Here is a 140,013-nt window from a genome sequence, read left to right on the forward strand (position 1 = left end):
TAGTTTTTTGAGGTATAATTCACACACCACAAAATTCACCCTTTTTAAAAAGTGAACAATTCAGTGGTTTTACTATATCCAGAATTGTGAAACCATCACCACTATCAACTAGAGAATATTTCCATCACACCAAAAAAGACATTTCATACCCATTAGTAGTCACACCTTCTCCCTACTACTCCTCATCCTCAGGCAATCCCTAATCTACTTTCTGTCTTGACAAATTTACCTATTCTGGACATTCCACAATACCCAGATATGAAATGTTCAGATAAATGTAATCACACAGTATATAGTCTTTTGTGACTGATTTTCACTTAGTGTCATATTTTTAAGGTTCATCAATATTATGACATGTATTAGCATTTTATTCCTTTGCATTGCCCCATAACATTCCATTGTATGAATATACCATATTACATTTATCATCAGTAGATAAATGGATTTTTTCCATTTTCTGATAAATATGCTGCCATGAATGTTCATGTATGAGGTGTTTGTGTGAACATAAGTTTTCATGTTTGCCAGGCTATACGGTAACTCCATGTGTGACATTTAGGAGAATTGTCAAACTGTTTTTCAAAGCAGCTGCACCATTGTACGTTTCCACCAGCATTCCAGTTTCTATCAGTCCTCCCCAACATTGGTCATCTGACTTTTTGATTCTAACTGTCCTAGTAGGTATGAAGTATCTCATTGTAGTTTGGTTTGCATTTCCCTAATGACTAATGATATTGAGTATTTTCTCATGTGCTTATTGGCCATTTTTATCTCTTCTTTGGAGAAATGTCTATTCAGACCCTTTGCCCATTTTTAAATAGTTTTTTTTTTTTTTACATTATTATTGAGTTGTAAGAGTTATTTAAACTAAATACAAGTCCTCTAGCAGTTATAGGAGTTGAAAGTATTTCTCCCATTCTGTGGGTTGTTTTTTTACTTCCTTAATAGTGTCCTTTGAAGCACAAAATTTATAATTTAATAAATTCTAATATATCTAATTTTTCATCTCTTACTTGTGCTTTTGGTATCATATCTCAGAAAACTTTGTCTAACCCAAGATCACAGAGATTTACATCTATGTTTTTTTCTTCTAAGAGTTTTATAGTATTAGCTCTACATTAGGTCTGTGTGACTTAATTTTTACATACAGTATGAGATAGAAGGTCCAACTTCATTCCTTTACATATCCAGCTGTCTCAGCATCATTTGTTGAAAATACTTCTTTCCTTAGTTAATGTCCTGATACACTTGTTAAAAATCAACTGACCATGATGAAATTTATAAAAGAAACTGTCAATCTTAGGGGCGCCTGGGTGGCTCAGTCGGCTAAGCATCTGACTCTTGATATCAGCTCAGATCATGATCTCTCTGTCATGAGATGAAGCCCCACATTGGGCTGCACTGACAGCGTGGAGCCTGCTTGGGATGCCCTCTCTCTGCCTCTCCCCCGCTTGCTCTGTCTCTCTCAAAAATAAATAAATAAACATTAAAAAAACCTCTCAATCCTATTTCATGGATCTATATGTCTATCCTTACACCAGCACCCACACCATCTTGATCACTGTTGCTTTCATAGTAAGTTTTGAAATTAGGAGTATGTTCCTAGAAAAATTAAATTGTTCTCCTTTTTCAGTATTGTTTTGGCTATTCTTAGTCTATTATATTTCCATATGAATTTTAGCATCAGCTTGTTAATTTCTATAAAAACAGAAGCACAGATTTTGATAGAGATTGTGTTGAATCTTTAGATGATTGGGGAGTATTACCAACTTGACAATATTATCTTCAAATCCATTATTACTTTGAATTTATTTTGGTCTTCTTTACTTTCTTTTACCAACGTTTCATAGTTTTAGTGTACAAATTTTACACTTCTTTTGTTAAATTTACTAATTATTCTTTCTGATGTTATTGTAAATGGAATTGTTTTCTTAATTTTGCTTTCAGTTATAGACATTTCTAGGGTATAGAAATGCAATTAATTTTTGTGTAATGATCTTGTGTCTGCAACCATGCTGAACATATTCTAAAAGATTTTTAATGGATTTGTTAAGATTATCTATGTACAAGATCATGTCATTTGCAAATAAGGACAGTTTTACATCTTCCATTTCAATCTAGATGTCTTTTATATCTTTTTCTTGTCTAATTGACCTGGCTAGAACAAAAATAGTCAAGTGTTGAATAGAAGTAGGAGTGGACATCTTTGTCTTGTTACTGGAAAGCATCCATAGCCTTTTACCATGAAGTATAATGTTAACTGTGGGTTATTTATAAATATTATGAGGTTGAGGATGTTCCTTATTATTCTTGGTTTGTAGAGTGTTTTTATAAAAGGGTGCTGGATTTTGTCAAATGCTCTTTCTGTATTTATTAACATGATCATGGAGTTTTGTCTTTATTCTGTTAATATAGTATAGTATATTGATTTTCAAATATTAATCAGCCTTGTATTGAGATAAATCCCAGTTGTTCATAGGTATAATCCTTTTTAAATGTTACTAGATATGGAAGAAGGAAAGATGGCAAAGGAGAAGGATCCTGAGTTTACCATGTCCCAAAGATACACCAAGGTAACAGCTAGCACTATGCAACTAACTCTGAAAATTACTTGCAGACTGGCAGAGCAGACCTACCATCGCTGGTTGCAGAGAAAATGCCACATCAAAAAGGGTAGGAGAGGCAGAGATACTGTTTGGAAACAGACCCCCTAAGTGACCAACCACAAATGGGAGGGACAACACATGCAAAGAGAAGCAAAGGGATCAGACTCCACACTAGGCACTCCCAGTACTGGGGAACTGCACTGGGAAGACGAGCCACCATAATGTCTGGTTTTGAAAACCAGCAGGGCTTAATTCAGAGATTTAAAACTTAGTGGGCTGGGGGCACCTAGTGGCTCAGTCGGTTGAGTGTCCTCTTGATTTTGGCTCAGAATGTGGTACCAGAGTCAGAGGATCAAGCCCCGTGTCAGGCTCCATGCTCAGATTCTCTCTCTCTCCCTCTGCCCCTCTCCCCAACTCATGCACTCTCTCTATATATAATTTAAAATTTATATAAATTTTATATATTATAAAACTCTCCTGGCTTAACTCCAGGAAAGCTGGAAGGAAATAGGAAACCAAGTTTCTGACCTTAATACCCAGCATACTAAATAACTCAGCCCAAGACAAAGCACAAAAGCAGCACCTGGGGTATACATAAAGGACATTTACTGACTAATATTAGAATTTATGCCAGAGGGGCAAGGACCTGCAGATTTCTACAGGAATAAAAGTGCTAGTGGACACCATTTTTCCTCCTCTCCCCAAGCCTGGATAGCCAGACCTTTGCAGGAGCCAGTGCCAACATTCTTCATCTACCTTGCTAGCACCTCGTGCCCTGTTCCATTGTTCCCCTGTGGCCCCACCCCATCCAAACCACTTGCCTCAGAAGTATTCCTTCAAAGCAGCTCCTACCCCACCACACCCAGCAGGAAGTCTCAGCCAGGATCAGTGCCACTCCAAAGTGACTCCCTCACTGAGGAGGCAGAGGGGATAACTACACACACCAATGCACCCAGTTCCTGCAGCCAAGCCTTTCAGCTGGCTGTGCAAGGAACAAGCCCGGTCTTTCTGTGGGCATGCAGCTATGACAGAAAGGCTAACTACAGATGGCTATGCTGACTGTTAACCTCACCTACCAAGGAGCCTGTAGCAGCTTTCACCAAGCCATTCAACAATACAGAGAGCAAACGATGCCCGATGCACCTACAGCAGGCAAAGCAGGTCACTGAAGCAAGCTGGGCTAAAAACAATCATGGCTTAGATACAACAGGAGGGTGTAAAGAGCCCACACAGGGGACATCCAGTTCTGGTGACTGGCAGGTGTTGCACTATAGGGTTCCACAAGACCTCTTCTACATAAGACCACTACTTTCAAGACCAGGAAATGTAGCTTACCTACCTAATACATAAAACAAACAGAGAGTTAGATAAACCAAGGAGACAAAGAAATATGTCCTAAATGAAAGAACAAGACAAAATCAACAGTAAAAGAGCTAAATGAAATGGAGATACATATGCATGATATAAAATTCACAGTAATGGTCATAGAGATACACACTGGATTTAAGACTGGATGAACTCGATGAGAACTTCAACAAGGAGACAGAAAATTAAAAAGAAAAATAGAACTAGTCAGAACTGAAGAAGTCAATAACTGCAAAGAAAAATACACTAGAGGGGCGTGTGGGTGGCTCATTCAGTTAAGTGTCGACTTCAGCTCAGGTCATGATCTCTCAGTCTGTGAGTTTGAGCCCTGCATCGGGCTCTGTACTGACAGCTCAGAGCCTGGAGCTGCTTCGGATTCTGCATCTCCCTCTCTCTCTGCCCCTCCCCTACTCACAGTCTCTAAAAAAAAAATGAATAAATGTTAAAAATTTTAAAAGAAAAAACACTAGAGGGATTCAAAAGCAGGGTAAAGGATGCAGAACAGATCAATGATGTGGAAGAGAGGATAATGGAAAGCAAGAAAGCTGAGCAGCAAAAAGAAAAATAATAAAAGATGAGAAGGGTTTGGGAGAAATCTGTAGCATCATTGAGAATAATAACATTCACATTATAGGGATCTCAGAAGGAGAAGAGAAAAGGGAAGAAATAATAGCTGAAGACTTCTCTAGCTGGAGCAGGGGTTGGGGGTTGCCAGGGAGCACAGAGAATGCCAAACAAGATGAACTCAAAGAAATCCATATCAAGACACATAATAATTAAAATGGCAAAGATTAAAGATAAAGAAAGAACTGTAAAAGTAGCAAGAGAAAAGCAACTAGTTACATACAAAGGAAACCCCATAAGGCTATAACCTGATTTTTCAGCAGAAACTTTGCAGGCCAGAAGGGAGTGGCTTAATATATTCAAAGTGCTGAAAGAAAAGAACCTACAACGAAGAATACTCTATCCAGCAAGATTATCATTCAAATTAGGAAAGATAAAGAGTTTCTCAAATAAACAAGTGTTAAAGGAATTAATCACCACTGAAACAGCCTTATAAAAATGTTAAAGAGAATTTTTTTCTTTTTTTTTTTTAACTTGTACTGATAATGCTTTATTTTATTTTTTCAGTTGAGAGGTAAGTATACACATAATCATTATGTTTGGTTTTAGGGTTTTTTTTTTTTTGCATCTTTGCATACTTGAAAAACAATTTTTTAACTGAAAATGAAAACATTAAAAACCCAGCTGAACATCTATAATACAAAATATTCTTATAATAATTTTTTTAACATTTATTTAATTTTTAGGGAGACAGAGACAGAGAATGAGCAAGGGAGGGGCAGAGGGAGAGGGACAGAGCCTGATGTAGGGCTCGACTCACAGACCACAAGATCATGATCTGAGCTGAAGTCAGATGCTTAACCAACTGAGCCACTCAGGAACCTCCAGATAGATAATATTCTTAAGCTCTTTCTCTCCAGGAAGCACCCCCAGAGGCAGATAAGCTCCCTCCTTTGGACTGTGGTCCTTCTCCATATTATATGTTTAAAGTCACAAGAAGTCCTTCTCATGTTGCCATCTGGAACATATAAGGTTAAGTACCATATGTCACATTATTTTTCCTCATGTCATGAGGCACACTGCAGAACACAGATTCCTTTGATGTTTTGTTGGCTTGCACCCTGAAGCTTTCTTCACAACCCATGTAATCCAGGAGTACAGTAAAGATTCTACTATTTATTTGTCCCATGTTTTATTTCTCCTGGACCTCCCGTGAGATACCTCAGCAGTAGAGCAGACAATCAAACATTTAATCTATGAAGCAGGAAAACTAATGGTGTTTATCCCTCAAGTCAAATGACCAACTGAGCTACTGGGACTAAAGAGAATTCTTTAAATTAAAAGAAAAGGGTATAACTAGAAAAAATTATAAAAGGAATAAATGTCATGCATAAAAGCAAACATGGTAAAGGTAGGAGATCAATCACTTATAAAGCTACTATGAAGGTTAAAAGAAGTAGTAAAATCAATTATATTTATGAATTCACAAAATTTAAAAATGTAAAATATAACAATACATATAAAACACGGAAGGAAAATTAAAAATGTAGTGCTTTTAGAATGTGTTCAAACTTAAGCAACTATCAATTTAATATAGACTGCTATAGGATGTTACATATGAACCTCACAGTAATCACAAAACCTATAATAGATACAAAAAAAATAAAGAGTTAAAAAGCTAAGCATAACACTCAAGAAAGCCATCAAACTTTGGGGAAGAGAATAAGATAAGAAAGGAAGAAAGAACTACAAAACAACCAGAAAACAATTAACAAAATGGCAATACGTACATACCCATGCATAATCACTTTAAATGTAAATGGTCTAAATGCTCTAATAAAAAAAACCACAGGGTGGTAGAATGCTTTAAAAAACAAGACCCATCTATATGCTGCCTGCAAGAATCTTACTTCAGACCTAGGGACACATACAGACTGAAAGTGAAAGAATGAAAAAACATAAAACAGGATAGCAATACTTATCAGAGAAAATAGACTTTTTTTTAAAAAAAGTGGGCTCCATGCCCAACATGGGGCCTGAACTCACAACCCTGAGATCAAGAGTCACATGCTCCAATGACTGGGCCAGCCAGGCACCCTGACAAAATAGACTTCAAAACAAAGACTGTAGCAAGAGACAAAGGATATTACATAATGATAAAGGGATCAATCCAATAAGAGGAGATAACAATTGTAAAGATTTACATACCCAACATAGAAGCACCTAAATACTTAAAAGTGAATATTAATAGACATAAAAGGAGAAATTGACAGTAATACAATAGTAGGAAACTTTAACACTCCACATACATCAATGGATAGATCACCCACACAGAAAATCAATAAGGAAAGAGTGTTTTTAAACAACACATTAGACCAAATAGACTAACAGATAAATAAAGAACATTCTATCCAAAAAAAGAATACATATTTGTTTCAAATGCACATGAAACATTCTCCAAGATAAGTCATGTTAGGTTGCAAAACAACCCTCAATAAATTTAAGAAAATTGAAATCATATCAAGCATCTTTCCAACCACAACACGATGAAACTGGAAATCAATTACAAGGAAAAAACTGAAACCTCTTCTTTAAATGTTTGGTCAATTCACCATGAAGTGATCTTAGCCTGACGTTTCCTTTGTAAGAATTTTATAATTACTAATTCTCTCTCTTTCCTCATTATCTATTCAGATTTTCTGCTTCTTCTAGTGTCAGTTTCACAGGTCTAGGAATTTGTCCATTTCAGTTATGTTATCTAATTTGTTGGCATACAGTTGTTAACAGTACTCCCTTATAATCCTTTTTAATTCTGTAAGGTCTACAGTGAAATTTTTTTCATTTCTGATTTTAATAACTGGAGTCTTCTTTTTCTCGGTCAGTTTAGTTGAAGTTTTGTCAATTTTGTTGACGTTTACTAAGTACCAACTTTTGGTTTCACGAATTTTCTTTATTGTTTTTCTATTATTTTGGTTCTCATTTCCTTTCTTCGGCTTGTTTTGGCTTTATTTTGCTCATCTCCTTCTAGTTGTTAACTAGATAGAAACTAAGATTAGATTAGGTTAGTTTTTGATTGACCTCTTACTTCTTTTTTAAGTAACCTGCTGTCCATTAGGTCTACAGGCCTCCATGGTGTTGCTCAGCAAGCAGATATCCCACTGCACTCTGGTCACATTGCCTCCTGGCATCAAGGCTGGATGGTTGCTGAAACTAGCTGGAAACCAATCTACAAACTGAACACAGTTCCTTGACTTCATGGCTGTAATTGCAGCATTCACATCCTTAGGGACTATATCCCCTCTGTATAGTAAGCAGCAGGCCATATACTTGCCAAGTTGAAAATCACACTTGACTGGTTGGCTAGAGAACTTAAAGAAAATAGTGGTATGACTGACACAGAGATCTACTTGCAGTAGGTTTTGTCAGCAGAGATGATGAGGGCAAAGGCTGTCATGGGGAAATGTATTCTCACATAAGGTACAGTGTTAGTCTGGAACTCAATTAGGTCTACATTCAAGGACCCTTCAAACCAGAGGGAAACAGTAATGGAAGATCTATCAGCCTATTTATGCAGTAATAAGACAGGTGTTCTACCCCAACTACATGATGGCACATGTCATAGATGGTCATGGGTGGTGAGGATAGAGCTGTAAGGCTCTACTGCAGCAGTGGGGATCCTGAGGGCTGGATACACAAAGAACTCCCAATTTAATCTTCCTGCTATATTCTATCAAAAGCCACACTATTAAGAGAGATTGAATCCTAATTCAACACCTCCTCCAAAGCTTAAGAAAATTAAAAATCCCTTTCCCTTAAGTCCTCTAGTGTTCTGCCAGCTTTTCGATCATCTCTAGTTCAAGACTGACAATCTCTGACCCCACAGAGTTGTGAACCCAGGCGTGGGTTCTTCCCTCCGTTATGCTAAGAAGCTGCTCTAGGTGGAAGAGTGAATGGTACTTCCCTGTAAGAATTCCATCTACAACAGTTGGTTCTTGATCTGGGAGGGGTTCCTTGGGCACACACTTCCCAGCTCTTGCCTCACAAAAAAAGGTATCAAATGGCACTCATAGTCTCCATTTTAATTTTTCCAACTGGTGCTTTTTATTGTCAAGAATGATGTCGCCTGGCTGGATTCCATATTCCAGGCAACTGTGTTCCCAGAAAGTGCCCCCAATCTGAATACCAACTTCGCCAATGTTAACAGAAGGGCATTTCCTCTTGTTGATCTGAAGGTGTCAACACTGCCCTGTGATAGTGATTCTAAATTGTCTCCTAAAGACAGCACATAATCTGATATTTTTACATATACTTTTCCAGTTTGTATCTTTTGATTAGAAAGCTTAATATACTTTATATACCATAAAATACATTTTATATATCATTTTATGTACAATAAAATATATTAAGCTTTCTCTTAATTTTTCTATTGTCTTCTTTAGTGTTAGATATTTCTAATATACCATTCCCTTGTTTCCCCTTTACATTTTTTATTACTTAATGGTTTCCCCAGTAATTACAATTAAAACTTTACTTAAAGCAATCTAGTTTGCTAGCTTTAATTTCAATAGGAAACAGAAACTTTACCCCAATATATTTCCATTTGCTCCCCTCTCCTTTTGCTATAATTGTCCTACAATTTGTATCTTTACACATTTTAAGCCCCTTCAGTTTTATAATTAATGCTTTATGTAGTTTTCTTTTAAATCAGACAGAAGAACTACAAACAAAAATACATATTGTCATTTGTATTTACCTATGTAGTTACCTTTATCAGTGTCTGTATTTTTGTGTATGGATTGAAGTTACTATCTAGTGTGCCTTTACTTCGGCCTGTATTTTTTTTGTAGGGCAGGTATTCTCTCAATTTTTGTGTATGTAACAATGTCTTAATGTTATAATGTCTTAATAACACCTTCATTTTTGCTAGATATAAAATTTTGGTTGAGAGGGTTCTCTTCTAACATTTTGAACATGTCATCCAAATGAATTCTAGCCTCTGTTTTTTTTAAGGTTATTTGTTTTGAGTGAGAGAGAGAGAGAGAGTGCACATGTGTGCACACACAAGAGTGGGGCAGGGGCAGACAGAGAGGGAGAGAGAGAGAATCCCAAGCAGGCTGCACACTGTCAGCGCAGAGTCTGATGTGGGGCTCAAACCCACGAACCATGAGATCATGACCTGAGCTGAAATCAAGAGTGGGAGGTTTAACTGACTGAGCCACCCAGACAGCCCTAGCCTCTGTTATTTCTGATGAAAAATCAGCTGTTACTCTTATTGAGGATACCTTGTACTCAATTAGTCATTTCTCTTGCTACTTTCAAGATTCCCACTTTAGCTTAGCTTTTAATAGCTTATGGTATGTTTGGTGGTAGATCTCTTCAAGTTTATCTTACTTGGAGTTTTCTAAACTTGAATATGCAGATTCATAATTTTCATGAAATTTGGAAAATTTTCAGCCATTTCTTCAAATGATTCTTTCCATCTCTTTCCCTCCTTTCTGGGACTCCCATTGTGCTGTTGGTATCCTTGAAGGTGGTCCCAAACCTCAGTCTTTTTTTTCTTTTTTTTTTTTTTTTGGTGTCTGTCTTTTTTATTTTTTCAATATATGAAGTTTATTGTCAAATTGGTTTCCATACAACACCCAGTGCTCATCCCAAAAGGTGCCCTCCTCAATACCCATCACCCACCCTCCCCTCCCTCCCGCCCCATCAACCCTCAGTTTGTTCTCAGTTTTTAAGAGTCTCTTATGCTTTGGCTCTCTTCCACTCTAACCTCTTTTTTTTTTTTCCTTCCCCTCCCCCATGGGTTTCTGTTAAGTTTCTTAGGATCCACATAAGAGTGAAACCATATGGTATCTGTCTTTCTCTGTATGGCTTATTTCACTTAGCATAACACTCTCCAGTTCCATCCATGTTGCTACAAAGGGCCATATTTCATTCTTTCTCATTGCCACGTAGTACTCCATTGTGTATATAAACCACAATTTCTTTATCCATTCATCAGTTGATGGACATTTAGGCTCTTTCCATAATTTGGCTATTGTTGAGAGTGCTGCTATAAACATTGGGGTACAAGTGCCCCTATGCATCAGTACTCCTGTATTCCTTGGGTAAATTCCTAGCAGTGCTATTGAAGCCTCAGTCTTTTCAGTTTTCTTCTTTTTCTTTCTGTTCCTCATTCAAGATAATCTCAACTGACTCATCTTTAAATTCACTGATCTTTTGTCAATCCAAATGTGCTCTTGAGCTTCTCTAATGAATTTTTCATTCCAGTTATTATACTTATCAGCTCCCTAATTTCTATTTGATTCTTTCTTATAATTTCTCTTTATTGATATTACTTGGGGAGATATTATTCTCATACCTTCCTTTAATTCTTTATATATGGTTTCCTGTAGTTCTTTGAACATATTTATAATAGATGATCTAAACTCTTTGTGTACTAAGTTCAACATCCAGGCTTGCTTTGGACAGTGTTTCTTGATTGCTTATTCTTTCTTGCACACAGACCATTCTTTCCTGTTTCTTTGCATCGCTCACTTTTGTTGTTTTCAAAACTGGACATTTTAAATATAGCAATTTCCAACTGTGGAATCAGATTTTTTCCCCTCTCAACCCAGAGTTTATTGTCACTACCAGTTTTTATTAACAATGATGATGATGTTTACTTAGTGACTTTCCTGGGCTAATTCTATGAAATGTGTACTCTTTTCATGTTGAGCTTTGTTTAGTGGTCAGTTAGTAATTGGACAGACATTTCCTTAAAATGCCTGAAACCAATAAACCTCTGAACCTTTGCTTAGAGGCTGTATTTTAGAGCACATTTTCAACACCCTGGCAGTTTACAACTCTGCCTTAGCCTTCACATCCTGTTTTCCAGAACCTCAAGATCAGCCAGTGTGAAAGATCAAAGTCTTTGCAGGACATACACACAGCTTTGAACATGTCCACAGCCTTTAGAAATCCAGGAATTCATTACAGTTTTTCAAAGCAGTCTATTAACCTCATTCCCAGATTTTCCTATTAAACTGTTTTCCCTCAACAGGTGTTGAGGTGTTACCACCTCAGGCAGCTGTGATGTTCAACAAATGCCATGACTTTTTTTTCAACAAATGCCCTGGGAAAAGAGTTTTTCACTGAGCAAACTCTGACTCAGGTCAATAAAGACAAGCCCTGTGCATGGGGCTTTCCCAGAGAGCTGCCATATAGGTCAAATAGTGACAATTCCTGGCAATGGTGCTTTTTGAGAATATTGGTTATTAAGCCATTGGTTTTCACAGCTAACATGACTGTAAGGCTGCTGGTTTATGAGGCTACTGCAGAGCTGGGGGCAGGGGCATGGGAACAGGACAAGTTAAAACATGACAAAGCTTGCAATTCTTACCAAGATTCAGCTGTTTCTCCTTGAATAAATGCTCTTCAAATTGATGCAAGTCCTTGGTTAATTCCCAGAGTTCTGAAAAAGTTGATTTTGACTATATTCTGCCAGTGTTCTTATTGCTTTTATGGAGGATATTTTCAGAAGTCCTTACTCTGACCAATCCAGAACTGCTTCCACATGTAGTTTTAATAACAGAAGATATGTTATACCAACAACTAAGAAATGATAAAGCATGTCACTTGCTGAGTTAACAGATGTTGACATTTAAATACACCCTGAAATGACTTAGCATTGATACTATGAAATGAACCAGAAGCTTCCCATAAATTTCTTTTCAGAAAAAGTTCATATTCTTAATTCTCTCCTTTTCAGTACCTTGATCTAATACAGGACATTTTATTTGCCTCAATTACTTTGGTGAAATGTGCCATCCTTGACTCTTTCCTCACATCCATTATTTCCCTGCCCAAATCATCCTGATTAGCTACTTTATTCTAACATAAACTGGACTGTGCAACTCAGCTGCTCACAAGTTTCTAATAGTTTCATCTCTTATAGAACTCACAATCCTCTATGATCTATGTGCAAAATACTTTTCCAAGCCCATTCTCAGCTCCCCCATTAATGTCCTATACTCCAGCCAAATTCTTGCCTTTTCCCAAATCTACTCTTGGAGCTCTTTTAATTCCCTTGGCCTGAAATACCATCTCCATTTACAAACAAGTGAAATTCCATTGTTCCTCTAAAATGGTTCAAATGTCTATTCCTCAACCTTATCATTCTTCTCTTGCCTTTCTTTCTTGTAGTGACATACATTATTGCTTTTCTTATAGCTCATTATACTGCATCATTCTCAAACTGCCCACAGGACAGTGAACATATCTACTTGCCTTTGCATTGCGGTTAAACATATATACACATATTTCAAGAAACATATGTAGCATTTGGGGTGCCTGGGTAGCTCAGTTGATTAGGCATCTGACTTCAGCTCAGGTCATGACCTCGCGGTTTGTGAGTTTGAGCCCCGCGTCAGGCTCTGTGCTGACAGCTCAGAGCCTGGATCCTGCTTCGGATTCTGTGTCTCCTTTCTCTATCTGCCCCTCCCCTATTCTGCCTCTCTCAAAAATGAATAAACTTTTTAAAAATTTTTTTAAATAAACATGTGGCATTAAAGAGATACTTAAGAATTTGTCTCTTTTCATCACACATCATTTGCCATTTTAAAACAATAAATAAAAATAAATACTACCTTAGTATGGCACAAAATCTGATTGCCACCCCAGTTTCACAAGAGAAAAGTTGCTAGGCGTTATGTGGAAAAAAAAGGATCTCACCAATTTTGGCATACACTGGGTTAAATAAAACTAAACAGTTTCTTTTCTAGACATTTTAGAAATGTTACCATCTAATGTGTATAATCAATCTCCAATTTAGCATTCATTATTTTCCAAACAACTAATCACAGAACTCTTTTTGTGCTGAACATCCCAAGGGACTAGTGTTCAGCAAAACACATTTGGAAAATGCCGGTCTGATTCTTTAAACACTGAGTATAAACAAAGTGATCTATTCTTTGTTCTTTTTAATTATCCAAGTTTACTTTAAACCTAACTACTGCATCTTTATAACTGAATCAGCTAAAATTAAGCTCTACTATAAAACAGGAAACCCAAAAAGTAGCAATGGCTTGAATGTGTGGCAATGGTTCTCTTTACTGTGGATTAGCATATGACTTAAAGTGCTTGTTAAAACACAGATTTTCAGGCTCTACCCCTGGATTCTCATTTAGTAAGTCCAGAATGGAGCCAAGAATCTGCATTTCTAATAAGTTCTCAGGTGATGCTGAAGCTGCTAGTACAGGGACCACACTTTGACGTAAGGATTTATTCTCTCAAGTAATATGAAAGGTTGAGGCTGATACAGAAGCTCCAGAATATTAAGGACATTAGCCCGTTCTAACTTGCTACTCCATCACTCCAGTCAGGGTTTCATCCTGACTTTCATCAAAGTCACTTCATGATCCAAGGAGGCTGCCTAAATTCTAACCACCATGTTCACTTCTAAGCAATAAAAAAGGGGTAAAGGCAAAAGAGCACATCTCCCAGCTAAGTCAGCTCCTTTTAAGGAGCCTTATTTGCAAGAACTTATGCAAAAGACCTCAACTAATGGTTAGGAAATGGTAAATGTAGTCTTTTAGGCAAATACATTACCATCCCAAATGAAACTGGGACCTATCATTAACAAAGAAAGGAAGGCTGGGTTTTAAATAGGCAACTAGATACTCTACCATACTACTTTAGTCCATATACACTTCAATCACCAAGTTCAACTGTTCTGCCTTCTAATTATTTCATAAATTTGTCCCATGAGTTTCATCACTCTATTTCTCTAGACCTTGTTTTCATCATTTCTCACCTACTTTATTTTAACAGCCTTCTAACCAGTCTCCCTATCTCCTATCCTGGTAGTAAGCAGAAGATGGATTTTGAAGAAGGTAAAGCTATTTAAAATTCTTCAACAACTCCACATTTTCTATAAAATGATTAGGTCTGAGTATTTTACTATTTTTACAAAGCCTTCACCCACCTACAATAGGACTATTCCCTGCCTATACTATTAAACACAACAAACTGTTTCTCCCTTCAGTGCTTTTATAATGTTTTCTCTGCCAATTAAGATACTCTTGCCCCTCCTTCAACTTTATTACTCATTCTTTAACATTTCACTAAGGTACTACCTCTTCCAGAATGCCTTCCATAACATCCCTCTTCCACAGTGTAAGTATCCCTCCTGTGCATTCCCATAAAGCTCTGTACAGAGCTATCACTGGATATTCCAAATTGTATTATGAAGATTCATTTGTATCTCTTTCTCAATAGACTGTGTGCTTTATAAGTGTACAGACAATGTTTTAATCACCTTTATATCTCCAGAACTGAGTACAAAACCAATTATCATTTGTTGAATGTATCACCTTTCACCATTAGCTGGCTCATATAACTGAAAATCTGCATATGATTTGTCCAAAAATCTAATAACTTTTCTACTGTAAGTATCATAGTCTAATTATGCAATTTCAAAAAGTAATCACAGACAAAAAATCCTTCCATAACAACTCCAGTTAAATGAAATTTCAAAGTATACAATTTTTTGTATAGCCAAACATCTTTTATTTTTCACAACTGGAATACTAGACACAACCTAACTAGCTCCAGAACACTTCCAGATTTTTTCGGTTTATTTAACTAAACAGTTTTAAAAGGAACATCTGCAACAACAAAAAAATACTAATCTATCAATCAAAGTTGGCTTCACCATTTCTTGTCTTTTCCTTATATTTATTCAAGTTCTCCGTCTTTAATTCTTCTTCCTCTTTATATTGGGTATATTCAGTATCTTTTTCTGGGTTTGGAGGTGATTTCCCCTTTGGCACCAAGAAACATTCAGCATTCCAAACCTGCTCAGCAGTCATTGAACTTCTACAATAGATCAAGCTATAGAGGAGGGATTTGACATTATCATCCTGCAAGGAAAAAGACAGGTTACAAAACAAAAGTAAAATCAAAACAAAAAGACAAACCTCTATAAGGAAGGAGGATCCAATTCAAAAATACTTTTAATCAATAACACAAAGCTAAAATCAATTTTTCCTATTTAGATTTTTTACAATTTCTACAAAATTCAATTAATTTTTATTGGAAAGGAATTATTATTCCTATAATAAAACAATGGCATTGAATTACAAGGAAAAACTGTAATAGGAAAGAGAATCACAGCTGAAATATCTCAAAAACAAGTGAAATTCCAAAAAAGAGTATTTTAAGACTATTCCTTTTCCCTTTTTTTAGGGCACTGGTCAGAGTTTGACACTATGAAATGATTACACTGAAGCTCTGTCTGGAAGGGTAATCTCCTTTACTGATCAACTGTCTCTGGTTTCAGTTTTGAGGTTATCACCTCTAGGAACTCTTCAACCACCACTACCATTGTCATCATTCTCATTTTTTTTTTAGTTTTTATATCATCATCATCATGGGAGCCAGAATTTATTAGGTATCACTATTTCAAAGTTATTTGTATTATCAATTTAAACAACACTATAAAACTGCTCTTCCATTATTTCCACCTGACAAAGCATCTGGGTATGTCTTTTTTTCCTCTCTATGATGACTCCTAACAGAACATATTTCACACTGAATAAAAATCACCTATTTATTGCTACTGTCCTCATTAGACTCTAAGATCCTCAAGATCAGAAATTTTAGTATATCACTTCATCCCCAACACATCCCCTAGCACAGTGGTAGGGATATAGCAGATATTTAGTAAACACCTGCTAAATTTATGATTGACAATGCCCACATTGCACTCTACAGAATGTTTTTTATAATATTTAAAGACAGAACCTTCAACAGATATAAACAACTAAAAATTACAAAATCTAAATGAGAAAAAATTAGCACATGCTTGTGAAAACCACAAAAGTAGATTTAAAATAAGTAGAAAATCATATCAGGATTTTGGAAAAAGACTCTCATCACAAATGTGTCAATTTTCCCTAAGTTAATTTATAAACCTTATACGATTCTAAAAAAATATAATCATTTTTTTTGGAACTAGATTTAGTTAACTGTAAAGATCTTTTAGAAAAACAATAAGCAAAAAGTGACATGAAAGCTCTAATAAAAAAATAGCAATGAGGAAGAAATTAGCCCTCCCAAGTATTAAAAGGTAAAAATCTGTTAATTAAAAGAATATAACACTGAAATATGAAAAAAAACAAACCAATGAAACAAATTAGAAAAACTAAAAATAAACTCCAGCACAAATGAAATTTTAGTATGCAAAACAATGGCATTTGAAGGAAGGATATAACTTTTTAATAAAAGGCATTGGGACAAAGGGATACCCCATGGAAAAAGATCAGATCTATTCCTCACACCAAAGGATAATTCCAAATGTATCAAAAATCTAAATGTAAAAAATAAAATTATATAAGTACTAGGAAAAAACTACTCAACTCCCAAAAGTAATGACAAACAAAAAATTCTTCCTTAAGCTTTTCCCTCTCATAGATTACTAAATTTCACTAAATCTTAAAACACAATTAAAGAACAAATACAAAAACCATCTCTCTAAAACTCAAACTTAGGGGCACCTGAGTAGCTCAGTCAGTTAAGCATCCAACTTCAGCTCAGGTCATGATCTCATGGTTTGGTTCACGAATTTGAGCCCCGCATCCGTCTCTCTGCTGTAAGCACAGAGCCCTCTTCAGATCCTCTGTCCCCCCTCTCTTTGCCCTTCCTCTGCTGGTTCTCTCTCTCCCTCTCAAAAATTAAAAAAATAAAATAAAATAATAAAATAAAATAAAATAAAATAAATAAATGTTTTAAAAAATCAAAACCAAAATTATCTATGTATCTGATGATATAATCATATAGAAAATAATTCAAGTAACTTTAAGACATGTATTTTGACTTTACGATCTTAGTGGGATAAAATTCTAATGAGATTTATCCTAAGAACAAATAGAAAAACCTACCAAGAAATGTTAAAAACTATATTCAAGAACCTTAAGTATTTCTAATAATATCATTGTTATTACTAAACTATTACATTTGTTGTAGAATAAAGCTATTATGTAACTGCTAATATCATAAATATTAAGATAATTAGTGTAAAAGGAAGAGGAGATTTAAATTTAAGTAAAATGTCTATAATCTTGAATTTGACTTGGAAAAACTTATACAATGTATTCATTTTTACTTTTCTTTTTTTAAAAAAAAATTTCTTTTGATGTTTATTTACTCGTGGGGAGGACAGAAGTGGATGAGACAGAGGATCCAAAGCAGGCTCTGGGCTGTCAGAGCCCAAAGTGGGGCTCGAACTCACAAACTATGAGATCATGACCTGAAGCCAAAGTCAGACACTCAACCGAGTCAGGCACCCCTCATTTTTATTTTTCTAAAAAAAAATATGCACTGCCTTTTGAAAAGATCCAATAACAATGAGCAACCTTTAAACCCATATCTTTGTCTCCAAATTTCCAACTAAAAGGATTCAGGATTCCTTGGAAAATTGACCGATCCAGTTATTAGATAAGGATTGTAGAAGATAATTAGGTACATAGTATCATGCAAAAATCAATTTATAAAAGACAGATCTGTGACAAAAGTCACAGGATGCATCTTAAATAACATTCTCCAAAAAATGGGACAACATGAGCAAAAAATTGACTTAAAATTAAACGAGACACATGAAACTATGTTTAAATCTATTACAATTTTAAAATATTTAAAACAAAATTTTGAAATCTGACTGATGTCTTCTGGAGGCTACAAAGACACCAACTCACTATTGTTAAAATTGCTTTCCCTGAAATTACTGAATGAAGTAAAATTTAGGGTAACCCAATATCTGGTGAGACAAAGTTTATTTTTACAGAAGGATTCCAATTAATAAACACAGATGCAGTAACAGAACTGAAAAATCACCATTCTTCAATAAAACAAAATATCTATGCTACAATCATCAATGCTAAAACTATTAGGCAGTAAATGGAAAAATTAACTAATGCATGGATTAGGCTGAACCCATTGATAACTCTTACTGTGACACCTGACACCTTATGACACCCCTCACATGATACAACAGATGTGGAAAGCACCACCTATAATACATACTTGGTGTAAAAACTGAATCTGAGGGGCGCCTGGGTGGCTCAATCAATTAAGCGTCCGAGTTCAGCTCAGGTCATGATCTCGCAGTCCCCCCTGTGTCAGGCCCTGTGCTGACAGCTCAGAGCCTGGAGCCTGCTACAGATTCTATGTCTCCCTCTCTCTCTGCCCCTCCCCACTCACGCTCTGTCTCCCTCACTCTCAAAAAATGAATAAATGTTAAAAAAAATTTTTTAAACTGAATCTGAATTAACTATGTCTCCATATCTACAAGTTTTTTTTTAACTGGAGAAAGGGGAAATATGAATACCATAAAGATGTAATCAATCAATTCCAAAATGTGAAATTAAAGTTTCTTCACCAAATAAATGGCATGTAGAAAAGGATGTGGGTGTGAGGAAACTTTACAGATCACAGGAAATTTAATAGATATATTAACCAAATACAAGTTGATCTTGCTGAGATCTTGATCAGAAAAAATACATATATATAAATATATTTGAGAAAATTAGGAAACTAAAACATGACCTTGAAGAATTATTTCTGGGTGGGGGGAACCTGGGTGTCTCAGTCGGTTGAGTGTCCAACTTCAGGTCAGGTCCGTGATCTCACGGTTCATGGGTTTGAGTCCCACATCAGGCTCTGTGCTAACGACTCAGAGCCTGGAGCCTGTTTCAGATTCTGTGTCTCCCTCTCTCTCTGTCCCTCTCCTACTACCACTCTGACTCTGTCTCTCAAAAATAAATAAACATTAAAAGAAATTTTTCTAATAAAAAAATAAAAAAACATTGCTGGGAAGGTAAGCTGGTACAGCCACTGTGGAAAACAGTATGGAGGTTCCAAAATAATTTTAAATAGAACTACTATATGATCCAGAAATTCCACTTCTGGGTATTTATTTGAAGAAAACAAAAACACTAACCCAAAAAGATATACACTGCAGTATTATTTTATAATAGCCCAGAACTATAATAGCCCAAAACTAAAAACACTAACCCAAAAAGATGTTCACTGCAGTATTATTTTATAATAGCCAAGATATAGAAACAACCTAAGTGTACATCAACAGATGAAGAAAATGTGGTGTAAATTATGGAAGCAGCCCAAGTGTCTACCCATAGATCAAAGATATAGAAAATGTGGGTACGTACACAGACACACACACAATAACAATACGAATATTATTCAGCCATAAAAAAGAATGAAATCCTGCCATTTGCAACAACATGGTTGGACCTAGAGAGTATAATGCTAACTGAAATAAGAAATGCTCAGTCAGAGAAAGACAAATACCATATGATTTCACCCATGTGTGGAATTTAAGAAACAAAACAAACAAGCAGAAGAAAAAGAGAGACAAAACAAGAAACGGCCTCTTAACTGTTATTGTGTAACTGACAGAGGTATTAGAGGATAATTAATTCACTAGTTACCATGTAACTGCATAGTGTTGGCACAAGGATCAATAAACAAGCCAAAGAACAGAATAGAGCCCAGGATTCATGAGTACATGGAAATTTGGCACAGAACAGAGTGGTATCATTCATCAGTGGGGACAGACTGACACTTGAATGGTGCTGGGTCAATTATCTATCCACATATAAAAAGATACAATTAGAACCTTACTGAATATATAAAAAAATGGATTCCAGAGAGATTAAAAATACAGAGGGGAAACAGAGGAAAAAGTGAGTCCAAAAAATGGCAGATGAAGAACATTTACCACAATAGAAAAGATTCATTCATTCAAAAAATATTTAATAAGGTCTTACTATACCTCAAACACTGCTATGGACACTAGGGATACAATGATGCACAACACAAAGTCCCTGCCCTTACTGAGCTACAGATTAAATATAATTTTTTAAAAACTTAATGAAACAATAATCTATTTTTATTTTTTTAATGCTTATTTATCTTGAGAGAAAGTGAGCGAGTACAAACAGGAAAAGGGCAGAGAGACAGGGATAGAGAGAATCCCAAGCGGACTCTGTGCCATCAGCACAGAGCCCAACATGGGTCTCAAACTCACAAACTGTGAGCCAGAATCAACAGTCAGATGCTCAACTGACTGAACCACTGAGGCACCCCACAATAATCTATTTTTAAAGGATAGATACATACATAGACTTTTCTGGGAAGATTCACAATAACAATGGTGCTTCTGGATGGCTGAGGTACATAATGATAGAGATGTGCTTCTTTTCGTAACTTTTGAATATTTTATCATACATACGATATATTAAGGAACTACCTTGAAATCAACCTAAGAGCTATACAACAGAGAATGAACTGCTCTGAACTTAAGCAGAGGCTGAAGGCCATCTGTTGGATCTATTACTGAAGAAATTCTTCTGAGGGCTAGAAACTAGTGAATTAATTATCCTCTAATACCTCTGTCAGTTACATAATTCCATGATTTCTCTCCACTTGTGATATCGCCCCTGTAAGGTCTAGACTACAGTTCCCTCATTTGTTTGATAACTACGTGTGATTGCAAAACATAAATAAAGACAGCCCCATTCCCAGCACTAACAGCTGCCTCAGATCACACAAGCAAATACTACACAAGCCAAGTATTCTTCTAATTTGATTTCCACAAGTAGCTACCCACATTAAATAAAGACTTCTATTTATTCACCTTCTTTATGTATACACCTAGCAGAGTGCCTAGCACACAGCTAATGGATTACAACCTGCGGTAGGCAAACTTCTAAGATGTTCCCCAATGATTTCTCCTTCCTGGTATTCATGTCGTTATACAATCCCTTCCTGCTGAGTGTAGGATTGACCTAGTGAGTTGGTTATGAAAAACTGTGACTTCAGTCTAGCTAACAGACTCTGTCTACTACTTTCTCTGCTCATACACTTTGATGAAACAAGCTGCCATGATGGAAATACGGCAAAAATTGAGGGCAACTGCTGGTCAACTAGAGGGCAACTGAAGTCTATCAACAATCATGTGAGCTTAAAAGTAGATCTTCCTCAGCTGAGCATTAAGATGACTACTACAGGGGTGCCTGGGTGGCTCAGTCGGTTAAGCGACCGACTTCAGCTCAGGTCATGATCTCGCAGTCCGTGAGTTCGAGCCCTGCGTCAGGCTCTGTGCTGACAGCTCAGAGCCTGGAGCCTGTTTCAGATTCTGTGTCTCCCTCTCTCTGACCCTCCCCTGTTCATGCTCTGTCTCTCCCTGTCTCAAAAATAAAACGTTAAAAAAAATTTTTTTTAAAAAGATGACTACTACAGCCTAGCAGATAACTCGATTGCAGCCTGTGAAAGACCCTGAAGCACAGAACCCAAAGAAGCCATGCTCAGATTCCTGACTCACAAACAATAGGACAGTAAATGTGTGTTCAATCACTAAATTTCAGGATAATTTGTTGCAGTGTAATTTTTATATTAAGCCTAAAAGAGGAGTTTCAAGTGTTCACTTTGGGGGAAGCTGTAACCTCTAACGTAGCAGCACTGGTATTTTTCTAATGGCAAGAAATTTGTATCATAGGTTTTTTAAAAGTGTAAGACATTATCAACTTTGTTATCCCATTTCTATACTATAGCCAGTAAGTGTAATAAAATATTTCATAGTCTCCCAAAAATTGTCTCCAATGTTTTTTACTACTATCCAAGAAGTGTGGAAAGCTCCTTAATAATCATTTCTAATGATTGTTTTTTAAATGCTAACTTCATGGGATATTAGATGTTACAAAATACAATATTTCTGTGGCCAAGTAAGTTAAAGGACTACAGAGTTAAATAAAACTGTATGCGTTCCTTCACTGCAGTCCACACAATCAAAATGGCATGAGATCATGTTATCTGGAAGGAAGAAATAAAACTGTTTTTGTTCATAGATAACAACTGTCTGTATTAGAAAATCTGAAAGCACCAGAAAGACTCCTAGAACTAGTGACTATAGAAATGTTGTCACATATAAAGTTAACATACAAAGGTCAATCACTTTCCTATATACAGCAATGAATAAGTGGAATTTGAATTTAAAAACACAATGCACACGAAAAAAAATATTTACATATAAATCTAACAAAAAAGGTATAAGATCTATATGAGGAAAAGTACAAAACTCTGATGAAAGAAATTAAAGAACTAAATAAATGGGAGAGATATTCCATGTTCATGGATAAGAAGACTCAATACTGTCAAGGTATCAATTCTCTCCAACTTGATCTATAGATTCAATGCAATCTCAATCAAATTCCCAGGAAGTTATTTTGTGGATATGAACAAACTGATTCTGAAGCTTACATGGAGAGGAAATAAGACCCAGAATAGCTAACACAATATTGAAGAACAAAGTTGAAGGACTGACATTACCAACTTCAAGACTTACTATAAAGCTACACTAATCAAGAAGACTTTGTGGTATCAGCTAAAGAATAAACAAATAGACCAATGGATAAAAACATACCTGTTAATTATAGTCAACTAATCTCTGACAAAATAGAAAAGGCAATACAATGAAGATAGTCTTTTTAACAAATGGCACTAAAACTAGACATCCACATGAATCAAGACACAGACCCTACACTCTTCACAAAAAATTAACCCAAAACGGATCACAGATCTAAATGTGAAAGGCAAAACTAAAAACTCCCAATACATAACATAGGAGAAAACCTTGATGAAGTTGGGTTTGGCGATGACTTCTAGACACAAGGCCAAATGCCATGAAAGAAGAAACTGATAAACTGGATTTCGTTAAAATTAAAATTAAAAATTTCTGCTCTGCAAAAGACACTGTCAAGAAAATTAGAAGACAAGCCACAAATTATGGGACAATATTTGCAAAAGACATTTCTGATAAAGGACTGTGTTTTAAAATATACAAAGATTTCTTAAAAGTCAACAATAAGAAAACAACATGACTTAAGATGGGCCAAAAACCTTGCCAGACACCTCACCAAAGAAGATATATACAGATGGCAAATTAGCATATGAAAAAAATGTTCCAGATCATGTCTCAGAAAAATGTAAAATAAAAACAAGATACCACTATATATCTAGAATACTAACAATACCAAATGCTAGCAAGGATGTGGAGCAATAGGAATGGTAACGCAAAATGGTACAGCCACCTTAGAAGACAGTTTGGCACTAACAAAACTAAACATTCTTACCATACAATCCAGCAACTGTGCTCCTTGGTACTGATCCAAGGGAATGAAAATTTATGTCCACACAAAACCTGCACATGGATATTTATTCATAACTGTTAAAACCTACACAAAACCCAAATGATCTTCAGTAGGTAAATAGGTAAATAAACTGTGGTACATTCAGAATATGGAGTATCATTCAGCACTAACAAGAAATGAGCTATTAAGCCATGAAAAGACCTGGAAGAACCTTAAATGCATATTACTAAGTGGGAAAAAGCCAATCTGGAAAGGCTACATACTGTATGATTCCAACTACATGACATTTTAAAAAAAAGCAAAACCCTGGAGACAGTAAAAAGATTTGATGGTACCAGGGGTTTAGAGCAGGCAAAACACAGGGGAATTTTAGGGCACTGTAAATACTTTGTAGGACACTATAATGGTGAATACATGTCATTATACACTTGTCCAAACCCACAGGGATACACAGTGCCAGAGGGAACCCTAATGTAAACTACAGATGTTAGGTGATAATGGTTTGTCAATGCAGGTTATCAACTATAACAAATGGACCACGCTGGTGGGGGATGTTAATGGACTGACTATGTATATGTGGGAGGAGGGGGTATATGGGAAATCTGTGTACCTTCCTCTCAATTTTGCTGTGAACCCAAAACTTCTCTTTAATAAAATAAAGTCATAAAAATAGTTGTAAATTATTTTAAGTAAGTACTTTTTTAATGACATGAGAAGTGCACCTGGGTGGCTCAGTCAGTTGAGCGTCCAACTCTTGATTTTTTCAGCTCAGGTCATGATCTCACAGCTCATGAATTTGAGCCCCATATCAGGCTCTGTGCTGAGAGCATGGAGATTGCTTAGGATCCTCTTTCTCCCTTCTCTTTCTGCCCCTCCCCTGCTTGTGCTCATTCTGTTCTCTCTCTCAAAATAAATAAACTGTAAATTTTTTAAAAATGGCATAAGAACTTTTAGAGTTTGATTATCATACCTCCATAAACTCATTTACTGTCATATTTATAACCTATCAATATCTAGTCATACTGGACTATTCCCTTTCAAAAGAATTTAACATTTTAATGTCTTAGTGCAGGTTATTATCTTTACCTAAGCTACCATCATCTCATTCTACCTCTTGTAAACTCCTAATTCAATGTTGAAGATTCTCCTCAAATTACTTGGGTGGCATTTTCTACCTACCCCTTCCCTCTCCCTTTCTCAGCAGAATTAAAAATTATCTTTCTCCAAAGTACTTTCTTAGTACCCTTCTTAGGGATCTTGGTTGTTCACTTGTTCACATTTCTAAATTATCCATTTATTCAAGGCTGCAATCCTGGTAATCTAGCATCTAGTTCAATTCCCAGGGTAAAATAGATACTCAAAATACGTTGGCTGAATACAGCATAAATGGCAAAGCAATATGAATGACAAACATATGACAAAGAAAAGATAAAGTTAGATACTTATAAAAAGTAGTAAAACATTAATTTTAATATAATATGATCTAGGGGCGCCTGGGTGGCTCCGTCGGTTAAGCGTCCGACTTCAGCTCAGGTCACGATCTCACGGTCCGTGAGTTGGAGCCCCGCATCGGGCTCTGGACTGATGGCTCAGAGCCTGGAGCCTGCTTCTGATTCTGTGTCTCCCTCTCTCTCTGACCCTCCCCCGTTCATGCTCTGTCTCTCTCTGTCTCAAAAATAAATAAACGTTAAAAAAAAAAATTAAAAAAATATAATATGATCTTGAAAGATACCATAAAGACTATTTTTAATTATTACTTATATTATTTATATAATTTGTGTGGAAAATGGACAATCTAGCAGTATTTTCTAGCAATAATTCTCTGGCAGTGGTGTCAGCAAGGCATTTGAATTTTTTCGGTATTTCTTTATTGTGAATGCCGTTTTGCATTCTTACAAAAAAGTAGAGGGCATTTTCAAATATTTACATTTTACATTACTGCTACACCTACAGCATATGTTTCCAACCAATAAATGACAAAAAGACCACATACCAAATGAAACCGATCCACTTTTGGGATTCCATCTTCATTTGTCTCAAATTTCTGATTTTGAACAAAAAGCTGTTAAAGAAAATGAGAACAAATAAATTCCCAATGTAACAAAACATTAATCCTTACAACCCAGTCAAATCTGGAACTCTTCAGATTCTGCAGAAAAAAAGAAGGGCTCACTCAAAGGACACACATTAGTTTTTAAAGAATAAAAACACTTTCATGTTAATAACTATTTGTTCACAGATAACTGAACAGTTCCTGGGGCTCCTCAAGTATCAATCAGATTTGATGAATATACTACATGCAATTTCAATACTTCATCACCTTTTGAGTAAATATATTAAAACTCAGCAGTTTATATCATGTTGGTTGTATACATTAAGTACAAATAAATTAAGCATGTTTCTTTCCTCCCTAATACTTAACCTATATAATTCAAGAAATACGTGTTAAACTTTTAAAACTCTTACATATGGAGAATTTCTTTCATACACAAAGTATTCCAAATCCTATGTATTTCACCCAGCACCAACAACCATCAACCAATGATCACTTTTACCCTATGCACAAACCCATATATATTATTTTTGAGGTAAATCCTGTATGTCTCATAATTTCATCTGTAAATATTTTAGTACATATTTCTAAAAGATAAAGTCTTTTATTGTGACACAATATTATCACATTAAAAATCAGTAAATTTTTTTTTGTAATTCTTTAATACAGGCATACCTCAGAGATATTATGGGTTTGGATCTAGACCACTGCAATAAATCAAATATCACAAAAAAGCAAGTCAAATGAATCTTTTGTTTTCCCAGTGCATATAAAAGTTACATTTATATCATACTGTAGTTTATTAAGTGTACAAGAGCATTATGCCTAAAAGAAAAACCATATATATATATATATATATAAAAACCATATATATAATATATATATATAAATTAAAAAATACCTACTGTTAGAAAATGCTAACCATCATCTAAGCTTCAGTGAGTCATAATCACTGATCACAGATCACCATAATGAATTTAATAATAATCAAAAAGCCTGAAATATTATGAAAGTCACCAAAATGTGACACAGACACTACGGAGACAAATGCTGTTGGAAAAATGGCACCAACAAATGCTTGACACAGGGTTGCCACAAACTTTCAATTTGTAAAAAATGCAGCATCTGCAAAATGCAATAAAGTGAAGCACAATGAAACTAGATATGCCTGTATAAAATATCATTTTCAATTTTTTTTAAGGTTTTATTTTTGAGTAATCTCTATACCCAACATGGGGCTCAAACTCAACAACCCCAATCAAGAGTTACATGTTCCACCCAATGAGCCAGCCAGGCACCCCTAGTTTTCAAATTTTTACTCATCTCATAAATATCATAAGTTACTTTACTTATATAAAGTTTATTTAAATCCATACCCAAATAAGTTCCACACACTGTAATTTAAAAATGAGCAAAAAGACAGGGTGCCTGGGTGGCTCAGTCAGTTAAGCATCCAACTTTGGCTCAGGTCATGATTTCACAGTTCACAGTTTGGGCCCCACACTGGGCTCTCTGCTGTAAGCATGGATCCTTTGTCCTCCTCTCTCTCTGCCCTTCCCCTGCTTGTTTTCTCTCTCTCTCTCTCTCTCTCTCTCTCTCTCTCTCTCTCTCCCTCCCTCCCTCCTCTCTCTCTCTCAAAAATAAATAAACATTTTTTTTAATGAGCAAAAGGACTTCTGGTTTATTCCTGCTTCTCACCATTAAGTAAAACTATGTTTCAAATAACATAACAACCAAAGGCGATCTCCAAAAGGTCAAAAGAGGAAAATAAACTGATTAGAGACCCTGGGACGGGAGGAGTGAGAGTGACAGGGTGTCTTAAGGCCCCCACATAAAAAAAACAAAAACAAAAAAAATGTGACTCAAATAGGATAAACTCAAATTAATGAAACTTCTGAAAACTAAAAACAAAACAAAATAATCTTGAAAGCAACCAAAGAAAAACATTACCTACTGAGAAATATCAATTTGAATAACAGAGCATTTCTTATGTGAAACCATGGAAACCAGAAGGAAGTGGCACATCTTTCACCCTATAAAAGAACTCTCAACCACAAATTCTATATCCAGCAAAACTATCCATCAGGAAAAAGGGTGAAATCAAAATGCTCTCCGATGAAGGAAAACTAAAAGAATATGTCACCAGAAGACATACTTTTAAAGACTGGCTAAAGGAAGCACTTCAACCAAAAAGGAAATAAATTTTGAAAAGAGTACGGGGTGCAGCACCTGGGTGGCTCAGTTGGTTGAGCATCCAACTCTTGGTTTTGGCTCAGGTCATGACCTCACAGTTCATGGAACTGAGTCCTGCAACACGCTCTGCGATGCACAGCCTGCTTGGGATTCATTCATTCTCTCTTGCTCTCTCTCTCTCAATAAATTAAATAAACATTTAAAAGAAAAATGAATATTGGAGCATCAGGAAGGAATAACAATGGAAAGAACAGAAATATGAGGTAATACCAAAGACTATCCCTCTCACCATAAGTTTCCTAAATCATATACAATGACTGATTGTATTACACTACCTCACATTCAAGACAATGCTGGTTAAAAGTAGGAGGGCAAAGGAACCTAAACAAAAGGCTTCTACACTTCACTCAAAGTGTTGAAACACTGATACCAGTAGAATGTAATAAGACACATACATATAATATCCATACTAACAACTAAGAAAACTATAGAAGGCAATACACTCAAAAACACCATAATAAATCAAGATCAACTCTTAAAAAATATTCAAATAACCCAAAGGAAGGCAAGAAAAATCAATAAATAAGAAACAGAAAAAAAAAAACAAAACAAATAATAAAATGATAGATTTACCCCCAAAGTATCAATAATCACCTTAAGTGTTACAACAACATAAATTGACCTAGAGAGTATTATACTAAAGGAAAGTCAGACAGAGAAAGATAAATACCATATGATTTCACTTCAATGTGGAATCTAAAAAACAAACAAAATAGACGCATAGATACAGAGAATAATCTGGTGATTGTTAAAGGGGTGGAATTTGGGGGAGATGGACAAAAGATGAGAAAGGGATTAAAAGATAGAAACTTTCAGTTATAAAATAAACAAGACATTGGGATGCAATGGAAAACATAGGGCATATGGTTAGTAATAATTCAGCAATTTTATATGGTGACAGATGGCAACTAGATTCACTTCATAATGTGTATATATAAATGCTGAATCATTATACTGTGCACCTGAAACTAATATAATATTGTAAGTCAACTACATTTCAATTAAAAAAATAATAAAATTTCCTAGTGTTAACTAGAAAATTCCCATGTTTTAAAAATATTTCTTGGGGCGCCTGGGTGGCGCAGTCGGTTGAGCGTCCGACTTCAGCCAGGTCACGATCTTGCGGTCCGTGAGTTCGAGCCCCGCGTCAGGCTCTGGGCTGATGGCTCAGAGCCTGGAGCCTGTTTCCGATTCTGTGTCTCCCTCTCTCTCTGCCCTTCCCCCGTTCATGCTCTGTCTCTCTCTGTCCCAAAAATAAAGAAATGTTGAAAAAAAAAAAAATTAAAAAAAAAAAATATTTCTTAAATCACCATAAGTGTCTACTACCTCAATTAAAAAGCAAAGACTTAGCAAATATAAAACACAATGCAATAGTATGTACAACCATATTTACAAGAAATTGACTTCAAATTCAACACAGTTTTAAAATAAATGGATGGTAAAAAAAAAAATACCACACAAAATTAATTTTAAAAACAAAGAGATGGTCATATTAATTATAAGATAAAGTAGATGTTAGAGTAAATTAGTACAAAGAAGGATATTACATAATGATAAAAGGATCAATACACCAGAAAGACATTACAATCCTAATATGTACACACCAAACAATAAGATCTTAAGATATAGGAAGCAGAAATGGTAAAGTTGAAAGGAGAAATACACAAATTCAAATTAGAGTTGCAGGCTTCAGCAGCTCTCTCAATAACTAATGAAACTACTAGATGGAAAAACAATAAGGATAAAAAGATATGAAGAACATAATTAACCAACAAGATGTAATTTACATGTATATGTATAGTAAATTCCACCCAATAACAGAATACATTTTTTTCAAGATCTCAAGAAATATTCACCAACATAGACCATATCCTAGCAATAAAACAAACCTCAACCAATGTTCAAGGATGGTATCACATAGATTACACTCTTTGGCCACTATTAAATCAAAGTAGAAATAGAGAAATACAGTAAGAAAATGTCTGAACACACGAAAACTAAATACCACAGTTCTAAATAATTCATGGTCAAGAAGAAATCTCAAAGGAAGTTAAAACATACATAAAACAAAATGAAACGGCAGGTAAGGTTTGCTCACTGATTCCTGAGATTCCCAGCAGCGTCCAGACAAACTCTTAAGAACCATGTGGTTCAAGTGCTACACGCTGAAATAGATTACTATTTCCCTTACCTCTGTTATCCCACACCTTCCAACAAAAGCTTCAATTTCCTGTATTAAAACTCTTTAGAAGTAAAATAAGTGTGGCTTCCGTTTTCCTGACTGAACCCTGAGTCCTCAAAACTACATTCTATCTAGCATCAAAGCAAAGAAAATTGCAGATTATAAGAAGTTAATAAAAAGAAAACTACAGGGTATCACTCAAGTTAAGCTCCCAAGTCAGTAAACCAAGACTTAAATATCTAACTTAACTTCAGTTTCAACCTCCCCCCAGGAATGTAACCTCTAGCCAATCAACATGGGAATTTCCTGGTCAGCACTAGGAAATTTACTGACAAATCCCCTTTGTTCCCCTTAGGAGAATGATCTTGCCTAAAACAATGGATTTTTTGCAAATGATTTCTTTTATTCTACTTCCACTTTACCTTTAAAAACCTTTCCTTTTCTATAGTCCTTTGGAGCTCGCTTCTACTTACTAGATGGGATATTGCCAGATCCATGAATTGATTAATAAAGCTAACAGATCTTTAAAATTTATTCAGTTGACATTTTGTTATTTAACAAAGGCTTATCTTCTAACAAGCCTCTTACTAAGAAGCTAATTAGCCTCTTATTAGCATGAACTAGCACACTGATCTAAGAGATAATTAGAAAATTTTGAGAATTCATAACAGGTATTATGCCAAGGCATGATTAACTAGAAGGCAAGATGAGGGAGATGGAAGAATCAAAGAAGAACACAAGTTGTTGGCTCAGATGACTGGAAAAGGCTATTGGGGGAAAGTTGGGTGAAATGGGATAGTAGTAAAGAGTGCACATTCTGGAGACAGACTGGCTGGGTTTGAATCTTGGTTCCACCTCTTAGCAGCCATGGGATCCTAGACAAATCATCTAATTTCTCTTTGCCTCAGTTTCCTCACTTATAAGGCTGTGGGGAATAAGCTTAGGAATTCCCTGAGCTTGCACCGACGGGTCAACAAGCCATAAAGAAATAGAAAGACACAGGATGTACACATCCAAAATTAGATAAACAAGATTAGGTAAACAGGGCAAAGGCCCCCAATATAGGACAAAGGTATAGGAACAGGAAATCTCAGGATGAAAATACCCAAGATTGGGTAAACAAGATTAGGTATTCAGGGAGGAAGCACACCCCAATTTAGCACAATAGCAGAAAGCTGCTTTCACAGGAAGGAAGGACCAAAATAGGTAAATAGTTAAACAGGGCTATAGACAGCAGCAGGGCAAAGTTGCCCAGAGTGGAGCTAATTAGCAAAAGATAGATGCCTTGTTGACCCTGATGTAGCATGCTCTGTCTTATCCCCTAGGCTAACTAAGATAAACAGATGGGGTACTTCATGCCTGCTGTAAACAACCATCTGCCTGGCATCAGGACTTTGTTTTTTATTGACCCAAACCCCTAATATGTTTTTATTGACCAAAACCCCTAATACCACATATCTTCAAAACCCCCTTTCCCTCACACCTAGAGTTAATGTTCACAGTTTGTCTCTTTGTGCATTCCCATCATGCTTATAAGTCTTCTGATCCTAGTAAAAATGGAGCAAGGACCCTTACTCAGGCTCTTGTCTCCTCCTGGATATTAGCCTCTCTCTCATTTCAATGCTGCATCCACTCTCTTGCTGGACAAGAGAGAACTCCAGACCCAGAGTCTACTACATAAGGCCACTGCAAGAATTAGGTTGGATAAATACATGCAAAGTAACTGATATATAGTAAGCACTCAATAAGTGTTACCTAGTTTTGTTTTTTAAGTATCACGTAACTCGGGACATAGGGTTAGCAATGTAAAATGTTGTCTTTATAAGGGCCTCTAGTCTTATCCCTAAGAATAGCTTGGTAATTAAATGTTGACAATAGTTGAATCTGGTTGAAGAGTATAGAGTTTCATGATTCTTTGTTTCTGAGTAAAAATTTCCACAACAAAACAAAAACTAATAGTTGTGCTTGTCCTAACTGGCCCACTTTGATGTTAGGGATAATGGTTTGTATGACAGACTAGATTTCCTTTCTTATAATTGCTAGAAGAAAGATTAGAGCTATCATAGTGGCTTATCCATAGAAAATGTATTCATCAAGGATAGAAAAAAGGCTTGTTTTTCAATCAGTACTATTCCTTTTGAGTGCTATTTTCAGGTCATATCTGAGCCCAATAAACATGACCATGATCATTTTGCAGTGTCTGCTATAAGAAAAGAATGGCAACACATGAATTGTGCATCAGCAGTACTAAACAGGTTTCTGTGGTGGATATTTGGTAGTACTCTCATTCATGGTTTGATTTTATGTTCACACCCTCTTTTTCTTTCTTATCTACTTTCAATTTATCATGTCTTGTTCTATTTTAAAGTACTTCTGTGAATGAATTGCCTTGTGTCCTTTCTGGAACAATATAAGGTATCTAGTAAATTAAGATGAAGTTATGCAGCAGGAATGTACACACTACTGGAAACTCTGGCCAGAGAACTGGGTTACTGTCATAAATGTGGGAGCTCTAACAAATAAACGGTACCAGACACTTGAGAGTAAATAAGAAAACCCAAGGAAAGGCTATACAATGAAAATTTTAGTAGAATGTAAGGAAAAATGGTGGGGGCACTAACACTTAACATGCATTAAAGAAGAGTAAAAGAAATGCCCAGTCACAAAGGTAAAAGGAACTCAGAAGATGTGCCATAGAAAACAATGAGTAAAGAAATTACCGTGGGGGCACCTGGGTGGCTCAGTTGGTTAAGCTGCCGATTTCAGCTCAGGTCATATGATCTCACCATTTGGTAGTTCAAGCCCCATGTTGGGCTCTGTACTGACAGCTCAAAGCCTGGAGCCTGCTTCAGATTCGGTGTCTCCCTCTCTCTCTGCCGCTCCCCCACACACATACTCCCTCCCTCCTCTCTCTCTCCCTCTCTCTCAAAAATAAACATTAGAAAAAAAAAGAAAGAATTCACACACCCACACAACATTGAGTCTTCAGTCTATAACCATGATGGCTTCGTATCTGTCTTTCTTTGCCCCTGCCCTGCTTGCACTCTCTCCCTCTCTCTCAAAATAAACATTAAAATAAATAAATAAATAAATAAATAAATAAATAAATAAACAAACAAACAACTGTGGATTGTTTGTTTTGAAATTTTTTAATGTTTATTTCTTAGAGAGAGAGAACGAGCCTGGGAGGGGCAGAGAGAGAGGGAGACACAGAATCTGAAGCAGGCTCCAGGCTTTGAGCTGTCAGCACAGAGCCTGACATGGGGCTTCAACTCACAAAGTGCAAGTTCATCACCTGAGCTGAAGTCCAACACTTAACTGACTGAGCCACCCAGGCACCCGTTTTGTTTTTGTGATACACCAGACTTAACCATATTTTTAGGCTGATGGAGAAGTACAGAATAAGAAGAAATACACTGAGGCAGTAATTGACATCCAGGTATAATTTATATAAAATACTTTATAAGTCAGTTAAGCACCAACTTTGGCTCAGGTCATGATCTCATGGTTTGTGAGTTTGAGCGCCACGCTGGGCTCTTTGCTGACGGCTCAGAGCCTGGAGCCTGCTTCAGATTCTGTGTCTCCCTCTCTCTGCCTCTCCCCTGCTCATACTCTGTCTCTCTTTCTCAAATATAAACATCAAAACAATTTTTCAAAAAAAAAAAAAGGCCTAGAAGCATTTTTGCTGAAATTGTATTGAATCCATAGACTTATTTAAGAATTCACATCCAGGGGTACCTGGGTGGCTCAGTCAGTTGAGTGTCCAACTTTGGCTCAGGTCATGATCTCACAGTCCATGAGTTCAAGCCCCACGTCAGGCTCTGTGCTGACAGCTCAGCCTGGAACCTGCTTCAGATTCTGTGTTTCCCTCTCTCTCTGCCCCTCTCCCACACACATACACTCTCTCTCTCTCTCAAAAATAAACATTAAAAAAAAAGAATTCACATCCACACAACATTGAGTCTTCAGTCCATGACCATGATGCAACTCTCCATTTATTTACATCTTATTTAATTTTGCTCAACAACATATCATAGTTTTCAGGGTATAGGTCTTACGTATCTTTTGTCATGTTTATCCCTAAAAACTCTGTATTTTTGATACCTATATAAATGATTTTAATTTCAATTTCCTATTGTTGGTTGCTAGTATACAGAAATACAGTTAATTATTATGATGACTACATCCTGCAACCTTGCTAAACTTGTTAGTCGTAGTAGCTCTTAAGTACATTCCTCAAGACTGTACATAATTAATCATGTCATTTTTGAATAAAAACAGCTTTACTTCTTCATTTTTAAACTGTATGCATTTTATTCGTTTTTGTAGTCTTATTATACTGGCTAAAACTAGGATCAGCAAACTCTCACTTGCACACCAAACTTATGCCACTGCTTATTTCTTATACAGCCTACATGCCAAGAATGGTTTTCACATTTTTAAATGTTTAATAGAAAATTAGGAGTGTCTGGGTGGCTCAGTTAGTTAAGCACGCAACTCGATTTCAGCTCAGGTCATGATCTCACAGTCATGAGATAAAAACCCACATTAGGCTCTGCACTGACAACACAGAGCCTGCTTGAGATTCTCTCTCTCCTCTCTCTCTCTGCCCCTCCCCTGCCTTCACGCTCTTTCCCTCTCAAAATAAATAAACATTTATTTTATTTATTTATTTTTTTTAATATGAAATTTATTGTCAAATTGGTTTACATACAACACCCAGTGCTCATCCCAACAGGTGCCCTCCTCAGTGCCCATCATCCACCCTCCCTTCCCTCCCACCCCCATCAACCCTCAGTTTATTCTCAGTTTTTAAATAAACATTTAAAAAGTAAAATAAAGAAAAGAAAAGAATACTATTTCGAGGCACCTGGGTGGCTCAGTCAGTTAAGCATCCAACTCTTGATTTCAGCTCGGGTCATGATCTCCCAGTTCGTGAGTTCAAGCCCCATGTCGGGCTCCAGGCTGGCAGTGCAGAGCCTGCTTGGGATTCTCTCTCTCTGTCTCTCTCTCTCTGCCCCAATCCCTGCTCACTCACTCTCTCTCTCAAAAATGAATAAACTTAAAAAAAAAAAGAATACTATTTCATGACACATTAAAATTATATGAAATTCAAACTTCAATTCCATATAAGGTTTTACTTATTTATTTATTGCAACAGAGCCATTCATTCATTTACATATTTTATGGCTACCTTATAGAGCAGCAGAGACTATATGACTCACATAGCCTAAAATATTTACCATCTGGCCCTTTATAGAAAATTTTGCTGACCCCTGGGCTAGAACCTCCAGAACAATGTTAAGCAAAAGAAATAAAAACAGAAAAATATAAAAAAAGAAAAACAAAAAAAAGTAAAAAGATATTCCTCCCTTGTTAATACCAATCCCTCAAAATTCACAGGAAAGAATAGGTTTAAGCCATGGATTAAAAAACAGCTATTTGGTTTATAATGAAAACAGAAACACTTACTCAAGGCTCATTTAACATTTACTTTCCACATATGCAGGAACTGCTTACAGATTAATATAGGACAAAATTATCTTCACTGTTAATCTTGCCTTAAAGAAAGTAAAACAATAGCATAATATGTAAAATATATATCAAGCAAATTGTAGAAAGTATACAATAGGTGACAGGAAGTATATGAATAGTTTTTGAAAAAACTATAAAAAAAAGAAAAAAACAATTTTCTACGAAATTTTTCTAATTTTTCTTCTAAAAATCTACCACTGGGGCGCCTGGGTGGCGCAGTCGGTTGAGCGTCCGACTTCAGCCAGGTCACAATCTCGAGGTCCGTGAGTTCGAGCCCCGCGTCAGGCTCTGGGCTGATGGCTCAGAGCCTGGAGCCTGTTTCCGATTCTGTGTCTCCCTCTCTCTCTGCCCCTCCCCCGTTCATGCCCTGTCTCTCTCTGTCCCAAAAATAAATAAACGTTGAAAAAAAAAAAAAAAAAATCTACCACTGCTTTTCATCCAGAGCAATATGTTGAGCAAAACCACTATAAAATTATCACTTTATATACTTAAGTAGATACAAATATGTTTATACATATATATATGTGCGTGTGTGTATATATATACACACACACGCACATATATATACGAAACTAATCTATTACAATAAAAAAATTACATACCCATAATAAAAGGCAGCCATAAGCATACAAGTCAGAACTTGGAGAAGCAGGCTTTCCCATTTTCAGTTCAGGTGATATCAAACTCAAGTCACCAACCATCATGTTCACTGAGGCTCGCTGATTCTACAAAAACAACCGGTTAAAAATTTTAGAGGCAACACAGATGAGTTAAGTCCTCTGCATTTAATTAACACAAAAAAACAAATTCATTTGAAATATTTTATTCTCTCTTGCTTTAAAATATTTTTATTCAATTTTTGCTATTATAAATTGCTCTTAAAATTAGTCTCATACAATTAATAGTGAGACTTTGGTTACATTTCACATTACAGATCGAAGTAGACTAAAAACCAAAAAACACCAATTATTTAAATATTTGGTACTTCTTGTAAAAATAAAGTTCATTAGGGCAAGAAAGAGTGCTATTTTCTAATTCTGAAAATTCTAAATAACTTTAAAAACTAGAAGTCAACAAAGTACTTTTCTTCCTTACTGATCATTATTTTTTAATTTGCTTTCTAATTTTTTTGTTTGTTTGTTTGTTTGTTTTGAGAGACAGAGTGTGAGCAGGAGAGGGGCAGAGAGAGGGAGAGACACAGAATTCAAAGCAGGCTCCAGGCTCTGAGCTGTCAGCACAGAGCCCGACTCCAAGCTTGAACTCACAAACCATGAGATCATGACCTGAGCCGAAGTTGGACGCTTAACCGACTGAGCTACCCAGGCGCTTCATTTTTTAAAACTGTTTTAATGTCTATTTTTGAGAGAGAACAGGAGCAAGGGAAGGGCAGAGAGAGAGAGGGAGACATAGAATCCGACACAGGCTCCAGGCTCTGAGCCTCTGAGCTGTCACCACAGAGCAGGAAGTGGGGCTCGAACCCGTGAACTTGTGACCTGAGCCGAAGTTGGACACTTAACCGACTGAGTGACCCAGGCGCCGTGATCGTTTTTTTTTTTTTTTAATGTTTTTTTTTGTTGTTGTTTTTTTGTTTTTTTTTTTTTTACTCTTGAGAGAAAGAGAGACAGAAAGTGACAGGGGAGGAGCAGAGAGAGAGGGAGACACAGAATCTGAAGCAGGTTCCAGGCTAGAGCTGTCAGCACAGAGCCCAACACGGGTCTCAAACTAACAAACCGTGCAAGATCATGACATGAGCCGAAGTCAGACGCTTAACTGAGCCACCCAGGCACCCCTGTTTTTTGGGGTTTTTTTGAGGTACCAAACTATTTTACAAAGTGATTCCTCTATCTTTTCACATTCTCATCAGCAATGTTTGAGGATTTCAATTTCTCTGCATTCTTGCAAACATTTTATTGTCTGGCCAGTTTTTTTTTTTAAGTTTGTTTATTTAGAAAGAGAGAGAAAATCCCAAGCAGGCACCCTGTCAGAGCCAAACCCAATGTGGGTCTTGAACTCAGGAACAGTGAGATAATGACCTGAGCCAAAATGAAGAATCAGATGCTTAACAGAGTGCAACACCCAGGTGCCCCAGAGCAATTCCCTTTTGACTAGTATAAGTCATAATGCTTTATACTTCAGTCATCTCCAAATCACAGGGTAATGCCACCTGTGTATATGCAGTCTTAATGGTTTTCATATGGTAGCTCAAAAAGATGAGAAAATGAAAATGTAAAACTATAAAGAAATGCTGGATTATGAAGGATTTATACAATGTATATTTATTGAAATATTTATCATATTAGTTTATCTGAAAATTAAGATAATGTCCTAAGAAAAACAACTAAGTTAGGAGTTTAAAAAGGTTCTCAACTGGTAAGGGTCCTGGTTAACTCACCTTTTGAGCATGCCATTTGCAATATTATACATATCATGATTACTCCAAGAATTATTCTTCCTCCTTTATACTGATTTGTCAACTGTCGTTATCCCCCAAAACATTGTTTTAATTTTCATTTAAAATTATTTACACTGAAATACTGATTAAACTCACCTTTGCTCAACTTTTTCACACTACTTTCAGATTGAAATATTAATCAGGAAGAAAAATTTGAAAGATAGTCTGTTGTCAAGATCACTGCTTTTCAGACTTTACAGTGCATGTGAATCACCTGGGATCTTGTTAATATGCAAATTTTTATTCAGCATTTTTGGGATGGAGATTGTGCATTTCTTCTTTTTTTTTTAAGAGGCTCTTTTTTTTTTTTTTAACGTTTATTTATTTTTGAGACAGAGAGACAGAGCATGAACGGGGGAGGGGCAGAGAAAGAGGGAGACACAGAATCTGAAGCAGGCTCCAGGCTCCGAGCCATCAGCCCAGAGCCTGACGCAGGGCTCGAATTCACGGACCGCGAGATCGTGACCTGAGTTAAGGACGCTTAACCGACTGAGCCACCCGGGCACCCCGTGCATTTCTTAACAAGCTCTCAGGTAATGCTGTAGCTGCTGGTCTTTTGGTTACACTGTGAGAAGCAAGGATAAACATACTGGAAGGAGAAGACATAATTAACAATTAGTGGTATGTGCTAAGTAATTATCGTGCTAATTACCTTTACCTTTACAATCACTCTTTAAGGTAGATATTATTCCCATTTTATAGTTGATTTAGCCTCAAAGAGTTTAAAACCCAAGGTCACACAGCAAGTAAGTGGGAGGGTAAGAATTGCAGCCAAGGTCTGTCTGAATCCAGGGTTCATGTTCTTGTTACTGATCATCCTTTGACATTAGAAATCATTGGAAATGGTATATTTGGAAAATGATGGAGAAGGGGGTAGTGGGAAGAGCCCAGATGGCTCAGTGGGTTAAGCATCCGACTTCAGCTCAGGTCATGATCTTGCAGTTTATGAGTTAGAGCCCCCTATCAGGCTCTGTGCTGACAACTCAGAGCCTGGAGCCTGCTCCAGACTCTGTCTCCCTTTCTCTCTGCCCCTCCCCTGCTTGCTATCTCTCTCTCTCTCTCTCTCTCTGTTAAAAATAAACATTAAAAGAAAAATTTTTTTAAAAAGGTGGAAGAGTTACTATAGAGCAAAACAAATATATATAGCAAAAAATTCCACTCCCAAGGGAAATGAAAATATATGTCCACACAAAAATTTGTATACTAATGTCCATAGCAGCATTATTCACAATAATCAAAAAGTGGAAACAACCCAAATGTCTATCAAATGATGACTATAAAACCAAAATATGGTATACCCACAGAATAAAATATTACTTGGGCATTTTAAAAAAGGAATGACAAGAAGCGCCTGGGTGGCGCAGTCGGTTAAGCGTCCGACTTCAGCCAGGTCACGATCTCGCGGTCCGTGAGTTGGAGCCCCGCGTCAGGCTCTGGGCTGATGGCTCAGAGCCTGGAGCCTGTTTCCGATTCTGCATCTCCCTCTCTCTCTGCCCCTCCCCCATTCATGCTCTGTCTCTCTCTGTCCCAAAAATAAATAAACGTTGAAAAAAAAAATTTTTTTTTAAATAAAAAAAAAATAAAAAAAAAAGGAATGATGTTCAGATGCATGCTATAAGACACATAAACCTTGAAAACATTACACTAAATGAAATAAGCCAATCACAAAAGGCCACGTATTGAATGATTCCATTTATAGGAAATGTCCGGAATAGTACATCCACAGAGATGAAATTGAATTAGCGGTTTCCAAAGGGCTGAGTAAAGGAGGAAATGAGGAGTGACTGCAAATTCGTATGGAGTTTCTTTTGGAGGGAGTGTCCTGAAATTAGAAAGGTGATCAATGCACCACTGTGTCAATATACTGAAAAACAGTACTGATTGTACACATTGTAATATGTGAATTATATCTCAATAAAGCTGTTGTCTTAAAAAAGAAACCTGGGGCGACTGGGACGCTCAGTCAGTTGAGTATCCAACTCTTGACTTCAGATGAGGGCATGATCCCAGGGTCATGTGATCAGGCCCTGCATCAGGCTCCATGCTGCGCATGGAACCTGCTTAAGATCCTCTCTCTCTCCCTCTGCCACTCTCCCTTGCTCATGTGCACATGCACTCTATCTCTAAAAAAAATAAAATAAAATTTAAAAAACTGCTCCCTTGTGATCATATATATTTTGAGGCCACCCATTCTGCCAAAAAAAAAAAAAAAAGACCACAATATGCTCTTTCATTGTCTGATATCTCCTATCTCTACAAACTGCTTGTTCTGAGGTTATAAGACACCAAATTAGCAACTAATGTAGTTGAACCAGCAATTAAACTAAATGGAAAAGTCCAGGGATGCCTGGGTGGCTCAGTCAGTTGAGCATCCAACTCTTGATTTCAACTCAGGTCATGATCTCACGGTTCATGGGATCAAGCCCCAGATTCTCTCTCTCCCTCTCTCTGCCCCTCCCCTGCTCACATGTTCTGTATCTGAAAATAAATAACTTTAAAATAAATACTTTTACATAAACAAACAAAAAAAACCCCAGAAAAGTCCAAGGTTCCCAAGTTTCTAAAAATGCCCATTAATCAAAAAATAGCAAAGTACCTATAACTACATTCAATCTACATGGGGGAGGGCACAAGCAGAAGGGGACAGAGGAGTTTTCCTTGTATATATCCAAGGAATTAAATATTTCTTGATGATGAAAAAATAATTAACAAGTAGTGTCGTCAATGCCAATGAATATAATGTTAGTTTGCTCCTAATACTTAGATTTAAAAAATACAATACACAGACTTAGAAACTCTTGTTCTAGCACCTAGCTGGTAACAGTTAATTGTTTATATTACATGCTACATGTCTTAACCAAGGCAAAGATCTTATAATAAATTACCATATTATGTAAAAGGCTGAACTAATGTCTAATAATATTAAATATTAACCTATTTGTAAAACCACTATATTTTACCACAGATTTGGTGAAGTCAAAATCTCCGACAATTCCTTGTTCACGATTTAAAGCAAATACATTGTTCTGATGAAGTGATCCATGAATTATGTCAGCCTTGTGCAATGTATGCAGGCCCTGGGCAACACCTCTCATGACCTTTAAAGCTTCCTACAGATAAGCACACAAAAAAGAAGTCAGGAAGTAGGCAAATCATTTTAACACTGAATCTTTTCTTTAATTAAAAGACTTTTCCAGGAGAGTACCTCCAAATGATCCTTTAATAAGAATATAGCATAGAGAAGGAATTAAAGACCTGAAGCCCTGATTATGTAACATCATACACATATAACTTAAGACACTACAGCCCCTAAGATTGAGATTACAAATAATGAATATATAAAGCACCTAGAGAGACTAAATAGTGTTACCAGATAAGAAGAATCAGGGCATCCTGTATTTTTATTACTAATTCAAATTTACAATACAAATTAAAGCTGTTACTTAAGCACTTATAATATCAAATACACTATACTATGCAATTTACATACAGCACAGCTTAAAGGTTATAAGCATGGGCTTTGGTACCAAAAGACCTAATTTCAATTCTCATCTTTGCCTCTTGCTGAGGACCCTGTGCAAGTCACTGAATCTCTGTGACCCTCATTTTTCTCATCTGTATATAACAGCATCACAGGGTTGATGTGACAATGAAATAGCCTGATACCAGGCAAAATTTTACATAATATATAAAGCATGTAGTATTCCCTCTAACATTAGGTGTTATTTTCTCATTTATTAGAAATAGTGTTTTTTACTCACTTCTGAAGTTAAAGGCACACTGGCTTGAACAGCACTCAGGTTTGCCCGAGGATAGTACGGGACCATCAGATAAGCCATAGGATCAGACTAAAAGCAAAACAGAATGAAACTCAAAGTGAAAAATTCTTCAATGTATTTTCAGTATACAGTGATTATACAAAATAAATTTCTCTTTATGTTAAAAGGAATGAACTACCTTTTTAAAGCTTGGAGGTAAAACTGTAAATAAAATGTTTTCTGTAAGAGATTAGCATAAAAACTTTACCGGGGTACCTGGATGGCTCAGTTGGTTAAGTGTCCGACTTCAGCTCAGGTCATGATATCGCGGACTGTGAGTTCGAGCCCTGTGTCAGGCTCTGTGCTATCAGCGCAAAGCCTGCTTCAGATCCTCTGTCCCCCCACCTCTCTCTCTGTCCCCCCCCATTATGCTCTCTCTTTCTCAAAAATAAAATAAACATTAAAAAAAAAACTTTACCTTACACAAAAATAGGAATATCAGTGGTAGCAACCCAGAATCTTCTTTAGTTTCTCTCCAAGCTCTGTGATAGGCAGCTGTTCTCTGAATCACCCTGGCTTCTGTGTCCACATCTACAGAATAGCCCTGATACCAGAAAAAGAGGCAATGATAATCCCAACATTAAAAATCCTACTATAGTTATACATCATTCCAACTTAAACATAGTAATTATAAATTAAATTACATCTAATTTTATTTTTTAATTGTATAAGTTCCTTTTCTACCTGCTTTGAATATATAAATTTCCTTTATAATTTAGAAAGAACAATTCTACCTATACCTTAATAAATATTCTATAACACACTGCCACAATGGCCAAATTAATTATCCTATTATGATAAACAGTTTCCCAGATCAGTAAAGTAGCCAAAGAGAAGACTGTATTGGCAAAATAGCTGAGATTTCTAAGAGAAGCATAAGAAAATAAGAACTTTAAAAGGCTAGAATTGGACAGAAAGTAATAAGTTCACCCAAAAAAGAAAACCAAGTATATCCAATTAAAGACATGTGTTATTTAGGGAAATGAGGGAAACTCTGAATTCAAAATTAGGTCTGGCAGCCAAACTGGAAGCATAATCATCAGGCTAGTCAACTCATATAATTCAAAAAACAAGCAGTGGATTTTCACTTTCCTGAAAGTAATGCCACCACTCCCCTGTAATATGTCTGAATCTCCCATAAATCAAAACTTAAACTTACCTTTAAAAGAATTATCTGTCCATTTACCTCAGAACAAACCAAAGGGCGCTTGCCACTAAGTTCCTTCATGGGCTCAGCATCAAGAAGATCCCGTTCCAAACTCATAGTAAGAAGACCACCAGATTTCTAGGCACAAATTTTTGTTACAGTTGAAGAATCCAAACAATTCCACTACTTTTAAATCATCGACATAATTAACTACATGCTATGAGATGGTTTGAACATCATCAACCCTACTAGAGAAACCAATAAAATAAAAATACTGAAAGCTTCCTAGTTTTTTTAGTTCCTAGCTCTTGAAATCCTCTCACCCAAAGTATAATCAACATACATGTAATGGCTGCTATAGTTCCAGAACAAATTCTAAATATAACTGGGTTAATCAGACATGCATCCAAAAAACCCTGATGTTTACTTGGAAAACTTCATGTGTTTCCTAAAAAATATTAAAATGATGACAAATACAAAGAAGGTTGCATAATGAGAATGAGAACTCTAAAAATTATGACCCCTATGAAGTAATTCTAACACCTCTGCCTCTGAAGTGGAATCCTCAAAAGTGAAAATGGCTTTCAAATATTTTAATTCTATTAGATATTTCTGCCACTTTTTAAAAGGAATAAAATTTTTGCACTAAAACCTGACTACCAACATTTTAGATCAAGGTAAATATTATCATGGTGTAGTTTTAGTAAGAAGGGTTGCAAAAGTGTTTTCTGGTTTTTATTTTTATGTGTTGTCAATATATTTAAGTAAACCACAAAATATAATCAACCAACAGGGGAATTTCCTAGGCATACATCACAGTCAAACAACTTAAAATCAATAAAAGAGTCTATCAGCTATGATTAAAATGTTTTATAATGTTCCATAATGAAGAGATCAGCACATTTTTAAAAACTAATTTCCAAGTCCTACACAGCACCACATACTCAGCCACCATGCATCCTACATGAGAGAGTGTCTAAGCTAGAATTAAATAATTATGAGGAAAACACCACATTATTTTAAAGTCTAGCCTGGAAAAATTTGATAGTAATTGCTGTAAGAATTTAAGGAGACTTTAATTTTACATATTTATAGTTCATAAGTCTATGTGTACAACCCTTTCTGTACTACATTTAAGCTATTATCATGAGTTTAATGACAATCTTACAGAATAGATATTTCATCTAGTCCCTTATCCTTAGCAGACAATATAAAACACAGAGCTAATAGACTCTGCCCTAAGAGTCAGAGTTTACCAATCCTGCTCTATACTGCCCTTCTATCTAATACATTGATCTCCCAGGCTTTGAATCCTGCCTACCTAGAAAACTATACCCATGTCAACATCTCTACTTAACCAGTTCTCTAGAATTCTTTACTACCTGCTTTAACTTAAAAAATATATTCTGCTTAAATTCCTCATGAATGGCACTGTCCTGCTTTTATTCTAACTCCTTTAAGTTTATTTATTTTGAGAGAGAGAGAGAGAGTGAGGGAAAGAGAGAGCATGTGAGTGGAGGAGGGTCAGAGAGAAAGGGAAAGAGAGAATCCCAAGAAGTCTCCAGTTGTCAGCACAGCTGACAGGGGCTCGATCTCACAAACCGTGACATCATGATCTGGGCTGGAATCAGTCACACACTTAACCGATTCAGCCAACCAGGCACCCCTATTCTAACTCTTGAAACAATAGCTAAAACTGTTTTATCATTTAAGAAAATAAACACCTGTCATTCAAACAAGTGCCATGCAATGTACTGAATAGACATGAAGAAAAGAGAAAACAGAAACAAACATGCAAATTAATATAAACATTAAAATACAATATGCCAATACTAAAGACAATCTTGAGAAAAAGTTCTAACATTACCCAAAAACTATTCATCAGGAACATTTTCATAGTAAGGATAAATTTAACACTAACACACGATTGTACCATCACTTTTAACCCTCTCTGCAGAGTAGTAATTTTCAGGGGCAACAAAGCTTACCATGTACTTAAGTAATCCTATTTCAGGAAAAAGGAGAGGCAGCTCAGGAAACCATTTATGTACCAAGCTATTCAGCTTCTCCTAAATTTAAAAAATATTTTTATTAAGGATCTATATGTATGTGTATAGGTCATATATATTCAATTGTGACATGTTGGTCTTCAGGACAAAAAAAAAACATACCAGTAACTCCCTTATTGTATCTCTAACAAGATACATAATCTATTGTATATAGATAGCCTAATAAGATACGTAATCACTGACTTTGCCTTCTACCACAAGAAATATCATCTTGGGTCTCAGTTACCGAGTCATCTTGGATCCCAATTACCATCTTACTAATAGAAGAAAAACTTAATTACCAATTTTACTCTTGGTATACATAAATAGGCACAATATCTTGCCTAAAATCAAAGTATATAATCACTTCCAAGCTAAAATGAAAATGTGTGTTGATAACATCAATTTGCATCATAGAATCGTCATCATTTCTCAAAATATTAAGAACACACTTAACATTTTAAAATAATAGCTATTTCATTTAGGAAAGAAAAAATCATAAAAGCCTTGAAAGAAGAAACAAATATGCAGCCCTACAAAAGCTACTGTGAAGCAAATGTGAAAACTGAGGATCCTTAGAAAAGTCACTTGTCACATTTATTAAGTAAAACTTTTGGATACTTGTCAAGTCACTGGGAGACAGCTATTTATCCAAGGTTCATAGGGCAAATAATTAAATACACATAAGGAAAATAATTAAATACACAGTCAGATGAGATTACTATAAACTATAACACTTTAAATGTGTATTATTTTCATTGTATTTTTAATGTTCAAAGCAGTGTCTACCTTACTTGTTCCCCATAACATCCATGAAACATAAAATAGTCTTTCCATTTTAAAATGGAAAAGATCCTTCCATTTTAAAAAGAAAATACACTCACAAACTCTCTTAAATATTAGCATAAGAATAGAGACTTAAAGAGGTAATTTCCCCCAAAAAATCAGGTAGTTGCATTCTGTTATATTCTTCAACTAAATTATGCTGCCCCATTAGTGTTTTCATTGCAGCATTACGTTAAAACAGTGTTCATTTAGATTTTAATAAAGGAAAAAATCTTTAGCTTTGTATAAAACAGAAAACATGCAGTATGCAAAAGTATGTTTGTGTTATAATCTTGATTCTTGCAAAAACAGGCAGAAAGTAGACTAAAAGGAAGTTAAGTAAAAAGTTAACAGTGATTACTACTGTTATAACTGTATGGAAAAGTTACAGGTGATTTTTTTCCTCTTTATAATTTTCTGTGATTTCCACATTTGGTACAATGGTTATGAATTATTTTCTCATCAGAAATTAATTTCTCAAGTCACATAAACATTACTATGCAAACATAACTATGCCAATATAATCTCCAGCCTTGTCATTATAGTCTACTTCATAAAATGGATATATGAATTCAATTTCTAGAGTAAAAACTAATTCAAAACTTCAAAGAATTAAATACTTACATATTCCTCCTGCTCACGATAAACTTCCTGAAAGACACTATTGCGCAAGTCAGTTATTTCTTGTTTTATTTTCTCAATTTCAGATCCATCATGGTCATCAGACTTTAACCAGAAAGAAAAAAGTGACCTTACAGGTTTATTAAAGTAGACTCAAAACAAGTCTTCCTAGTATACTAGAATATAACTTCTATAACAAATCGCTCTGATTTCTATGTATCCTTCTGTACCTAGCACATAACAGACCCTCATAACACCCGCTGAATTAATATTTATTACTTTATTCTAACACTGATTTTTCCCAAACCTACAAAAAGGATTAAAAACTAAAGACATAAATCAACACAGATTTTTCTGGTCTCTTAATTTGCTATACATTTTCTCCAAGAAGATGACCAACTGCCATCACAAAGTAAATGTCAAGAATAGGAACAAGAATACAATTACATTCCCTGGAATTGTTTTCTATGTGAGATTTGGTTTAAAAAAAAAAAAATGAGTAAATGTATGGTATGTCTATTAAAGGAAAGACAATGTAGGACTCACAAAGACTCCACAAAACTCCAATAATAAATTAGCCACCTTAAAAAGTACGTATGTTTTCAACATTGTATTTCTCCAAAAGTTAAAAAATTTCAACTAAGAAAGACCCCATTCCCCACAGCCCAAAATAGAATAAGAAGCTAGAAAAATCTTTAAACCATTAAATTAGTTTCACTTCAAGCCCAATTAAGTGCTCCAAAGAGGAAGAGAGACAGTTCAAGTTGGATTAAGATATAATGAGGATTCCTTTTGTCTGTAAATCAAATCCTCAAGGGAACCCAAGGAATTACAAATTTACTCAATTTCAAACCTAAAGCAGAAGGTTAGTCCAGATTAGAGTGTCTTAATTCTTCCAGTTCTATTATCATATGAAAACAACTTAGTATATTCACAAGAAATAGTTTGTCCAGCCATTAAAAAGAGAGCTAACAAAAAACATCATGATCTTAAAAATACTTTAGGACAAAATTCTACCTTTAGAGGAGTACCTTGCCTTAATAGGTGTATATTATAACAGGTATTGTAACAGTCTAAACCAAAAGAATTTTTAAATTATTCTCAAGGATTTACAATTACTAAAAACCAAGGCAGCAATATAAAATGTTTCTAAAGAACATTTAATGACATGGTAAAATGTTTACCCTATTAATAATTTTACTTACATACAAAGAAAAAACATGAAATATATAAAACAAAATGTAAATAATGGTTCTCCTATTTTAAAGAATGTATTTACACATTACTTTGACGAAGCAGAGTAAAATGAGGTACACACAGAATTCAGCAAGAACCAAGAGTTTCCTTACTTCTTCCAAATTATTCTTTTCAACCAATTTCCATCTCAGTCGAGCTTTTAAATTTTTCAGTGTCTTTTTAATGGACAGCAAGTGATCCACATTGGGGCTTTTATTTAAATATTCGATAATCTGCCTCTTAAACTAAGTAAGAAAAAAAGTTATTGTATTTTCAAAACATAGACAACAATATTTACTGAAGTCACTTACTGACCATTTATTATATTTCTATTAAAATTCAACTAGTATTGAACTGAGTTCAGAATGAAATAAGAAATTCTAAAATTTTCAACAATACAATTCTACTAACTGATTTCTTAGTTACCACATTTCTTTTCAGAAGAATATCAGTCCCAACAATCAAAGTAGCAAAGGGCAAAGAAATATTTCAAGCTGAGACCCACAATGAGACACATTTTGCTAGAGATGATGCAAACTGGGATTTCTAGTGAGGATGTAAACTGAAATTACCTTTCCCCAAAGTAGTTTGACAATATGTATCAAGTTTTTCTTTTTTTTTTTTTTTAATTTTTTTTAACGTTTATTTATTTTTGAGACAGAGAAAGACAGAGCATGAACAGGGGAGGGGCAGAGAGAGAGGGAGACACAGAATCTGAAACGGGCTCCAGGCTCTGAGCTGTCAGCACAGAGCCCAACGTGGGGCTTGAACTCACGGATCATGAGATCATGACCTGAGCCCAAGTCAGACACTTGACCGACTGAGCCACCCAGGCGCCCCAGTATGTATCAAGTTTTAAGAGTGTTCATTCCTTTTGGGACACCTGGGTGGCTTAGTAGACTAAGTGTACGCTCTTGATTTCAGCTGAAGTCATGATCTCCGATTTCGTGAGATACAGCCTCACATCAGGCTCCTTGACAGCACAGAGCCTGCTTGGGATTCTTTCTTTTTCCCTCTCTCCGTCCCTCCCTCTCCCTCTCTCTCTCTCTCTCTCATAATAAGCTCTAAAGACAAATGTTCACTCCTTTTGACTTAGTAATTAACAATTTTTGGGAATCTATCTTAAAAACACACAAAATTATGCAAAAGAGTATGTACAGTGTTATTCATGGTTAAAAAAAATTAGAAGTAACCTGAACATCTAACACAGATGAAAGGTTAAATCATGTTATACATCTATGCAAATGATGATGTTATAGTTGCTCAAAATGACAGTATAGAAGAATCATTAATCACATAGGCAATATTCATAATACACCATTAAATGAAGAAACATCTTCAAAACAACTTACAACACAGTGCAATCAATGCACGAGACATATATATATATATATATATATATATATATATATATATATATACATACACATATATATCTCAGTGTGTGTGTGTATAAGTCACCATCCAAAAAGAAAATACTCTGAAACTGGCACTGATCATTAGGCAAGGGGATTATAATTGATATTTTTACTTCTCCTTATCTTTCTGTTTTTAGCAAATTTTCTACTGTAAACTTGTATAGGCATAAAGATAACGTTTTTTTTTGTTTTGTCTCCATTATACTTAATTTATTTTTTTATTCTTGATTATTTATTCTACACAGACATTTAGAATAGAGCAAGGACTCATCAAGTTTAGTTGAATATTACATACCACCTCTAATTTAGTCCCACAGATGAAACCACACTAAGTTTAAACATAAGTAACATTACCACAAGTAACATTATCCATGTTCTGGATACCCATCACCAGGGAAATGTTAAACCCCAATGATACAGATTTAAACCTCAAAAGTATCATTCTAACTATAAGGTTTTTTGGTTTTGGTTTTGTTTTTTGATTTACCAAATGGGATCTTCACAGATCCTGACTCACAGATTTCTTTTTTGCTTTTAAAAATTTCAAGTTTTTATTTTAATTCTACTTAGTTAACACAGAGTTGTAATATTAGTTTCAGAAATAGAATTTAGTGATTTATCACTTACATAGAACACTCAGGGCTCATCACAGTAAGTGCTCTCCCAATACCCATCACCCATTTAGCGCATCACCCATCCACCTCCTCTCCAGCAATCCTCAATTTGCTCTCCATAGTTAAGAGTCTCTTATGGGTTTGTCTCCCTCTCTTCTTTTTTCCTCCTTTCCCCTACGTTCATCTGTTTTGTTTCTTAAATTCCACATGAGTGAAATCATATGGTATTTGTCTTTCTCTGACTTATTTCACTTAGCATAATACACTGTAGCTCCATCCACACATCCATGTCATTGCAAATGGCAAAATTTCATTATTTTTGATGACTAATATTCCATTGTGTGTCTATGCATATATACACCCCCCACATCTTTACCCAGCAATTGCACTACTAGGTATTTACACAAAGGATAGAAAAATAGGGATTCAAAGGGGCACATGTACCCTGATGTTTACAGTGGCATTATCAACAATAGGCAAATTATGGAAAGAACCCAAATGTCCAACAACTAATGAATTAATAAAGAAGATGTGGTAAAGGTTAGGTTTTAAAGAATACAAGGAAATCAAAGATTTATAACAATCAAAAAATTCAACATTTTTTATCAACTAAATTGTTGTTTCCACTGTAGCATGAATTTAATTACAAATCAGCTAACAATGGCTACACTGTTTTCCTAGCAATAATAAATAATTACCTACACACTGGATATTAAACTATTTGAAAAAAAACTTAAGTCCTAAAAAATTCAAAGCATCAATATATAAGACCAAAAAAATAAAGCATAATCCAACCTCAATACTGTCCTTGTACTTGGATTGTACTGTAGCGATAAGCCTTTCCTCTAAACGGATCTTTTGTAGTACTTGACTATATGTATTTAAAATGATCTCCTTGTCTACATCACCTTGCTCCTAAGTGAAATAAATCATACATATGGAATTAATGACAAAAGAGTATCCAAAATAATTTAAACCTACAATAACAATGAATAAACTTTAAAATGTTGCCTTTAAGAAATTTCTATTTCAAAGTATTTCTTAAACATGTATCTTTTTCTAAGCAAAAGAGAGACTGATGTCAAAGATGTTCATATAGGAAATTTTGCTCCCATTACACTATTATTCCTATAGCTTTCTAGAGTAGTATTAAAGGAAATCAGGGATACCACTCCATTAAATGTAGGAACTAAACAGAACTTCGACACTTTAAATTATTTTTAGAAATCATCTATTAAACACTTCTAAAATCAAGTCTGACAAAGAAGTAAGAACTTCCAGTTATGAAATAAATATGTCATGGAGATGAAAAGTACAGCACAGAAAACATAGTCAATAATACTGCAATAATGTTACAGAATAAACATACAGTGACTAAGCTTATCCTGGTGAGCACTGTGTGATGTACAGAATTGTCAAATTACTATGTTGTACACCTGAAACTAATATAATGCTATATATTAATCATACTTCAACAATAAAATAATAAAATAATAAAAGTAAAGTTTGACTAAACCTTCTAAATACAGACTATTTGAAAATAGGGAAATACAGTAACATAGATGTATTTTTTAACGCTAATCTGAATAAGGTTGCAAGAGGTAAAAAAGAAATAAGTAAAATGAACAACATAACCAATGAAACTTTTGTAAGCAGCCTGAAAAACTGGGAAGGAGTCCCAGTAAGCAATAATAACATAAGGAGTTATACTAATTTCTAACTTGGCACAGCAATAGAGAACATACACAGTACCTAAAGGAAGATACTAATCAGTCTTGTGTATATACTTCGAAAGCTCTCCCAGATTTTATTTCAATTTTTCACAAATTCTAAAGAGTCTTTCTCTTTGAGTATGATAAATCCAAGAATCAAATGACACAGAAAGCTGATACACTCAGACTAAGAAAAATTTTCCTAGAATTTTTCCTAGAATTAATTTCCTAGGAGTTTTCCTAGAATTAAACATTAGGCTTTATTTTTAATGTGAAAAGTCCTATTAAATGAAAATATTACTCTGTGGTAGAATAAGAGTTTGCATTGTTCTTGGACTAGAACTTGGATTAGAACTTGACAGGGTTAAAAAAAAAAAAGAAAAGAACTTGACAGTGTTACTATTTTAAATAGGTCTATAAGAAGAAACTAAGATCAGTCTTCATACTTTCTAAATAGCAAGAGAAACTGTATTGCTTCAAAGGAAGCAATAATAAAGACTAACATTACTCACAATCAGAGAGAGCTCCAGCTCTTTGCAGACACTTGACTCAGTCTTCTCTAGGATTTCATCAATAACACCAATTGTGTCTTCAGAAGTTAGTGGTTCTTCCACAGAGAGATCGAAAGCCTCATTTGCAAAAAATTAAAACATGAAATATCTCATTTAATTATTTCAATTAGTATTGTGTCCTTATACCTAGAACAGAGCATTAGCCTATGCACTGGGCAATGTGGTGGAAATAAGGATACACAAGAAAGATAAACTACCCTCACAAAACTTACACATCAAAGAAGAAAAGGTAAGGGGCACCAGGGTGGCTCAGTCAGTTAAGCATCTAACTCTTGATTTTGGGTCAGGTCATGATCTCACAGTTCGTGAGACTGAGCCCCCACGCTGGGCTGTGCAGACTGCTTGGGATTCTCTCTCTCCCTGTGTCTCTGCCCCTCCCCTGCTCACATGCACATTCTCACTCTCAAAATAAATAGACATTAAAAAAAAAAGTACACACATATCACACACTAAATACAGATTTTTTTTTAACATAATCTGTGGTTAAGAGACAGAAGAGGACAATACAGAGGAAAAGTATGAAAAAAAAACAAACAAACAGAAATAAGACCAAGATTTGGGGGGAGGGGGGAAAGTAAAAGCAGCAGTCTGACTAAAAGCTGGTAGGAATCTTGGGGTACCTGGGTGGCTCAGTCAGTTAAGTGACCAACTCTCAATTTCAGCTCAGGTCATGATCTTACAGTCCATCTCATGAGATGGAGCCCATCAGGCTCCATGCTGAGGGTGGAGCCTGCTTAAGATTCTCGCTTCCTCTGCCCCTCCCCCAACTGCATGTACACACACGCATGCACACACATGCTTTCACACTATCTAAAACAAAAAACAAAAAACTGGTAAGAACCTTAAGTGCTCAGGTGAAAAGTTAAAAGCTGATAAACAGTAAGCAGACAATGTCAGGCTTTTCAAATAAAAAAGGCCTTTAATTATACCTGCTATTTGGTGGTGACCTGCTAAGTATTTAGCAATCTGGAGATTAAAAATTAAAGATTAAACCCAGATGACTTCCATCTCATTAGGAAAACAAAGGTATTTTCTATCAAGAAATAGACTTTACTAAAATAAAGTGTTAAACAGAATAAAATCAAGGGCCCAAATTATAGAATATAAAGGTCATAACTAGTCACTTTGATTTCAGAGATTCAGATATGTGATTATGGAGATATGGATTTGGGATATGGAAATGAAAGGAAAGGGTAAGTGAGAGTTAACCTAAGCAGAGACACAATTCTGATCAATAATATAAGAAGATAAAGAAATAACTTAGTTATACTAATATATCTATTAAGAAGTGCCAAAAATGAAGAGTTCTGGAAGTAGCTGGAGATTAAAGACTTTTTTTTCCAAAACAAAGCTAGAAATGCATGTTTGTAAATCATTTACATAGATAAATGCCACCACGGATATCCCTGCCCTTGCTGAGAAGGTTGTAAAGCAGACAGAAGAACAGAAAAAACAGAGAATCAGTATCAAAATGTGGCTGAAATTTAACTAGGTTTCTGAGTTCATTATACAAAACCATATGCCCCCATAGCTTTTAGAAAATTACATGGTGTTTTTACAGTAATAAATAAGAACTAAAAAGAATGATACACAAAACACCTTTTCTAATATCTAGTATCAACTAAGACTAGTGTTCTTCACTTATTTCAGATATCTTTAAGATATTTAAGATCTCTAGAACGGAAAAGATTTAAACACTGCCAAACAATTCACATATTTTAAGCATGACTAGTCAGTCAACTAATGTTAAAACACGTCTTGCTAAAAAGGAAACTAAACGAAGAGAAAGCTCTACTACCCTCTAAAACACATGTATATACAGTTACACTACAGCTATAGAATATACACTACAACTTGTAATAAATTCCAATAATACTGTCTTATACCCACAACAGCTTACTGAAGCTGTTTTCATATATACTCCTAGAGAATAGAAATATGTAGGTCCCTCACTCCTTCACCCCAGCCCTGTTCTCCTCAATCCCTTTCCTCCTTTTTCCCTCAGAAAAGTAGTAAATTATATTTGAAAAATTATTCCTAAAAAGCCCACATTCCCTGGCTTATGCTGCAACACCAACACCACCACTGGGCAGGAGCTCTTATTACCTTCACAGTGTTCTGGAACCATCCCACAAGACGTTGTAGAGAAACCTCTGTTTCACTTCTAACACTGGTGAACTCCTCTCTTTTACCACACTTCCAGTCATAAAATTTCTTAAGTATTTCTTCAGAGTTCACCCCTTCTTTGGCCTTTCCATATACTGCCTCTAAAGAGGTTGACAAATCCTACAGAAAGATATTTCTGTTTATTAAAGTTTAGTAACTTCATATTAGGATTCAAACACTATATTATAATCTATGAGACATAAAAGTAGTATGTTGAATCCCTATCCTTGAGAATCTTATAAATAAAACTTAGAAAAGTTAGGTATGAAAGCATAAAACTATGTAGAAGGTGATTTACTTGGACTATAATAGTGTAAGTTAGACAATTCTATTAAGGAAGACACTGAACATATACATGTACTTAAAAAGCATTTTTAAAAGAACTAGATGAGACCTTAGAGCCTAGTTGCTCTCTCTAGGAATCAAACTCTAAAAATGTTGCTGAGGGGCACATGGGTGACTCAGTTAGTTGAGCATCCAACTCTTGATGTCGGCTCAGGTCATGATCTCAGGATCATGAGACTGAGTCCCACATTGGGCTCCATGCTCAGTGTGGAGCCTGCTTGGGATTTTCTCTCTCTCTCCCTCTGCCCCTTTCCCCACTCATGCTCTGTCTCTTTCTCTCTCTCTCAATTTTTTTAAAAAAAATTTTTTTTTAATTATAAATGTCACTGAAGCAAGAGGAAAACTTAAAAGGTCCCAGAAATTTTTATCACAAAACTCTTAAGAAACCTTTGGAAAGACAGAAGACAGTTGGTGCTTAGCAAATAATGAATATAATCACTGCCAAGTGGGGAAAAGTCTGCACTGCAACAGAAAATAGCATGTAGGAAAAGAAAACCTTCTTCATATGCCCTTCTCTCTCACACCGGAAAGCAGAAGTACAAAGCAAGAAGCAATGGGTTTATACAAGTACAGTATAGGAACCTAGATGAGGCAAAAACTGATAACCAGTACAGAAAAGTTGCCCACTCCTAAACACTTTTCTTCTCTTTTCCCATGAATACCTGGTAGCATTTACACCCAAGGGTAGTAGCCCTGGAAAACAGTAGTTAGTGGCTGAGGCAGAGGGACTGGGAGGTCCACTGAACAGCAAGATCCTCTACAAGAAAAGCCAACAGGAAGTATCTGAACCCAGATTGTAACCCTAGAAGCTCTGACAAACTATCCCATCCTATTCCCTAAACCACCCGAAGTCTTTTAAGTTATGGTCCAAACTTTCACCCCTTCCTAGGACCCCTCTACCACCCTATCCCATACCTACAAAACAGCACAAAACTAAGACAGCTTATAGTTTTCAAAGGGAATATAAGATCTTTGAAGGGAGGTTCAGAGGAGGGTGAAATGTGTGAATAAAACAAGAACTCTGAAAGAAATATAACAAATTAAGTCATCTTATAAAAAGGAAAGTCACGAACTCAAAACAAGCATAACAAATACTCTCAACAAAAAGAAATATTGAAAATACAAAGCGAAACCAATTATTTACAAACAAAAACCAACTGAAGTTAAGAATAAAAAAATAATCTTTGAAATAAATAACATAATGGGTTGGCTAAGCTGCAAAAAGGATACAGCTCGAGAACCAATTAATGACCTAGATGGTTAAGTCAAGGATTCCTCAGATACCTCCAAAAAGACACAGAAAAGGATAAAAAAAAAAAAAACAAAAAAAAAAAAACAGAAAAAAAAGGATTAACAATTAAAATATGTAGAGAACATTCTGTTAGATCTCCATTTAACAGAAGTCTCAGAATGAGAAAAAGTAAATGGGGGGAAAGGAGGAATAGTTATCAAATATTTATCAAATATTTCCTAGAGTTAAAGAAAGATATAAAACCTCAGACTAAACTGACTCAGATTAAATCTAAACTTAAATATGTTTAGTGCAATTTAAGGAACAAAGTCAAGGGCAAATGTTAAAGTTTCCAGTGAGGGAAAAGGTCACAGAACAAAAGGCAGACTGATAGCAACAACAATGGAAATAAGAAAACAACGGATTACTGTTGTCAAAAGCTTGAAGGAAAAATGGGCTTTGGACCTAATATTTTATAGCCAACTATACAAATGTTTAAAGTGCTTAAATGTAAGCAATTATTTTAGTGTTTAAATAAGATATCCTCAGACATTTAATACCTCACAAAAATCAACCACACAAAGACATCTTTGAAAGCACTCTTAGAGAAAATACTTTCATACACAGAGAAAAATCAAAAGATACCAACAATTTATAAAACAAGAATGAGGCGATAACTCTGAAGTTTTTTATCTGAGTTATCCTATACAATACCCCTAACACTCTGTGCCTAAAATCCTAAACAACTGTGGTTGTTCGGTTACCCGATCTGGGAAAGGGAAATTCAGAGGAGGAAGACACACCACAGGCAAGTGAGAATGTTCTAAGATATAGGGGGAGAAGGTAGAAAAGGAGGGAAAAAAAAGAATCCATGATAAAAATACAAAATAATTACAGAAATAAGTTCTATTAAAACAGTAATTACAAATACATAAATCAAGTTACCCATCAAAAGATAATTTTATACATTAGATTCTTTTAAAAAATGATCCATTAGTTGGGGCACCTACGTGGCTTAGTCAGTTAAGCCTCCGACCTTTGATTTCAGCTCAGGTCATGACACAGCTCATGAGTTTGAGCCCCACATCAGGCTCTGCACTAACAGTGTGCAGCCTGCTTGGGATTCTCTCCCTCTCCCTCTTTCTCTGCCCCTCCCCGGCTCAAGCGCGCTCTCTCTCTCTCTCTCTCTCTCTCTCTCTCTCTCTCTCAAAATCAGTAAACTTAAAAAAAAAAAAAAAAAAGAGCCATTAGCATGTTGTCTAAGAAAGACATTTAACTTAAAACAAAGGATGGGAAAAAGGAAAGATCTACAAAGCAATTATTAACCAAAAAAACAGGTGGAATAGGAATTTTTAAAGGAAACAATATTTTAACACCACAAGGGAAAAACAAAGTTATATAGTGGTTAAAAAGAAAACCAAGTTTGGGGTGCCTGGGTGGCTCAGTCGGTTAAGCGTCCGACTTCGGCTCAGGTCATGATCTCACGGTCCGTGGGTTTGAGCCCCGCGTCGGGCTCTGTGCTGACAGCTCAGAGCCTGGAGCCCGTTTCAGATTCTGTGTCTCCCTCTCTCTCTGCCCCTCCCCTGTTCATGCTCTGTCTCTCTGTCTCAAAAATAAATAAACGTTAAAAAAAAAAAAAAAAGGGGGCGCCTGGGTGGCGCAGTCGGTTAAGCGTCCGACTTCAGCCAGGTCACGATCTCGCGGTCCGTGAGTTCGAGCCCCGCGTCAGGCTCTGGGCTGATGGCTCGGAGCCTGGAGCCTGTTTCCCTCTCTCTCTGCCCCTCCCCCGTTCATGCTCTGTCTCTCTCTGTCCCAAAGATAAATAAAAAACGTTGAAAAAAAAAATTTTTTTTTAAAAAATAAAAATAAATAAAAAAAAAAATTTTTAAAAATAAAAAAAAAAAAAAAGAAAACCCAAGTTTAAGGGCATCTGGGTGGCTCAGTTGGCTAAGCATTTGAGTCTGGCTCAGGTCACAATCTCATGGTTCGTGGGTTTGAGCCCAGTGTCAGGCTCTGTGCTGACAGCTTGGAGCCTGGAGCTTGCTTCAGATTCTGTGTCTCCCTCTCTCTCTCTGCCTCTCTCTCTCTGTCTCTCTCAAAAACCAATAAGCATTAAAAAAAATTTTTTTAATAAATAAATAAACATCCTGGAGTTAAATGAAGAAATGCTGAGGACTTTCAGAGAAAAATTTTAAACATCATTAAAGGAGACAATAAAAAAAAAAAGATCTGAATAAGTGAGGAGAAAAAATAAGACAGTAGAATGATAATACTGTCATGCCCGTTCACTCCAAATTAAAGTCATTGCTACGATGGAGGGAAAGGGCTGAAGACAAAGTTCCATAACATCCTATAGCTATTATACTCTAGCTCCTAATCCTGGATCTTAAAAGCCCTAAAACTCAAGGATCAGGACTCTTGTAACTCTTGACGTGACCCTACCAGATTTTCTGCTAAAAACAGGGATTCACATGCCTGCTACTGCTTCTGTCTCTATGAGCTTTCCCAGTGAATGCTGCTCTAGCAAGCATGATGTGTCTGACCATTTTACCTTATTTGCAAGATAGACACACGCACATATATATAAATATTAAATAGATAAATGTAAAATTTTAATTCTATTAAAAAAATCAGAATTCATCAAAGAAGACAAGAGAAAATTTAGCAGCCATCAGTACTATCTGAGGTCTCTCGGCTCATTTCACCTCTCAAATGATAAATGTATTTTAATGTATACATAATATATTTTTGAATTCTAACCTGCAATGTTTTCAAGCGTTTATTAAGAGGTAACTCATCTACTTCCAGAATAAAAACTTCTACTGCCATGTTCAGCTTCTGTTGCACTTCATTTCTTTTGGCAATCAAAATACTCACTTCATTCTGGAAAAAGAAAACAAAGAATAACTGTCATTAATACATCAGGTTTTTTTTTTTTTACATACTGACCTATATTAAAAAAAAATGATCTTTTAAAGTGAATAAAATTTAACATTATAGGAGCGCCTGGATGGCTCAGTCGATTAAGCATCTCACTCTTGGTTTTGGCTCAGATCATGATCTCACAGCTTCATGAGTTCAAACCCCAGGTTGCACTCTGCACTGACAATGCAGAGCCTGCTTGGGATTCTGTCTCCCTCTCTCTCTGCCCATCCTTACTTGCACTGTCTCTGTCTCTCTCAAAATAAATTAATTTTAAAAAATTTAACATTACATTCTTCAAACACAGTAGCCTTTAAGACAAATCTCTCAAAAACAAACAAAAAAAGACAAATATATCTCTCCTGAGATCGCCAAACTCACAGAGTTCTTTCCCTTAATTAGAAATAAGATATTTAACAATCCTAATTTTTCCTGTTATTTGTGCAACAATGAAATTTTTGTTTTCCTTAAGAAAATTATACAAGTTCTATTATTAATTACATACTACCTCCCTCCTACTCCCATTCCACCCTCAATTCCTTCATCTACTTATCCTTCAAGATTCAGTTAATCTCCACCACAGTAAAACCTCCAATTTGCCTAGGTATATAGAGATATCCAAGAACCCCATACATGATTTCTATTACAGTACTTATCAAACTATATTGAAACTATTTGTATATCTATCCCATACCCAAGAAGGATAGAGAAGATCATGTCTTAAACAAATCTGTATCTTTGCTACTTGTAACAATATCTGGCATGAACACTTAAAAGCTTTAGTTTTAGGGGTGCCTGGGTGATTTGGTCAGTTAAGCATCTGACTTTGGCTCAGGTCATGATCTCATGGTTCATGGGTTCAAACCCCATATTGGTCTCTGTGCTGACAGCTCAGAACCTGGAGCCTGCTTCAGATCTGTGTCTCCCTCTCTCTCTGCCCCTCCCCCACTCGTGCTGTGTTCTCTTTCTCTCTCTCAAAAATAAATAAACATTAAAAAAAATTTTAAAGCTTGAATTTTAGAATATTTTTTGTGTCCACCCAATCAGACCATTTTATAGCTTTATAGACTAAAGAAAAGAATCTCTTCATCAAAAATACAAATACATAAATGAAAATAACAATACTAAGACCCAAATTAAGTTCAATAAGGGAAATAAAATGGCAACTTTGAGTGGCAGTTATGACTGTATTTATCCAATAATCCACTCTTCGGCCTATCAAATGAGCTTTAGGGCAATGAAGCCTAAAAGTAAGTCCTGAAAATATTAGCAATAAGTACAAACAAATATCACTTTTAAAAAAAAAATCACATTTGTTCTACTAAAATACTAAGTCCTGGAGCTACATTAAGCCCTCTTCCTTTCTGTCTTGAATCACTGTCCTATGCTCAAACCAGAAAAACAAAAGTTAAAAAACAGTTATTCATCTTATTACATGAAAATACATTATGAAATATTTTAATATTGATGGTACAGTTTAAATGGGGAGAGAATAAATATACTCTGCAGTCAGACATACCTGGGTTGAAATTCCATATTAACACTTAGAGCTAAGTAATCTTCAGCAATTTCCTTAAGCTACGTGGGCCTCAATTTCCTCATTTATAAATAAGAGCAAAAATGTCCTTTCAAAAGTAAGTGTAAGAAAAAGTTTATAAAGTACCTATTAACATTACCTGTGTTTCACAGAGATTCAAAACTTCTTGCTTCTGTCACTTTTTTTTCTTCTATCATCAGAATTAATCAGTTAGGGTCAAATATGTAAAATGACACAAATATAATCGCTTCTCCAAATTAAACATCCCCGACATTTCCAAAGGCCTAGTAATTCTGTTCACTTCTCAACTGAGAGCCAGCTAGGTTGCCAACTGGGCAGCCCAGGTATGAACTGGGAAGACGACTTTCAGAGTACAATCCCCAGAGGCAGAAATCACCAATACTTACAACAGGGCAACTCCAAACACAAGTATAGAGCTTACAGGTACTTTGGAAAGCTATGACTGTGGTGAATTATCTTTACATGAAAAACAAGGGGTTCTGTTCAGCTCAATATGATAAACTAAAGAAAACTGTGAGAGGAAATAAATATACTTGTACCTATGCTAATAGAGAATTCATAGGAAATAATCCATTCTCCATACCCCTCCCCTACCCACAAATAATCACCTCTAAACAAGGGGTGCTTTAATAGCATTTAATAGTAAGGCAGAGTTGAATACTGAAGCTTAAAACACACCAATCAGACCCAAAAACAAGATACATTAGCAAGTGTCAAAGTCACCCTGGCTTACAAGCTTCACTCTCCTCAAAAGCCACCATCTTTTATAGGCATAGCTTCCAAGATCCCTCAAGGATGGTATGCCCAGTTGCAAAAGCCTCCACCAATTCTTTGTACTTTATAGCTCCTCAAGTCCAGATATAAATTACCAACTAGGAAGTTTTATTTATCTAAACTAGTAACATGACTGAATTATCATTTTATCAAATTACCAAGGGAACAGAAAGAGAATTATCCAAAGGTCAAATTCTCATGCAAAAGGGGAAAAGATTTTGTTGACGCTTTATCCGCAGTCACCATTATCTATCCTACTTTTTTTAATAAGGCAATAAAAGATATCAAATTATTAACATGAAGATGCTATAAAAATTAAAGATTTCATACAAAATAGCACTACAGTATCTACAATCCTTCTTCTTTTTCAAAAGATATCTCCTTATGTTCAACAAATAAAACCATAACAGAAAAAAATTCTTGACCTACCACATTTTCACAAATTTGTATGTTCTCCTGAGCAAGACTGTATTCTGCCCAAATTCTCTCTAATTCAGTCAAAGAAGCTGGGTTAGTAAAGCACTCTTCCTCTAACACTTGCAAAGCATCTGAAAGGTCATTTCCAAAACGAACATTGATGTTGACACGTCTATTCAAAAACAAAAGTAAAAAGGAAAAGATCAAAACATTTTTAAGTTCGGGACACCTGGGCGGCTCAATCAGTTAAGCATCTGACTTCAGGTCAGGTCATGATCTCGCCATTGGTTGAGTTCGAGCCCCAGATGAGGCTCCAAGCCTAGAGTCTGCTTCAGATTCTGTGTCTCCCTCTTTCTCCTCCCCTCCCCTGCTCATGCTCTCTCTCTCAAAAATAAACATTTAAAAAAAAAAATTTTTTAATGGATGTGGGAAGAAGTTACACTTAAATAATAATGGTCTAAAGTAACTACGTACAACATTAACATGAAGAGGTACTTTTTAAAACCTTACGTAAAATCACAAATAATTGGTATAACTTACAATTAAACATACATTTGATTGAGGGGCATGTGGGTAGTTCAGTCAGTTAAGCATATGACTCTTGATTCTGGCTCAGGTCATGACATCACTGTTCAGTTCATGAGATCAAGCCCCACATCAGGCTCTGTGCTGACAGCGTGGAGCCTGCTTGGGATTCTCTCTCTCTCTCCCTCTCTCTCCCCCCCTCCTCTGTTCACACGCATGTGCTCTCTCTCTCAAAATAAACAAACATTAAAAACTTAAAAATATTTGATTGAGAAAAAGAGCAAATAAAACTTGTTAAAAAACCTTTACATAAAGGACAACTTTGGAAGTCTGCAGAACTTTAAATGATATCAAACAGACCTTAAATTTTGGTCTACAATTAGATTTCTGAATACTTCCTTAAAAATGTTAGACTTGGCCAATCTTGCTTACCAAGACTACAGCCACATAGTCCTTGTACCTTAATAAGCAGATCAGCATTTGTGGAATTGAAAAAAGAAAAAACAAAAAAACATTTGGAGAAGCAGGCCAGTTAGCAAAACCAATGAGGACCATCCATATTCTTTTCTCTAGTTTCTAACTAGACTGCCACCATTCTAACAGCACATTATTTCCTCAAAGATGGATTAAAATTATTGGGTTATTTTGGTCCTAAGTCTAACTCACAGCTGTGCCAGTGTAGCCACTTAATTTTTGGTAGTGCATCAAAAGTTGATTAGGTTCTAGAAGGACAAAATTACTCAAACTACCTAAAGGCTTATAAACCAGATGACAACTGATGGATTTATACTGGAGTATATAAATTTCTACTGGACAAAACACCAACACACAGTATTAATTCAGGTCACCAACTTCTTAGTGTTTGAAAGTACATGAGAAAATGAATTACTGATTTAAGTTCTTTGTGTAGATTGGAAAGGGAACTAAGTTGTCTTGAGAACTATTTTTTCCACATTCCAGAACAGGGTGACAAATTATCACTAACCAACAATAAAGCTATTCTCTATTAATATAAAATACCTACATAAATCATATATGGAGTCTAAGAAAAGCCAAATAAACTGTGTACAAGACTTGCTTACCAATTTCTTCTTCTTCTGACTCTAGTAAGACTACTTTTCTGACTGTATGAAAACCACTTTTTTCTTTCTTTAGATAGAGTACTATTAAGTATTTAAATTACCGAAATCTATAGGGTACCTGGGTGGCTCAGTCAGTTAAGTGCCCAACTTCAGCTTGGGTCATGATCTCACAGTCCATGAGTTCAAGCCCCACATCAGGCTCTGAGCTGTCAGCACCTGGTGAGTCTGGAGCCTGGTTCAGATTCTATGTTTCCCTCTCTCTGTGCCCCGCCCCCACTTGCAGTCTCTCTCTCTCTCTCTCTCTCTCTCTCTCTCTCTCTCTCAAATAAATAAAACATTAAAAAATAAAATGAAATAAATTACTGAAATCTTTAGTTTCAGTATAAGCCTGAAAATAACACTAAGAACTCCAACTGGACTTAGTAGTTTCCCATCAAACTACCACTTAGAACTTGTGTTAATTTTTACATTTCACTCTCATAGATGACTTTAGAATATAACTCCATGTGGGGGCGCCAAGGTGGCTCAGTTGGTTAAGGTCTGACTTTGGCTCAGGTCATGATCTCATGGTTGGTGATTTTGAGATCAGCGTCGAACTCTGTGCTCACAGCTCCAAGCCTGGAGCCTCCTTCGGATTCTCTCTGGCTCTCTCTGCCCCTTCCCTGCTCGTGCTCGGTCTCTCTCTCTCTCCCTCTCAAAAAATATATAATAAACATTCAAAAAAATTTTTTTTTAAGAATATAACTACATGTAATGACAAAGGAATGCTGACAAAAATACTATAAAATTTATCTCAGGAGTTTTAGTTTTTCTCTTTGAGGCATAAAAATATAAAGTCTCAAAGCAAAAATGGTGTGCATACAATTTAAATAAAGTACTAACAAATTAGCAATTATTTTAAATTGTCCTTCTTAAAAAACCTACCTAATTTCTTTCAGTATTTCAACCTTAGCTGCCAGATTTTTCATTCTGGTACCTACACGAGTCTTCAGAGTGCTTTCTAAATGTTTAGTCAAATCCATGGTAGTTGCTTTCTCTTGCTGCAACAAAAAATAAGCACATCTTAGTGAGTCTCAAACAGGAAACTGTATTTCTACTGTCACTTACATGATTTTAAGGCATAACTAAAATTTTAAAGGTTAAAAAATTTGGGGGCACCTGGCTGGCTCAGTCAGTGGAGCATGCAACTCTTCATCTTGGGGTCATGGGTTTGAGCCCCACTTTGGGCACTGAAATTACTTTAAAAAAATTTTTTTAATGGTAAGCCAGAGGACAACTGACTTCCCTATAAATTGGGATCTGAAAAAGATAATATATTCCAGGCTTCTGCCTTCACACAGATTAGGGACTCATTCATTGAGTCAGATTAGGATTCATCCTAATAAGCCAAACAGAAACAAATTTCATATAATACATGTCTTAATACTTAAATTTTAAAAAGATAAGTAAAAGATCCCCATAGAAACCCAATGATTCTCAATGACAATTTATTTTATGACAAAGTCTTATATCATTCTACATTACAAAAGAATCAAAAACATTATTTACTTGACCCAAACTAGATTAAACTCCCTGATTCTGAGTGGTATCTCAAATACATGTCTACCATAATCATCCAAAATAACATACAGAGCAATAATATAAAGATCTGGCAGTTTTATTCCAGTTATACTACAAACCAGATATTATACGGTTAAACATAGAAATACTACTCAGTATTTGAACAACATGCTCTTCAGTTAAATAAAAAGAGAGAGGGGGCGCCTGGGTGGCTCTGTCAGTAAAGCGACCAACTTCAGCTCAGGCCATGATCTCACAGCTTGTGGGTTCAAGCCCCACGTCGAGCTCTGTACTGACAGCTCAGAGCCAGGAGCCTGCTTCAAATTCTGTGTCTCCCTCTCTCTCTGCCCCTCCCCTACTCACAGTGTCTCTCTCCCTCAAGAATAAAATAAAACATTTAAAAAACTGAAGAAAAAAAAAGAGAGAGAGAACCAGCATATACTGAATGTTTATTACTAATATGCTACACTCAGGTATGCTCATGCCCTTCTGCTCTCATTTGTTGAGCAGGAGACCATGAAGACTCAGTTATGTTTGTTCTTAACTCTTTTACAACTACTGGAATTGTTCTTATAATTACTCCAAAATTGCATAAACATAAGAAATAGAAGTGGGAAAATAAAAAGTTGTTAAATCTTTGAAAAAGTGCTTACTGATTTACAAAGACTACATTAAAACAAATGTTTAACACAAGCTGCTAATGAATTATATGTGGAAGAGAACTATAAAATATGAGGGAAAGAATCATTTAGATCTAAAAAAACTGTGAAATTAAACTCAAATATCTTGAATTTATTATTAATCCACTTATAAAAAATAGAACTCAGATAAAAACAGTATGGTTTTAAGACAAAGAACAAGTAAGACAAACAGAAAATATGTCAAATTTAAACCCAACCACATCAATAATCACATTAAATGAAAATTAGCTAAACATTCCAATTAAAAGATAGGAGATTATCAATCTGGATAAAAAAGCTTACATTCCACTATATGCTAAGACACACTAATCAGACACAAAAAGATAAAAATTAAAGGATGGAAAAGATATACCATGCAAACATGGCTATATTAATATCAGGCAATGTGGACTTTAACACAGGAAACATTCCCAGGGATACTGCATAAAGAAGAGTCAATTCATCAGGAGGACACAGTAATCCTAAATGTGTATGCAATTAATAACAAAGTTTCAAATTCACACAGTAAAACTTAACAAAAAAGGAGAAAACAGACAAAACCACAATAATATTTGGAGATTTCAACACTCCTCCCTGGATATGGATCAGACAAATAGACAGAAAATCAGTCAGGATACAAAAGACTTCAACAACACTATCAACTGATTCGAACTACCTAACATTTATAAAACACTCTACCCAACAACTATAGAATACACACAACTTTTTAAAGTACAAGGAGCATTTCCAAAGACAAACCATATGCTGGGTAATAAAGCAAATACAATAAATTTTAAAGAACTGAAATCATAGAGTTTGCTCTCTGATACCAAAAAATTAACTATTTCCCCCAAATTAATTGGGGGGAAATCTCCAAATATGTTAAAATTAGGCAACATAATTCATAATTCAAAAAAATCACAAAATAATTTTAAAAACATGTTTAGGGGAACCTGGGTGGCTCAGTTGGTTGAGTGTCAAACTTGAGCTCACGTCATGATCTTACAGCTTGTGAGTTCAAACACTGGGTCAGGCTCTGTGCTGACAGTTCAGACTATGGAGCCTGCTTTGGATTCTGTGTCTCCCTCTCTCTCTGCCCCTCCCCTGCTCAGACACTGTCTCTCTGTCTCTCAAATAAATAAACATTAAAAAAAAATTTTTTTAATCACACAGCTAGTAAAATAAATTAAATAAATTAAAAAATAAAAATGTTTAATTAATAAAAAACAAAATATCAAAATCTGTGGGCTACAAATAAAGTGATGATTAAAAGGAAGTATCTTTCGGGGCACCTGGGTGGCTCAGTCAATTAAATGTCCGACTTTGGTTCAGGTCATGATCTCGCTCAGGTCGTGATCTCGCAGTTCACAAGTTCAAGCCCAGCATCAGACTCTGTGCTGACAGCTCAGAGCCTGGAGCCTGCTTCGGATTCTGTGTCTCCCTCTCTCTCTGTTCCTCCCCTACTGAACAAAAGATTTTAAAAAATGATATCAATTTCCATCTAAAGAAACTAGAGGGGCAAATTAAAGAGGAAGAAAGGCAATCATAAAGCAAAGAAATCAATACAAAAAAAACAATAAATTAAAAAACCAAGAGATCTAGGATGCCTGGGTAGCTCAGTCAGTTAAGTGTCCAACTTCAGCTCAGGTCATGATCTCGTCGTTCATGGGTTCAAGCCCCACATAGAACTCTGTACTGACAGCTCAGAGCCTGGAGCCTGCTTCAGATTCTATGTCTCCCTCTCTCTGTCTGCCCCTACTTCTGCTTGCACTGTCTCTCTCTCAAAAATAAAAATAAACATTAAAAAATGTTTTTAACCAAGAGATCCAAAAATCAGTTCTTTGAAAACATTAAAAACTTCACATTTCTGGTCCAGCATGTAAAAAGCCTAGAAATCACCACACCATCTTAACAAGTAAAAAAACTAAATAAACTGAAACAGCAACAAGTCTTGAAACTTTACATGAGGTGAGGTCACAGGGCAAAACTGCTACCCCCAAAACTAGAGAGACAGGCAAATAAAAGCCATCCACAACTTAACTAGAGCAGAAACTTCTGAGGGAAGCAGTCTGGTATAGGTACACCTCAACTTTAACTGACAAATGCTGAAGGCTCAAGGTGAACAACTTGGAGTTAGAAACTCCAGGCAGACTGTCATCAGGATGTCCATCTGTTTTGTGAATCTCTACCAGGTTCTCATAATATAAATATAAAAAAGTCCCCTCAAGCTCCCAGGGAAAGGGGAAAAGGAACCATTTTGAAATATGCCAGAGTATTCTATTCTTAACAAGATCTGCCCTCATGGAAACTATTTAAACCAAGCCTAACTTGCTGGGGTTTTATCAGAGACTAACCTGAGGGAAGGAAAATACCCAACTCTAGCCCACTCTAGCCACCCTGTCCTACCTAAAAGGGGTGGGCGGTGGGGGGAAGCTTGTGTGAAATTCAAAGTCCAGAGACAGAGGACTCTAAAATGCTCCTTCCTCCCCCACACCTTATCACCACATTACTAAAGGCTTGATTACAGCAAATCCCTTTACCCAGGACATTATGCCCAACTACCAATACAAAATTACAATATATAGTAAAAGACAAAAAAACACAGTTGGAAAAAATAAAGCAAGAATCAGAATCAGACTCAGACATGGCATGGGTAGATACTCAAACTGTCAGGCCAGAAATTTTAAACATAGTATTATTAATATGCTATGGGCTCTAACACATAAAGTAGACAGCATGCAAGAACAGACAGCCACTATAAACAGAGAGATGGAAATTCTAAGAAACATACAAAAAGAAATGCTAGAGATCAAAAACACTATAGCAGAAATGAACCATTTTGATGCACTTATCAGTAGACTGGACACGGCTGAGGAAAGAATCTTTGTAATGCAAAATATGTGAATTCATATGTCCACAAAAAGAGGTGTACAAAAGTAAGTACACAGTGGTTTCATTCATAACAACTAAAACCAGAAACAAACAACCTAAATACAAACTGTGGTATATTGCTACAATGGAATACTACTCTGCAATAAAAAATGAACAAACTTCTAATACACACGACATAGATAAATCTCACAAACAATATGCTGAGTTAATGAAACCAGACACAACAGAGTATGTATCAGAAGATTCCATTTATATAAAGTACAAGACTAAAACTAAACTATGGTGATATAAATCAGAATAGTGGTTGCCTTGGGTAGGAGGAAGAGAACAGACTATAAGCAGGCACCAAGGAACTTTATGAAGTTGAACTAAACATTTTTAATGTTGAGTAGGTAAAGTAAATGGCCTTTAATCCATTTACAGTCTTCATGGAAAAGGACAGAGGAACACACTCAGAGAAAAGAAATAAAAGGCAGGTGATTAATCTCCTTGTCAATTAGACTTCTAAAGAAAACAGACTATTTTCTAAGAGGAAGAGTTCTTATCTCTGAAATGCCCTTAGGAGGATGTCCCTAGATAAATGAATAGTATTTATAATAGTTAGAACCCAAGATTTATGGATTTATGAGGCAGAGCTCCCTATGGATATGGGTTTATGGATTTAACGGCTGAAAATTCAGTTCAGTTACCAATCCTGACCATTGATTTATTGAGCGTAACGAAACCCTGATTAAAACAATAAACAAACAAAAAAAAATCCAGGGATGCCTGGTGGCTCACTCAGTTGGTTAAGCGTCTGACTCTTGGTTTCAGCTCAGGTCACAATCTCACGGTTCATGGGATCAAGCCCCACTCTGTTCAGAATCCCAAGGATTCTCTTTCCCACTCTCTCTCTGCCCCTCTCCCCTCAATAAATAAACTTTAAAATAATAATAATTAGATTTTAGGGAACTTCCAGATTAGTGAACAAACCAACATACTGGGAGAGTGGCAAGCTAAAATAAAATACCCTTGCTCCCCTACCCCACCTCCACCCTCATCATAACATCCTCAGTGCATCTCTTCCTTTTATTTGGTTGTTCCTGCATTATATTCTTTATAATAAAACTGTAATCATAAGTATAGCACCTTCCTGAATTCTGGGAGTTGTTTCAGTGAATTATTGAACAAAGAGAGTAGGGATCATAGGAACCCTCAATTTATAGGCAGAAGTGGGGTAGCTGGGGGACATGATTATGGCTGGTATCTGAAACAGAAGTCTTATGGGACTGAGTCCTTAACTTGTGGGTCTGTGCCAACTCCTGGTATTTAGTGTCACAAATGAAATGCAGGACATCCAGGTGGTGATATGAACTGTAGAAACAGTGTTGGAATAGTACATTTAGTGTACATTTATTCTAATGTACATTAGAAAAAATGTACACATTTTTTTTTTCAACGTTTATTTATTTTTGGGACAGAGAGAGACAGAGCATGAACGGGGGAGGGGCAGAGAGAGAGGGAGACACAGAATCGGAAACAGGCTCCAGGCTCTGAGCCATCAGCCCAGAGCCTGACGCGGGGCTCGAACTCACGGACCGCGAGATCGTGACCTGGCTGAAGTCGGACGCTTAACCGACTGCGCCACCCAGGCGCCCCAAAATGTACACATTTAAAAAATACACAGTATTCTTAGGGGAAAAAATGCCCCGAATCTAAGCAAACCTTGAGACCTAACTACCATAAAAGGAAATAGATGGAGATAAAGGAGCCTCTTAAGCAACGCAAGGATGCAGATTAAGCAATTTAAAGAGACTTATCATCCAAAATGCAAAGCATAGGCCTGACTGAGATCCTGAGTGGAAGAAACTAAAGAGCATTCATAGAAATCCAAGAAATCTGAACACTGGATATTAAAAGATATTACAGAATGACGGTTAATTTGTAAGTGTGAACAGTATAATGGTTGTCTTTTTTGAAATTATTTTCAACTAGAGATACACACTAAAACATATACAGTAGAATATTATGAATGGGATTTGTTTTAAAATAACTCAGGAGGAAGTAACTAGGTGGCTCAGGCCCAACAGTGCAGAGCCTGCTTGGGATTTTCTCTCTCTCCCTCTATCTCTGCTCGTTCCCTGCTTGTGCTTTCTCTCTCTCTCTCAAAGGAAATAAACTTAAAAAAATAAAATAACTAAGTACAGATTTTTTTTTAAAAGATTGCCCATGTGTTTAATAATTGTAAAATTAAGTGATGAGTACACAGGATCAATTATTCAATTCTCTCTCTCCTTCTGGAATGTTTGAAATATCTCATAGTTAAGTTTTTTTAAAAAAACATAAAAGGAAATGTAAATGAGAAATTATTAATTAGTCCTTCAAACATTCAATGAAATCCAAAGATGATTAGTTTGGAGTATAAGACAAAATTTCATCTGTAAACAAATATAAAGAAAGGACAGAGTGAGAGAAGGCAGAGAGAAAAGGAAGACAACACAAAGTAACAGAAAATTAAACAAAGAAGAGCAGAGGAGTACACAGATTTCCTAGCTGGTCATTCTTTACCTTATACCAGTGAACATACCATACCTGCAGCTCCTGGATGGTCTGTTCTACTTTGGATTCTAAAGTTTTATAACTTTCAAGAAGAACCTCTTTTTCTGCTTTAAGCCTTTCATTTTCTTCAATCAGTTTCTGGTCCTGCTTAATTTTTGCCAGGCTGACATTAGACCCTAGATTCAAGTCTCCAACAGCCAAACTGTCCCTATTAAAAGCAAATTCACTCATTTTAAAAACCAAATTGTGTAAGGCTGACAGAGATCACAAACTAGATCATCCTAGACTGTTTATACCACACTATACCTTAAGTTAATTTTGAAAACTAATTTAAAACCTTTATCTAGGGGCGCCTGGGTGGCGCAGTCGGTTAAGCGTCCGACTTCAGCCAGGTCACGATCTCGTGGTCCGTGAGTTCGAGCCCCACGTCAGGCTCTGGGCTGATGGCTCAGAGCCTGGAGCCTGTTTCCGATTCTGTGTCTCCCTCTCTCTCTGCCCCTCCCCCGTTCATGCTCTGTCTCTCTCTGTCCCAAAAATAAATAAAAAAACGTTGAAAAAAAAAATTTTTTTTAAATAAAAAATAAAAAAAAAAAAAACCTTTATCTAGTTTGGGGCACATAAGTGGCTCAGTCAGTCAAGCATCTGACTTCAGCCCAGGTCATGATCCTCTGCTTTGTGGGTTCAAGCCCTGCGTGGGGCTCAGTGCTGACAGCTCGGAGCCTGGAGCCTGCTTCAGATTCTGTGTCTCCCTCTCTCTCTGCCCCTCCCCTGCTTGCACTCTGTCTGTCTTCCCAAAATAATAAACATTAAAAAAAATTTTTTTAACCTTTATCTAGTTCAACATTGTAAAATATTTTAATGCAAACTAGGTTTTATAACTAAGGTCACACTTCAAAAACAATGCTACCAACACTCAAATATATTCCAACTGCCTTGTAGCAATATCAACTCAGGCAAATACAGTAAAGTGCATTCTATATCAGTTTCTTCCAATTCCTCCTCCCCATCAACCCCACTCCAGTTGTTGGATCATTACACAGAAGTATACAAATGGTGTGATACTTACAAACATTAAACCTGGCTTTCTGCTTCAAGTTTATAATTCAAAAAGTTTAAAATTCACTAAAAAGTGAATTCCCTTTATAATAATCAAATTTTACCACAGTAAGAACAAAGAGTATCTCTTTTGTTAAAAAGGAAAGGCAATTCCCTGAAATCCATTAAAATATTCTTAAAGCCATAGGAAAACTTCAAAGTTTAACTGAAATTCTGGCCCTGCCCAAATAATTCAGATTTAGGGACAGATTTTTATTTTTGATAAACATATTCAAAAGAATTCGTATGAGGAGTTGGTATGTGAACTTTAAACAACTGAGAAATGACTTTTCTTTCAAAGTGGCTTTTAATGAAAATATTCCTGCTAAAACAGAGAGGAATACATGTTTGAGAAAAATAGAAATGAGTATCATCCCTCAAAATCACTGACATGTAGATGAGGACTCCAAAACATAAGCCTTCCTTCTACTATGACAAGAGCTTCTACTATGAATTAGAAACTAGGTTAAGACTAAAATCCCCACAACAGTCTTACTTTGGAAACGTCACATGATTTCCTGCATCATTTTCATTCTTCAAGTCCAGAATCATCCTCCCACTTAAACGCCCCTTTGGTCGGCTAAAGGCTGACTGGTTTGATCTGTGTCCCCATGTAGGAATGGGGTTTTTGAGGTTCCTGAGGACAAGCTGACCAGGATCTGATTTTTTTTCCTCACAGATGTTAGTGCTGGAAGTAAGTCTGCATTTTTCCGCAAATCCTTTCTTAGCCACCTCTTCCCCTATATCCACACTGCCATACTCAGCCTGAGCAATAACTGTTCCATCTTGATAAGTTGCTTTAATTCTCATTTTTATTTCCTTTTCAAAAATCAAGCTCCCCAGAAAGGTTCTTCCCTAAGAAAGATGAGGAGGAAAAAAAGAGGTAAACCAACTACACCAACATGTTTATTTTCTTTCTACCCAGTTTTTCAAACAACCATACTTCATGCTGAAATCTCTATAAAAGTAGTCTTATCTTGTTGTTGACTGTACACAAATATATTTCTGTATGTGTATGCATATATTCCAATTACACACTTAATAAAATCTTCCTTTCCAGAAGTAGAACTAGCACTTGTATAGGCAGCCATATTTATAAATTTTAAATTTTTAAATGTGTACCAATTAAATATCCTAGAATAGTTGTTTTAAAGCAAGCAGACTGTGTTGACCATTTTGGCCCCAATGAAATGAAATGGTGTCCTGAGGAGTACAGCACATAAAAATGAATTCTGGTATCTAGTTAAGGGGCTCAAATTCAATAAAACTTTAAAAATAGTTTTAGAATCAGAATTAGGTACTCTGGTTAGGGGTGCATGGCTAGCTCAGTGGGTGGAGCATGTGTCTCTTGATCTTGGGGTAGTGGGTTTGAGCCCCACCTTGGGTGTAGAGATTACTTAAAAATTAAATCTAAAAAAAAAAAAAAAAAAAATTAGGTACTCTGGTTTTAAAGTAAGACAACAGGAGAGAAAAAAAAAAAAAGGAAATCATACCAGTGATAATCCAGGTAACAAGAGCATAAAGACCAAACTAAAAACTAGAAAATATGAGCTGGCTACATTTAAATAAAAAAGGAGGGGGCAGCAGAGGGGGAGGAGGGAGGGAAAAGAAAAAATTTCAAGGTCCAAGGAGGAAGAGGAGCTACAGAAAGAAAAAAAATGTCAAGAAACTAAATAACATTGGTAGGAAGTAACTATCTTCTCTTTTTTAACTATACAATATTACTGAAGAGTAGAAAAGTATATGTAAAGAGTAAAAGTGAAACCTGTGTAGGAGAAGTTCTTAACCTTTTCTGTGCCATGGGCTCCTTTATCAGGCTGATGGAACTTTTGGAATACCCCTCAGAAAAATGTTTTTAAATGCAGAGAAAACTATTTCACTGTGATACATTTTAACCCCCAGTTAAGAAACCCTGTACCTAGAATATATCTGAAAGGGCACAGGAAGGCAAACTATATATGCTCAAGGATCATCAAGCATCCACAAACCAAATTACAAAGTATATTAAGTTTATAAAAACACAGTTGTTATCAATTTTTCAAACCACAAAATGTTTAAATACACACATCCTGAGAGGCTTGAATTTACCAAGAATACCAATATAGATAGCAAAGGTGGTTCAGTAGGCATCCCCAACAAATGAGGGATACCTAGGTGGCTCAGTTGGTTGGGTGTCCGACTCTTGATTTCTGCTCCAGTCATAATCTCACAGTTCATGGGATCAAGCCCCAAGTCTGGCCCTGTGCTGACAGTGCAGAGCCTGCTTGGGATTCTCTCTCTGCCCCTCCCCTGCTCTCTCTCTCTTTCAAAATAAACATTTAAAAAAAAGAAGCCATCACCAATAAATGAGATGAAGCAAGCAAAGCTAACAAACTCAAAATACAACTCATAGAAACATATCAGATTAAGATTTTGATCAATCAGAACACAGTTTTGGATTAACCTCTTTCATACAAAACCCCTTGGTTTCAACCCTTTATGCTGAAAGTTTATCTAAAATCAAGTACAACTGAGGCACCTGCATGGCTCAGTCAGTTAAGCATCTGACTTCAGCTCAGGTCATGATCTTGCAATTTGTGAGTTCAAGCCCTGAATCAGGCTCTGTACTGACAGCTCAGAGCCTGGAGCCTGCTTCAGATTCTCTGTCTCCATCTTTCTCTGCCCCTCCCCAACTTGTGCTCTCTCTCAAAAATAAACATTAAAAAAAGATTTTAATAAAAACAAAATAAAATCAAGCACAACTTCCACTCCCAACCAATATTAATGGAAGTGACAGTGTCTGAAAATTATTACTGGAATATGTAGAATTCTTAATATCAAGTAACTCTGTCTTTGGGCAACATATGGATTTAAATGGAAATAATCTACTTTGTACAAAAGTTCCAATTACCTGAAGCTGAATGCTCCAAAGGTATACTACTCCTTGCTTAGAATATTTTATGCAAAAATCTGATTTTAGACTTTTCTCTGAAGTCAAATTCCTTTTAGTTATGGCCACCAATAACAATTAGTTGTTCAACAAAATTCTCCCTGAATCATTTATAATCACAAAGAAAGAACCCTAAATTTGGAATAAAATCTAAGTTCTCCTAAATTCTAACTAACAGAAAGAATGACCCAGTAGATGATACATGGGTATTTTAATATTGTAACTTACCATAAATATATTTTCTACATATTCTTTTTTAAATGTCAAATATTTAATTTTTATAGTGAGAAATGTGTTACAGTTCTCATTAAATCTTGCATGCTGGAAAGAGATGTATTTATTTTCAAAACATATTTAGGCATTTAAAAGGCATAAGATTACCTGTTAAATAAATCTGGTCATTGTTTTAGAACACAGAGCTTTCAATGATTAAAAAGATGATGTCATTTTTCTAAGACATATTTCATTCTGTTTCCCAAACTGGTAAGCTTTATTCAGAAACAAGAAAGCATAACTTTCTTTCTACTTTAGTCTACCTAATCTTGTCTGGATATATTAGAAAACAGGCAAAAAGGCCTTTAATCTGTTATACCCAAATTCTAATCTCTACCTCTCATTCCCTGATACTATGTAAATTTTTTAAAACAAGGGAGGCATTTAGGGCATAAATCTTCTGAGCGTCAGCATTTGTAACCACCATTCTGAGTATCAATTTCAACTGTGTTATAACATGGGTATAAAAGTACTGGTTTAAAATGTATTGAAGTTATTTTAGTGCCAAGGTCACCCTCTGGAAGTCTCTCTCTTTTTAACTAAATCTCTACTATTCATTTGTTCAAATGTTAGATAAATTGGATGGTGATCTAACATGTAACAGGCAAGAGCAGGGAGATCAGGCATACAAAAATAAATAAAATACTTTTCTCTACTAAGACAGTCTTATCTCTACAAGCTCACTATCTTGTGGAGCAAGAAAAAGACCACAACTCTGTATGCCTTATACACTGAGTGACTAAAACAGCTGCAGGGGAATGGATGGTGGGTATTAGCAAAGACATTATACAGGAAATTTTATTTGAGCCTTAAACTGAAAATTAATGGCTAGACATGGGATTCTTGAGGAGAGACACTCAAGAATAACTATGTTTTTCCAGAAAACATTCAGTTTGCTAATTAGCTGAACTCCAATCAACAGTCTTTTTATTGAACTTAAACATACAAACACAAATAGTACCACCTGTAAAGAACCTATGAAGCATACAAAACATTACCAATAACTAATGTTTATTCCTCAGTTCCAAAACCAACTTTTAAAAATGACCTTTTATTCTTATTCATGTTTGTTTCAATTAACATAAAGTTTATATCATCTTACTATGAGAACAGAACAGACTTGAGTTCCAGCCTTAGCTCAGCCATAATTAGCCTATGACTTTAAATAAGTCATCTAATTGTTCTAGAGCCAATTTCTTTATTTGTAAAGTAATGAGGTGAGAGCAGATGAATTCTAAGGTCAATAAATTTCTAGGCTTACAAGAAATTCAAGACGAGCCTCTACCTTGGTCAAAACATCTACATTAAAGGGAAACATAATACACTTCAGATTTTAAACCAGAAACTTAGGGCTATCAATTTATAATAATATCTATGCTTTACTCTGTATTTCTGAAAGTCTTAAGTTCCAAGTACAGAAATGTTTCTTCGAAGTAACTATAGTGCAGACAAAATTACACCCAACAACCTACAAGGTTCTCAAATTAAAGAAAAAAGGAGGCAAATAGGTTTCTGAATTTTACTATTCCTCATGGTATTGATTAAATCATTTTTAACATGTTATTTGAGCTACTAAATTAAAAAATATAAATCTGATTACTTAGCAGTATAGTGTCTCCTCAACAACAGTAACACCCACCAAAAGAACATCATTACTGCACAGGAGATTTAAAAAGAGGTAGAATTTAAGACCACCCCTGAAACTATGAAATATCGGCCAGAATTAGGCTACTAATCCAAAATTTAATGGAATGAATACAAACTAGAATCTAGATAGTAGAACATCACTGCCAACTGCTATACCAAACAGAATGAACCCTTGCCAAAATGATAAAATCTGATTAATTCACAACTCCACTTTTTGTGGTATTTATGGCCAGGACTAGGTTAAAGATCACTCTAATACTCTCTCAAAAGCAAAAGATAACAATAATTATATTATCATTTTCTCCATCATAAGAGACTCTTAAATTTTCACATGAGAAGAAACTATTTACACTTATTATGTAAATATATATACACATATCACTCTGATCATCACAAATGTTTACATAGCAAAGATGAGCACAAACAGTTGTTTCTGAATCGTTCTATAATTCATATTTTTCACTAATTTATACAGGCTTTTATATTAAAGAATTAGAAGAATTTAACTACATTTATATTTTGTTTCAAGCACACAGCTTTACCTCTATTAACAAAAATATTAAAAATCTGTGACTTGCCTGATCAAACTGGGTAACTTCTTGGCCAGAAGGAATCTGTAGTCCCCAAAGTCTATACTTTTTGGCAACACTAGAAAACTGCAGATCCAAAGGAATCTCAACTATATCAGATCGATTTAGAATTTCAGTATTTCCATAGTCAATGTATCTCACCAGACACTGAGAAAAAATTAGACAAATACTAACACAAGGGAACTTAGATTAAACATCTCCAAAGAAACCACCAATTTGCTGCTTTCTGTTAATTACCTGTAAATCAAGACAGCCTTTCACCTCAAATTGACAAAATGTATTCAGAAACAAGAGCTCAAACAATAGTAAAGTAAAGAAAATCCATCCATAGTTCATGAGATTCCAGTGATTTCTGTTTGGTTGTAAGTTAACTAGCTATACTAGTATCAACCAGTACTATCAAACTAGTTATACTAGTATCAAACAGTACTACTATCAGACAGTACCCCTGATTTCAGTTTAGGTCTTAATCCCAGGGTTGTGAGATTGAGCCCCGCATCAGGCTCCATGCTGAGTGTGGAACCTGCTTAAGATATTCTCTCTCTCCCTTTCTCTCTATCTCTTCCTCCCTCTCTCCTCCTCTGTCCCTCTCCCCCACTCATGCTCTCTCTCTCTCTAAAATTAAAAAATAATAATAATAAATAAAAAGGTAAAGAAACAGCTAATATTTAAATAAACAAATCTATGAAGCTTATGGCCTCCCCTATCTCAAATGTTAAAATCAATCAACACTTCTAAATCCAAGTTGGAAACAGTAGCACCTGAAAAGAAAAGCAAAATTCTCAAACTTCCTTTGGTAAAATTAAGCTCATCCCAGGTGTTAGACGTAGGATATGAATTAAATTCACCCTCACATCCAGCTCTATTTAGAAAGTAAAAAAGAAAATGAGTTTATCATGAGGTCAAAGCCATCTTGCCCCTTAATTTTAAAAAGTTACAGCCAAAGCAAAAACAAACACAATATATCGTCTCCAGGTGTCAAATTGTGGGGAAAACATCTAATTAGAAAGATCTATTTCACCAAGATAAACCATTACCTGTGATGGTAATAAATCATGAGATTTTTTTTTTAAGTTACTCTGAGCATTACTTGTTTTATCTTATCATATCCTTTTACACCAAGAAAAATATTTTATAAAACATATACATTTAAGAAAATATTTTAGGGGCGCCTGGGTGGCTCAGTTGGTTAAGCGGTCGACTTCGGCTCAATACCTGTATCACAGAATTGTTGTGAGAATAAGAGAAGTAAAAATGTCAATTGTCTGGCAAATTTAAAAACACTAATTATTGGGGCGCCTGGGTGGCGCAGTCGGTTAGGCGTCCGACTTCAGCCAGGTCACGATCTCGCGGTCCGTGAGTTCGAGCCCCGCGTCGGGCTCTGTGCTGACAGCTCAGAGCCTGGAGCCTGTTTCCGATTCTGTGTCTCCCTCTCTCTGACCCTCCCCCGTTCATGCTCTGTCTCTGTCTCAAAAATAAATAAACGTTAAAAAAAAAAAAAGAAAATATTTTAACGCCAGTAAAGCAGATACAGGAAAAAAACAGTAAAGGAAAGCCTACAGAGATGCTTTTACACAGCCTGTAATGTGTAACTGCCATCAAACAGCCATTCAGAATCTCATCTCCACAAATCCCCTTAAAATCTCCCTCAAGTTCAGTTTAAAAAAATCAAATAGCTAAACACAAAGAAAATTCATCACATTTAACCAAAGCATGAAAAAGCAGTAAGCCAATCTTCATTAACAATATGCAAATCAACTAAGCAAAAGATAAAGAGAACTTCTTTTGGGTAGATCAAATGTTCTTTTCCTACTCAATCTTAATAGAATGAACTTTTAAAGTTACTTAGCAAGAACCAAACATGACGATTAAGAACCGAGACACAAAGAGCCCACTGGTCAGCAAAAATCATTCACAAATTATGTAATCTATCCTAGGACAATGTGCAGTGATTATATGACAACTTAAATTCAGAAGGATATTCCTGAATCTAACCTGGATTTTTTTTTTAAGCAATTCACTCCTTTGTGTTCACTAGGTAAAAAAAAAAAAAAAATGTTTTAATCAATTTATAAGTTCATTTGAACCAGATCTTCAGATCTTATTACTACTATGTATAAGGAATGAAGGGCTAAATAAGCATCGAATTTTGGAACCAAAATAATTGTCACTCGGGGCAAAAAAAAACCGAAACACTTGCTCCTGCCTTTTCATCACTGATGATTTTCAGTACTTTGCATCTGTACCAACATTTATCTTCAGAAAATAATCCACCATAAATCTATAAAGAGAAAAAGAAAGTAAAATTATTTGGCACTTTAATGATTCAAAGCATGCTACGTAGATCAGAATGGCTAGCATTTATTAAGCACTTACTAAATGGCAATTAGCACCTTATATATAATAACTTATTTTATTCTCACAATAACTGTAAAAGGCAGATACTTTCTGTTCACCATTATATCCCCAAACTCATACGCTACAATTCAAAGTGAGGCAATCTGATTTCAGAGTCCATAATTCAATTTTGCTTCTCAAAAAAAAAAAAAAAAAGACATAAAAAACAAAATTCAAAAAAAGCATATGCATCAAAGACTTAAAATCATGCTATTTTAATGTCTGAAGACATAACTGGTACAATTAATTGTTCTTAAAATATAAAGATGCCAAGTACATACCGTAAATCTCAACCATGTGGGATCCATACCTCCTACCAGCCAAGAAAGATTCTTATACTTTTTACTTTATATGTAAGGACTCTAGTGTTATTAAATGGATAAAATTAAATTAGATAATATTCTTAACACTGAATTTTATTTTAAATTTATATTTTAATTTAATTATGTTAAATATAAAACCAAAGGAGGGGCACCTGGGTGGCTCAGTCGGTTGAGCATCTGACTTCAGCTCAGGTTCATGAGTTTGAGCCCCACATCAGGCTCTGTGCTACCAGCTCAGAGCCTGAAGCCTGCTTCTTATTCTGTGTCTCCCTCTCTCTCTGCACCTCCCTTGCTCACTCACACTCTGTCTCTCTCACTTGCTCACTCTCAAAAATAGACATTTAAAAAAATTTTTAAAAAAACAAAGGAAAATTTACATACTTTATGTCAATTTTTCAACCTTAGCACTACTGACATTTTCAAACAGGATAATTCCTTGGCAGGAAGATGGGGCAGGGGCTCATTCCCGTCCTGTGCACTGTAGGATAGTTAGCAGCATCCTCCTTAGCCTCCACCTACAATGCCAAGAAGCACCCTCTCCGGTGTGGCAACCAAAAATGTCTCGAGACACTGCCAAATTATCACCTGGGGGTGAGGGTGGGGAATACAAAATCACCCTAGGTTGATAATGACTTTCTTTTTTTTTTTTTTAGTTTATTTGAAATCAAGAGAAAGACAGTGAGAGAGCACACATGAGCGGGGGAGAGGCAGAGACAGAGGGAGAGAAAGAATCCCAAACAGGCTCCATGCTGTCAGTGCAGAGCCCAACATGGGCTTCATTCAATGAACCATGAGATTGTGACCTGAGCAAAAACCAAGAGTGGGATGCTCAACCGACTGAGCCACACAGCCATTTTAAATCATTCATTTTAATCATACATTCTCAACAGGGTAAATACTATTCTCAAGGGAGTGAAAACTGGTTTGGAAGAGAGGGGTGTCTTCAATATTACAATTGTTTGTAGCCCTCCAAAGTTCAAACCTATCTGACAGCATAAACAGATAAATAGTGTATCTATGGTGTTAATATGTCTTGAGGTGAGGAGACTCATTAGAGAAAAAATACCTTAAAAGGGCATATGAAAGGTTGGAACACTGCCTTAAGTGAAGTGTAAAATTAATTTTAAGGGTGCCTGGGTGGCTCAGTCAGTTAAGCATCCGACTTTGGCTCAGGTCATGATTTTGCAGTTCATGAGTTCAAGCCCTGCATTGGGCTCTCTGCTGTCAACACAAAGCCCACTTCGTGGGACAGATCCTCTGTCTCCCTCTCTCTCTGCCCCTCCCCTGCTCAGGCATGCGCGTGCTCGCTCGCTCTCTTTCTCTCTCTCTCTCAAAAATAACCATTTAAATAAAAAATATTAATTTTAAGTGTATCACTCTGAAGTAAGACAAATTCACAGATTTTGAAGCAAAGATATATACAGTATGAAATACAAAAATCCTCAACTTCCCAAAGCAACAAAGTACAAATCAATTCAGAAACACAATGGATATCTAACAAAGCAAATATTACAAAGGATAGGTATGAAATTAGCACTTAACTCTGGTTCCCTCAGCTAACATTCAAAAACTGGAGAGCAACAGAGAGCACAAATGGCAGGGTACATTCTCCCAACCATCTTACTTCATTTCTCAGCAAGCAAAAAGGTTTAGTAGCAAAAATAGCTCCTATCCAATTTCAAACTCTGCAAAAGGTCACATTAACCTTTAGTTAAGACTTTGTAATAATATGCTAATATAATTAAAAATTCAATATTAAGTAAGTGACATAAATGGAGCGTCACTGCAACCCAGTGAACATAGAGGTGGGGATACTTGTATCCAAGAATAGAGCTGGGACCCAACAAAGCTGAGGAATCTGAAGTTTTTGACTCTGTTAGTGTGAATAATCACAAAAACCAGCACAAATACAACTCTATCTTGAGGAAATTTCAACACTTTCATAACTTTCAAACACTATCATAACTACACATGCACTCCCATTGTGCCGGGTACCAATCTTCTCCTCTCACAGCTCCACTATTTATAGCCCATGACCCATCTACAGGATGAGAGGCAGATACTCATTCACTTCGGAAAATTTACAAAGTATAATCCATTCATAAGTAACCAGAGTGGCTGAGTAATCATTTATAATAGGAAATCTATTATTGAAACTAGTTTGAGTATTTTGTAAAGCAAGTAATTTATTTTGCATTCAACAGAGGAAAAGTGGGTATATTTTAATTTACAGTCCTAGGCTACAAGGATGCTTAAAAAAAACCTAGAAGTTCACAAATTCTAGTTAACCATTCTAATGTTCAGCTCCAACCTACATTCTTTCCTTCTAATCTCTTCTTTTTACACATTTTTATATATGCCATTGGGGTTGTAATTATTTTAAAATAAAAGTAATAGAGGCACATTATTAAAAGACAATCAAAGCACATCAAAAAAAAAGTAAGACTTCCTTACCAACACTCTTCAACATACACCTCCTAAAAATAATTTGACACTTACACTAATTTTACATATATGCTAGGATATGTTTATTTACACAAATGTGCTCATTTTACATCCACTATTTTATATACCTAATTCCATATTAAAATATAGAGATCTTAAATAAGAGATCTTATTTACAAACAGAGCTTAGAGTTGGGTGAGGCAAACAAGGCACCCATGGCCAAAATTTAAAGAGGCACTCACTCTGAGGTGTACGTTAGAGTGCCTCCTTAACTTTTAATTTAAATGTAAGTGCCTCCTTAAAATTTCCATTTACTTTACCATAGTATCAGCATCTGAAATAACTAAGTATTCCAAAATAAGAATCTACCACAATTCATTAATTATTCCAGTATCAGATTAACATCTAAGGGGGTGGGCTCTCTGAGTTTGAATACTTGATCCATTATAAACTAGTGGGTGACTTTCATAAAGTTATCATAGCCATGCTTCAATTTTCAAAAACACATATAAAATAACAGCATCTGCTTCATAGGGATGCTATGAGTACTAAATGAGCTAATACGTGTAAAGTGCTTAGAACACTGTTTCACAAAGGATAAGATTCAATAAATGCCAGCTACCATTATTACTACTACTACTACTACTAGTAGTAGTAGTAGATATTTAGTTACTCTCCATTTTACCTATTACAAATAATACTGCAATTAATCATAAAACACCTTTCTTTGTGTACTTATAAAAATGTCCAAAGGGTAAATTTTTGACAGAGAAATTGATGTATCCAAGAATATAAGCATTTATTATTTCAAAAACACTCATTTACAATCACCTGGTTGACAAAGGACTCATATCCAAATTATGTAATGAATATATAGAGAACTTCCTACATATCAATTAAGACAACCTTGAAAATGGGGAAAAGATGTAAAAAGGCACTTCACAAAAGAGTATATTGAAAAGGCTAATAAAACTATGAAAATAGTGGGGCGCCTGGGTGGCTCAGTTGGTTAAGCGTCCGACTCTTGATTTCAGTTCAGGTCATGACCTCAGGGTCAGCTGTAAGATAGAGTCCCACATCAGGCTCTGTGCTGGGCATGGGGGCCTGCTTGAGATTCATTCTCTCTCTCCCTCTGCCACACCCCTATGTGCACTTTCTCTCTCAAAAAAAAAGAAAAAAAAAAAACCCTATGAAAAATTACAACTATGAAAATATGGTGAAGCTCTATACTCAGGAAAATAAAATCAGAACACCACACTACACCCACCAAATGGCTAAAATTTAAAAGAATGACAATGCAAAGGATTGATGAGGACAGTGAGGAACTAGAATCCTCATACTTTGCTGGTAAGAATAAAAATTGGTTCAATACTTTTGCCAAACTGTGGCCAGTACCTACCAAAGTGAAACATGCCTACCCCATGATTTATCAATTCTACTCCTAGGTATGCAGTCAAAATAAAAAAGTTAATACATCCAACAAAAAACTGTGTAAGTATTTCATAGTAGCATAATTCACAGTAGCCAAAAACTGCAAACAATCCAAACGGCCATCAAAGGAGAACAAACATATCAACTGTGGTGTATTTATACAAGTACTGCATAGCTTGAAAAAGAACAACTACCAACACCAATACACACAATAATATGGAAGAATCTCAGAAATTCTGCTGAATGAAAGAAGCCAGACATACACAAAAGAGTACACACTGTATGATTTAAGAACAGGTAAGTGAATTTTCAGTGACAGAAATCAGAATAATTACATCTTGTTAGAAGGACTACTGACGAAGAATTGACTGAGAAAGGGTCTGCAGGAATTTTCCAGGAAGAGGGAATCATATCTTGATCTGAGTGATTACTATATCTTGATCTGCATAAAAATTCTTTAAGCTGTACAGCTATGACTTGTATGCATTACTGTATGTAAATTATACCTCAATTTTTAAAAAAAAAGAAAAATCATCAAAATTTTCTCCATAAAGATAACTTTTACAGATTTTTTTTTTGTCCACCATAAGAGCACACAGTCCATAGTATTTTTGAAAGAATAAATTTATTATGACTATAGTTTATATCACTTCTAAAAATGTGCCTCTCTTTTTCAAATACATCAAAACTTCCAACAATTATAAAATCTAAGACAGAAGAAAGCCATCAGGAGAGAGGGAATAATTATACCCGAGAATATGGCTCACCTTCTTTGGATCAAGATTCCCAAAAACTGAATTGGCATGGGGACAAACTTCAGACAGTGAGCAACCAATCTTCATAATATCCTTATTTCTACTGATACTCTAGAAGGAAGAATAGCTATAGTGTAAAATTCAATAAATTATTTGACAGTGCTATACAACTGAGAGTTCTACTAAGCATTACTTAAAAGATTTTGGAGCATTCAAGGTGCATCTACATCGCTCAGTTGGGTAAGCGTTGGGACTCTTGATTTCGGCTCAGGGCATGATCTCTCGGTTCAGGACATCAAGCCCCACGCTAACAGCACAGATGCTGCTTGGAATTCTCGCTCCCTCTCTCTCTGCCCCTCCCTCACTCATGCACTCTCTCAAAACATAATAAACATTAAAAAAAGATTCTGGAGCATTAGAGATTAAATCAAATTCTTACAGTAACATTTTTTCATAATTCAAATGAGTTCTTTATTAAGAAGTGGTACTACGCTTTAGAAAATCTTTACTTTGCAGTGAGTTCAAATTACTTGGAATTCAAACTAAGAAAGCAAAAACTATTAAATCCTAAAATGTAATATAAACAATTGTGTCTGGATTTTACTATACATCTAATGGCTCAAAATGGATAGCATATTTTGGTCAAATGATGAGTCTTCTCATATATTTGTTGTTGGATAAAACAGATGTAAAAAAAAAAGTTAAATGTATATAATCCTCTATACACAAATACTGCAATCTAGTTAGTAAATTCATTTGTCATGGGTATGGGCTAACAATTTTGAAGTGTATACTAGGATCGAACAAATAAGTAAATATACCACAGACAATGAGAGCAGGAAAGAAGTTACAAAAAAAAGAAAGAAGGCTAAAATGAACCTGCACTGTCAGATTAGAATTGGAAGATATTCATATGAACTCATAGTATGTATGTGTATATATACACATTTGTGTGCATATACATGCATATATGAAAGATACAAAAATATAGATATGTACATGTGTACGTTTTTATACACATATTTTTTCCAGCTCTGTCTGCTAACAGGGCCTAAAAGCAATGACACCATCAGCAAAAAGCACACCTAGTGCCCAGATCTTGATATCTAAACACCATTCTCCAATAAAAGGAACCAGGGTTCTGGAGAGTGGTGGATTCCAGGATGAAGATAGGGAAAAAAAGATGATCCTGGAATTTTTGGTCATGCCAGAAAGTAAAGAAATGCTCAAAAAAGAAATGGGGATATGTTTTAAAAGGCACAACAGCCTATGTGAATAATCTCCTGATGCCCAAAGCTGCAACAATGTAAACAACAAAGTAGTGATAATGCTGTATTATAGCCCATGGAATAAATACCCATAGTCCATATTAACCTAAATAATTGAGTAAATAAATGATTGGAGAAGATACAGCGCTTCCTCACAGAAGAATTCCAATTAATACATGCAGAAAGCATACGAAAAATTTAAAAAATCATCATCAGACAATGACTACAGTAATAAATAATAAAATTTGTGGGTGAAAAGTTGAAGAGAAACACAACTAGACAATCTTAATGTATCTCCCTCTAAAACATTTATTTATTTATTTATTTTGGGGAGGGAGAGAGAGAGAGGGAGGGAGGGAGAGGGAGGAGGGCACAAGTGGGGGAGGGGCAGAGCAGGGGGGGGTGGGGAGAGAGAATCTCAAGCAGGCTCCACATTGTCAGTGCAGAGCCCAATACAGTGCTCAAACTCATAAACCATAAGATCATGATCTGAGCCAAAGCTGGACGTTTAACTGACTGAGCCATCCAGGCACCCCTAAAACACTTATTAATTACAAAAGGAAAAACAGTAACCTTAAGTGAAGAAACCCAGCAGATAGCACCTTAACCAAGTGGATAAAGGTTAACATTATCAATAATGATTTATCAATATCATGAATCCCCAAAATAATGCACTAGAAAGGACAAAGTATCATTTCTGTAGTATTACAGCTAATCTATTTATGAAAAAACATCAAACAAACCTAAACTGAGAGATGTTGTATAAAATAAGTGACCAGTACTCATCAAAACTTTAAACTGAGAAATAGTCTATAAGTGACCAGTACTCATCAAAAATGTCAAAATCAGTAAAGACAAGGATAAATAAGAGAACCAAAGTTAGAAGAAACTAAAAAAACATGACAACTAAATACAATGAGGGATCCTAGACTAGAAAAAAAGATGGGAGCACCTGGGTAGCTCAATTGGTTAGGCATCCAATTCTTGATTTTGGCTCAGGTCATGATCTCACAAGGTTCGTGAGATCCAGCCCTGAGTCAAGCTCCTCGCTCACAGTGCAGAGCCTGCTTGGGATTCTCTCTCTTCCTCTCTCTCTCTGCCCCTCTCCCACTCATGCATGCATGTGCTCACACTCTCTCAAAATAAATAAACATTTTTTTAATTTAAAAAAAATGGAAAAAAGACAATGAAAAAACTGTTGAAAGTTGAATACACGCTGCAGCTAATTATCTGGCTTTGTTTAACTGTATTATGGTTATGTAAAATGTTAGCAGTACTGGAAGCTACATGAAGGGTATAAAGAAAGACTGTACTAATTTTATGACCTTCCCATAAATCTAAAGTTATTTCAAAATAAATAATTAAATGTACATATATGTTCTTAATATATCAACAAAATATTTTGTAGTTATAGGACTAAAATAAGGAAATATCTTTCTTTCAAAAAAAGGTGAAGGCCACTTATGATTCCTTCAGCTGCTACTCATTCCACTTGGCCTACCAAAAATTCTCATATAAGTGGCCTATATGGCAGAAATCCATGGAGTCAGAAAAACAGAGAGTATAGGTGAGAAGAACTTCATCTTGATCAGCCTCCACATATTTGTGAATATTTATTCTTTATTTATATCCCATTCCAACTCCAGTCAAATTTTATAACTTGCTTCTTGAAATAATCATTCAATTCATATGAATGCCATTGGTAGCTTTAACTCTTAATCTTTTCATACATTTATGACATGTTTCATAACTTCTTAAAATGTTTAAATTTCTACAAGGCCTCCACTTCATGGTTGATATCAGAGGTTGGCAAATTTTGGCCTCCACCACTTGCTTTGGTAAATAAAGTTTTAATGGATCACAGCCACATCTATGTACTGTCTTCGTAAGCCTTTGCACTACAACAGCAGAGCTGACAGAGTTGAATAGTTACTATAGACTATATGGCCCACCATCCCTAAAATATTTACAATCTAATCTTTTACAGGAATAGTTTGCTGACTCCTGGTTTAAATAATAACTCCAAATTCGGATGCCTGGTTGGCTTAATCGGTTAAGCATTCAACTTCGGCTCAGGTCATGATCTCACAGTTCGTGGGTTCAAGCTCCGCATCAGGCTCTCCATTGTCAGCGTGGAGCCTGCTTCAGATCCTCTGTCTCCCTCTCTCTCTGCCCCCCCTTGTTGGTTCTCTCTCTCAAAATAAATAAATAAATTTTAAAAATTAAAAAATAATAACTCCAAATTCAATCAACAGCTTCACAAAAAGGTCAGTTGAAATCAAAGTCTACAGCTGCACTGATCAATAGGCAATACCCTCCTGAAATGTAGCTAGTCTGATTTGAGATAGAGTATACTGTAAATCTAAAATACACATCAGATTTCAAAACTTAATATGAAAAGGAAAATAAAATACTTGTAAATATATCTGTGTTAACTGCATTTTGAAATATTTTGGATATATTGAGTATATTAAAATTTATTTCACACTTTCTTTTTAGGTTTTCATGAGTCTGCTAAATTTTAAATTACTTATGTGGCTCACACATTTCTACTGGACAGTGCTGGTCTAGAAAATCTTATTTAAGCTATGAGCTTAAACATATCTATCATCTAATCTGGGTCATCTAATCTGGGACATTGTTGAGTGACACAGTTGCTATTAATACAGAGACAACATGCATAAAACATTTGGGTAGAATATATTTGCATAAGCAGAAAATATTTGCATAAGCAGAAAATATTTGCATAAGCAGAAATACAAATTTACCACAAGTTTTCTACGAATATCACCCCTCCACAATGTTTTCTATATATATAAGAAAAGTGGTTAATCGAATTCTTCTACAACTTTTCTTCTCGTAAATTCTATTTCCCATATTGCCAATTTGCTCCACCACCACAAAAGAGTTCTCATACTGCAGTTCTTACAGAAAAATGCCATACCTTTCCCTCCCATATTATGTGTAGTTCACAAAATTAAAAACTAGTGAGTAATTGTGTAATTAGAGGAATTCACCTTTTTAAATTCTAGAACACAAGCACTTTGGTACTTTGCTTTATATTTAAACCTAAGGAAACTTATCTGACTTGAAGTCCGTAGAAAACTATAAATGTTCCACTAGTGCTTCCAACTTCATGATGAAAAAGAGATTATATGTCAAATTCAAAGTTAAAGTATTTAAAAAAATTACATTAAAAAGGTAGTATCTTTCAAGAAACAATCTTATAAAAGACCCCTAGATGGGGCTATAACTTCACAAATATAAGTTTCTTAGCGCATTCAGTAATTTATGCAGCCTAGATTGTTGGTGTTAAATTGAGTGTAATTCTGAAACCACAACTATAATCTTGCTGCTTTCTTTCTTTTTTAACTCAGTGCATTATAAGCATACTACTCATAACTCAGGTAGTAAGTCCCAGCTGTAACCAGTGCGCTTCCAAAAATGGCTTGTGTTAAATGTTCAGTAATTAGGCACTGAGAATGACAAGGATATCTATATTCTGGGGTTTTTGTTTTTGTTTCTGTTGAGCAGGACCTGGGTTGGTGGAGGAAAGGGATGGGGAAAGAAATCAACCAGGCTATTTACCTGGGCCCAAAATGTTACTGCATCTTCCACATGACTTCCAACCACATCTTCAACTAAAACCAAATCAAAATGCAAAGAAAATTAGAAATTAATCAAGATTATCTAGCTCTTACATCCAAAAATAATTTTTAGTGTCAGTACCTTTATTGTAATGTGTATCTTCATCCATCTGGGCAATTCCTGAAAAACTAAAACAATTCAATACCTTAAATTAAGTTCTAATAATCTGTCCATTCACAGTGAATCAAGAAAGCCTAAACTATATAATGTTCAAATTCCTGCAAGTATGTTTTGTTCCTAAATAAAGTTATCAAAATTCAACCTCTATATCAAACATTACCTGAGAGATTTTCTCCAATAATTCTTGAGTATACTGTACTCTGCAATTTCATCATATACAATCTCTATCTTTTGAAATTATCTCTTTTAGCCAAGATTTTACAAATTTACACTGAAGTAGATATCTAGACATATTCTAGTCAGTTACGTAAATCAATACTTCAGAACAATATGCATATTCTTTCAAAAAAATTGATGCCCTCCCAAAAGGAGAGCAGGACTTCTACAATTCAAACAAAAAGAAACACTACAAATATATAGAGACCAAACGCTTCAGACTGGTAATTAATTTTATTTAAAAGGTACAGTGATTTCTATTTTTGAAGAGATATTTCAATTAAAGACTGCAAAATCAAATCAAATTTTGCCTATTACTTCAAAACTAATTTTCATTACATAGTATTATACCTTCTAACTCCAAAATATTTCAAAATAAATGTCTACTCGTTTATAACTTTATCATTAATATACTAGAATACTGCCCTTTACATAAATGTTAGTTCTTGGAAGGAAACAGAAAACAGGCTTTTTAAGAGCTTTAAAAGTTACCGAAGAACTGTGTTACACCAGAGTTTCAAATGCTCCCTCAAGTACTTACAGAAAGAGAAAAATTGTCCCAGGTTAAAAAAAAAAAAGTCAAAAATTTTAAACTTTTATTCTTCTGGTTTTTGTTATACCTTATATAGTTTTTTCACATACATTAAGCTGCATGAAAAGGTGTTCAAAATACGTATCCTACCTCCACTACTGGTCAAAATTTTTTTTTTATTTAATTGAGCAAAAAGTCGTAAAACCAAGATGAAATGTTTAGAGAGACTGTATTTCTCTGTAAGCCATTGGCTTAGATTTAGTAAAACTGAAAATATCTGGAAATGCCGAGAAGCTGTATGGTTCATCATAAAATCTGATTTTAAAAGGGGTCAAAAAGACTTTCCCGCGATGATTATGAAGAAACCGACGCTGTACCCGCTTCCAGCAAAAGTGGATTACCAGATGGCACTTCCAAATCTCCAACTCGTGGCAAAATTCGGAATAAGTGAGTCCAGGTTGCCCCTTGACACCTATTTTATGAGGGATTTTGAAGTTTAAATGGCACAAAATTTGCGGGAAAAGAGAACTCCACCGCACAACAGGCCTGCAAGACCCCATCTCCACCGAGACTACGTAGGCCCAAGTTATTTGTAAACAGGTTTCGCCCCGCAGCCCTGCACTCAAAACCGGGGGTGCCCGGCACCCTCAGAAATAGGTGGGCGGCTCCAAGGCGAAGGAAGGCCAGGAAACGGGCCTTACCCCATACTTGGGAGACCTAAAAGGCAAGCAGAGGTGAAAAGACGGTCCTTGCGGCGGCTACAACCGCACCTACCAAAAAGACTACCACTGACCTCACACTTTCCACCACAGAAGCGCCAGAAAAGTGCCCCTGACCCCACATGCTGGGCACTCGGCCCTCCACCGCCCGCCACCTCGGCTTGCCGTCAGCCAGCCGTCGCGCACGTGCAGAGAGACTTACCACGCGTGCCTAGGTCGCTCAGGCCCTGCACTGCGCTTGCGCCCACATTGCTGCGCCATCACCGTGGCTTTTCAGTAGCCGCTGCTTGGTTCACGTGGCCGCCAAAGCCTGGGGCCTGGGGCACGGCGTGCTGGGCGGGGCCACGCACGGGGAAAGCTGCGCACAGAGGCTGCAAGTGCGGGGATTCCTGAGCTTCCGGGCTCCACGCGCGATGGCAGGTGGGAGGTTAATTTTACAAGGCTTCAAGTAATGACGGAAGAGAGTGGTTTGGATTCCACAGTCTACTAATTTGCTCATACTGATTTAAATTTTAAAACAACCGAAATAGGGGCGCCTGGGTGGCTCAGTCGGTTAAGCGTCCGACTTCAGCCAGGTCACGATCTCGTGGTCCAGGAGTTCGAGCCCCGCGTCAGGCTCTGGGCTGATGGCTCAGAGCCTGGAGCCTGTTTCCGATTCTGTGTCTCTCTGTCCCTCCCCCGTTCATGCTCTGTCTCTCTCTGTCTCAAAAATAAATTAAAAAAAAAAAACGTTAAAAAAATTTTTTTTTTAAATAAATAAATAAAACAACCGAAATAGAAGAATCCCAACATTTGTTATACAAGTTGGAAAATAAGTAAATGAAATGTGACTTTTAAATCAGTAGCTTTACAAGCACTTCCCAGCCAAACCTTGGCATCAGATCTTTCTCTTGTTGCGGCCTTTTTTCAGAACAGTAAGGAACAAAAATTAGTAGAGCTTAGCTGTTATATGCACCTATTTGTGGCAAACTTTGCACAACAGTTGAAAGTTATCTCTGTTGGGCGCCTAGGTGGCTCAGTGGGTTGAGCTGGGTTGAGCCCTGGTCTCTTGATTTCGGCTCATGTCAGGTGAATTTCGCATGAGCTCATTTAACATTCTCATTCTCTCCCTCTCTCTCTCTCTCTCTCTCTCTCTCTCTCTCTCTCTCTCTCTCTCTCTTCCTCTCAGAATGGAGCCCATCTCTGGGCTTGATCTCACAAACTGTGAGATCATGACCTGAGCCAAAATCAAGAGTTGGAGCCTTAATCCACTGAACCACCCAAACACCCCATCCCTGTTAATTTTTAACAGCTTTACTGAGGTATGATTAACATCCAGTAAACTGCAGTTATTAAAAGTATGCAATTTTATAGGTGAACATATGTATACAACTGTTGAAATCATCCTCACAATCAAGGTAACAAACATTTCCTTCACCACCTTCAAAAGTATCCTCATGCCCCAGAAAAATACTTGGCTTCCCCCCCCCCCCCCCCCACTCAAAATGACAGGTTCTGCTTTCTGTCACCATACATTAGTTTGCATTTTCTGGAATTTGATGTTAATGAAATCATGCACTATGTATATTCTGTCTGGTTTCTTTCACTCAGCATAATTATTTTCAGATTCATCCATTTTGTCATGTGTATAAACAGTTTATTGCCCATTATTGCTGAGTACTATTCCATTACATGAATATAACACAATTTATCTACCTTTCAATATTTAGATTGTTTCCAGTTTGGGATTGTTTCAAATAAAGTTGCTATGAACATTCATGTGCAAGTTTTTGTATGGGCATATGCATTCATTTCTCCCAGGTTAATACCTAGGAGTAGAATGTTTGGGTCATATTATTGCATGTGTTTAAATTTTTAAGAAACTCCTAGACTATTTTCACAAAATAGTTTTACTATTTTATATTCCCACACCAGTGTTTAAGAGTTCTAGTTGCCCTGTATCCTCATCATCATCTTATATGGTCTGTGTTGTTGTTGTTATTTTTAATGTTTATTTTTGAAAGAGAGAGAGAGAGCATGGAGAAGGGGCAGAGAAAGAGTGAGACACAGAATCTGAAGCAGGCCCCAGGCTCTGAGCTGTCAGCACAGAGCCTGACTCAGGGCTCGAACTCATAAACCATGAAATCATGACCTGAGCTGAAGTTGGACACACGACCGACTGAGCCACTCACGTGCCCCATATATAGATTTATTTTTCTTTTTCTGTATTTTTATTTTTATTTTTTTAAGTTTACTTATTTTGAGAGGGGGGGAGAAAGCAGGGGAGGGGCAGAGAGAGAGAGGGAAAGAGAATCCCAAGCAGGGTCCACACCAGCAAGGCAGAGCCCCAGTCAGGGCTCAAACTCACAAAGGATGAGATCATGACCTGAGCCAAAATCAAGAGTAAGTTGCAAAAAAAAAAAAAATAGTCAGGATGTTTAACCGACTATATATGGTCCATGTTTTTAAGTTTAGACATTTATGTACAATAGCATCTCCTTGTAGTTTTAATTTCCATTTCTCTATTGACTAAAAATGTTGAGCATCTTTTCATGTTTATTTCCCAACCATACAACTTCTTAGGTAAAGTGTCTGTTCAGACTTTTTCCCATTTTTTAACTGAATTCTTTCCTTATTGAGCTTTGCAGTTTGTTACATACTGCGGATATAACTCCTTCAAATTTGCAAATATTTTCTCGCAGTTTGTGGCTTATTTTTTCATTCTCTAAAAAGAGTATTTCAAACAGCAGAAGTTCTTGATTTTGATGAAGTCCAATTTATAAGTTTTGTCTTTTATGGATCATGCTTTTGTGTTGTATCTAAGAAATCAGTGGCTAACCCAGTTCACAAAAGCTTCCTATATTTTCTACTAGAAATTTTACATGTTTAGGCTTTGTTTAGATCTATAATTCTTTTTGAGTTCATTTTTGTATAAGATGCAAAGCATGAATCAAAGTTTATACTTTTGCATTTGGATGTCCAGTTTTTCCACCACCATTTGTTGAAAATGCTATTATTTTTTCCATTGAAGTGCCTTAACATCACTGTCAACAATCAACTGACCAGGGGTCCCTGGCTGGCTCAGTCAGTTGTCTGACTTTGGTTTTGGCTCAGATCACAATTTATGGTTTTAAGCCCCGCATTGGGCTCTGGGCTAATGGCGTGGAGCCTGTTTGGGATTCTCTCTCGTGCGCTTTCTCTCCCCCTCGTCCCCCCGCCCTGCTCACTCTCTATCTCAAAAATAAATAAACATTTAAAAAAAATCAATTGACCATACATGTGTAGGACTATTTCTGAATTCTCTATTCTGTTACACTAATATATTTGCTTTAGTCTAAAAACACACCATCTTGATTATTGTAGTTTTATAATAAGTCTTTAAGACTTATTATAGACAGATACTTATTATAAGGCAGGTACTGTAAGCCTTCCAATATTGTTCTCTTTCAAAATTGTTTTAGCATTGCAGTTCTGTGTGAATTTTAGAATTAACTTGTCAATGTCTACACACACAACACATACACAAAGTCTGCTGAGATTCTTATTGGAATTACATTTAATCTATACACTGAGAATTGACATCTTAACAATATTGAGTCTTCTGATCTATGAACACTGTGTATATATCCCCATTTTTTATATATTACTTTATTTCTCTGAGCAATATTTTGTATTTTTCAATGTTTTTTCAATGAACAAATTTTTCAGTGTACAAAAGGTTTTGTACATCTTTGTCTAATTTATCCCTAAGAATTCTTTATGCTATTGTAAATGTTATTATTTTCTTGACTCCAATTTCTAGTTGTTTCGTTGATAGTATATAGAAATATAATTTTTGTATATTGATCTTATTTTCTGCATCCTTGCTAAATTCACTTATTTCCGGTGAGTTTTTTTTAGTATATTTAATAGAATTATCTGCATATAAGTCACATGCAAATGAAGACTTTTACTTTTTCCTTTCCAATCTGAGTATCTTTTCTTTTATCTTTCCTTACAGCAATGGCTAGAACCTCCAGTATGTTGAATGCAAGTGCCAAGAGCAGCCATCCTTGCCATGTTCCTCATCTGAGGAGGAAAGCGTTTGCCTTTCAGCATTAACTATGATGTTAGCAGTGGCTTTTTAGTAAATACCCATTATCAGATTGAAGAAATTACCTTAATTCTTAGTTTGCTGAGAGTTATTGTCTTGAATGTGTGTTGAATTTTGTCAAGTACTCCTACATCTATTAAGATGGTCATGTGGGGGGCGCCTGGGTGGCGCAGTCGGTTAAGCGTCCGACTTCAGCCAGGTCACGATCTCGCGGTCTGGGAGTTCGAGCCCCGTGTCAGGCTCTGGGCTGACGGCTCGGAGCCTGGAGCCTGTTTCCGATTCTGTGTCTCCCTCTCTCTCTGCCCCTCCCCCGTTCATGCTCTGTCTCTCTCTGTCCCAAAAATAAATAAACGTTGAAAAAAAAAAAAATTTAAAAAAAAAAAAAAAAAAAAAGATGGTCATGTGGTTCTTTTTTAGTTTGTTAATATGATGAATTATATTAATTTTCATGTTAAGCCAACCTTTCCATTCCTTGGAAAACACCCATTCAATCATGAAATATTATCCATTTTACATATTCTTAGATTTGCCAAAATTGTTAAGAATTTTTGTATCTATGTTTGAGAGGAATTAGTCTGAAACTTTCTTTTCTTGTGATGTCTTTGTCTGGTTTTCATATCGGAGTAATGCTGGCCATATAGATTAAATTGTAAAGAATTCCCAACTTTAATTTGCTGGAAAAGGCTATATAGAATTAGTCATCTTTGCTCCTTAAATGTTTGGTAAAAATCACAGTACAGCCATCTGGGCCTGGAATTTTCTTTGTGGGAAGATTTTTAAGTATAAATCAGTTCTTTAATTGATATATGAGCTAACAGCATACAATAAAGGGCTAAACAGGTTATCTATTTATTATTGAATGAGCTTCAGTTTTTGTATTTCAAGGAATTTATCTATTTCAGTCTAAGTTGTCAAATTCATTGGCATAAAGTTGTTTATCACATTCCCTTATTATCCTTCTAATAGAACATATAGTGATGTCATAACTCTCATTCCTAATATTGGTAATTTGTGTGTTCTCTTTCTTTCTAGCCTTTGCTGATCAGTCTGGTTATAGAGGTTTATCAATTTTATTGGTCTTCTCAAACAAACTGTTTTATTCATTTTCTCTATTGCATTCTGTTTTATATTTCTGCTTTGGTCTTTATTATTTCCTTTTTCTTATTTTAGTTTTCATTTTCTCTTCTTTCTCCAGTTCCTTAAGTTGAAACTGATTTGAAATCTTTCTTCTTTTCTGATACAGGCATTTGATGCTATAAATTTTCCTCTAAATACTGTTTTAGCTAAATCCCACAAATAGTTTTCATTTTCATTCAGTTAAAAGTACTTTGATTCCTTTTTTTACTTTTTTCCTCTACCCATGGATTATTTAGATATTATATGACTTAGAAATTTTTGGAGATTTCCCAGATATATTTGTTACTGATTTCTAATTTAATTCCATTATGATCAGAAGACATCATGACCTGAATTATCTTAAAAGTATTGAGACTTGTTTTGTGACCTAGAGTGTGGTCAATCTTAGTAAATGTTTCATGTGCATTAAAAAAAAATGTGGGTTGAGTGTTCTGTAAATGTCAATTACATAAAGTTGGTTAATAGTTGTTCAAGTCTTCTATATCCTTACTGACTTTGTGCCTATATAATGCTTTGGTCAAGGGAGGCCCCTGGGTCATTAACTCTGACCCAAACCTACAGCATCTGAACAGTATCTGGGGCATGAAACAAGTGTTATCAATGTAGGCTCAAGGACTCTATCAGCTTCTAAGTAGAGTACATCTGTCCCAATTATATATATTTAGGTACTTTAGAAATAAACAAAAAGTGGGTCCAGATACATTATACTCACTGGGACAGACTTTGGTTAGGACTCCATTTATCACTGGGTTGCATACAACCAGAGGGCCATAATGGTGTTTTGGGTTCTTTGGGATCCATATGAGCTCAGATGCTATATCCAGAAGTCCTTGGTTGAAAAATCTGAGTATTCCTCTTTCTCCACTGCCCCTAATGGGTGCCCCTCTGGGGCAAGTATATACATGATGTTTATCATATATACTGGAGGACCCCTTCTCAAGGGAATCTGGGCTCTCCCTTCTATGAGTGGGCTCTAGATCTGACCTACCTGAAGTCTGAAAACTAGGTGAAGAATCCAGTAGTTACACAAGTGGATTTACAAATCAAGTAACAACCTAATCAGCTGTCCTTCTATCTTGCCCCTTGGAACACCACGATTTTAAACTCCTTCACAGATCCATGCCTTGGTATCCATTAATTATGTCCACTGGGCATCTGACAGTTCAGTTCCACAACCTGGCCTTCAACTGCATCCCATCATCTACATTGATATCAAGGAGCCCAAGATCATGGCAGCATCTTCTACCATCAATTCTAGCCTGTAGATATCAGCCACAGCCAATCTTCTCAAAATTGCCAGTATACTCTTCACCATTACATTTTTTATTGCCTTAATTGTGAGTGTCATCTGAGCCTTCACAGGGAAAACACTCAAGTGGTAGCTTCTGAAGTTTCAAACAACACATCCATTCTAACATTGTGACTTCGTTGAGTTTTGTGACCCCTTCCTCAATACCATGCCAGATAAATTCTAGCATTTCCACCATATCTTCCAGATGCCACCCTAGCAGTGTTAGGACCAACTCCAGATATCTAAGGCATTAAAACCCAAGTTAGGAGTTTAAGTGCTACCATGTTACTCTCTCCTATCAAGCCATATATTCCATCCCCCTCCAACACCTTCGAGACCTACTTCCAGGCATATTTCCCAGGTTCCTGCCAATACATTTTAAGAAGAACCTGCAGTTCATTCAGTTGTAACTTATCCTCCTATAGGAAGGACTGTATTTCCCCACTTAGGGTATGCTGAGACCTGATCCTAGTTATCAGTTTGGAGTAAGGAGAGGTAGCAGGGGTGGGTCTTGAGGACGGCAAGTATCATCTTACAATGCAAGTGCCCCCGATAAATTCTATGCAGGATCTCCAAACAAGTGTACACTGATCTCCATCAGCAAAGTGGAGGAGAAGAGTCTGCTTCTGTGGCTCAGAGAACCAAGGGAACATCAGAGTTTAAGTTTCTCAGGCTCACCAACACAAATATTCCCATTCTATGATCCAAGGTTCTAATCTTTTCCTGTCAGCATACTGACTTTGCTGGAGGAGACGATTGAGGCTGTGCATTCAGTTTCCTTTGTGGCCTTGCCACCTTTACTATTTGGGCTGGATCATCAGCACAGATTGCCAGCGTCTGCAGATGAGATTTTTCCTTAAAGGGTGCTATGGAGGCAGCACTCTGGCTTTCACAGCATCCCTTGACTTAAATAGCTAACATGAACCTATGCCATTTTCTTTTTTCAAGCTTGTTAAAGCAGTTAACAATAGCTAACCAACATCTCCAGCTTTATAATTTCCATTAGTCTCATTTCACTGTAATGCCACAGCTAATGTGTAACCTAACACTTCACCTTCCACCTACACCCTACCCAAATCCAATTCAGAAACTGTGACGCATCCACGTGACAGAAGTTATCACTACACCACTTACCACTAGCTATTGGGTCTTTGTTATCATCAGTCCAGTGAATGATCCAGTCACAGAATGCAAACCAGAGGGTTTGCTTTCTAAGGCCATTCCTGGTACCCATCTTGGCCTGGGTTTACCAGCCACCCAAAACCAAAGCCTAAGACAAATACTCACATACAGGTATTTATTTGAGAAGTAATCTGAGGGAACCAGAGAGAAGGATCAGAAAGGGAGAAGTTAGAGAAAGCTAACATAACAATATATTATGGAGTTGGTCACATCTATGGGTGACTGGTGCTCAATCCCACAGGATTTTCTGAGGAAGCTTATAAAAGGCATCTCAGAATTATCTTCCTAGGAGATGGAAGAGAGCATTTACCCTTTAGTCAAGGGTGGTCCTGAGGTCATTAATTCCCCCATATATTTCATACATCTATGATGCATCCCAAGTCACAGTGTCAGAAGATCCCTGGAGAAAAAAGCGAGAGAGTCATGAAATGCTCCCAAGATGAAATGCCATCAAATGAAATTTGTACTTTTGTCCATAAGAAGCTGTCAGAGTCTGCCTCAAACTGTTTCACAGCAGTAATGGAGCAAGAGGTGGGGCCAAGAGCATTTGAAGTAGCACACGAGAAGTGTCAATACAGTTATATACAACCCATAGTTAACAAAACAACTTAAAAAATCAGTAAACACCACTAGAAAATGATTATATAATTTTAAAATATAGCTTTTTATTTAAAAACATAAATCAAGATTACAAAGCTTGAAAAATAAAAAATCAAGATTTTAACTTACTCATTTTAAGCAGTGGTCAAAACCCTCAATAACATATTTAATTTTCTAAATAGCCTTAAAAAGATAATGTATGACAGACTAAAAACAGTTACTGTATTTTCTCATTTTGACTAATATGAAAATAACCTCATTTGTTAGGAGAGACAAAAAGTATATACAAGATATGAAATCATGACTTTTGACAGAAGTAATGTAAAGTATTCTCACTTGTTTAAATAAATTAAGAAAACAACAATGGGGCACCTGGGTGGCTCAGTCAGTTGAGCGTCCGACTTCGGCTCAGGTCATGATCTCATGGTTCGTGGGTTCGAGCCCCGCATCAGGCTCTGTGCTGATGGCTCAGAGTCTGGAGCCCGCTTCAAGTTCTGTGTCTCCCTCTCTCTCTGCCCCTCCTCCACTCACACTCTGTCTCTCTCTCTCTCTCTCTCTTGATCTCTCAAAAATAAATATTTAAGAAATTTTTTTAAAAAATTAAGGAAACAACCAAAATGACATTTTTACATAGTAAAAGAAGTAAATAATTTGGGAGAAAATAAACTATTATTGTATTTAAATAAACACAAACAAAACCTATTTGGATGATGGTTTTAATTTGATAGTCTTCATGAAGGTTTTGTACTTGATGGCAACGGTGCTTTTCCTTTCTGCTTAGCAACCTTTTCCATTTTTATCTGTAAAATTAAAATATTTGTTGATACAATAATGTGTAAAACATCCTAAAGAAAAAAAGGTTGTACACACCTTATTTGGATTCATGTCTCATTTATCACAGCCATTTCACACAGTTACTTAGCAATTCTTAAGCTGCTAAATTCTAAAGCCAAAATCTAATAGTTAAAGGGACCTAACTGCATTTTTAAACTGTGGTTTGATTTCAACCAAATATTGCTTTGGAGAAAATTACTAAGTGTATTTTAACTTCCACTTAAGAACTGTCTTACAAAAGCTTAAAAAGCTAACCATACATCCAGCCTATGCATATTCCCTACAGAATATACCTAATGCAGCTGAATTATCTCTGGCACATGGGCTACTGTAAGGACAGTTTCCTCTAATTCTGGTTTTCACATTTCCACAGTTACATCTCTGAAGGCTCCACTATAACTGAAGCAAAGAAGCAGCTTGCATTCCCTACTAGTGGCTTTCTGACCTTTTGGAAACATTTAAACCCCTTCCATGGGAAAAAAGGTCCCAGAGAACAGAGAGCCCACTTGCCTCTTACAATTCCCAGAGGCAACACCACTGCCTTCTCTCTGCAAGAGAAAGGGGGACAAAATATGGGGCATGATAGGTGGAGGCAGGGACTCCTACCTTCTAAGGTGATAGGAATAATATCAAGAAACCAGAAGGGACCTAGTACCCAATCTTACCAAATTGTAAATCATAACATCCCAATAATAAAATGTTTATATCTTACATTTGTCTCATCCCCATTTTTTCCGCTCTCTCTCCTCTCTGAGTTGGTTAGGACCTGATTCAGAAATCATACATTCAGGGGTGCCTGGGTGGCTCAGTTGGTTAAGCATCTGACTTTGGCTCAGGTCACAAACTCATGGTTCGTGGGTTCGAGCCACGCATTGGGCTCTGTGCTGACAGTACAGAGCCTGCCTGGGATTCCCTCCCCCTCCCTCCCTCTCTCTCTCTCTCTCTCTCTCTCTCTGCCCCTCCCCCACTTCCTCTTCCTCCCTCTGTCTCAAAAATAAATAAATAAGCTTTAAAGGAAAAAAAAAAGAAATCATACATTTATATCACTCTTATACACTGGATCAGTCAGCAGGTCATCTGAAAGACCTCCAAAAAATACCTTATATTAAGGCAAAGATTATAGGCAAAGATTATAAAAGCGTTTTTGAATCTTTACCATTTATTAACTATTTGAGACAAGCTACATAACCAATAATTTTCTCATTTGTAAAAAAAAAAAAAAAAGGTCATAATAATAGGTGGTTCTCAGGGTTGTTCTAAAGGTGTAAATAAGATCGTATATATAAAGATCTAGGTACTTGATAAGCAGTCAACAAATCCTTTCCCCTCATTTAGGGCCAAGTGTTAGCTTTATGTAATATCAAAAAAGAGAGAAAATGCTAAACAACCAAACAAAGCTAAAGCAGGGTTTCCTCACTTAAAATAGTACTTAGCAAATACATCCACCTAGTCTAGTGTCTGAAGAGCAAAGATATCTCCCCCTTCCTTTTTTCTTTTTCAATTTCCTGGCACTAATAGCAATAGCACCTTGCACCTAGTTGGCCTTTGATAACTGTTTACTTAATAAAATTCTCCTTTCTTGGGGATAGGAGACCAAGGGTCATCCACAATGGAAGAAAATAACTTGACCTAAGATATAAAAGCAATGAAGCAACTCTTCAATAATATCTAAAAGTAGTTAGTAAACCATGTTACCACAAAGGCATCAACTATCAAAGCCAACTCATATTTATCATAGATCCTTCCCCACACTAAATGTTACCAATGATTAGCAAAGGATACAAGCAAAAACCAGATACAGACATCGCATTGCTTTCTAAAGGGGCCCTGACCTATCAGATTGAGCTTCCTAGTTATCCCTTTTCCCTCAACAGTGCATGGAGTAAAATGCAAGTACTAATAATGTGTATAGTACATGTCAGCTCAGAAGAAGTTGTTTAGCTTTGAACTTCTTAGTTTTTATACTCCATTAATCACACAGGCTGGCGAGTTTATAAGCTGTGTCTCATAAATCCACAAATCACACAAGCTGGAGAGTTATAAACTACATCTCATAAATCCATAAATTCTAGGTCTATTTATAAGTAGCCTGGATTGGCCAGGTATATCCTCTAAAACAATCATAGATAAGAACTCCCCCCATTATCTTCCCACAAGCAAACACCAACTGGCATGTTTTCAAGGTAGTCAATACTACCCAGGCTTCTGGAGGAAGGAAGGAAGGAGTTCTAGAACACTGTTCCTCATGAGCCTAGGACGAAAAACTAAAATTCAGCTGTGCACCTGTGTATTCCAAGAATGGAGACTGATTTAATTCAAAAAGTCTATCCTTAATGATACTGTAAAAATAGCCTTTTCTTTCTTCACTCTGGCCATTTAATCTCCCTTCCAGAGATCCTACCACCACCTTTTACCTTTAGATGAGTACTTTCTAGTTAAGGTAGCCACTAGCCATACGTGGCCTACTGAGCAATTGAAATGTGGCTGGTGTGACTGAGGAAAATAATTTTAAGTTTCAGTTGATTTAAATTTAGATTTATAGAGCTACATATAATGAATAGCTACAGCACAGGTATAGAACATTTGCATCACTGCAAAAAGTTCTAGTTCTTTCTCTGCCTTAAATCATATCTAGGACACTCCCCCTCTGCTTCAAAATTCTTCATCAGGAAAACCAAGCTGATCTCTGCCCCCTACACCCTTCCTCTCCTCTTGGAAGGTGAATTTATTTAATGGTCTCCTTTTACCACCCTTCAGTTACTCAATAAGCTACAACAAAAAGTGACAAGAGTGTCTTTACTTTCTTATCACTTATTACCCAGTTGGAGAGATAATAAATAGCCACTGAACAACTATAAAATAATCCTAAGGAAAGCACTTTGGGTAATGTACCATATGGATGGATACCATTCCCCATACCTCATCAAACCAACACACTTTCATCTGGCAATAACCAAAAATAAAGCTATCAAATATGAACACTGCCAGGAAACACATCAAATGTGTAACTTTATGAGATGTATGAAAGTGATGATCAATCAATAAGTGTTTACTTTTTCAATTTTCCATAAATATTTATTGAAAAGTTATTATGTGCAATGCACTGTAGTTAATTCTGAAGAAAATATAAAAAGGAACGAAATACTGTTTATCCCTAAGGAGTTTATAGTGTGGTGGAGAACTGATGAAAATTATCACTAGTGAAAACTGGGAAAACATCAATACTACAGTTGCTGAGCTCTCAGGATCGCTAACATACATTTAGGTTTTGTGTTCTGTTTCTTAAAGACTAATGGGTAATTTTAATTTGAGTCTAGATATACCTTGAATGCACTGAGAAGAAGAAATATTACATATTAAAATTTCAAGATTAAAAAAAAGAATTCAAGATACACGTAATTTACAAATCTGCTGATGGTTGGTGTTTATTATTGACGATTTTATTTGTATATTTAATCAATATTTATGACCTTCATAAATTAGCATATTAGATATCATATTATTCATTCATCCTGTTTCTCTCTGAATCATTCTAAATAAGCCTCAAGTCCTAATACAGCTATAAGTAGAGACTTTATAAATTATTTTCAATGATGATCCACAATCAATATGTAATTCTACTGTGTCTTTGTCACAAGTAAATGCTTAAAGTAAGCAGATTTCCCCACAGACTTACCCTTTCTTGGTATCGTCTTTCAAAGAAAGCCATATCATCCTCTTCAGGTCTCTTTAAGGAAGCAACTTGACCACTTGTACCTACTAATAAAGAAAAAAAATTCTATGTGATATATTTACATCATTATAAATTCTCCTGAAATTAAAAAAAAAAAAAGAACGAAAACTTTACTGTTACCAATGATGAATTCTTATTTTTCAAACCAGAATGGTCTAAATGGTAATTAATCCTACACCTAATTATTTTTTAGAGTTCAGAGCATTGTAAGACAAAGTAATTTTTATTGGCAAACATTCTGCTAATGTCCAACTGGTTCATATTAAATAATACCATATAGCTTCTTCACATAAGAGCACACTTTGCTTTCTTCAACGACATTTTAAATTTTATAGTGAAACTAGAAATTCATGTAACACCATAACCAATAACACACAGAAGTAATTACAGAAGGTCTATGCTATGGTCTGAATGTTTGTGTTCCCCTCAAATTCATCTGTTGAAATCATAATGCCTAGTGAGATGGTCTTAAGAGGTGGGGTCTTTGGGAGGTGTTAGGTCATGAGTGTGGAATCCTCACAAATGGGACTGGTGCTCTTACAGAGATCCCTCAACTCTTCCACTGTATGAGGACACAATGAGAAGGGACCAGCTATGAACCAAGAAGAGGACCTTCACCGGAACACAACCATGCTGGTGCCCTGATCTTGGATTTCCCTACCTCCAGAACCATGAGAAATAAATTTTTGTTTATAAGCTACACAGTCTATGGTATTTTGTTATAGCCACCCGAATGGACTATGGCAGTGTGTATAAGCAACCAAGATACTACCTGCTTTGAAACTTTTCAAAACGAAAATAATTTTAACCATTTTCCATGGTATTCCTTTTTTTTTTTTTTTTTTTTTTTTTTGAGAGAGAGAAAGAGAGCAGGGGAGAGGGGCAGAGGGAGAGACAGAATCTTAAGTGGGCTCCATGCTCAGCACAGAGCCTGATGCAGGGCTAGATCCCACAACCCTGGATCATGACCTGAGCCAAAATCAAGAGTCAGATGCTCAACCAAGTGAGCCACCCAGGCTCCCCTTTGGTATTCACTTTTTAAAGCTAAACAAGCAATAGTTTATGTTGTAAAAGGAATTTAAAATTGCTTCAGGAAGGAAAATCAGGATTTCATGAAGAAAACACTAAGGGCACTAAGAGCCTTGTTCCATGAAAAGTTCACCTTCATTTCAGGGGAATGTGCTGCTTGGGTCCTTTCATATCCAAAAAAGAATATCAACGTGAATACATGTTCTAGTTTTCAAAGCATATAAATTCACCACAACCAGCAACACAAAAATCACCTAACTACAGACAATCAGCACAGAGTATAACCACACTCTGTCAACTATCTAACAAAAGCCTATTGAGAAAAGTAAGAAAAAATGCTTAGAATATGTGCTGCCTATCCATTCATCTCAAAACTACGGGTCTTTCTCTGGATCATGTTGGACCATTTGAGCTAAGTCACTTGTAGAATCACCTTCATTGCGTTGCATTTTAATGATATGTTACCATTTATCCGGTAAAACAGTATTTCACCACTTTTATCAAGGTGACTATCAGAAATGAGCAACCACATGCTGCATTTGCTGAAAAAAGTTTTCAAGGACCTTGGGCCACTGCATCATTGAGGTTCACACTATAGACACATCTTTAAAATCTACCACTGGTGGGGTGCCTGGGTGGCTCAGTTGGTTGAGCATCCAACTTCAGCGCAGGTTGTGGTCTCGCAGTTAGTGTGTTCGAGCCCTGCATTGGGCTCTGTGCTAACAAACAGCTCAGAACCTAGAACCTGCTTCAGATTCTGTATCTCTCTCTCCCCCTCCCCCGCTCATGCTCTGCCTCTCTCTCTCGGAAATAAATAAATGTTAAGAAATAATAATAATAAAATAGAATAGAATAGAATAATAAAATAAAATAAAATAAAATAAAATAAAATAAAATAAAATAAAATAAAATAAAATAAAATAAAATAAAATCCAGCACCAGTATACCTTTCATTAACACTGTGGAACTCACAATAATATGATGAGTCTTTCTAATAATTAAAAGTATTTGGCTGATCACACCTTTCTCTGTGCCTTGGATGCCACTACACTCAGTCAAAACTAAAGCTTAATTACATCATCAGCAATTACATCAACCTGGAAAGTTGATATAATTGTATCCTTTTTCTTGGTTTACATTTCTTACTTCTATCTATATTTTATCATTACTTTGTTGTGTGTTGTTTTTGTAAGTATGTAAGTAGCCCTAAAATCCCTTGTGGAGAAAGTCAGGGTACATGAAAAGATTATATGAAATTATTAAAAAAAAAATCTCATTTAAAAATACTTGCAAATATTAAATACCTAATGCACCATTAAAATTCCTTCTTCAGGGGCACCTAGGTGGCTCAGTCGGTTAAAGCGTCCGACTTCGGCTCAGGTCATGATCTCATGGTCTGTGAGTTCAAACCCCGTATTGGGCTCTGTGCTGACAGTTCGAGCCTGGAAACTACTTCAGATTCTGTATCTTCCTCTTTCTTTCTGCCCTCCCCTGCTCGTGCCCTGTCTCTCTCTCTCTCAAAAATAAACACTAAAAAAAAATTCCTTCTTCAATGTTTTGTCTTAATAAAGGAAATAGAATACAAGTGCTTAAAAATTAATAAAACTCATGTATATGTATAATGTATAATTTATATGTATATGCATAATTTATAAATGACAAAACCTTGCTAATTTATACTTACCACTGGATTACATCCTGATTGGGAGAGCCTGAAGGATCAAGGCAGTCCACTAGAGGGCTCTCTTACTCAGACATCAAAACAATCACATGCAAAAATAAGGTTTTAAAACTTTAAATTATTGAATTATTAGAATACTCATAATGCTCCTGTTTAGAAATTTTGCCCACCAAAAGAAGTTTCTTACTTTTTTCTCAGTGCATGGTTAAAAAGTAAAATGATAACCAAATTGTGGTAATACTGAAGAAAAAAAGATCTAAAAAATGAAATCAATCTACATTCTTATTTACCACATCCAAAAATATTTGTCAATTTATTTTCATTACCATCTGTTAGTGTTTCTGGAGAAGAACTAGATGATGCTTGAAATGCTTTCAGAAATGGGTGGTCCATGGCTGTAACTGGAGAGTCTAAAAATTCCATTGAAGGTGCACCTGATAACAAAATGCATGAAGAATGAAAATTAAATCTCTCTGTTAAAATACAAAAAAGTTATTTCCGTGCAAAATAAATTAGAACCTCAGCAGAATAATTAGAAAAATCCTTTCTATAAAAAAGAAATTTTTAGTTAAATTTTTATCTGCCATGTAAAGGGAACTAGGTAAAAGTATTTTTTTATTTCTCAGAGATCTTCTTCACAGAAAAAAAATTATGCATGAATAAAACCTTAATATAGTCACAAAAACACTATCAAAAGCAAGTCATTCATGGGGCCTGGGTGGCTTAGTCAGTTAAGCATCCAACTTCAGCTCAGGCCATGATCTTGGAATTCATGGGTTCGAGCCCCACATCAGGCTCTGTACTGACAGCTCAGAGCCTGGAGCCTGCTTCAGGTTCTGTGTCTCCGTCTCTCTCTGCCCCTCCCCTGCTTATGTGCATGCTCTCTCAAAAATACATAAACATTTTTTTAAAAATTTAAAAAGCAAGACATTCGTGACAAAGAACCTCTAATTGAAGAGGGCAGAATAAGTGTGTTTTTACTCTGTTCCTCTCTAGGAAACCATCTCAAAACGAAGTATGAAAAATAAAGAAAAATTCAATTAAATAAAGATTCATCCACAAATTATGAATACCCATTGCTAACTACACTGACTTTTTTTTTTTTCAACATTTATTTATTTTTGCGACAGAGAGAGACAGAGCATGAACGGGGGAGGGGCAGAGAGAAAGGGAGACACAGAATCGGAAACAGGCTCCAGGCTCTGAGCCATCAGCCCAGAGCCTGACGCGGGGCTCGAACTCCCGGACCGCGAGATCGTGACCTGGCTGAAGTCGGACGCCCAACCGACTGCGCCACCCAGGCGCCCCACTACACTGACTTTTAAATCAAAAGTAAGGAAGCTGGGGGCACAGTCGGTTAAGTGTCCGACTCTTGATTTTGGCTCAGGTCATGATCTCACAGTCCGTTAAGATCAAACCCCGCATGGGGCTCTGAATTGACAGTACAGAGACTGCTTGGGATTCACTCTCTCTCCCTCTCTCTCTGCCCCTCCCCCTTTCATGCTCATTTGCATGCGCTCTCTCTCTCTCTCTCTCTCTCAAAATAAATAAACCTAAAAAACAATCTTAAAAAAATAAATAAATAAAACTGAGTACTTCCTTATAACCTAAACCTAAACAATTGCTCATTTTTTCAGATTCCTGTCTGTTCCTTCCCTAGCTCCTGTCTCATGTGGCTTGTAGGAATATAAGACAAGGGACTCAGGTCCACTCAGGTCCTTGTGCTGTCCTCTGGCTGCTGAATGCACTACTTATCTCAAATGCTCAAGGCTGGTAAGTGGTAATTTAGACCCACAGCTTGGTAGGTCCTAACGCGTGTTCTCACTAAAAGTCAGACTCCTCAATGCCTACAACTTCCTCTATTGAATCCCCCAGAGCTCAGGGGACCCACCTTTAGCTCTGCTCGGTGTCCCCTTGCTATGATAAATGTCAGAGCATGTCCACGGCCTAACAGCTCAACTGCCTGCCAACCACCCACTAGGAGTTGGAAATGATGGACTCCTTCTGCGTCATAAAGGAACCAAATTCCAGCAAGATACCATCTCTGTCCAGGACTCTACATAGCTAACAGAGCAGATGTCCCTCTGCCCCAGGCTCCCCTACATCTGATATCAAGACAAAAACAACTTATTTCCTCTCTTCACTCTCACCTTTCTTCACCCCACCTTCCCCAGGGGGCAAAAAAGGGAGAGATTTTCTTTCCTTACATTATAAAGATGCTTAAGTGATAAAATACCAGAAGTTACAAGAAGGCAAATATGCCAGCTCTTCCCACTATTCCCTAGCACTGTTCTGCAAGTACCAGCCATTGTAACTAGTCAAGAGTAAGAGCCAGAAATATTGGAAAAGGCAAAAATACCATTATTTACAACATCAACCAAACATTTATTTTAAACTCTTAAGAGTAAGTAATAATGACTGGTAAAAGAAGCAATCTTTTTTTTTTTTAATTTTAAGTAGGCTTCCACAACCAATGTGTGACTTGAACCCATAACCCCCAAGATCAAGAGTCACATGCCCTACTGAGTGAGCCAGCCAACATTTGCTTTTTTATAAACAAATAATAACCAGCTAGAAAATTTAAAGGAAGGAAAAAAAAAAACCCACGTATGATAGCTATTTAAAAAAAAAAAAAAAGGAAATACCTATAAATAGAATTAAGAAAATTAAGACATAGAGGACTTTCATGAAGATAACTTCAGAATTCCACCCTACATAGAAAAAGACAAATGAAGATACTCAATATTTTAAAATATCAATTCTTCCTGGGGCACCTGGGTGGCTCAGTCAGTTGAACGGCTGACTCTTGATTCCAGCTCAGGTCATGATCCCAGGGTTGTTGAGCTCCATGCTGAGCGTGGTAGAGCCTGCTTAAGACTCACTCTCTCTCTCTCTCTTTCTCTCTCTCTCTCAATCAGGGCACCTGGGTGGTTCAGTTTGTTAAGCACCTGACTCTTGGTTTTGCCAGGTCATGATCTCATGGTTTGTGGGTTCAAGCCCCACATCAGGCTCTGTGCTGACAGTGCAGAGCCTGCTTGGGGTTCTCTCCCTCTCTCTCTGACTCTCCCCTGCTCGCTTTCCCTCTCTCAAAATAAATAAATAAACTTTAAAAATTCAGGGCGCCTGGGTGGCTCAGTCAGTTGAGCATCTGACTTCAGCTCAGGTCATGATATCGCGGTCTGTGAGTTCGAGCCCCGTGTCAGGCTCTGTGCTGACAGCTCAGAGCCTGGAGCCTGCTTCAGATACTGTGTCTCCCTCTCTCTCTGCCCCTCCCCTGCTCATGCTCTGTCTCTCTCTCTGTCAGAAATAAATAAACATTAAAAAAAATTAAAAAAAAAAAAGATTCTCTAACTCTGCCCTTCTCCCCTGCTTATGCTCTCTTAAAAAAATAACAATAAATATAAAAAAATAAAATATCAATTCTTCCTACATTAATGTATACATTCAATGTGTTATCAACTAAATAATAGAATATTTTGTAATAATAGAATGTTTTCAAAAAATAATGCCAAAGTTCTGAAAAAATTAGAGAATAAGAATAGTCAGGAAAATTCTTTTTTTTTTAATGTTTTTACTTATTTTTGAGAGAGAGAGAGAGAGATACAGCACGAGCAGGGGAGGGGCAAAGAAAGAAGGAGACAGAATTTGAAGCATGCTCCAGGTTCTGAGCTGTCAGCACAGAGCCCGACATGGGGCTCAAACTTGTGAACCACGAGATCATGACCTGAACCAAAGTCAGATGCTCAACCAACTGAGCCACCCAGATGCCACAAGAAAATTCTTAAGTAACAAAATGAAATCATAAATATTAATTTATTATAAAGTTATAGTATTGAAAACAGTATGGTTGTTGCACAGAAAGAGGCAACAATGAGGCACACTAACAAGCTCAGAACAATTTCTGAGTTAGTGCCAAACCTACCGCTTACTAGCTGAATAACAAAGAACGAGACATTGCACTTTTCTGTGCTGAGTTTCCTTATCTGCAAAATAAAAGTAATAATAGTACCTAACTCAAAGTTATAGGGAGGACTAAATGAGTTAATAGATGTAAAGAGGCTAGAAAGACTCCTGGCAGTACAAAGTTGCAATCATCAACAACATCATTATTTTTTCTGTCACTTATAACTGGATGTTCTGTAACTATTTCATGAGTTTAATACGATCATGCATCCAAGAAAACTGAAAAATGATTTACTTATGGAATTTAACAAGCTAGTTGTAAAATTACCTAGAAGAGAAAATGCAAAGATATATCAAGGAATCTTGAAACACACACACACACACACACACACATACTCACACAAACAGGAGGAATTTACCATACCAAACATCAAAACACTCTATGAGGAATAATAATTAAATGTATGTAATATTGGCACAAGATAGACAAATAGTCCAATGCCACAAAACAGTGAGTATGACAGAATGTGAGAAAGATAAACTTTCAAATAACTAGGGAAAGAACTGTGTTTGGATAACTTGCCACCAATTTGGACAAAACCTGAAGTTATACATAACTCACACTTTCCCAAAAAATATATTCCAAATACATGAAAAAACAAAAAAATTAAGTATTAAAGTAAAATGAAGGTGAACATAATTATAAAATTGCCTCCAAAATTTAAAAACTCTATTAAACAAACACAAACCAAGGGGCACCTGAGTGGCTCAGTCGGTTAAGTATCTGACTTCGGCTCAGGTCATGATCTCACGGTTCATGAGTTCAAGCCCTGCATCAGGCTCTGTGCTGACAGCTTGGAGCCTGGAGCTTGGAGCCTGCTTTGGATTCTGTGTCTCCCTCTCTCTCTCTGCCTCTCCCCTGCTTGTCTTCTCTCTCTTTCAAAAATAAATATGTAAACATTAAAAAAAAAAAAAAAAAAAGCCAAGACAACAAATGACAGATTGGAAGAAAATATCTGCAAAGTAAATGACAAAAGATCAGTAGACAGAATATAGAAGACTTCCAATAAATAAATGAGAAAAGTTAAAAGCATAAAAGTGAGCAAAGTATATGAACAGATAAGTATAGAAAGTAAAATGGCCAATAACTACGAGAAGACTCTTATCCCACTAATAACTAGGGAAATCAAACTGAAACAATAACATTTCACAGGTCAGACTGGAAAAAAATTGGGTTTAATGATATCAATGATCAGCATAAATGTGAGAAACAGGGAAGCTAAAAAATCATTAGAGGAAGCATAAACAAGTGAGGCATTGTTGGAAGGCAATTTGACAGCATGTATTAAATCTCACACACTTCAACCCAACAATTATTCTACTTCTCTGTATCTACCTTAGGCTCAAATTTATGTAGTATACAAGGAAGCAAGTTCAAGGATGTTTTTGGCAGGACTGTATGTAAAGGCAAAAAACAAAAAGGAAACCATCTAAATTTCATGAACAAGGTTTAGAAAAGCCCACAAAGCACCATGATCAAAGGGGGCCTGGCCAGTGGGCAGGGCTGAGAAGGCAAGATCAGCCCCATGCACTTGCATTTTACAAGGAAACGCTCCCAAGAACTGTAAATATGTACATTTGTCTGACTGTGCACCTTTAGTGCAGCATTGTTGATTTATTAAAAGCAAAAAGTCTCAGGGAAAAAAAAGAAAAAAAATCACAGAAATGGTTTAGAAAACCTGATAAATCTATAGTGTGAAATATTATGCAGCAGTTTAAAAGAATTAAATAGATTTGTGTGTCCTGATATGACAGGCCTTCAAATTTTTTCCAAGATAAAAATCTATAAAAATGTATGCTAAAAAGAAAAATAAATATCAATTGTTGACAGCAAATTACTCTCTGAAAAGAATCTCGGGTAAAGAGAAGTGTTTAAGGGGTCCTTGTAGTACTTCATTTTTCTTTTTTTTCAGTTTATTTATTTATTTGGGGTGGAAGGAGAGGTGCAGAGAGAGAGGGACAAAAAGAATCCCAAGCAGGCTCTGTGCTATTAGCATGGAGCCCTACAGGGAACTCAAACTCACAAACCATGAAATCATGACCTGAGCTGAAATCAAGAGTCCAGCGCTTAGCCAACTGAGCCACCAGTTGGCTTCATTTCTATTGTTTGAATCTTTATAACAAGAAAATGTTTGTTCATCTTTATATAATTTTTGTAATGAAAAAATGAGAGAAAAAAAAAAAGAATACAAAAAAGTCCCTACACAAAGTATTTAAAGTAGATAGGAACCTGGGCCCCTAGGTGGTTCAGTTGGTTAAGCCACCAACTCTGGATTTCAGCTCACGTCATGATCTCATGGTTGGTAAGTTCAAGCCCTGCATGGGGCTCCACACTGTGAGCATGGAACCTGCTCGGGATTCTCTCTTTCTCTCCACCCTTCCCTTTCCTTACTCCACTCGCGCTCTCGCATGTGCAGTTTCTCTGTCTCAAAATAAATAAACTTTAAGAAAATTAAAAAAAATAGGGGCACCTGGATGGATCAGTTAGGCAACCCACTCTGGGTCAGGTCTTTGGCTCAGGTCATGATCTCACAGTTCATGGGTTTGAGCCCCGCATCAGGCTCTACACTGATAGCTCGGGGCCTGGAGCCGGCTTGGGATTCTGTGTCTCCCTCTCTCTCTGCCCCTCTCCCGCTCATGCTCTGTCTCTCCTTCAAAAATAAATAAACATTAAAAATAAATAAATAAATAAATACACGGGAACCATATTCTCCCCAATCCTAGTCAACTCAGAAGGATCAAAAAAAGAAGAATCCAGCTACCTTCAATAGTTCAAGACACATCCAACAGAACTTTTCCCTATATTACTTAACTTTCATGTATGCAAGCAGTGTGTGCATACATTATCATGTGATAACATGTACACACGCGCATAGACATATGCACACATAGACATAAGGCTGTTTCCAAAATGAGATGGCTATAATGGCAAAAACATGCATACAACAGGGTAACAGTTAGGTAAACTCTATCATATCAAATAAAAGAAATATTCAGCTATTACAAACAGGGTTGGGTTGGGATTTGGGTATTGGGGTAGGCGTGATCTTTTATTCTTGTGTTTTCTAAATTTTCTGTAATAACCATATATTTTATAGTGGGAATAAAACCTTTATAAAAAATAAAATGAGAGACTTTTTCTGGAAAAAAACAAAGAATATAAAGTATAAAACAAATATAGGGCTTCACTATTGTCAGCACACATAAAACTGTATGACAAACTCACATTCCATAGATTGTCACTTACCAATCCCACTGTCATCTAATCGCATGTAGCCTTCTGCCAGTGAGCTGAAGCCAGTCAAACCTCCCATTGCTGCATAAGGGACATCCTGTCCCACTGGTTTTCCCTGAGCAAGTCTTTCTTGCTTAGTTTCCACTACTGTGTCATGAGCATATGCAGGCTGACCACAAGCACAAGTGAAGCAACTATGGAATCCTGAACACTTGGAACCTGAATCAAGATGTAAAGGGAGTTAAATGTCTTTAAATACAGGTACTAAGCTGTGTGCCCTCAAAATGCTTAGCTTGGCCACAATCACCTGAATCCAGATCCCTCTATGCTGTCCTCTGGCCTCTGTAACTCTAATCTCCAGCCCTAGAATTCCCTCCCGGCCACTGCTCTTACTTCTGTAAGGTACTGACGTGAATAAGGCAAGGTAAGGCATGTAGCAGAAAAATAAAATAAAATAAAAGACTGGAAAAACCAGCTAGGACCAAAAGAAATTGGGCTAACACCAGAGAGCTAGGAAATGTCTGCCCAGTGGTAGGATCAGGTGAAGAGATAATGTGGAAACCTCCCTATGGATTAATGCCCCATAAAAGCCACATAGGAAAGCCAACCCACAGACATAAAAAGGACACAATGGAATACTGTTTAACAATAAAAAGGAAAGAAGTACTGATACATGCTACAAAATGGATGACTCACACAAACATCATGCTAAGTGAAAGAAGCCAGTTACAAAAGGCTACATATTCATTTATATGAAATGTCTACAATATGCAAGTCCATACAGACAGTAGGTAATTATTGGTTGCCTAGGGGTGGGGGAGAAGAAGGAATAAGAAATGACTACTAATGGATATGGAGTTTCTTTTGGGGGTGATGAAAATGTTCTAAAATTGACTGTGGTGATGGTCACACAACTCTATGAGTATATTAAAAACCATTAAACTATACTCTTGAAATGGATCAGTTATATAGTATTTGAATTATATCTTAATAAAATTGCTATATATTAAAAAAAAACCCCAAGCCATACTGAAATGGAAGCCAAAATACACCATTAACAAAATTTTACATGCTCACACTTCCAAAAAGTGTGTACATAATAAACAATAAATAAGTTTTATTTGACTACTTCCATAGCCAATGAAACATTTATTCCTGCCACTGTCATTAAAAATGTTTTATAACGTATTTCAATTCCAACTGCTATGAAAACTGGAATAACTCTCTCCTGAATAAATTACTGAACTAATGTCCTACCTATTTCAAGGGGTTTTTAAAAGGATGATCAAGTAAAAGGGCCTAAAGGATCGGGGCTGGGATTTGGGTACAGCTATTGAGGTAAGAGTGCTATCACAAATAAAGTGTTAAAATTATTATGTTACATTTTGCTTTTCCCATCAGCCTATGCTTTAGGCAATAACGTAATAATCTACCAGCAAAGCATAACATTTTCTTCAACTTATCAAATCCTTTTTAAAAGCCTGTAAATACAATTTAGTTGATAAAATCCCCACTCAAAAATTTAAATCACATCACATCTAGGTATTCTTTAAAATCTATCACTATCATTTAACTTATTTTAATTACATGAGGTTAAGGTTTAGGATTGCAAAGCATACAAATAACTCCAAGTTTTTCCACAAAAATAACATGTTAGAGTAGCTGTCCATCAAATTTTTCTGTGTTGTTTAATACTGACAACACAGCTAAATAAAACTGCCACAAAGACACATTAAATATTCAATAAAGAAGTACAAACATTCTGTTGGGTGTGTTTGTAATAACGTTAACTCACAGGCATTGCACATAAAGCCAGGCGCAGCCCTGTGCTGATCGGCAAAGTGCTTGCACCTGCAGCGAATGGGCTGCGCACCATTGAGAGGGACATAAAGGTAAGCCCTGCACTGGCAGCCAGTCACTCGGCAAGGGAGACTAATAGGGCGCTGCTGTGGAATCGTTTCAAAGTCAGTTTTATGTTGTTTATACCTAAAAAAATAAAAGGGAAGAAGTAAAAACAATACAAGTATTGCTGGAAATTAGAATTGGTCTATTCTGTTAAATGCACAACTATTCTTTTTTATTTTGTTTTTCTTGCTAGTAAGGTAAAAATCAACTCCCTTGCAGTATTTCTGTCAACTATGTCAGAAATTGGTCAGAAAAATCTTTCACTCGTTTATATTTTTATTTTTAGTTATTTAAGAACAATTTTCACAGCAATATACAAAGAAATAGAATCCCCTTAAAATACTTACCACTACAGATTCTTTAATATGGACAACCTAAGAGTGTGAAAAAGGTTCTTTATAAAAATTCTTTTTATCAAAGTGCATTACTTAAATTTATTTTCACAGGTGTGCTACTTAAAACTGATATGAGTTCAATAATGTAATTTATTTTAATATAATTTAATTTTTAACTTTTAATTTCAAAATAGTCAACATTTTTAAAAGCAAAAGCTCTTTGTTAATTAAAACACTGTAATTTTCTTAAATAGGCTAGTCACTTCCTGCTCTTAAGGTGACACTCAATAAAAAAATATTAAATTTATTATTCTCAATATTAAGCTAAGTAGTACAAGTTAAAATAGCAATGAGATATCATTTTTCACTTAGCAGAGAGAACCAACATTTTTTATACTATACATAATTCACAATGCTGTCAGGAGTGTTACAAAAGAAACAATCTCATTTACTGTTTCAAGAAACTTAAAAAGATCCATCATTTCCATAGTGTATATAATTTTAAATATAGCATTTCCTAATATATATAATTGTTGAATCACTGTTATACACCTGAAACTAACATATCAACTACACTTCAATAAAAATAAAAATAAAAATAAAATCATCAAATTTAATAGAAAAAAATCCTTTAACCTGACAGTTCATTTTTTAAAAATATACCCTAACAAAATAATTCTGTGTATAAAGAGTTTTGTGCATAGATAATATCAGCAATAGTACTTACAATAGCAACATACACACATAAATACATACACAACACATTAATAAAGGAATGAATAAGTAAACCACTAGACAACAGTTTTTAAAATTTTTAGCAGTGAAACCCCTTTTTCAAATAAAAACTTTTACAGAACCATAATATATAAAGTAGATAAAAGCAGAATTGGTTAAAGCAAGGGAAAGAGCCAGAACTAGAGTCTGTCCTTCCCCTAACCTCCCCTTCTACCTGGTACACCCCTGAGACTTCCTCCAAGACTCTGGGGAACATACAATGAACACCACTGGACTAGCTAGAATATTGAGCAGGTATTAAAAACCTTGTTTAAGTGGAGCCTGGCTGGCTTAGTCAGGTGAGCATCCAACTCTCAATTTCAGCTCAGATCATGATCCCAGGGTTGTGGGATTGAGCTCACTTGGGATTGATTCTCTTTCTTCCTCTGCCCCTCTCCCTGGCTCACACTCTCCCTCTCTCTCTAAAATTAAAAACAAAAAATTTTTTTCAAATTAAAAAAAATCTTGTTTGTGATTACTACATAACAATGGGGAAACATTTCTCTGAATCTGTCATTAAAAACTTAATATTTGTGAGCACACATAATTAACAACTAAATGAACTGTGAAGAAAAAATACATGAATATAGTAAAATTTATTGATAGCAGCTGGCTTTGGGTGATGAGTCTTCTTTCTACTTTTCTGGATATTCTTCATTTACCTTAATAATTATTATAGTATTTATAGGGGCGCCTGGTGGCTCAGTCAGTTAAGCATCTGACTTTTATTTCAGCTCTGGTCATAATATCATGGTTTGTGAGATCGAATCCTGCATGAGCCTCTGCACTGAAAATGCAGAGCCTGCTTGGGATTCTCGCTCTTCCTCTCTGCTCTCCCCCCCCACTTTATACTCTCTCTAAACTTTAAAAAAAATAATAATAAATAGGGATGCCTGAGTGGCTCAGTCAGTTAAGCATCTGACTTCAGCTCAGGTCATGATCTCATGGTTTGTGAGTTTGAGCCCCACGCAGGGCTCTGCACTGACAGTACAGAGACCTGCCTGGGTTTCTCCCTCTCTGCCCCTCCCCCACTCACTCACACACCCTCAATCAAAAATAATAAATAAACTTAAAATATAAAAATAAAAATCTTTTAAAAATAATAATTATTATAATATTTATAATAGGGAAAAATAATAGTTTAGACAGAAATCTCACTGAGTGCTCAACTGGTACTAAAGCACTTAATGATGAAAGTTGGGTTGGGTCAATTTTGAAGGTTAATTCCATGCTACGTAATTACACATATATGAGACTAGCAGTAAATTTATACAAAGATAAATGATAAAACCAACACAAATTTACCAAACTCCTCTTCAATTCTGAAAGATCTCAAACATAACCCTCATCCTCCATTCCTCCATGGTGTTTTTCATCGGGTTGCTAAATACGTTTCAAGTAGATCTATACACAACATTACTCATCCTAGCAACCGCTTAACAACCTTTGGCAGACAGCAAGTCTGTAAATAGCAACTCTACAAAGAGTCTCTCACGAGAGCGCCCCAGAAACTATCAGAACAGGGCAGCTCTCCTTCCACAGTTTCTTTGAACAGAAAGTTAAAAGTTGTTACCTGAAAACACATAATAGGTTCAGTGATTTTTTTTCATGATGCAGCTTTGTCCTTTTGAGTTTTACAACTGTGATCTGTGACAGTAGTAAAATTTAAAGTAGGACACAACAAACACAGCTAAATGCAAACCTCAGGTATTGGCAATACGCATCAATGACTGGAGCCTCCTGTATTTTCTTTCCTCCCTGTGCTTTACTTGGAAAAAGACCATTTGCAATAAAAAGCTGTGTGCTTGTATTTTTGTTTGTTTAAAGAAAGGTATCAACACAACATGTTTCTTAAAATACAAAGGGAGATTAGTAACTTTGAGGAGAAAAGCTTCTATTTGTAGGTTGTAACCTGTTCACTATGGGTCAACTCAAACAACTCTTAAGGCAGTTTTGCATTCTGATGACCTGTCCTCTGGTACCTCATCGAATAGTGGGTGAAGTAGACCCCTGGCAAAGCTGCAGGGGTACCAATCTTGTTTAACCAACTGCAAGAGAAAAGATACTTAGGGTGATGGACTCCATAATGAGTTCTAATAAGATATACTGGAAATTTTTTAATTGTACCAAAAAAAAAACTTTTGACAGTGTCTGGGTTATTATATAAAGCCTATTTTTAATGTTTCTCAATTATCACAAGTAATGTTCTTTATCAAAGGAAGTACACTCTTCTATAGTTTTATATTTTCTAATCTTACCTATGTGTACAAAAACACAGTGTCTCTGGACCCACAAGTTTACAATCCATTCCAGTTGGTGATCGCCAGCTCACAAATAATCTGTTTTGTAAGCGCATCGGTAATACTTTTTTTTTGTATTCTTCATATTCTTCAGGAGTAAAATGTTTCCCTCCATCGTCCTCACCAACAATTCTACAAGAACAAAAAAGTCTCTTAAGCCTTGAATATTTATTTTCCAGATTATAAATAGCAAACTCTAAAACTAAACTATACTTGTACAGTCAAAGGAAATGCGGCTTCAGCTTTGATTTTTTACTTTAGGCTTATGTTAATAGCAAAATTAGACACAATGGTAATAAAACGTTTGCTTCCCATGTAAAACAGGATTATAAATAAAGAAGACAATGAACTCCTAACATCTGACTTTACCGATCCAGGTTTATCACTGGAGAATTACCACAAATCCATCACAATTTTTCCTTTGATCCTGAAGCAAACATGCTCATTCTTTTCATTAAACGCTGGAGCCTAATCTCCTAAAAATTCTAATATTTTCCTCCTTTAAAAACAGTACTCCCCTCAAAAAAAAACAATAGTACAAAAAACATCAGTGCAGAAGACAACATGGGTAATGGAAACCCAAATCCTGGCTGGGAGTTTAAACCCACAAATACCCTTGGATCTGCACAAGCTCAAACCCACATCTGTATTGGGTAATCATTGTTGAATTCCAAAACTACAACTTCAAAATCTTATGGAAAAAATCAAGCCGCCACTATTTCAAACGGTAGTTACATAATAACCAAGGGATCTAGTTCAAATGCATATTCAGATTAATAGGTTTGGAATGGGCCTGAGAGTGTGCATTTCCAACAAGTTCCCAGGTGATGCCCATACCACTGGCCCATGACTGTTACACCTTGAGTAGCAAGGCTCTAACTTTTACAGCGAACTGTTCCAGGTTATTTATGTTTACAAAAATAATTTTCTTTTTTTTTTTCAACGCTTATTTATTTTTGGGACAGAGAGAGACAGAGCATGAACGAGGGAGGGGCAGAGAGAGAGGGAGACACAGAATCGGAAGCAGGCTCCAGGCTCTGAGCCATCAGCCCAGAGCCTGACGCGGGGCTCGAACTCCCGGACCGCGAGATCGTGACCTGGCTGAAGTCGGACGCTTAACCGACTGCGCCACCCAGGCTCCCCTACAAAAATAATTTTCCACCAGGCCTTAATATCTGAACCAGGCAAAAGACCATATATGAAGGCACACAATCCACACATCTAAACATCTAAATCTCTAATAAGTTATCAATCAACAGCAAGGCCCACAACTCCCTCACAGGGAAAAGCCCTGAAGACTTGGAGGCTAAAGGAGCCGGCTCTGCCCGCGGTGAGGGTTGGATGGAAGCTGTTCTGGGCACAGGACTCATGGCCTTACCTGGCCCCACCTGAACTGGAGATAAGGCCTGACCCATCGAGCTACTCATTCTTACTTGTCTGACTCAGAATTACCATTTCTACTTGTTATCAAAAACTATACCACCTAGACAGCCAGAAGGAGTGAAGATCAGCTAAGGAATCCGTTTCCCCCAACGCCCCTGGGTGATTTGGAGCGACCACCTTTAAGCAGGGCAGCCCCTCTCGCTCACGTTTCCCAAGCCGCTCAGATTTCCAGGCGGAGCGGGAAAGTGCCTCACGCCGCTTTACACACACAATTCTCCTCCCCGCAACCCCCCACCCCCGCCCCGGGGCCAATCCGCCCCCCCTTTCCACACCCCCACCACCCACCCCCGCCGCCGCTCTCAACCGCACATCCTCCAGCCTGTCCCTCTCCAGGAATTCCCACTCACCCAGTCTCCCAACTACCAAAAATGTTTCTTGGGAGACCGGAAAAAATAACACGTCTCCGCAGGTGCATCAGCTTTCCTCAGGGCCCAGGGCAGTGAGTCGTGTCCTCAAACCAAAGCGGTGGCTCTGTTTCCATTTACGTGATAGGAGTTTCTCCAGAACCACCGAAACTACACCAGTAGTGTCTTTCTCCTAAAAACAGCACCTCGGGGTTGGGAGCACGTTTGAAAGTTCACGACATACCCTATTAACTAAACTAACATGCAAACGATGTCTGTTATTCCTTATAACGCCAGAGCACTCAATGTGTAACTCTTCAGTGGCCATTTAGATAAAAACACTTGGACCTCGGCATAAATAGAAGAGTTAAAAATTCTTCCTGGAAGGGGTCAAATAGGGAGACCTCTTAAACACTTTTGGAAGAGACTTATTAGAATAGAACTGCATGTCATTACAATATTGAATTACAAAAAGACGAAACTTATATCAATGTAAGTAAGCCTCCCCAACAACCCGGGAACAGATTCCCGGAGCCCCAGCGGGCGGCGCCCCGCTTCTGTCCGCGCCACCAGCCCTCCTCCGGCGACGGGGACGCGGCCCGCCCGGGTTTTCCTCGCCCCGCCAAACCGCAGCCTCACCTTCGGTACTCCAAGTACTCGTCCACGACCGCCGCGCCGCCGGAAGGCAACGTCAGCCTCTCCATGGCCGGAGGAATCGAGAGACGCCCGGCCGCGCGCTCGCAGCCGGAGGAGCTAGGAAGCCGGCCTCTGAGGAGCCGGGCCGGCTCCGCCCCCACCGGCCGCGCCCCCTCCTGCCCGAGTCCTGATTGGCCGGACCGAAGACCGCAGCGAAGGCCCATGGGCGTGCGCTTCCACCTGGCGGCAGCTCCTGGCGCTGGAAACCTTCCGTCTCCAAGCGCAGCCCATCCAGCTTGGAATGCTGTTTACTGCAAGCACAAAACTGGTGCCTGGTGCCTCTCCCTAACCCCTGGTCTTGCAGGTCTCCTTGTAAGATAACAAGTGACAAGGGAGTGCAGTGCTTTGCATATAACGCATGCCCAGAACGTGGCTTATTTCTTCATACAGAGCTTCCCGCTGATTTTGAAAAGGTTCTGGGTCGTTGGCGGCCCAGCTCCCCAGATTCCCCCAGTCGTGTTTTCAAAATTGGCGTTTAAAAACCTATGATATAGGGAGGGGCCTGGGTAGCTCACTGGGTTAAGCATCAGACTCTTGATATTGGCTCAGGTCGTGAGTTCACAGTTTGGTTTGTGAGATGGGCCCCGGTCAGACTCTATGCTGAGAGTAAGGAGTCTGCTTAGGAGTCTCTCTCTCTCTCTCTCTCTCTCTCTCTCTCTCTCTCTCTCTCTCTCCCCCCCCTCCCCCCAGCTTGCATGTGTGCTTGCTCTTTCTCTCTCAAAATAAATATTTAAAAATTTTTAAAGTAAATAAAAATAAAATTTAAAACTGTGATGTAGGGACACCTGGGTGGCTCCTTTAAGCATCTGATTCTTTTTTTTTATGTTATTTTTATTTATTTATTTATTTTTGAGAGAGAGAGCGAGTTTGGGGGGCGGCGGGGGAGGGCAGAGAGAGAGAGGAAGACATGGAATCCGAAGCAGGCTCCAGGCTGGGAGCTGTCAGCACAGAACTGTCAGCACAGAGACTGACTCAGAGTTCCAGCTCATGAATCCTGAGATCATGGGTCAGAGGCTTAACAGACTGAGCCACGCAGGCGCCCCTAAGTATCTGATTCTTGATCCCAGCTCAGGTCTTGATCTCAGGTTTCTGAGTTTAAGCACCATATTTGGCTCCCCGCTGAGCATGCAGCCTACTTAAAAAAAACAAAACAAAACACAAACACCCTGTGGTGTTAAATCAATAGTCCTGGGTGTCTGTGTCCAGTTTGGGTGTCACTAAACCACCGTGTTCTTCCAAGGTAGTGAAAGGTGGTTTAAGAGAAAACAAATAAAAACAATATAGTCAAGATTTTTTTACACCTTTGAAAATATTCTCCACAAAAAAATTTTTTAAGCTTCTGTTTTTAAGTAATCTCTACACCCAGTGTGGAGTTCAAACTCACAACCCAGAGAACAAGAGTCCTAAGCTCCACCAACTGAGCCAGCCAGGTGCTCCTGCACAAAGTCTTTTTTAAAGCTGAATTACAATGCAGAACATTTAGCAGCCCAGAAAAAGAATAGGAAATCAATCATTACTCAAGGAGTCCTTAAACTCTGAGGCTCCCTACAGATCACCTTTAGCGCCCTCTATAAATTATCTGGGAAGAATAATTGGCAAACAGAAAAATAATTGGCTGAACTGCAATACTTTATTTCAAAAGTACTTTCCTGACTCTTTCCCATCTTGCAAGTTGGCGGACGAAAAAGCTGAGAAGCCGATACTAAGGAGAAGACACCTGAAGCCAAGAAGGCTGATGCTGGTGGCAAGGTTAAGAAGGATAACCTCAAGGCTAAAGAAGAAGAAGCCCCACTGCAGCCGAAACCCTGTCCTAGTCAGAGGAATTGGCAGATATTCCCAATCAGCTATGTATTCTAGAAAGGCTATGTACAGGAGGAAGTATTCAGCAGCTAAATCCAGGACTGAAAAGAAAAAGGAGAAGGTACTTGCTACTGTCACAAAACCAGTTAGTGTGACAAGAAGGGTGGTACCCAAGTGTTAAACTTTACAAAATGTCTAGGTATTATCCTACTGAAGATGTGCCTCGAAAGCTGTTGAGCCACAGCAAAAAACCTTTCAGTCAACATGTGAGGAAACTGCTAGCTATCATCGCCCCTAGGACCATTTCCATCATCCTCACTGGGCGCCACAGAGGCAAGAGGGTGGTTTTCTTGAAGCAACTGAGCAGTGGCTTGGTACTTGTGACCAGACCTCTTTCCTCAGTCAAGTTCCTCTGCACAGAACACACCAGAAATTTGTCTTTGCCACCTCCACCAAAATTGATATCAATAGTGTGAAAATCCCCAAACAGCTCAAAGACGCTTACTTTAAGAAGCTGCGTAAACCTAGACACCAGCAGATGAGATCTTCAACAGGGAGAAAGAGAAATATGAGATTACACAGCAGTGCAAGGTTGATCAGAAAGCTGTGGACTCGCAAATTCCACCAAAAATCAAAGCTGTTCCTCAGCTACAGGGCTACCTCCCTCCACTCTGTGCTTTCTCTCACGAATGGAGTTTACCCTCACAAATTGGTGTTCTAAATTTCTTACAAAAACCTAATTAAATAACTGATCTATAAAAAAAAAAAAAAGTACTTTCCTGAACACTGTATTTCGGGTCCCAAAGACAAAATGTTATGTAGAAATATTGTTTAGATGCCCCTCCCTCTTTCCTTCTCGGTGCCCCTTTTCTCCTTTCCAAAGGCTGTCTGCCTGCTCAGGCAGGTCCCAGTCCCACTTTGACATCCTCACTACTTTTTGTTAATTACTCTCCACCTGAATCTTATCTCATAACTCGGCTTAGCCAATGAACTTCAGAGACTCCCAAATACATTAGAATTTTATAGAGACGGTTTAAGGTTAAAAACTTTTCAACAGCCAGATAGAAGAGTAATCCCAAAATGGGATTTTAGGAGAAAGAACGCTGCTCTCCAATCACACCTGGTGGGCTGCTTGCTGTTGGCCGTTTTATCTCTTTATGAGCACCAACCCCTGCTTTTAGGCAGCAGCTAAACTAGCAAATATAAATGGCAGAAAGTGCCAGGCTATGTGACCTTATAGAAAGTGGCAGGGGAGTGTCTATGTAGGCAGGTACAAGTTAATGAGTCCAGAAAGAAATAATTAAAATAGACCTAGTGCAATTGTAGACCCTTCTAGGAAGATGCTGGAGCAATAAACTCTGACCAAAAAAGTCAATAAAAATATAAGGCATGACAAATAAGACAATGGAACAAAATTGAAAATGTTATTCTAACCTTTTATGAAACTGACACCTTTGCTAATTAAAATACTATATATGGTTTTGACCTCTGCTTTAAAAAAAAAGTATCGTGGGACTATAATTTCCTCTAAAAGTTGTCTTAAGTGATCTAGGAAATAGATGGACAGATGGAAATGAAAAAGGGACACTTGCCTTGGTAAGTGTTAGATATTTTACATATACAGTCTTGTGTTTTTTTCTGCAAATAACAGAATAAATCAACTAACAGTGGCTTAATTAAACATAGGGTTTTCCTCATCTTTGTTGTTATTCTAAAATGTTGGGAAGTACCTGGATGGCTCAGTCAGTCAAGCTCTGAGACTTCGGCTCAGGTCATGATCTCACAGTTCATGAGTTCGAGTCCAGTCAGGCTCTGTGCTGACAGCTCAGAGCCTGGAACCTGCTTCAGATTCTCTGTCTCCCTCTCCTTTGCTCAGCCTCTGTTTCTCTCTCTCAAAAATAAATAAGCATTAAAAAAAATGTTTTAAAGAAATGTTGGTGTAGACAGTTGCTGGCATTGGTTCAGGGCATTTTCCCCATGGCTGCAAGATTTCTTGAAATGCTTTCCAAATTCAAGAAAGAAAGAAGGGAGACAACCAATGTCAGCTATTCCTCTTTATCAAGTAAGAAAGTTTTCCCAGAAGCCACTCCAAAACCTTTTCATTTACGTGTGATTGACCCAAACTATGTCATATGGCCACCCCTAGTTGCATAAAGGAGACTTGGAAAAGAAGCATAGTACTTACATTTCCCAGGCTTTGTGAGAGGTCAAAGAGAGGGTTAAAAACATGGACTTGCTTAGTCAGACCATAAGGTCTGCCACAGCTCACCCCTGAGTTGCTTAATACCCATGCACACCTTTCTTCGCATGCAGACATTTTACACTGCATGCGTTCATCAGACCCCTAAGGAAAGCAACCCCAGAGTTTCTATTGCATTCACCTGGAAGACTGGAATCTCGGCAGTCTGCTCTGCCATCTACTCTTCAACGTTTATTTATTTTTGGGACAGAGAGAGACAGAGCACGAACGGGGGAGGGGCAGAGAGAGAGGGAGACACAGAATCGGAAACAGGCTCCAGGCTCTGAGCCGTCAGCCCAGAGCCCGAAGCGGGGCTCGAACTCACGGACCGCGAGATCGTGACCTGGCTGAAGTCGGACGCTCAACCGACTGCGCCACCCAGGCGCCCCTCTGCCATCTACTCTTAATGGTTTGGCAGTTGATAGCTAAAAGACAAGACAGTTGTTTACCCCCCTCACCTTCCCCAAATACCCAATATTACAGTCATGAGGGTAGAATAGGATAATTACAATAAAAAATTCTCATTAAGGGGGCACCTGGGTGGCTCAGACAGTTAAGCATACGACTGTGGCTCAAGTCATGATCTCATGGTTCATCCAGCTCTCCGCTCTCAGCACAAAGTCTGCTTGAGATCCTCTGTCTTCCTCTCTCTCTGCCTTTCCCTTGCTCTCTCTCTCTCTCTCTCTCTCTCTCTCAAAAATAAATAAAACATTTAAAAAGATTCTCATTCAGAAAAAGGGAGAATGGGAAATACACAGAAAACACTAGTCCATGGCAAATACCAAATTCTGCCAGGCAGGAATAATAATGACTCCAAGTTCCAACAGTGGAGAAAGTTCCTTGAATGACCCATCAGACCAGGCAGACTCTGATTTTGCTCTCTAGAAGGATGTCCCTTATTCATCCCCTCCCAATTCCTGGTATGCCTCCTTGGAAGATATTCTAAAGCCATCTATGGCAGCATCTGATGTGGGCACTGGGGAAAGTGACTTTTCTGGGGGAAATGCACAACTTTCACAATCCATGCAAATGCAGGATCCAGGGGATGGTGAGGGTGGAAGAATCTTGAGTTATCCAAGCAAGCTTGAGAATTTGAGGGCAGTATAGTTTCCTCAAAAATTTAGCAGGCTTCAAGTGTTTTTCTTTTTTCTGATCAACTATATGTATGGGTGACCACAGCCAAACACCCGTTTAAACAAAATCAATTTTTCTTATTTTTATTTCAACTCTATTATACTTACAAAAGCACATATATAATATATATGCACAGTTCAGTTTTTTTAATATAGTATGAACATCCAAGTAGTAGCTTCAGCTTAAGAAATAACCAATACCAGTAATTTTTTTTTGCTAATATTTCCTTTTTTTCTTATAGAAAATCCATCCCTAAGTCATGGTTAATTTTGCATGCTTTTGAACTTTATACGATTTGTTCTTTTGAAAATTGTTGAGGTTCACAACGCTGATGTCTGCATTAGATATCCTGTTTGTTTCTGAACAGTAATCAAGTAATTATGAAAAATTTACTTATCCATTCTACTGTAATGGACATTAGATTGCTTCCATTTTTTGTTATTATAAACATTGCTATTATGAATGTCCAATATACATCTCTCTTGGTGCAAGTGTTTTTCTAGGGCATGTTTGAAACAATTTTATGATATGTAATTATATCCCCATAAACCTGTAAAAAGTATACATGACTTTGAACAAGTTTCTCTAGGACAACTGTTCTTGAAATTTAATGTATGTTAAAGTCATTTAGAGAGCTTGTTAAAACATATTGTTGGCCACATCCTCAGAGCTTCTGATTTAGAAGGTCTGGGTGATACTGAGAATTTTTATTCCTAATGCTTCTTCTGGTGGCTGGAGACTCTTCTAGGGAACGTACAGAGGTGTAGAATTGCTCAGTTGTATGATAAATGAATGTTCTCCTTTCTATAGAAAGTCAAATTATTTTCCGAAGTATGCACCCAGCATCAGTGTAAAACATATCATCACCAACATTTGAAATTGTCCACCTTTTTAAAAAAGATTTTGGGGTGCCTGGGTGGCGCAGTCGGTTAAGCGTCCGACCTCAGCCAGGTCACGATCTCGCGGTCCGTGAGTTCGAGCCCCGCGTCGGGCTCTGGGCTGATGGCTCAGAGCCTGGAGCCTGTTTCCGATTCTGTGTCTCCCTCTCTCTCTGCCCCTCCCCCATTCATGCTCTGTCTCTCTCTGTCCCAAAAATAAATAAACGTTGAAAAAAAAATTTAAAAAAAAAAAAATAAAATAAAATAAAAAAGATTTTATTTTTGAGTAATGTCTGCACCCAACATGTGTCTTGAACCCACAACCCCAAGATCAAGAGTCACAAGCTCCACCAACTGAGCCAGCCAGGGACCATCTGGAATTGTCCACTTTTCATGCTTACCAACATTGCTGTTCAATTTGTATCTCTCTAACGATTAATGACACTGCACACCTCTTCATTTTTATTGAGGATCCCTAGTGTCTCTTCTGTGAAATGCCTGTTCACAAATTTCTCCCATTTTGAGTGCTTCATTCATGGATTTATGGGAGTTCTTTACATGTTTTGTATAATATTTTTTTGTTGTTGGTTGTATGTGCTATAAGTATCTTCTCCAGATGGCAGCATAAGTTAACAAAAATTATTTAATGTTGTCAGACTAATCTATCTTTTTGTTTCCGGTTTGTGCTTTCTTTTTTTTTTTTTTTTTTTTTTTTTTAATGTTTATTTATTTTGGAGAGAGAGAGAGAGAGAGAGACAGCACAAGCAGGGGAGGGGCATAGAGAGGGAAACACAGAATATGAAACAGGATCCAGGCTCCAAGCTGTCAGCGCAGAGCCCAACACAGGGCTTGAACTCCAGAACCGTGAGATCATGACATAAGCCAAATCTGGATGCCCAACCAAATAAGCCACCCAGGTGCCCCTGTGCTTTCTATGTCCTCTTTCAGAAATCATTTCCTAACCAAAGGTCATAAGTATATATACTACATATTTTGTTTTCTGCCATTTGTTTCTGCAATCTGTATCTATATTGTTTTTGAAAAGGTTTACATTTAGAATGTTAATCTGGCTAGAGTTGACTTTTGTGTATGGCCTAAAGTTAAGGACCTAATTTATGTGTTTTCAGTTTTAATATTCAACTGCCCTGGCACTAGTCATCAAAAATTTTCCTTTTTCTACTGATATATCAAGTGTCCAAATATGTATGTACCTCATTATAGATGCCTTATTATGTACCATGGTCTATTTGTCTACACTTTACCAAAATCCCTATGTATTACTGCAGCTTCAAAGTAAGTATTAATATATGGTAGTCTAAATACCACAAAATTTTTAATTTGATATTCCATAATTTAGGAATTACTGTTAATTGAGCTCTTATAATGGTACTGTGGTTACACAAAACAATGTTCTAATTCTCAGGAGACACATGCTAAAGTATGCTTAGGGTCAGGTGTCATAATGTCAAGAATTTACTTTTAAATGACTCAACTGCCATTGAATCTAACTTGTGAGTATTCAGGTCTTCATTTTGCTATAAAGCCTCTGTGTGTTTGAAATGATATGATCATGATATGGTAATATGATCCAGGAAAATAATGTTAGGGTGGTAATATCCTTCAACCTGACAACCGCTTACTGCTTTTAGGATGATGGTTTTGTTTCTTTGAAAATATTTTAGGGGTGCCTGGATGGCTCAGTTGGTTAAGCGTCCGACTCTTGATTTCGGCTCAGGTCATCATTCCATGGTTCATAAGTTTAAGCCCCACATAGGGCTCCATGCTGACAGTGAGGAGGGAGCCTCCTTGGGATCTTCTCTTTCCTCCCTCTCTCTCTGCCTTTCCTCCTCCTCCTCTCTCTCTCTCCCTAAAACATAAACAGAAAGAAAGAAAGAAAGAAAGAAAGAAAGAAAGAAAGAAAGAGGAGGAAGGAAGGAAGGGGGAGGGAGGAAGGGAGGGAGGGAAAGAGAAAGGAAGGAAAGAAAAAAAAAAAAGAATACATGTTCTTCAATTGTTTGGAGAAGTATTTTTTTATGTCCTTTAAAATAAGCTTATTAATTGTTCAGATCTTCCATGTTACTGATTGTGTGATACAGCAGTTGTTGAAAGAGTGGTTGTTAAAATCTTTCATTCTGATGATTTTGGCAATTTCTCCTTTTAGTTACATAATTTTTTTCCATTAATATTTAATATTCATGGTTTTGATAATATTTCAGTATGTACCTCTAAAAAATAAAGATACTTCTTTAAAATACCACTATACCACTATAACATCTTAAAAAATAATAATGCTTAATGTCCTCAAATACCCAGTGTTAAGTTTCCCCATTGTCTCAAATACGTTATTTCATAATTGGTTAGAATCAGAATCCAAACAAGGTACACACATTACATTTTTGTACAAGTCCCTGTTTGGGATGCCTCTTTTGTACCACTTCAGATCTTGTCATTTTAGACACTGCTTCACTGGTCAGTTCCGTGGGGCCTTCAGCCATCCCCACACAAGTACAACCTGACCCTGCCAGGCTCTCAGTCCATGCTTCATGCCTTTCTCTCCCTGTCCCTGGGGTTCTCTGTTCACAGTGCAGGAAACTGCTTGCTCTTCAAACCCAGAAGTGCATGGGAGCACCCTGGATCAAACCCTGGGAGCACACTTTGACCAATGGGGAATGTGAGCCAATAAATATGTCCCTCTTTCTCCCCTGTGGATGTTTCTGAGATGCATCTCATATGGCTCCTCAGAGAGTCCCACAGGAGGGAGCAGTTTCCTGATTCATAACCTGTCCTTGCACTGACTCTTTTTCCTTCTCTGTTTTATTTCCTGTATCTCTGGATTCACACTCTGACATAAAATATTTGCACTTTCAGGATAACCCAGGGTAAGACAGTGTCCTCAGTCTATTTTAATCTATAGGTTTATCCTCTCCCAATCCCACTTTATTTTTTTTAATATTTATTTATTTTGGGGAGAGTGCAAGCAGGGTCAGGCAATTTACTTTTAGAGGGGGACAGAGGATCCAAAGAAAGCTCTGAGCTGACAGGCTGACAGCAACAAGGCAGATGTGGGGCTCGAACTCACAAATTCAGAGATCATGACCTGAGCCGAAGTCAAGCTCAACCGATTGAACCACCAGGTGCCCTGCCCCACGCCCATTTGAAATGTATTTGTTGAGGACACTAGGCCCATTTTTCTGTACAGTTTTCCTCTTTCTTTCCTTTTTTCTTTCTTTCTTTCTTGCTTTCTTTCTTTCTTTCTTTTTTAATGAGAAAGTGAGTGCAAGTGAGCAAGAAGCAGAGAAAGAGAATCCCACAAGGGGCAGAGAGAGAGAGAGAGAGAGAGAGAGAGAGAGAGAGAGAAACCTGGTTTCATCTGAACCAGGGCTTGTGCTCACCTGAAGGGGGCACAAGTTCACCCAAAGCGGGGCTCAAACTCCCCCGATGTGGGATTTGAACTCATGAACCATGAGATCATGACCTGAGCTGAAGTCAGATGCTTAAAGACTGAACCACCCAGGCGCCCAAGTTTTCCACATTAAGTTTCATTGAATATTAATCCTTGGGTTATGCTTTATCTATTCCTCTGTACTCTATATTTCTTATGAACTCTCTAGAGCCTTGATTAGATTGAGGTCCAAATTCAGGGCAAGAATACCTCATAGGTGGTGTCAACATTTCCATCTGGAATACATATATGAGGTTTGCTTCTTTCTTTTTCATAATGTTAAGATTGATCACTGGGCTAAGTTGTTGACAGCCTGATCTATACTGTGCCCCTTCCACTTTCATCAAATCACTTCCTTCACTTTTTGTTTTATATATATATCAATATTTATTTACATATTTTGAGAGAGAGTATGTGTGCATGTGAGTGGGGAGGGACAGAAGGAAAGAGGGAGAGAGAGAATCCCAAGCAGGCTCCAAACTGTCAGCACAGAGCCTGATGCAGGGTTCGAACTCATGAACCGCGAGATCATGACCTGAGCCCAAATCAAGAGTGGGTGGCTCCATTAGTCGAGCCCTGTTTTATATATTTTGAATACTAAGCTTATAATAGGCAAAATAAGTTTAGAATTTAAATTGTTATAATTGTTACATATTCCTGTTGCACTGAACTACACATGAGTATGAAATAAATCCATTACTAATGTTGTTTTTAATTTAAAATCTACTTTAGCTGGTACAAAAACAGACACTCAGATCAACGGAATAGAATAGAGAACCCAGAAATGGACCCACAAACATATGGCCAACTAATCTTTGACAAAGCAGGAAAGAATATCCAGTGGAATAATGACAGTCTTTTCAGCAAGTGGTGCTGGGAAAACTGGACAGCGACATGCAGAAGAATGAACCTGGACCACTTTTTACACCGTACACAAAAATAAACTCAAAATGGATGAAAGACCTAAATGTAAGACAGGAAGCCATCAAAATCCCATCAGAGAAAACAGGCAACAACCTCTTTGATTTGGCCACAGCAACTTCTTACTCAACATGACTCTGGAGGCAAGGGAAACAAAAGCAAAAATGAACTATTTGGACCTCATCAAAATAAAAAGCTTCAGCACAGTGAGGGAAACAATCAGCCAAACTAAAAGACAACCGACAGAATGGGAGAAGATATTTGCAAACGACATAGCAGATAAAGGGTTAGTATCCAAAATCTAGAAAGAACTTATCAAACTCAACACCCAAAAAACAAATAATCCAGTGAAGAAATGGGCAAAAGACATGAATAGACACTTCTCCAAGGAAGACATCCAGATGGCCAACCAAAACATGAAAAACTGCTCAACATTACTCATCATCAGGGAAAAACAAATCAAAACCACAATGAGATACCACCTCACACCTGTCAGAATGGCTAACATTAACAACTCAGGCAACAACAGATGTTGGCGAGGATGTGGAGAAAGAGGATCTCTTTTGCATTGTTGGTGAGAACGCAAGCTGGTGCAGCCACTCTGGAAAACAGTATGGAGGTTCCTCAAAAAACTAAAAATAGAACTACCCTATGACCCAGCAATTGCACTACTAGGTATTTATCCAAGAGATACAGGTATGCTGCTTTGAAGGGACACATGCACCCCAATGTTTATAGTAGCACTACCAACAATAGCCAAAGGATGGAAAGAGCCCAAATGTCCATCGATGGATGAATGGATAAAGAAGATGTGGTGATACTCCACACAATGGAGTATTACTCAGCAATCAAAAAGAATGAAATCTTGTCATTTGCAACTACATGCATAGAACTGGAGGGTATTATGCTAAATGAAATTAGTCAGTCAGAGAAAGATGAATATCATATGACTTCACTCATATGAGGACTTTAAGACACAGAACAGATGAACATAAGGGAAGGGGAGCAAAAATAATATAAAAACAGGGAGGAGGACAAAACCTAAGGGACTCTTAAATAGGGAGAAAAAACAGAGGGTTACTGGAGGGGTTGTGGGAAGGGGGATGGGCTAAATGGGTAAGGGGCATTAAGGAATTTACTCCTGAAATCATTGTTGCACTACATGCTAATTTGGATGTAAATTTCAAAAATAAAATAAAATAAATAAATAAATAAAATTTAAAAATAAATAAATAAATAAGAATACTATATATAATACATATAACATATGACAAAATAAAATAAATTTTTATATTTAAAATTTATTAAAAAATTATTTTTTATAAAAAATAAAAAAATAAAATAAAATGTACTTTAGTTGATATTAATGAAACCATGCCAACTTTATGTTGATTGTATATCTTTCTGGTCCTCTTATTTTCAACAGTAACAAGCAGCCAACACACATCAAAAGCCTGAGATTTTTCCAAACATTTCTCCTTAAACTATAGCCAAGTTATTATTACATATTCTTGGTCCCAAAACATAGCTGATAATAATTTGACCAGCCCTCCCACTGTTACCACCAGCCTAGGTTCCCAGTGCCTGCTATCCTAACCCCTCTACTCAGCCAATTCCATATTTTAGATTCTCTTACTTTAAGCATCCCACTTATGGAACTGAATTCTCTAGAGTTAGGAATGCATTCTGCTCAAAATAATAGAAAACTTAAGTGGCATAAATAAAATCTAGCTGGTTCAGCAGCTAAATGGCATCATGACTGATGTCTGCCATTTTCTGCAGTGAAATTGGACTTTTATTCATTATCATAAAATGGCTAATGCAGCATCCGCCCTCCTCCCTGACATTTCTGGTTATCAAACTCCTGTCCCCAAAACACAGCTCAAATGTCCCCAGCTCTGGAAAGGAAGGAACTCTATTTCACAGCCCGGCAGTTTTAGGCCCTTTAAAAACACTGAAATAGCTAATAGTATGAAATTTTTTCATGAATATTCAGATAATTTCTGATTTCTGGGCTTTATTGCTTATGCTGGCAATATTTCTGGAACATCTGTCTCTTCCCTTATCTGCTATGCAAACTCTTCACCTTTAAAATTTAGGACAAGCATCCCGTCTTCTATAGGGTCTTCTTTGATTCCCACTTTCCAAAGACTGTCCTTTCCCTGAACCTTCTGTTATAAAACTTAGCACTTAAACTGCATGACTTGTCTCTCCCCTGTAGGAGATAAAGTCCTTCAAAATCTCACAAGTAGCCCCAATATTCTTCAGGAAGACAAAAGAAGGTGAGCTTTCTATCTATGGCCACGTTAGAAGTCTCAGACTGGTCTACCCATGAGTTATTGCATCACATTGACCTCAGATATTCTGAGCCAGCTCCCTGGAGCTAGGAGTCTTTACTAATTAAGAACTCCAGGCTGCCTATAACTTTGCCTTCATTCTGGAAGGAGGTAAGTGGAAAACTGCCTCCAGACAAGCCTCAATCAATATGAACATATTGAAATGTTATTTGAGTTGTAGAGTACCTTCACTTCTAGCCTGCGTTTTGGAGGACTTCAGACTGACAAGATGATTGAGTACCTGAACACTACAATCTTTTCAACCTGACATGATGTGAGTCTCTGATGGCCTATGACAGCGTCACCTCCAAGCCAAACCTGGAGAAACATGTCTTTGAGAGCTCCAAGTTAAGTTTCTGAGCCACTTCTACTTAGCTGAGAGTTCTAAAGCACATATCAAGAGTTATGTAGGAAAGCCTTCCCTGTCTCTAGTCTATCACAGATACTGATCATTTCCTGTAATTCCTTGACTATTACAAAGTCCTTCCAAGTTAGGGAAACTTCAGCCACATTCCACCCAGAGGAGGTAGTAGAATAGAGAGGAATGCCTCAAAGAGGTCATCATGGGTGTCTTATCAAAAAGACCCCTGCTTGAGGCGCCTGGCTGCCTCAGTCAGTGGAGCATGCAATTCTTGATCTCAGAGTTGTGAGTTTGAGCCCCACATTGGGCATAGAGATTACTTAAAAAAATCAAAAAGATCCTGCTTAACATCTAGATCTGGGGATTCCTTCCAAGTTCTATCTCCATTCCCCTCTGTACTTCACTCTATTTCCAACCCACTAGCTATATCTGGCTGGGCAGACAGAAACACAGGAGTAAGATAACGATTCTGGGAGACAGAAGAAATCCAATGAATAGAGAATTTTTTTTTGTTATGATGTAGGGATATCTCACTGGCCTTTACCAGTGCCTAGGATAAATATTCTATGTCGGTTCCCACCAAACAACTTTCTGATTCAAAATTTAGCTTCTCAAGTATCTTAACACTGAAAAAGTAGGAGCTAGGAGACTCTAGCACCATTAGACAGGAACAAAGTTTATTCGAAAAGAACAAAGTGGCATTTCTGTTTAAATACCTGACTCAAGGGGTGCCTGGGTGGCTCAGTCGGTTGAGCGTCTGACTTTGGCTCAGGTCATGACCTCACAGTTTGTGAGTTCAAGCCCTGCATTGGGCTCTGTGCTGACAGCTCAGAGCCTGGAGCCTGCTTCGGATTCTGTGTCTCCCTCTCTCTGCCCTTCCCCACTCATGCTCTGTCTCTATCTCTCAAAAATGAATAGATGTTAAAAAAAATTTTTTTAAATACCTGACTCAAGTACTGCTAGTATAATACAAAAGTATACACAAGTATACAAAAGTATAATACTTTTGCAGAGCTTCCTGTGTGCCAGGCACTCTTCTCAGACCTTTATATATATTAACTCCTTTTATCCTAATAACAATCCTATGATGAAGTAGGTTTAATTGTCGTGGTTCTCATTTTCTGAATGAAGATACCAAGGTATAAAGATGTTAGATAATTTATCCAAGGTCATATCTGTTGCTAAGAAGTGGTAGAGTGGAGATTTGAACCCAGATAGTCTGGCACAGAATTCATTCTCTCAGCCACTCTGCTGTTCAGTGTGGAATCTACCTGCAAAGGTAAGGCCCAAGCCTAGAATTCTAACCACCATGCTGATCCTAACAAAGGCGGGCCAACACTCCCACACCTGCCTAACAACTCAAATGATCATTCATTGTCCAAGCCAGATCATTGTTTAAATAGAGAAATACAGAATGTGTGGTATATAATGAATATATCAAAGGCTTATTAGAAGAGTTTTCACTAATGCTCAAATCATTTCAGATTTCAGTGTCTTTCAATATGCTGGCAATATTTTCCACTCTTCATCACGCATGCTCCTCCCTGCCTTTCTGATTCAGAACAAGCATCCTGTTCTCTGGAAGGCCTTCCACATTGCATCCCCCAAAGGCAATCCTTCTGCCCTGACTGCAGCAGCAGTTAACACTTCATATTATAACCACTCTTGTTCTCATCTCTCTAGATGTGAACTCTTTGAAAGCAGAACTCTTTGGAAAGCCTCTGTTTCCCATTTGTATATGGAGAATAATAAAATTAACCACCCCCTCATGAGAATTAACTAAAATAATGTCTGTAAAGCACTTACTTGACATTCAGGTAGTTCTCAGTAAAGGACGGCCACTATGAAAATACAGTTTTGTAACCTTGGGAAGCTGGTACAGTGTTGACACACAATATACACTTAATAAATGTTTGTTAAATGAGTATAAAACAATGTTCCAAAAAAGCACTAAGGATATACTTTTAAAGTCTTAGTTGAAGGTCTTTAATATAGTGCTAGCCCTGATTTGCTAGTTTTGCCCATTAAAATTTCACAATCCAAATTGTCATATACCTTACTGGTGTCATTTCATTTTTTCAGTTATAGTTGAAGGGATGCTGTGACCAAAACTGTTTGAAAATTAAACTAATGAAGGAAATATATTGAGGTAAGGAAAAAATCTCTTGCTTTTAAATTATTTCATTACTACATTTAGTCATCTTACATTTTAAGATAAAGACAATAGGCTAAAAATAGTCCTTTTGCATTTTTCCTTTTTTGGTTCCTTTCCGTGCTTCATAGTTTTAGCTTTAAATAAAGAACAATGACTGCCTTCAATTTATTTTCTAAACAGATCAAGTTCTGTTCTAATTACCAGCACAACAAAAATTTCAGTGTATCAAAAAAAATTTCTAAGCTCCTTGATGTGACCTACTTTACCGGATTACCATTAATACAATAAAAACTCCAGACTAATAAAAGAATTTGGAAAATGCCTTTGAGAAATGGGTTATCTATTGGATACAAAACATTTCCAACACTTAAGTAAGTTTTGGTCTATATTTTATTTAATTAATTGAATTCATCATAAGTATCTCTAAAATGCCTATGTTACTCATCACTCAAATATATAAAAATTGATTAGTATTAGGTCAGAGAACAAACTGGTGATTGACAGAGGGGAGGGGGTTGGGGGTGGGTGGATTAGGTAAAGGGGAATAAGAGGTACCAACTTCCAGTTATAAAATAAATAAGTCATGGGGATGAAAAGTACAACATGGAAAATGTAGTCTATAACATTGTAATAACGTTATATGGTGACAGATGGTAACTACATTTATGGTGGTGAGTATTTAGCAATGTATATAATTATCCAATCATTATGTTGTATACCTGAAATTAATATAGTATTATATGCCCACATTTAAAAACATTAGTTAGTGGGGCGCCTGGGTGGCTCAGTCGGTTAAGCGTCCAATTTCGGCTCAGGTCATGATCTCACAGTCTGTGAGTTCGAGCCCCGTGTCAGGCTCTGTGCTGACAGCTCAGAGCCTGGAGCCTGCTTCGGATTCTGTGTCTCCCTCTCTCTCTCTGACCCTCCCCGTTCATGCTCTGTCTCTCTCTGTCTCAAAAATAAAAAAATGTTTAAAAAAAATTTTTTAAATGAATTAGTATAAGGTTATTTATTGTACCTTAATGCTTTTGAAAGGAATAAAACAGCCATCTTATACCATTTTATAAAGCAACTGTTTTCTTATGCAAGGAATTTCTTGTTACAATTAAAGTTAATAATTTTTACTCTTTATATATTTATGAAACCTGAAGCATATTTTTGCAGAATTGCAGAAGTCAGTATCAAACTTGACATAATTATTTGCATAATCCATAGACATTCCTTCCACAAATTGTTACCAAACACCTATGCTGTATAAGCACTATGCTGGATTCTCCGGATGTTGGAAGACAAATGAACAAAACCCAAAAAGTAAGTAACGATAAATATTATAAAGAAAAATAAAGCAGGTCAAGAGGAACAGAGTGGAGGGGATGAGGTGTTATGAGATCAAATAAATATCTCTGAAAACTTAGGTGACTTGAGCAGAATCCTGAAGGGAACAAGAGGGTGAGCCACATAGACACTGAGAAAGAGCTTTAGGCAGATTAGCAAGTGCAAAGTTCCCTTGGCAGAAGTGTATTGTGCTTGTTGCTAGCAAAGAGATCGGTGTGGGTGGAGGGGGCTAAGCCAGGGAGAGGAAAAAGCAGGCACTGAGACCAGAGAGAAAACAGAACCTAGATCGTAAAGGTCTTATGGATCTGATGGAAAGATGACGTGAGCCACAAATATAATTTTAAACTTTTTAGTAATTACATTTTAAAAAGTAAAAAGAAACAAGTAAAATTAATTTTAATAATATGTTTTATTCTATCCAATATATCCATAACATTATTATCTAACATGTAATCAATATAACAAAATACTCGAGTTACTTTACATTTTTTTCTTTCTTGCTAAGACTTTAAAATCTAGTGTAGGGGTACCTGGGTGGCTCAGTCAGTTGTGCAACCAACTCTTGATTTTAGTTAAGGTCATTATCTCTCGCTTCATGGGATTGAGCCCCAGGTGGGGCCCCACTCTATCAGCAGAGTCTGCTTTGGATTCTCTCTCGCCCTCTGTCTCTGCCCTTCCTCTCTCTCTCTCTCTCTCTCTCTCTCTCTGTCTCTCTCCATCTCTCTCTCAAAATAAATAAACTTTAAAAAATCCAGTGTGTATTTTAGATTCATAGCACATCTAAATTCAGACTAGCATATTTCAGGTGCTTGATAGTCAAACGTGGCTAGTGGCTACCATATAAGTGCAGTTATACACAATTGTAAAGCCTTTGAAGAGTTTTGTTTTTGTTTTATTTATCAAATATATACAGAAATAAAGAGAAGAGTATAATGAATTTAGTGTCATTATCACCCACTTTCAATAATTAGCAATACATGGCCAGCTTTGTTTCACGTACCTCCATCTACTCTCTCCAAACCCAAATATTTTTTTTTAATTTTTTTTTCAACGTTTTTAATTTATTTTTGGGACAGAGAGAGGCAGAGCATGAACAGGGTAGGGGCAGAGAGAGAGGGAGACACAGAATCGGACACAGGCTCCAGGCTCTGAGCCATCAGCCCAGAGCCTGACGCGGGGCTCGAACTCACGGACTGCGAGATCGTGACCTGGCTGAAGTCGGACGCTTAACCGACTGCGCCACCCAGGCGCCCCCTCCAAACCCAAATATTTTTGAAGGAATATACTGGGGAGTTGTGAACACAGAAATGACTTTGAACAGCTCTATCTGCCAAGTTGAGAATAGTTCATGAAGTAGAAGCATGGGTGGAGACAGGAAGACCTTGTTATGAGAGTATTATAAAAATCCTGGTGAATTTATAGCACCTTAGTCGGGGGCGGTGCTGGCAGTGGAGATGGTAAGAAATGGAGGCTTGATTGAATCCTTAATATATTTCAAAGGGAGAAGCTGACAGGATATACTGATGGAACAGTTATGGAATATGAGAGAG

The 140,013-nt window shown here is 36.7% G+C and overlaps 2 protein-coding genes and 1 pseudogene across 5 annotated transcripts; 1 reads left to right on the forward strand and 2 right to left on the reverse strand.

Moving 5' to 3' along the window:
* Window positions 1-15,065: 15,065 nt before the first annotated feature.
* On the reverse strand, window positions 15,066-91,733 carry STK31 (serine/threonine kinase 31). 3 transcript variants are annotated; one of them, XM_025929738.2, is made up of 24 exons: window positions 91,511-91,733; window positions 89,803-89,849; window positions 89,662-89,714; window positions 84,818-84,916; window positions 79,660-79,734; window positions 77,442-77,600; window positions 72,511-72,869; window positions 70,953-71,127; window positions 64,174-64,289; window positions 61,655-61,814; window positions 58,732-58,854; window positions 54,336-54,515; window positions 52,170-52,286; window positions 50,741-50,860; window positions 48,027-48,158; window positions 46,681-46,782; window positions 45,172-45,252; window positions 43,196-43,321; window positions 42,455-42,580; window positions 41,980-42,066; window positions 41,179-41,328; window positions 36,369-36,491; window positions 25,737-25,805; window positions 15,066-15,436 (listed from the first exon to the last, which is right to left on the reverse strand). In XM_025929738.2, exons 1-24 carry the CDS (start codon window positions 91,567-91,569, stop codon window positions 15,209-15,211), a joined length of 3,066 nt encoding a protein of 1,021 aa, XP_025785523.1. In that variant the 5' UTR covers window positions 91,570-91,733; the 3' UTR covers window positions 15,066-15,208. The 3 variants fall into 3 exon arrangements, with proteins under 3 accessions (XP_025785523.1, XP_025785524.1, XP_086550411.1); XM_025929739.2 differs by lacking the exon at window positions 91,511-91,733 and adding an exon at window positions 91,383-91,485; XM_086694285.1 differs by lacking the exon at window positions 91,511-91,733 and adding an exon at window positions 91,383-91,463 and having other exon boundaries at window positions 89,803-89,841.
* Window positions 91,734-100,290: 8,557 nt separating this feature from the next.
* On the reverse strand, window positions 100,291-121,951 carry FAM221A (family with sequence similarity 221 member A). 2 transcript variants are annotated; one of them, XM_025929913.2, is made up of 7 exons: window positions 121,806-121,951; window positions 119,338-119,511; window positions 115,861-116,051; window positions 114,078-114,284; window positions 107,194-107,301; window positions 104,101-104,183; window positions 100,291-100,390 (listed from the first exon to the last, which is right to left on the reverse strand). In XM_025929913.2, exons 1-7 carry the CDS (start codon window positions 121,868-121,870, stop codon window positions 100,322-100,324), a joined length of 897 nt encoding a protein of 298 aa, XP_025785698.2. In that variant the 5' UTR covers window positions 121,871-121,951; the 3' UTR covers window positions 100,291-100,321. The 2 variants fall into 2 exon arrangements, with proteins under 2 accessions (XP_025785698.2, XP_086550424.1); XM_086694298.1 differs by lacking the exon at window positions 121,806-121,951 and adding an exon at window positions 121,170-121,326.
* Window positions 121,952-123,844: 1,893 nt separating this feature from the next.
* On the forward strand, window positions 123,845-124,402 carry LOC112866360 (large ribosomal subunit protein eL6 pseudogene; annotated as a pseudogene).
* Window positions 124,403-140,013: the final 15,611 nt, after the last annotated feature.

This window comes from Puma concolor, chromosome A2, assembly GCF_028749965.1.
Source record: "Puma concolor isolate L17-30 chromosome A2, mPumCon1.1.hap2, whole genome shotgun sequence".
Lineage (NCBI taxonomy): Eukaryota > Metazoa > Chordata > Mammalia > Carnivora > Felidae > Puma > Puma concolor.

Coding starts and splice junctions, on each gene's coding strand:
- STK31 (XM_025929738.2), bottom strand. CDS start 91,569: ATGGCGCAGCAATGTGGGCGCAAGCGCAGTGCAGGGCCTGAGCGACCT. Junction 89,850..91,510: donor GAGCGACCTAGGCACGCGTG/GTAAGTCTCTCT, acceptor GAATTGTTTTAG/TTTTTCAGGAATTGCCCAGA. Junction 52,287..54,335: donor GGTTCCAGAACACTGTGAAG/GTAATAAGAGCT, acceptor TTTGCAAATGAG/GCTTTCGATCTCTCTGTGGA.
- FAM221A (XM_086694298.1), bottom strand. CDS start 121,237: ATGCACCTGCGGAGACGTGTTATTTTTTCCGGTCTCCCAAGAAACATT. Junction 116,052..119,337: donor CTGTGTTTTTGTACACATAG/GTAAGATTAGAA, acceptor TTATTTTTTTAG/GTATAAACAACATAAAACTG. Junction 100,391..104,100: donor AAAGACGATACCAAGAAAGG/GTAAGTCTGTGG, acceptor TTAATTTTACAG/ATAAAAATGGAAAAGGTTGC.